The 144,179-nt window shown below is 41.7% G+C and overlaps 4 protein-coding genes across 7 annotated transcripts; 2 read left to right on the top strand and 2 right to left on the bottom strand.

The window, feature by feature from the left end:
• Positions 1–12,158: 12,158 nt before the first annotated feature.
• Positions 12,159–54,457, bottom strand: LIPI (lipase I). Of its 2 annotated transcripts, XM_054973654.1 has the most exons (10): positions 54,318–54,457; positions 52,704–53,080; positions 41,163–41,271; positions 40,093–40,194; positions 38,912–39,001; positions 37,599–37,766; positions 31,379–31,474; positions 27,883–27,994; positions 21,925–22,098; positions 12,159–17,581 (listed from the first exon to the last, which is right to left on the bottom strand). In XM_054973654.1, exons 1-10 carry the CDS (start codon positions 54,397–54,399, stop codon positions 17,494–17,496), a joined length of 1,398 nt encoding a protein of 465 aa, XP_054829629.1. In that variant the 5' UTR covers positions 54,400–54,457; the 3' UTR covers positions 12,159–17,493. The 2 variants fall into 2 exon arrangements, with proteins under 2 accessions (XP_054829629.1, XP_054829630.1); XM_054973655.1 differs by lacking the exons at positions 21,925–22,098; positions 27,883–27,994.
• A 6,013-nt stretch (positions 54,458–60,470) lies between these two features.
• On the top strand, positions 60,471–76,887 carry RBM11 (RNA binding motif protein 11). Of its 2 annotated transcripts, XM_054974146.1 has the most exons (5): positions 60,471–62,086; positions 64,287–64,449; positions 65,257–65,335; positions 66,999–67,092; positions 76,428–76,887. In XM_054974146.1, the coding sequence occupies exons 2-5, from the start codon at positions 64,311–64,313 to the stop codon at positions 76,719–76,721; spliced, it is 606 nt and encodes a 201-aa protein (XP_054830121.1). In that variant the 5' UTR covers positions 60,471–62,086; positions 64,287–64,310; the 3' UTR covers positions 76,722–76,887. The 2 variants fall into 2 exon arrangements, with proteins under 2 accessions (XP_054830121.1, XP_054830122.1); XM_054974147.1 differs by lacking the exon at positions 60,471–62,086 and having other exon boundaries at positions 64,022–64,449.
• A 4,998-nt stretch (positions 76,888–81,885) lies between these two features.
• LOC129325962 (ATP-binding cassette sub-family C member 2-like) lies at positions 81,886–132,214 on the top strand. Its single transcript, XM_054973981.1, has 28 exons — positions 81,886–82,001; positions 85,178–85,239; positions 87,344–87,485; positions 89,170–89,324; positions 93,508–93,685; positions 95,132–95,386; positions 95,777–95,842; positions 98,208–98,345; positions 104,928–105,074; positions 105,835–105,919; positions 106,022–106,088; positions 106,589–106,715; positions 107,431–107,607; positions 108,862–109,029; positions 109,126–109,312; positions 110,215–110,293; positions 112,171–112,213; positions 112,488–112,707; positions 113,995–114,149; positions 114,702–114,857; positions 119,572–119,771; positions 120,828–120,954; positions 121,350–121,451; positions 122,355–122,498; positions 125,999–126,157; positions 127,296–127,462; positions 128,094–128,288; positions 130,209–132,214. Exons 1-28 carry the CDS (start codon positions 81,936–81,938, stop codon positions 130,336–130,338), a joined length of 3,897 nt encoding a protein of 1,298 aa, XP_054829956.1. The 5' UTR covers positions 81,886–81,935; the 3' UTR covers positions 130,339–132,214.
• A 233-nt stretch (positions 132,215–132,447) lies between these two features.
• Positions 132,448–143,139, bottom strand: HSPA13 (heat shock protein family A (Hsp70) member 13). Of its 2 annotated transcripts, none has more exons than XM_054975008.1 (5): positions 143,035–143,139; positions 140,139–140,479; positions 139,264–139,477; positions 137,384–137,551; positions 132,448–136,164 (listed from the first exon to the last, which is right to left on the bottom strand). In XM_054975008.1, the coding sequence occupies exons 1-5, from the start codon at positions 143,057–143,059 to the stop codon at positions 135,485–135,487; spliced, it is 1,428 nt and encodes a 475-aa protein (XP_054830983.1). In that variant the 5' UTR covers positions 143,060–143,139; the 3' UTR covers positions 132,448–135,484. The 2 variants fall into 2 exon arrangements, with proteins under 2 accessions (XP_054830983.1, XP_054830984.1); XM_054975009.1 differs by lacking the exon at positions 143,035–143,139 and adding an exon at positions 142,788–143,024.
• Between the last annotated feature and the right edge of the window lie 1,040 nt (positions 143,140–144,179).

Here is a 144,179-nt window from a genome sequence, read left to right as displayed (position 1 = left end):
TTTATCCCCGCAGTCATTTCATTGTGACATCACATTTCAACTGACTACAAGGAGGACATTGGTTCTTGTGTGACCTTTAAGAAGATACGTCACTGGGACACTGGTTAATTTACTTTGTAGGTTTATTCTGGATACTTTGAATGTTGTTCTGAATATTGTGATAGTGGAACTGTGTAAATATACATTGTATGCATTAGTGGCAAGAAAGATCAGTTTTAAATTTATGGTATAATAGTACAATTGTGTTGTGAATATGTTTTAATCTGGTTCTGACCTTGTCCGGCTGTGTTTTGTATTATGGTGTATTAAACTGTTATGACCTATGGTCGATACAATAAACTACAACTACTTCTACTGTGGAGGGCTTTCACTCGCAGTCTGGTGCCTTTGCAGAGTTTGGGTGAGTTGAGGTTCCGGAGCAGCATCACTGGAGCCCCCACTTTGAGGAGAAGCTTGTGGGCTGGGAAGCCAGGAATGTTGAGCGTGTTGAGGAACTCCATGGGGTAGCAGACCACATCATCCATTTGTACCATTGAGTCCACAGATCTGTACTCCATTTCTGCCTGTTCAGGGAGTTAAGTTGTGTTTCATTAATGATGGCAGCCTTGTCATTCCTGGGGGTCAGAATGGTATGCTTGCACAGCCAGTCTATGGACTTCTGTGTGATAGTGGCAATATCAGGGTATATCATGGCTGTTAGGTCTGCTAGGGTTATTACTACTGTGCCCAGGCCTGCAGGGATGGTCACCTTTCCCTTGGACTCGAGACTTGCTGGTACTTGGCCACTGCTGCTCAGTGCACCACAGGAGTATGATGTGCATATTTCTTTGCCGCATCTCTAAGTTGCTTCCTCCTTTTAGCATCAGTATATCTTGCACAATGTCTACCAGGAGGCTTCTTGGGGGCGGTAAGAGATAATGGCTGTGAGAGGTGTGAGGTGGAGTTGGACTGAGGGAAGGGTGGTGTGGTGGTAGGGTTGCCAGGTCCAAGTTGGGAAATTCCTGAAGATTTGGGGGGTGGAGCCTGGAGAGGGTGTGGTTTGAGGAAGGGGAGGGGCCTCAATGGGGTATGATGCCATAGAGTTCACACTTCAGAGCAGCCATTTTTTCCAGGGGAACTGGCCTTGGTTGCCTGGAGATCAGTTGTAATTCTGGGAAATCTCAAGCTACCACCTGGAGGCTGGCAACCCTATATGGTGGCCACTTTGGCAGGTGAGGTGGAGTTAGACTGAGGGGTGGCGTGGTGGGCACTTCGGCAGGTTCACATGAGAGGTTCACATTGAAATGGCCCCTAGAAAGGTCATGCACCATCTCCCCATGAACAATTAAAAACTCAGTTGCCATACTGACTTTTATATAAAATCCCTTTTCAGGAGTCTTGTACGGTCTTTCTTCAACTGTCTACAGTTTCCTTGACCTGAGTTTTACCTCAGAACACAGAGTTCCACAGCTGACCCATCAGCCTGCCAGCCACACAGGAAAGCCAGACTCCACCGGGAGATTGGCAACCTAAAGGGGAAGACTGGGAGGTGTATTTTTACCTCAGGTACTGCATGTGTTCTGCATACTGTTTAGAATGTTGGGATGGTGACCAATCAGGCCACATATGCAAATGACCTCAGGGAACAGTGGCTGAGTTGGCAGTTGGTAGTGGGGAGGAGCACCCTGCCAGCCGCACAGGGAAGCTGTATCCCTATGGGAAAACACATTTTACCCCCTTTTACCCCCTTAGGGGGTGAGTTTCTTAAAGTTCCTTCTTAGTGAGCCTCTGCATCACAAAAGGAACATTCTCCCCACATTTCACGTTTCTAGGTCCAGGGGTTTGGGCTGGGCATTGATGAGTCACTCAGGACGCTTGTCTTTATATATATATATATATATATATATATATATATATATATATATATATATATATATATAGTGGCAAATATAAGTGGTTTCCTGATACTCTGCTTCCAAATAGTATACATGGAAAAATCAGAAAAATGTAGGTTTGATTGTTTTGCATGTCTAAACAGGAGAACAATATCAGCAAAGGATAAATACCTGCTAATCACTAAAGGTATGACCAACATTCCTGGCAGTGCTGCTACTTCTGTGGTTTCTACTTTATTGTGATAGGCAGATGAGATGGAACATGGAAATAAGCCCAAGACACACTTGATTGGTGTCAAACTATTAGTATTTTGCCACTGATAAAAGACCTGTGAACCATATATCATGAAAAGTTGTGGAGACCTGATGAGTTGTGGTGGTTGTGCTTTGTCATAGTACAATGTATCTGAGCCACTCATTGCTTATCACTGTCATACAATATTTAATGCAGCTGTTTAAAGACTGTGATTTTTTTAAAGGTCTTTCCATTTCAGTGCACAGTTCATGATCAAATCCTTCAGACAATATCCATCAGTATACATTACACACAGTTCTTTCAAATATCTTCATAACCTATTGTTATATTCCTATGGGAAATCTGCATATTATAAAAATTATGAGCCATCCTAGAAAGGTTAAAATTGGACATGCAGGCCTGAACAATGTAGGTTAATGAAACATCTAAGGAAAAAAAGTCATATTAATTAGTGGATTCACAGGATTCTTCATAGCTATAGTTAAGAGCTGCCCAAGTGCACTGCATTAATGCTGTAGGCAAAAATCTGTGCGTTTGCCTAGAGAGTCACTTCAAGCATATTGGTTTTAATCTTATGTTATTTTTTTTAAAAAAAGTCAATTTGTATGCTGCAAAGCATTGCCTCTTTCTGCAAATCTTTCATGAAAATAAAATTGCGTATAATGTTTATGGCCTTGAAGATAATGAAAGAGGCTACTGATGGAACTTTATTTATATAAAAGAGATGGATTGAGTTTTCAAAGTTTCATTATCATTGTAGTCTAGGTTTGTAAGTGATTATGGATTTTTTCCCATCATTGGTTTCAGATTCGTATTTGATGTCAACATAATCGCACTGTGAATCGCCAGTAGCCAGGGTTGTTGAATTCCATACTGCACTTTGAATACCAGCATGGATAAGTCTCTCGTGTTCTTGCTCATGTGTCTCTTTCCTTATCACAACAGCTGCTGACACTAAGCTATTACAAGACTTCTTGTAGGTGATGGGTTAATTATCTGAAAATCACAGTCTCACTGTCCCTGGGTTGTACAGTACTAGCATCAGATCTGAATTCATCAGCTTATACATAGCATTTGTCATTGCTTACATAAAACATGCCTATTCTCCTGATCGTTATAGTTGAATAATGATGTAAAGTAAGCATGATGTAGTATTTAGAGTGTTGAACTAGTATCTGGAAAACTCAGGTTTGCACTGCCACCTTTCCAAAGAAGTTCGCTGGCTGACCCCAAGGCCAAAGTGGGCCAATCACACAATGTCAGCCTAACCTACTTACAGAGTTGTTGTGAGGAGAAAAGGATAATGTCGAGGCCCTTCTGGACCCCATTGGGGAGAAGTGTAAATAAATAAACACAAACACACATGTGTCTGTATAACATGAAACGTGCCTCTGTGTGTGTGTGTGTATAACTCAAAAGTATGGAATTTCTCTTTACTGGGACTAACTGAGCAATCCTATCTCCAATATGTCTGCAGGACAGGACAGGAAAGATCCTTATTGTCAACTATTAGTCCATCCATCCCAATATCATCAACTTAAAGGTCCTAGCTAGCCCCCCCACCCACCCACAGTGCTCTTATATGAGACCTTTATTTAAACTGGAACTGAAGGATGGTAGGTGAAAGCACACGTGCGTGTGCGCACGCACATGCACAGAATCTGGGAAATCCAGATCTAGGTTTCAGGGATCCCCAAAAACCCCGGTGAATTCTGAAATCTGGGAAAGACACATCAGAGAATCCCAGATTTATCTGGCCATTATTCCCTATGGGGAAAACTATATTGGGGGCAGACAGTGGCATTTTTCAATCAAATTCCACCCAATTTTGAGGTAACATAGCCATGACTGTCATTTAAAGATCAATCAAGTTTCAGGAATATCAGACACTGGGGTCTATTTCTATGGGCCCCTGAAGAAGGTGCCCCCAGCCATTCTCCATTGTTTCCTATAGGGGAAACATTTCCAAGGAGGTTGTCAGGCAGAATCACAGAGGTGCAAGACTGCTAGTGGCCAAAGGCACACTCTCAAATGCAAGCAGAAGCCCTACAGAACCAAACTGAAGCAAGGGAATGGATGGAATTCTGCCAGAACCAATTGAATCACAGGGACCAACATCAAGCCAGAAAATTGTGTCAAAACAGAGAATTCCACCCAAACCAAACTGAAGCAAGGGGCACTGTTGCAACTTAGCACAACTGTATCAGTGTCACTCACAGAAGCCAGGCAGACAAGGAGAGCTCCTGCATGGATTGGCCACTCAATTCCCCCTCCCTGCTTCACTCCCTCTCCCTCCTGCTTCTGCTTCACTCCCCCTTCCCCTCTTGGAAAAAAAGTGGGGAAAGCCCAGGAAGGAGCCATCCAGAAGTTGAAGCCACATTTTCTGGATTTATCCGGATTTTCCTGACTATATCTGGAAGTCTGGATGCAGGTTTCTGGATTGGATGCAGGATTCTCTGATTTGATTAGAGAAACCCAGATTTAGCTAGATCTGCAATGCTGTGCCTGATAAATAGGTGATGTACATTTAACCACTCCAGCTGAAGCCAGTGGAGAGCCTCAAAAGACACTCCCTCTATTTCCTAGGCTTGTCAAGCAAGAGAGGCAAGGGAGCTGTCCAGCAGAGAAAGATAGCATTGAGCTGGGCTTGATTCTACAATTCAGTCACTGAATAGCAGTGGAACTGTCCATTGCTGATGAGAAGTTGTATTAATGGCTTCCCAGAGCACCTGAGGGACTTTAAAGTGGACCTAGCAGCTCCGGTCCTCCTGGTGCATGAGTAGAAGCCTCGAACCTGGAGGCACTTATGTTAGCATTTTATCTTCCATAGCTAAGCTGAGGAAGAGAGGCATCACGCTGCCAAATCCTCTATCTAAGGATATCTTTCATCTGGGTTAGCTGCTATAATTGTTCCTGGGTTTTGACCATTGTGGAAGAACTGAAGCATGGGTCTAGGGGGAGATTTCAGGATTTCTGAATTCAGCAGGGTCTGAGGGAAGGCTCTCTGTTCTTGAACTAGGATCATGAAATTGTAGGCAGTCAGCCCGGCCTTTGCCAGTTGTACAGCAGTTTTCATATAGCTGCGGGTGATATTAAAAGTGTACAAGCCTCTGGAGTTTAAAATGGCTACCGTATAGCCACCAGAGAGCCTCTGCCATTGCTACATCCCGCCCGTGAGAGCCAGGCATGCAAGGAATGCTGCCCTAGAATGTGGAGTGATTGCGGCTTGATTGGATTTACTATCTCTCCGGCCCCACCGGTGCCCAGAGCAACAAAGGACTCGGAGAGTCACCCCCACGTAGCACACTCCTTTACTTCCTTCCGTGATAAGATCTCCTGTCCATGATCAAAGAGCTAATCAAATGACATTCATAAGTATAGACAGTTGTTCCTGGAACAATGCGTTCCCTCCCTAAAAACACTTAACCTAGCTCCGGTGTACTTCATCAGAAAACTGTCCTTTTTGTGCAGTGCTAGAACTAGTTTTCCATCTGCCTTCACACACCCCGGCAGCTATCAAGTCAACGTACTCAAGCCTTTTGTCTAACCCAGGAATTGACCATCGGAGTCTTTGTCCTAACTGCTAGGGTGGCTCTTCCACCTCAGGGCACATTTTACCTATAAAAGTAAGCCCTGGCCCCATTCAAATCATGCAGGCTCCAAGATGCTGCTCCCTTAGGGTCTCTTCCCTAAGCCTCTCTTCCTTCGAACACATTTCCGGATCCACAAGCGCTGTTCCCTTGAAGTTTGCTCTAAGCTTCTTGCCTTGCCAAGGATACTGGATGTTTGAAGCTTCTCTCTCTCTCTCCTCACCATGGACTGAACTCCCTTCTCCAGGATAGGTAGATATATTTACTCCCTCTTGCAATCCCCAATTTCTGGCTACATTTCCTAGGATTCTGTGTGTGTGTGTGTAATTATTTCCCCCAGTAATTGGTATGTATGTGCATGAAGTTCTTCTGTGCAATAAAAAGTTATTGTTTGATATTAAGCACCAGACTCACTTGTTCTATTGTTGGAAGGGACCTGGTATACAAAGGTGACAGATCCCAGTTACCACCTCTCGTATAGCCAGCTTTCTTGCTAGCTAATTCCCCCATAAATCATATTTTGCAAGGAGACCACTTCCGGTAACAAACTAGGCCAGCGTCACCAACCTTTTTGAGCATGTGTGCACTTTTGGAATTCTGACACACTGTGGTGGGTGCTGCCATAAAATGGCTACTGCAGGAAGCAGAGCCAGACACAAAATGGCTGCCACAGCTTCTCTTCAGTCACACAATCTAAATTCTTGTGCTGTAGTAGCAGCTGCTTCCAAAGCAACACTTTCAGAAATATGTACAGCTAAAACCCCAATGGCCAATCAGAAGAATTGCTAGGCAAAAGCCCCACCTAGCCCTGACTGTTACCCAAACCACTATACATGTGGAGGCCCTGTAACAAGCAAAGACGTCCCCTTGCTGGTCTGGAACAAACACATGTTGAGTGGAGTATTTAAATCAATATTTTGGGATCTTTAAACTGTGTATACCAAGATCTAGATATAGACCAGAACTCAGAAAAACTAGGGGGGATAAGAACTCTTAAAATGCAAAGGGGTTTTATTGAGATAGCATAAGCTGAATTAAACAACAGTTACAAGAAATGAGAGAGAGAGAGAGAGAGAGAGAGAGAGAGAGAGAGAGAGAGAGAGAGAGATTGCAAAGCAGCAAACCAAAAACCTTTCCCTAACAACTACTTGTCTATAAGGGAAAACAAAAGTTTGGGGGAAGCATATGACTTGTCCTGTAGAGTGTGGAAATCCTGTAGAGTCCTGATGTGAAGAGCAGAAGAGTGGCTGTAGAGACAGAGACCAGCTTCTGTCTCCAAGGCACCTGTGCACAGGGGCAGTAGGTGGAGAAACTGCTGCAAAGCATTGGGAATTTGTGGGCTCTACTAATAGTACAGATGTTCATGATTTGGAATGTGCTTACCATAAGATGAGGCAATAAGTGAACAAAAGACCAGGAAGTGACAGATGGCCATCTCTGGGAGGGTGATGGGTCTATGATAAAGCTGATCAACTGCAGGATCCTGCCCTTCATAAAGGCTATCAAAAAACCTAATTCTGGAGAATCACTCAAGTTTAAAGTGGGGAGGAGACTGATATTGACGGGGAGTTTTCCTAGTTTTCATAAAAGTTAAAAATGCTTCCTAGAGGAAGTCTGGAGAACACAGCCCTAAGGAGGGCGAATAACAAGATTAAGGAGAATGACAATTAAGAAGGCAATAAAGGAGAAGGTATCTCATTTAAGCTAACTAGGAGGCTCCAATTAGTGCAAAACGCTGCAGCTCAACTGTTATCAGGAGCGAGCAGGAGCAGGAGCATCACTCCCATCCTACAGTCACTCTATTGGCTACCTATCAGTTACCATGCTCAGGTCAAGGTATTGGTTATTACATACAAAGCTCTTCATGGCCTCGGTCCAGCATACCTGTGGGACCACCTCCCTCCCTATGTTCCTCCACGGCAGCTTCGCTCATCTGAACAGGGTCTCCTGCAGGTGCCAGGCTGCACATGGGCGAAATCAACAGCAGCCCGTACACATTCTCTGTGGTGGCCCCTATCCTGTGGAAAGACTTGCCTGAGGCGGTCAGGAGAGCCCCCGCTCTCCTGGCTTTCCGCAAACGATGCAAAACTGAAGTATTCAAAAAGACTTTTTACTCAGATGGGAGGGCTGTATTGTAGGGATGGGGTCTCAGATGCTTCACTAATGAATTAGGGACCATTATCTGTTGCTTTAAATATGCACTCCTATGTACTACCTGTGCTTTATGTTGTCTAATGTCAATCCTAGAAGTTATGATGTTGTTTCATTATTTTCTTCTACTCTATGGCATTGTTTATGGATATGTCCTTGATACTGTATGGAAATGCTCTTGATATGGATTGCACTAATATCATATTGTGTAATCCGCCTAGAGTATCAGTGAGAAAGGCGGACAATAAATAAATAAATAAATAAATAAATAAATAAATAAATAAATAAATAAATAAATAAATAAATAAGGAAGGAATCTTCCTATAAAGTCACTAAGATTAGGGGAGGAACTAGATGGAGCTGTCCTCTGCTCACTGTCTTGGAGACTGGATCATTCATTAGGGCCAGATTATTCAGGAAGGAGGCTCCAACGTCCTTGGGGAGAATGGTCCTTCAAATTAATCAGCCTGAGGTGGGCCCTAGGGAGGAGCAGATCCGTATTCCATTGCTGCTTATGGACTCACCACCTTCTTCTTGGCATACTCACTATTTAATGAACCGCTTCTTTTAGCTTAAATTTAGCAGGATGCAGACTCCATTTTCTAGCCTTAAGCCCATGTTAGAACTGAAGCGGAGACCCAAAAATGGCCCCCTCCTTAAGGAAGGGTTTGGGAGCTACATGATTATTTTCTAAAAATACTTGGAAGACACCAGGAAAGATGTCAGTGGGTGCCATAGCACCCACAGGCACCAAGTTAGGGACCCCTGAACTAGGCCACAGAAACAGGAATAAAACAACCAGAAGAACCCAACTAGTTCTAAGAGACCCAAATAAATATACTTTTTTATTTTTAACAAAGTGCAAGTGCTGTAAGTGCAAAAACTTATAACATTATATTACTACCGTTTCAAACATTGCAGATTCTCCTGTATGTACCAATGCTATAAATACAGTGATGGAAAATCACAATCCATCTATACATTCAAGAAGTCTATTTGAATCCTAACACAAGGTAAGTATCCACGTCCAAAATTCAGAATGATAGCAGCTTGCTTTTTCTTCTCCTTTACAGGCAGAACATTCCAGGAGGAAAGCAGAGGAGGCAAAATCTCCTGGGCAGTTGGCAACGGGTGCGCCAGCCTTGGTTATATCCTGTTTCGCCTATACACAGAAACAGGAATGCCTTTTCTCTGAAGACACTCATCTACCACCGAGCCAATATCATAATCTATTTCTGTAACATCCTTTGCGTATGCGTGTGGCTGTCTACTTATTTATGATGTCATGCACATTATAAGAATCTTTTTACAATAAGGGCATGCAAAAGACAACAGTTTTCACAAGAGCCATGCTGCTTAGTAGTTGAGTTTTTTTTTTAATGATGCTGGTTTAAATGTTTCTGGTTATTAATGACATTGAGGAGGAGGAAGAGAAACTAAAGCCCATCTTGCCACTGATAGCTTTATTATATTATACCTATCCGGGTCTTTTGTGGTACCCTGCCCCTGAGTGACAATTACTTGGATGCAACAGCATGATATAAACCTTTAAAAAATTAAAACATTTCTCAAACTGTTCCATCATATAAGTATATAAATATATATATATATTCTTCTAATTTTGATTTGCTCTTGCTATTCCCCTGTGAAATCGCATTAGTTTCTATAGAAACCACTATGATGTGAGGGGTAAATTTCCTGAAAAGGGTTTAAGTATGTCACTTTATATTAGCTATAGTACAAAATTATATAGTTTCCTGAGGATGACTCTCATATGTAATATAGCTATATGTACAATTCAGGATTAATAGGAGCCCATTGTGATGTTTCTTTTGTGGCCTATGCTAATCTATGAATGGATACCCACCTGTTCTACAATATTGATCTTTTATTTGTAAGATCATTCCTGAAGGAAAAGGTCACTCTTTACTCAGATCCACAGCACTTGATTATAAGGTCATACCTCGTACAAACATGCCTTTGTCTGAAGTTTGGCTTAAAGCAAAGGAAATCTGTTATCAAGCGAACTAAGAAAAAGGATGCTCTCTCTCACCTTGCAGAATAGTTTTAATCACTCACTACAAACAACAGAGAGAATTACCAAGAATGCAATCTGTTAACAATCAGGTAGATTGAGTTTAATGTTTGTAATCATCTCCTTTCCACAATTGTTTGTGGCATATTGATTCCAAATGAATGGAATAATTTAAGGAGATGTTTTCGAAGTTGCTTTGTCTACAATTTATGTGAAAAGGCTGCCCTCTGCTGGCAGCATAGATTTAATTCCTTAAATCATCCATACTCAAACACATGGTGGCATATATGTTTCTCTCTCTACTCATTTTACCTTCTCAAGGTCTCTGAGAGGTTATGCTGAGAGAGAATAACTGTCTCACAGTCACGCACTTTCTCCACTCCTGCTCAGACACTCTAACCATTGTTTGGGATTTAGATGGAACAACACACTTAAAAATCAAAACTATATTTGGGGAAAGACATTTTTATAAGCATTGACTGATATCTTCTTATTGTTCTGTGAGGATTCCGGTACAGATATGCAGAGCAACTCTCATACATGCATAAGAACAAGTCTTGCTGGATTAGATCAATGTCTATCTTGATCACCATTCTAGTTCCAAAAGTGGCCACCCAAAAGTTTAAGTAAAATATAAAGTTGAACATAGGAACATAACAGGTGCACCACTGGAACAGAACACTGGTCTATCTTGTCCAGCATCCTGGTTCATTCAATGGCCAAGCAGTTGCTCTGGAAGTCAACAAATAGGACACAGGGGCCAAGACTTCCCCATATGTTATCTCCTAGTACTGGTATTTAGTGGTTTACTGCCCCTGATGGGCAAGATTCCTTTAGATACAATGACTAGTAGCTGTTGATGGAGCTATCATTCATGAGATTCAAGTACAGTAGCATCTTAAAGACCAACAAAATTTTCATCAGACCAACACAGCTACCCTCATGAAATGTTTATCCATAAATTTGTCTAATTCCCTTTTAAAGCCATCTTTGCTAGTGGCTGTCATTATATCTACCAGCAATGAATGCTGGAATGAATTCACTAAGTGAGCAATATAATTCCTTTTGTCCATGCTGTATCCATTGCTCATCACCGAGTTCCAGTATTATAAGAGAAAAAGATCCATCCACTCACTTTCTACACCACATGCATACTTTTATAAATCTCTATCATGCTCACAGTGTCATCTTTTTTTCTAACTTATGCTCCAACCCCTTAATCATCTTGTTTTTCCGCTTGTGTACATTTTCCAGTATCTTTCTTTGATGTACAGGTACCAGAACTGTATATGGTATTCTAAATGAGGTTACACCATAGTTCTAACAAAGGAATATTGGTCACTGATTTCAATTAAGCATACTTACAAGTATGACAGAATACAGGGCCAGATCGAGGGGGGCAGGGGGGGTAGTCTGCCCCCGGCGCCACCAGGGAGGGGGCGCTGGGAGCAGCTGCCAGCTGCCAGAGGGCACAGGCAGCAGCGTGGGCAGCCTCGCAGCCCCCCGCACTGCCTTTTGCCTGCCCCGCAGGACAGGGGGTGATTGGCTTGCCGCGTACCCCGTCCTGCAGGGCAGGCAAAAGGCAGCGTGGGGGGCTGCAGGGCCGCCCACGCCATTCGCCTGTCCTGCGGGGCAGGTGAATGGCACGGGTGGCCGCGCTGCCTTTTGCCTGCCCTGCAGGGCAGGGGGTGCGTGGCAAGCAGGCCACCCCGTCCTGTGGGGCAGGCGAAAGCAGCGCGGGGGGCTGCAAGGCCCCCTGCGCCATTCGCCTGTGAGGAGGCGAATGGCGCGGGCAGCTTCCCAGCCCCACACACTGCCCCCACCATTCCGCCCTGTGTGATGACATCACCAAAATGATGTCACAATGCAGCGCAGGGAGCGCGCATGAGAGGTGATCAGCTTAGGGTTGCCCCGGGCACGGGCAACCCTAGATTCGGCACTGACAGAATATATACTGTTTGTAGTCCTTTGCATCAATGGATTTGTGCTCCTGCAATTGCATATGTTCAAGTAACACCCAAAGTAGAAAAGGTGTCATGAGAAAACCCCATACTGACTTTACTCATGTGGTTCTGCAGAACGCGCCTACCAGACTAATCCCACAGTTGTCCCCTTACTGCAAAGTTCATACACAAAGGAGGATCAGCACAGAATGAATATGGACAGAGTATGACTTGTAGGAATTATATGTATATGAGATATATCTGAGAAAGGTGGGATATTTGGACATACAGGTAGGAATATTCAATTAATATCTGAAAATGTAAATGCTTTATTGGAATACAGTCATGGACACAGTCTTCAAGTGTTTGTTCATGGGGTTGCTAAGCAGCCAGAATGGCCACAAGGCTGCCATTGGCAGGGCTTCTCAGATGTCACAATTCAAAGCTGAGTGGATGCATGCCCATAATTTAAATTATAAAGCCATATTAACACGGGCTACTGAGTGATACCTTGTAAGTGAAAATAGGGAAAGCAGTACTTGCTTCAGGTTTCAGGGTCCCATGTAGAAGACATCCATAGAAGACCCTCTTAAAATACAAGGCATAGCCCTTTTCAGAGCGTCCTCCTTATCCATTGTCAGTATATGTTTGGTGAGAGTGAGTACATAAGAGATGGCTTATACTTTTTATTCTTGGTATTACCCCAAGGGAGAGGGTGGGTGAGTTTGTGGGCAGTATCAGCTAAGGAGAAGGCATATACAAATCATCTTGGTCTTGCCTACTCTCTTTGGCAATTTTTCCATTTCTATTTTAATGGATTTTTATGTAATATGCCATTTTACATCATTTAGAAGTTATACATAATTTTTCTGTCATTTTTATACTATTGACAGAGAGTAATTTAATGACAATATTTCTATTGAATGTCATTAATATGATCAAGACATAAAGATCATCTGAGTTTCATCCGAGAATGGAAAAAGCGGAAACTTGAACTTTTAATGCAAACCAGAACTGTTATGAAATTGGATGTTAATATCCCTATTTCTCACTGACCCGCCACTCCCCGCCCATAGCAATGAGAACTGAGTCAAAGATTTTAAAAGCAGATTAAGAAGGGAATGAGGAGCTGGAGAAGCAAGCCGCAGGTTCTCTGACTGGCTGTAGGTCCCCTTCCTGAGCAAAGGACCTGGCATTATCGGACTATATACTTTCACACCAGGCATGGGGCTGTTCCAGAGCCTGCTATTGTACACATACAGACAAGAGTTTCATTTTATGGGTGTGATGGTCCTACCTTCATCTGCAGTTGCAGGCTCCCTTTTGTCAGTGCCTGACTTGGCTCCTTGAAAAGAAGTGTGTGGTGTAATTATCCAAATATGCTCTATATCATACTTACAATTCCTTTGAAAGCCAGGTAATGTGCAGAAAGAGCTTCTTCTGTGTTTTTAAAGATACTCTGTAACCAACAGTTATCACAAAATAGGAATTTGCCTAGGGCCGTATTTGATTCATTTGTGAATAAAAAATTACTGTTATAAATTTAGTAGCAATAATATTGTTAACTGTATTCATTTGTACTTCCACTGATATAATAAGTAATACATATAATCCGCTTTAGTCTTCCTAGCATATGGATGCAGAACAGTTTTAAGTACTTGACTACAATTAAGTGCTAATTAAGCCCCTGTCATTACTTCAATAAACTACTTAGAATTTTTACTGCTTTACTCTTGGGATATATTTTATTCAGATGAGTAGCCACCTACCATTACTGTTAAAGTGGAACTCAACTTATAAAAATGTAATTAAGTAGAACTACCCATTCCAGTTTGGCTCTGGGTGACGTTTGCTCCTGTAGGAATTTGTCAGATGTAAGACAATTTCCAGAAGCCTCAACACTTCCAGGGTTTTTTGGTAAACCCTCTCTCCTGCATCTAATTATCTCTTCAGTCATGCTTTGTATATACATCCATTACCTTTACCTTGAAACAGACCATAAAAGCCAGGTCCTCACTAATTAAAAATGCACGCCACAACCATAACTACTTTTTTTAAAACCCTACAGCATTGCAAATATAAAGATTGTAGGAAGCCTGCCACCACAGCAACACTCAATATAGAAACATACCACCCACATTTTCCTTGCTAGTACAAGATGACACAAGAAGAAAATGAACATATGCACATCTTATTAAGAAGTCAGCATAAGACACTCAGCCAGGATTAAGGGTACCTAAGCAACAGAGCATTACTGACACCCACTGCTAATTCCAAAGGCTACTAGGCTGCCTCATTCAATGCTTTACCTACACTAAAATGTTACTTCATCTTTAGATATTTGTGCACTTATGTCCACTGGACCTTTGGTTCCTGAGTTGTGGTGTTTGTGTAGGCCTTGCCTTGCCTATTTTTGTGAAAGAACCTTTATGTTGCTAGATGCAGTTGTCTTAAGAATTTGTAGGTTATAAGTAGGCTGACTAAAGACTGAAAAACTACAATGTTTTGTACAGCTGCCCTTAGAATCAAACCAATTAAAGAGATGTTTGGTAGCAACTAGCCAGAAGAAAAAAAATACATACGGAGCTCAGTTCCAGACTGCAAGTATGTCAATTGAAAGTGAAATGGAACTGTAGTTCTTCTACTTATTCAAAGGTTAATATTGTCATTAAGTTTGAGGATCTACGATTGACTCTGAAATGAAGATGCCTGCTATTAAATACTGCTATTAAATAGAAATCCTTCTGAAGGTAATTGTTTAGTGACCATGACAGTGACTGTGATCTTAGTCAGTGTCATATTGTGTCTGCTGGATAAGTCCATGAGCTCAACTCAGCAATGAATTCATCAGATCTTAAACAGAATACTTATCTTTCAGCAACTAATTACACGTTACGTTTTCCTTGTGTCTGCTCTGGGTCCTGGCAATCAGATGTACACTGAAGTTCGGTGCTCAGAGCTCAATAACGAGGAGTGCAGGGACCAGTTTGGACTGGGAACAGGGGAAGAAAGGGTTTAAGCCTTCCCCCATGCTGTTTTCCTGACGTGAAGCTGCCCAGAGGTGTGCTAATTGCCCCACCTCGTGTGCAGATGGGCTGCATCTAAGTTTCCCCCTGCAGCATTTCTGATCTGTATGGGGGGGGGGGGCTTAAGCCCCTTCTTTGCGCACATTGCAGTCCTGATCTGAATTGGCCCTTGTGTGCATGGAAATTTAAGCACAGAATTTAACAGCACATCTGATTACCAGGACCCAAAGAAGATATGAGAAAATATAGAGTAGCTAGGCTTTCAGCCTCAGCCCTGCTTCCAAAATATGGGAACTATATTACTCCCCCTGGAGCTTTTAAACCTAGGTAGGCAGGTAAGTACATAGGTAGACACAAAGTTTTAACTATCTAGAAAATACAGTTATAGATAGATGCTAATGATTTAGTATTTATAAAGTAGCACAATGTAATTTATAATTACTATATATTATAACTTAATAGTTGGCTCAAAATTAATTCTTTTTTCTCCTTCTGTGTGAAAAAGCATGTGTAATGCTAGTTATTTCTCTAATGTTTAGTGTTTCTAGTATTCAGTTATAATAGCTATATGGCCCATGAAAGTTACCATATAAAAATATATGTCGTGTGGGTCTTATTTTTACACCCCAGCAAAAAACCAATAGAGCAACAGTATAATGGGGGAAAATATTTTATCCAGTTATACTGCCCCTATGTGTTTCATGTACGCTTCTTCAGATAAATCTATAATAAAAACAGGGAAAAAATAAATTACCATTAAAAAGCAGAATTAAGAAATTCAGTAAAAATACAGGAAACATTGAGCGTATGAATAATGCATAAATGAATCACAAATCCATGAGCATGTTTCAAAAATTATACAGGTGCAATAAAGGAGCATTATACCAATTATATATGGATGGAAACAGATCTTAAAATAAAATTTATACAGATCACAGAAACTTTCAAAGGTTAAAAAATATGTATATACAACTAACGAGTAAAATTGTGTAGCCAAAGCAGTTTCCACAGCAAGAGTGATTCTTAAAAGCTGGCTATATGACAAATTATTCTTCAAGTTAAGTGGTGGTGACTATCATACCTAAAAAATGAATTTTTATCACGGAGAGGGTATATAAACCTGTCTAAATGTTTCTGTCCTTCTGGATAACAATAACATCCAAGAAATTAATCTACAATTTATATGCAATTTAAACCTGATACTCTCATCCTGTATATCAAGCCAGTACTGGAATGTCAATAACTGGGCTGGCCTGCCTTTTCATATCAAGAAAATATTTTCAACCAAGGGCCACCATGCAATACTACATTCCAAAAAAAGATTATCAATAAAATATACAAAATGTTCTTCAAAATGACCTATATACACCTCTTGTGCCATGAAAGAACCCATAGCTATACCTTTAACTTGCCAATAAAATGTTGCAAGAGAGTTCTTTGTCAAAGTTATCCCTGATAATGCCATTAGGAAAGATGGAGAGGGGGCATTATCAATTGTGTCTTGTTTAAAGTACTTTTTATAATACATAATGCCTCCTTCTAAAGAATGAAAGCTTCAAATTGTTATTTTTATATGGGATAAAAACTGAGTCAGACCATCAAACTTCTCTGTCTGAAGCTTTGTTGTTGTGGGAACTGCTTTGGCCATACAACTTTACAGGTTAGTTGTGTATTTATCTGATTTGTGAAAGTTTCAGAGTGATCTATATAAAATTTGTTTTAATATTATTTGTTTTTTAAATGACTGTTTTTTCTTCCCACTACACCATTGCTCTTTTGTTTTTTTGCTCCATCTTTGGTGTAGCTCTATTCCTCTTTACCATTATGAAACACTTCCATATTATGTCATAATCAGTGTCTTTTCCATAATTTAAAAAAAACAAATATCTATTTTAAAAAATTAACATTCCCAGATGACTTTGGTAATCAGATAATTAAGCATTAATATTAAACTCATTAGTCAGGGAATAAATACCACTTAACTCAGTAGAAATACTCAATAAATAGGTCACACATCTTATACTTAGGCTCATGGAACAAGATGAACAGAACTTCTGTTCATATGAAATATTGCTTCTTTGTCCAGTTTGTAGCACTGATATCACAAAAACAGCTAATTTATTCAATTCTGCTTCAGTTTAGCAGTTTCTGTGGATCTTTGGCCTCTAATGTGCACAAGTAGCCCCCTCAACTCTCCAGCTCTACACACGCACAAAGGGATGGCATGAAAAAACTTGGTTCTTTGATTTAAGACATCCCCTTGAAAGAACTCCATGTATAGAATATGAAAGTTGTGTGTGTGTGTGTGTGTGTGTGTGCGCGCGCACTTATGCACAAAGCAATGACATTTTCTGTCAGATACCAAATTAATAGTCCTTTGTAGAAGTGTCCAGCCAAAGTCTACAGAAAGATTATTTGATTTTAAGCATGCTAATAAAAATGCATCTTTCACACATCACAAATATCTGAATTTCTTGTAAGACTTCAATCTGTGATCTTCAGAGGTAGCCACAGTTATTGGAATTCAGCCACTGTGAAGACAGCTTGTTGATCTTTACATCATTTCTCATTTTTTTTAACTTCATGTATAAGAGAAGGAACATTGACAAGAGACAGTTTCACACATCAATCTCATGGCATGGAATAGGCCTGAAGCTTGTTTCAACATTTTCCAGTAGTATAAAATCATATCTACAGAGATGAAACCTAGAGAGAGAGAGAGAGCGCGTGCATGAAAAAGGAAGTGATACACGGTCAAAATAAATGTAACATTTAATTTTTAATATGTATATTGTAAAATAGAAAAGAGTACTTCTACTTTTTCAAATCTAGCCCATGGAAAAAACAGGAAGGAGAGGGATCAGGATAGACATGGGCACAAACAGAAAAAAACCGAACATGGTGTTCGTTGTTCGTTGCCATCCACGGACAACGAACAATGAACATTGATGAACATGATCCTGTTCACGAACATATTCATTGTTTGTGGGGGCCAGCAGGCTCTCCTCCAGCCATCAAGATCCCTACCACACCACTCCCAGAAACCCTACCTGAGTAGGCAGCAGGAAATGTACCAATAATAAATAATAGCTTGGCCCCAGAGCCTGGCAGCAGCCCTGGAACTTGAAGGGGTAGATCCGTACGGCACCTCTCCCAGAAACCCTACCTGAGCAGGCAGCAGGAAAGGTACCAATAATAAATAATAGCTTGGCCCAGAGCCTGGCAGCAGCCCTGGAACCTGAAGGGGTAGATCCTTATCCCACCACACACAAAGAAAATTCAAGCTCCAATGCACTCACCCTGTCTCTCTAACAGCAGCTGTCTCTCCCTGAAAGCCAGAGCTGGGAGCCCCTCTCCCTCCTGGTCTTTTCCTCTTGTAACAAATTTGGAGCTCCAGTTCACACTTGGAAGGAAGACCTGCCTATCAAGCTAAATTGGGCTTAGATTGGGGTTTCCAGGGCAGCAGCTGGAGTTCAGACAGAGTTCAGACAATCCCTGCCTAAGTTGCCAAGGGAATTGATTGCAGGTGCCAGGGTGTCTGACTTGATGAACAGCAACGAACAGCAATGAATGAGGCTTGCCACGACCACCTGTTCATTTAGAATGGGGCCTCACGAACAGCTTGTTTGAGAACAGCAGATTGGGCTGTTTGTGGTTTTTTTTTAGTTCGTATTGCTGTTCGTGCCCATCTCTAATCAGGACAATTAAAACACCATCTGCTCCCCATCTCCTTGAGACATTTGTATCTTTGAGATACAAGACATTTGTATCTTTGTATCTATGTTGCTTTAGCCTTTTGGTACCATCATAAAACTGACTTGGTGGCCTACCTTACATACATGATCAGGGTCTAATATACCCACGGAGGAGGAGAGTATAAAGAGGCTCAGCAGTACTTTGTATGGTGCCTCAGTGGCTCAAAAGGAATGGAAAATGGAGGGTCCGAAAGGATAGGCTTGCCTTCTCCTTCACCTAGCATGGAATGCCCATGCCAGCAGGTACTATTTGGTAATGCTCAGCATGGTAGTTAGTAACAACCGTCTTTTACTTAGCTGCAGGCCTAGTACAAGGCAACTTCCTATATACTGTGTGCTCTCTGTATTTAATATTCTCTGTAGTTCAAAAAAAACCCTTTCTTTGGTTAAGCTAAGCTGAGCCAATGTGTCTTCACTTATGGGCCTTCTGCTGAGGCCACTGCCAGCACTTTGCACACACTCAGAGGCTCATCAGCTCCGTCCCAAACAGCTGGTGAAAGGACAAGCCTGTTTAGTTTGGGGTGGTGGCACACTACTGTAAGGAATCAGTGATCAAGAGGGAGGAGGGAAGACACCTCTGCTGATCATGAAATGGCTGTTGAACAATAGCAAGCAGCTGGGCTTGGGCAAGTCATGCAAGTTCTGTAGAATAAGATGGTTGCTACTGGCCCTGGCCCTGATGAGTTCTCCCTCAAAGGTCAAAACAGCCCAGGAAAGCACCCTGACTTCTCCCTCTGCCTTTTACTCATAGAAACCAAGGCTGGAAGACTGATGCTTTTCTTAAAGCTATGGGCAATTTTTAAAAAACATTTTGGGGATTTTTTTTACACAAACATACACCATTTTAAAAAAAAGATTTCAGATTCTTCTGCAAACCTGGGGCTTTTCTCCGAAATATTTTTTTTTAAAAAATCTCAATCTGAAATTGAAGGGAGGATGCATTTTGTGAACATTTTCCTCCAGATTTTGATGACTGACCAAGAGTATTGCTTCCTTCAGAAAAACTCAAACTGAAACCTCTAAATATAGAATCCTTTGACAGCTGTGAATTTCCTTTCACCCTCCCCAGCAACAAGCAACCAGTCAGATGCTTGTTCAGTTTTCTTTTACATCAAAGGGGTTTTTTTCTCTAGAAAGAGTGAGGTTTTCACAGTCTATTAATTTGATTAGAGGATGGTTACTAAGGGCAAATACCCATAAGTACTAAGGTGCTTATAAGCTTTGTTTGCTTTATTTGTAAGATTATATGATTGATTATGTGAGGACATTATTGTTTCTAAGATTTTTAAAAAGGTAGTCAAACAACAGCTGAATAGCCATAGTTAATGTGAGGAAATCACATCTGAAATTCAGCACATTACTAAAACTTGCATGATTCACAGTCAATTCTAAGCAAAGTTACACCCTCCTAACTCTTCTGTCCTCCCAATACAACAACAACAAATAATAGCAAACATACAATATGAGTAAGCTTTCTCAAAATTTTGTTCATGCTCTTGGTGTGTCACAAAAGAATATGTACTTTGAAACATTATTCACTGATGCTTGTGCAATTTATAATAATTTTCTTGTTGAATGTAATTAACATTTAGCTGTTTTGAGATTATCAATGAGTATTTATGTTATTATAGTAATTATGCATAACGACAGAAATTATATATGTTCATATCAACTCCACATATTTTACCAAACTACATGATGCAATTATATACTATAATCATGTTGTAATAGACTACATAGGATTTGAAGATGAACTACTAATTCAGTTGTCATTTCCAGGGCTGGATGACGTAGGGGGGCAGGGGGGATAGTCTGCCCCGGCGTTGCCAAAGAGGGAGCGCCGGGCGCAGTTGCCAGCCCCAGGAGCGCGCTGCCAGCCCCAGGAGCGCGCCTGGGGAAAGGCGAATGGCGCGGGCGGCCTCCCAGCCACCCGCGCTGCCTTTTGCCTTTCCCCAGGACAAGGGGTGGCCGGCTTGCTGCGCGCCCCTTGTCCTGGGGAAAGGCAAAAGGCAGCGCGGGTGGCTGGGAAGCCGCCCACACCGTTCACCTTTTCCCCAGGACAAGGCAAAAGGCAGTGCAAGTGGCTCAGAGGCCGCCCGCGCCGTTCGCCTTTCCCCAGGACAAGGGGTGCGTGGCAAGCTGGCCGCCCCTTGTCCTGCTGGGCAGGTGAATGGCGCAGGAAGCCTCCAAGCCACTCGCGCTGCCGCCAGCTCCGCGGTGTGCCGGGACAGCCGGCTTGCTGCGGGGGCGGGGGGGGCGCCCCAGCGTGATGACATCACGGGAGTGACATCATCACGCAGCGCCAGGAGCGCGCGCGTGTAGAGCCTGACTACGGTTGCCCTGGGCGCTGGCAACCGTAGATCTGGCCCTGGTCATTTCAATCAAACGTTCATAATTGCAGAGAAGCCAAAAATAACCAGTAATAATAGTAAAGTAAACAATAGCAAGCACATGAGATATATATGAGATGAGCAGTGCTGCCCAAAGGAAATATAGAATAACTATATATAAATTCTGGCTCCTCCATGTGGATTAAAAAATCCCATTAAGAGAGTAAGGAGATTCATATATCTGTTTAAACCAGGATTTCATGTAGTATTTAATTATACTGTGTCAATTGGATCCAGCCTAGATGAACTGCCGAAGCTATATACAAAAATATTGCAGCACTTGTGCAAGAAAACCATCTTGCTGCTGCTACACTCAGTGGAAATGCACCAAATGTAGATGTCCTTGGCCACTTGAACACTTCAGCTTCATCACAAATACTGGTAGTTCTCCCTTTTTTGTATCCCTCACTAATCTTTGTCTACTGATTGCTTGCAGAGCCTGCCTGTATGATACTTTTGTACTTTAACTGTCCATATTGTTGCATGTCATCCCCAAAGACATACCACAGAGGTTGAGCTTAGCAAGTAACCTTCATCACCCATCTTGACTGGTACTGTGGCCTCCTGAGCTTCCTTCAACTGTGGCCTCCTGAGCTTCCTCCCATGCCACCCTCATCTACTTTGTCCTCTCTTTCATGAGGTCACTTAGCAAAGTGACTTGATGGGCAGCTTAATGATCATGAAATACATCTCTATAAAACCGTATTTGAAGGAAGAGTTCCCTCCTTTTGTAGCTTCACAGAAAATTATTCCTCCATGCAAGTGCTGCAGTAGATCTCATGCTGCTTTTAGGATTTGCCTTATGGCTTTGTTCAGTTCTAGGCAATATAAAGATTTCCACCAAGACTGCCCTCCCCCAGCAAGAAAAGCAATTAAGCTTTGTTCAAAAGAATAATCTTCTTACCTTTCAGAATTTGACAAAGATCTTAATCTCATTTGGAGGACCCTAAGCTTGTACTTTGGGCCAACTACATTCTTTGTAGAAAATGTCAAGGTAATTTTTGATACATTGTCAAAATCCATATAAAATCCAGCAAAGATCTTGGCTTGTCTATACTGGTGAAATACTGCTGCATCACTAAGGATAAATCAAGGTAATTGTTAAGTTGATACTGAACAGCCTGATTCCCTAAAGCATATTCAATATTAGCAATGAGAGTTCTATGAGAGCTCATCCTATTCCAAACTGGCAAAATTTGTGCTACATCAATCCAAATGCAGTTATCAGTTACTTATTTTAGCCTGCCACTACTTATTTATTTAAACATTTTATGCCACCTTCAACCCTTTCTGTTCAGGGACCCCAAGGTGGTTGACTGCATTTGGTTTGGTGAGCCACAAATTATTCAGGCCTGCTCTATTTAAAGCTCCCTTCTCCGACAGAGGATCATGCTGAGACATCCTCCTCTCCCTGCCCCCATGATACCACAAATATGAAGCAGAAGAAAGAGCCAAAGAAAAACACACATGGTCAAGATTCCACATCATTCTAATCTCTGTCTGACTTTTCAAACCTATCAAGGATTCTGCAGCTATTGTAAAATTTAAAGTATATATTACTTCAGAAAATGAGCATTCCTAATTTTCCCCCCAAAAATAAAATAAATGCTGGGAGGAGGGGAGTGAAAGATGATATGACAACTATTCTCACATCTGATTCTCCTCTACAAATTCTCCTTGAGATACTTTTTCTTGCCATCCAGGCATACTTCAGCTTTAGAGTCCAGCTGGAAAAAATAAATAGTTTAGAATGACTTAGGGGAGAAATGGTGGGTGGGAGAAGGGTTAAGTGCCCTTACATAGATTCTTCCATTAAATGACACCCCCATTCTACGCGCACACATCCTTGTAGTATCACCAAATATGGGATATATTCTTACAGTAAGTCCTTTGACTTCAATGGATTTAGAAAGATGTACCTCTGCTTAGGACAGCACTGTTATAGTGCAACTGTAAGAATACTTTCCTAAGAATAACCCTGATTGAACAGATGTGGGTAGGATCATGAATAGACCCGATTAGGATTGCTCTCTTACAACGCAATCCTAATCAGGTCTACTCTGAATCCTACTCAAGTCTATTCAATAGGGCTTACTCCCAGCAAAGTGTTAATATGACAGTTGTTTTTCTATAGTTGTTTTAATGATCTGTCGTTGTTACGTTTCTGTGGGGAGGGGTTTCATGGAGTTTTTGGGGTAGTCCTGTTGATTTTGAAGGAAATTTCTGGTTAGGCTTTAATAACAATTAACTGTAGATGAGAGCTTAGATATTTTATAAAACACAACATAAATTTCAGCTTAGGGTTCAGTGTTCTCAAAAAGAGAAGACTTTGGTTAGGCTTCCCCCAAAACAGCCAGGGTTTTTCTTTAATGGAACCTAGAGTTTACTATTTTAAAAAAATATTAGGCTGTTCTGGGCTTCAAAACAATTGAAGCCAAGTGTTGTTGTTTTTTAATTAGAGTTTAGGCTGATCTTTTAGTCTTCCAAAAATTGAAATCAGATTTTGTAGGCTTGGAAAAAATAAAAGTTGTAACTACCAAAAATTAATCAACTTTTAAGCTAGAAAGTCAGAAGCAGGTTTTTAAAAGTAATTAAACAGAAGAATGTGGTGGCAACATCTCTGCCAGCATTGAAAACAGTTAGTGGCACAGATTGCATGTCACCATGGGATACTTGGTGACTTATGGCAATGCAAATTTTAAGGCAGCAGCAGAGGTTGTGGCTCTGAAGTGTATTTAATACATGGCCCACTTCTTTCACCTGGTGGTGAGAAATGTCCTGGGTCTGGATTCTGCACAGAATCCCAGTTTGAACACTGCAACATCAGATTTCCAACATCTGCTCCAGAATTGCCAAAATATCGTGGGCTACTTTGTGCACATTTTGAAGGCTACCCACCTGGACCCACATGGTAAGGGATGGCCTGCTTAAAACATGGTTTCAATGCAGAAATAGAATGAGCCCATCAATTTCCCCATTGATGTTGCCAATTAATGCTTACTTTGATGCAGCAGCTAGAAATACAATGGATCAACCTAGCTATGAATCAATGATAGACAAAGAAGGAAACATAAAAACTTGGCAAGAAATCCAGGCACAAGGCAAAAACATTCCTTGGCTGAGTTATCACCAAATAGTATCAAGATTGAAAGATCAAACTCTCAAAGAAGGCGCAAGTTGAGAGCAAAAACACAATACGAACTATTAATATCTGGAGACTTGTTGCATCTCTTGGGGAAGATTTACAAAATATTACTGCAACACCACACAGAGACAGAACAAGTCAAATGATAAAATGGAGGCAAAATTTTGGGGAAACTATTCCGATGGACTTATGGGAAAATTTATGGACTAAGGATATAAAATTTACAAGCTGCCAGTTATTGAGAGAAAATTGGTATAAAATGTTCTTTAGGTGGTACATTATTCCCAAAGATATTGCAAGGATTAGTAAGGGTTACAGTGGACATTGTTGGAAATGTCAGCATATGGATGCAACATTTTACCATATGTGGTGGACGTGTAAGGAATCACGAAAATACTGGATAAGAATACATGAAAAGATGCAAAAGATCTTCAAACTCAGATTTGAATTAAACCCGAAAAGTATGCTCTTAAATATTTTACCAACTAATGTGAGAAAAGAACAGGGAGACCTCTTCCATTATATGGCGACGGCAGCAAGAGTAGTATTTGCAGGGAAACAGAAAACCAATGCTTGTCCTGGTCTCCCAGATTGGAGAGATAAGATTCATGAATATGCTTCAATGGCCAAATTGACTACGTACTTACAAAATAGACCGATAACCAAGTTCTGGAAAAAATGGAAGGATTTCTTCGATTACTTAGGCTAAACTAATTGACATAGAGCTTAGAGGGAGGGAGAGAAGGAGCGAGAAGGAGAAATGTTATGTATTTAGGCTTAGGGAAAACAAATATGTAATGTTTTGTTTATCAGTTCAAAGAAATTTAAATCTATTGCTTGTTTTACTCTCAAAACTATTATAACTGTACTGTTTATATACTTATCGGTTGTATAAGATTGTATAATTTTAAATTTAATGTCCAATTTTGAAGGCTATCCATCTGCTTCACCAAAAGGCATGTAAAAGCACTCCTGGAACTCCACCTGCACCATGCTTGAGTGCATAGAAGAGCACCCTGGACAAAGTGGCTTTGGAGGTCAACACTGTGCTGGGGGAGAGACTGTTCAGCAACAAGAAGTGGCTGACTCTGCAGGTGGAGGTCCTTTAAGCCCTTGAAGATGTTTACCAAGGTGCTCTTGTAGGACACAGCAAGCCTGAGTCTCACCACTCCCTTAACCTGAATGCTTCAGAGAAAGATGGCCTCTCTGGACCCAGGCAAAGGATGTGCAGACACTGTTCCAGCAGTGTATGTGCTAGTGAAGAGGCTGCAAGAGGGCATTGGGTCTTTCCTGGAACTTCTCACTAACAGAGGATCTACATGTGGGACCTGTGCATCAAGGGCAGCCTTGCTAAGTGTGCCAGTCAGCTCATTCACCAGAGAGACAAACACTTTTGCAGGCCAAGAGGGGTATGCTCCCTCCAGCAGGGGAAGAGGAGGAGGAGGAAGAAAGCAGCTCTGCTGCTCCCCTAACTACTCTCTGTTTGGGGGCAGGGTCCCCACCACCATTCCTGAAATGGCCATGGAGACGGAGGCCATTGGGAAGGCACCTGCAAGAACATAAGGTGCATAAGCGAAGCTTCAGCAAATATAATGATGAGGGACTACCTATCTGAGCTCTATGAGTTGTGTGCCACCAATCCACTGAGCTACTAGGTCAGGAAAGAGATGGTCTGGCCTCTCTGTTGTGCCTCAGAGTCCCATGACCTCTGACAAGCATGAAAAGTGTGTGTGTCTTTTCTCAATCAGCCAACATTGTCAGCTTGTGCTGTTCACATGGGCTCCCCTAGAAGTTTGAGCAACTGATCTTTCTGAAGGTCAGTTAACTGCTCTTCAATTACCAAGCCTTTTGACAGCAGGAAGTGAGTATGTGCTTGTGCCTGCATCTGTTTGGAGAGTCAGGGAAAAACAATCTTTTCAAAACTTAAACTTAAAACTCAGAACCAGAAAGAAACAATTTGAATGGCAGTATATAAAAATCCACATTACTAATTGAGTTCTAAAAGAAATTCTTTTTAAAAAAATCTCAGCTGATTCCTAATTACATGGGAAAGATGTTGGTGGGGTTCAGCAACTTGTGGCACAATTCTGTTAAGAAAATAAATAAGTACAATGCCAGAATGTTGTTCCTGCCACTCTCAAAATGGAAAAAAACGCAAATATCACTGGAACAAGACGTGTTCCACAAATAGACATGATTATGTCAACTAAAACAAGCAGAAACCATCATAGCACGTAAAATGAAGCTCATGAGTGCTGTATTGGTGTTGTGTTTATCTTAAAAAGAGGGGGAGGGAACTGGAACATCAGTGAAGAAGGGCAGCTCCTGAGGCTTCTCCTGTGAGCCACTGATGGTATAGGCTACAAACTGCACACAGAGGAGAACCTGGGTGTCCCACATCCCCTTCCTCTCACTTTCTGAAGCCTTCCTTGGGGAAGTAATGTTCCCCAAAGAGTATCGGATCAGGTTCAAGGTCTTGGTATTGACCTATAAGGCCCTGTGCGGACTGGGGCCAACGTACCTGAGGGACTGTCTCTCCCCGTATATTCCCCAGAGGACCCTCCAATCAGGAGGAAAGCAATTGTTATCAGTCCCTGGCTCCAGGGAGGCCCGCCTGGCCTCGACTACAGCCAGAGCTTTCTCAGTCATGGCTCCCACCTGGTGGAACGCTCTGTCTACCGAGACCAGGGCCCAGCAGGATTTGCTATCTTTCCGCCGGGCCTGTAAGACAGAGTTGTTCCACCAGGCTTATGGCTAAGGCTGGGCCTCCACTGGCTGGAGGATACAACATCTACCCCCCTCCCTGTGAAAGCTGCCCAATACTGTTCTTAAGCTGCTGCTATATTCAGTTGTATTATTGTATTATTTGTTATTAATTGTATTGCCACCATCAGGAAAAAGAGTGCTGCTATTTTTGTTTGATATTTTTGTATGATGTTTTAAATGTTTTAATATGGAATGTTTTAAATGTTCTTAATGTTGTTATCCGCCCTGAGCCTGCTCGTGGGGAGGGCGGAATACAAATATGATACAAATAAATAAATAAAATAGTGTTTGTGTGTGTGTGTGTCAGTGTCTTGCCCGGTCTAGTTGTCTACCTTGCCATGTTGGTTTGGCTTGTGTTCTCTGATTTGACAAGTAGTCAAATAACTAGTCCGTGGTTCTGCTGAAATCCTCTGGTTTGACACTGGGTGTCTGTTCTGTTTGCTTTTGGGCAGTGGGTGTTCATTTGTCCTGGTTTATTTCGCCTGGAAAAAGCATGGAATTTTTTCCCACAGGAAACAATGGAGAAAATTAGGGTGGAATGGTGCATTATGTTCAGGGGTCTGTAGAACTGGATCCCTTGATCCAATTCATGAAACTTGGTTGGTATTTAGTGGACAGGCAGGACTAAATTCCCTGCAATTCTGGTGTCATTTGCTTGAAAAAGTCAACACACATACACACACACACAGCGGGGGGGGAGTACTTGCATAGGGAATAACATCTGAAAATGTTCATAATTCTGAAATGGTGTGGGAGCACCCCAATATTACAGAATACCAATATAGAACCCATTCCCGAAATCTGAAAAAATGCCATTTTTTTCAGGTGCATATCCCTACTTCAATCCCATCTCTCACTCATTTCAATAGCCCTTACTTCCAAGTTAACATAATTGTAGCCAAAATCTGATTTGCCCAAAGAGGAAAAAATCAAGTGATGTAATAAACTTGCCTATTTATTTTAGATTCTGTTACATTTCCTGTGTTATCTGCTATCTGGATTCTTATAAAACCTCTCCTACTGCTTTTGTTCCAGGTAATGATATCCACAAAGTAATGATACACTGGAAAACATAAAATGCAAAATGTAACACACAAAGCAAAATTAACTTACAGATTTCACTGCCACCGAGTGCAATTATGGCTTTACATAGGGACTAGACACATTCAAAAAGGATACGTTTAACAAAAGCTATTAGCCATAATGGCTAAATGAAGCGTCCATGCTGAAAGGCAATGTACCTCTGAGCACAAGTTGGTCAGGGCAGCAAAGAAGGCTGCCTAAAGCTGTTTTCTTTGTGCTTGTGGGCTTGCTAAAGGCATCTGGTTGGCCAGTGTGGAAAATTAGAGACCTAACTAGGGATACTTCCATATGGTTTATTTGCCCCAGTTGGATGCTGTTGGAAAATCCCTTTTTCCCTGCTTTTTCATGGCATTGTGGTTCATTGTAGTTTCTCCTGGCTTTTCTCTTATCTTTCCCAACTTACTTAGCTGCAAAGTTTTGGGAATGATTGCAGCAAAGTGTGGATGTCTGTTGACATGGGTAGGAAACTTTTGGTTTTTTCCCAATCCTGACCACATGGGCAGACATTTTCCTTGTGATAACTCCCCAATGTGGAGATATGCTTTTACATTTATATGTCTGCAATGCAAGGGTGAGAACTGATAGAAAATGATAAACAGATTGTTAATGCATCATATTAATAAAACAGAATTTGTTTGTTGATTTAAAAAAAACTGCAAAAGCCTTGGTGATATGTGGGCAAGACACTGGGACAGGGAAACCAGACATGTGGAAGCCCTACTGCTGCTGCACTGTATTAGTTGCTGCAGCAGTAATGGGAAAACTACACAGTCTGCCCCTACACATGGAAAACACATAGAAGACCTTTATTTTGATCCAGCAAGGCTCTTCTTATGCCCGTGATAATTAAAACTCATACCACTATGTTGTGTAATGGGATGTTTACCTTCTATAATACCATGACTCAACTCTGATTCCCATGATAATGCAACAATAGCCCAATTTTCCTTCCAAGTCACTGTAGGAGGGAACTTCAGTGAATTACAATGGGGAAGTAAGAAAGATAGAAAAAGGATCAGCAGCAACTTCCAGAATGTCACCATGGCACCCTTTAACTGCCCAATGCTTGTGCAACGTCACTAATATTATAATTTCAGTATAAATAATTGCAGCCCTGAAAATGGTAGAGAAATTCTAATCAATGGATAATAATCAGTCCTTCTCCATACTTTTTAAAAAACAAACCTTGTTGCCAGTTCACAATACTGCAGTAACAATAGGAGCCACAAATGACCAACTGGGTGTAGATTGTAGACCTCGCAAGCCAATATACTATTGGCTCCCTGACCCACAGACTCCAGCCCTCCAAGCTGTCATGACCTGTCGATAGTGCACAGCCCCTCCCATCCTCTTTGACTGGATTTCAGCTCTTGTATGTCCACAGACATTATTTTCATCACCTTCCTCTTTCCCAAGCAATAGCCTGGAGTTCCCTAAAAAGTCATGCTGAAGGTCAGGGGAGGGGCTTTACAGAACTATGTGTCTTCCAGCATGTGAGATTACAGCAAGAAAGAGCAATAATGAGAAACTAATCCCATCTCTTCTATATCAGAGGAACAAGACTCAAATAAACAAAACTAAGGTTCTCACAAAAGTGAGGGGACTGATTTTAAAACATTCCTCTTGCAGTTCCTATGTTGTGAGGCATATTTTGTTCTGGAATGCCAGCTTTGTCTCCCTTGGCATGGTTGGGCCCTCAGACCAGGGGTCCTAGATCACTTGGGTGGATCTTCAGCTTTTCCCTTGGCTTTTTTCCTTGAGTTTTGCACAAGTTGCTACTGTTTCTTTTTCAAGTCCCTTACGCTCTCCCAAACCTCCACCAGACTTCCTCCTTCACCCCACTGTGCCTTCCTCCAACACAATGCCTTGTCATCAAGGAAGTGCTGTAGGGCTGCTAAGGTAATCCCTGCCCTGGCTACCAGCCTCTCTTCCCCTTGTCTGGACATGGCCAAGACTTCCCTCTCTCCCTGAGACACAGAGCATTCTCTACTCAGGCAGCCGTCTCCTCCACTCACTGGTTCATCTCCCTCATTTGAGCCAGTGAGCTGTAGGGCTGAGCCCCGCCTCTCCATTGCCAGCTCTGCACCACTTCTGGCCCAGTTGCATTTGCATCCAGCTGGCCTAGCTGGAGTGCACAGCATCCATGCAAGATCTGTTGTGCAGCCCCACACCTCACAAATTTCTTATTTTCCCTGTGTCCCATGAACCCTTCCCAGTCTTCAGCCTGTTCTCGTCTGACATTTTAATCCCAACCAAACAATTTTCTCTTCTCGCAGCAGTATAATACAAAAAGATAGTTGTAATACAACAGTAAATGAATTTTCTATCAGAAAGATAGTCTGTATAAAATGCTGATCTATGGATAACTGGCTAGTCTAATTTTCTTTAGTTTAGGATCTCATGATACTTGATGGTATTAAGTGATAGAATCATAGAATCACAGAGTTGATCTTTCCAACTCTAGTCCAACCCCCTGCCCAGTGCAGGATCAGCCTAAAGCATCTCTGACAAATATTACACATAGTATTATGTGTAAGTTGTGAAGTTTTATGTTTACTATGGAAGATACTCAGGATATCTTTAAAGAGAAAACTTAGTATATAAATCTTAAAATAAGTCATAAAATGCACTGTTTGGTCATATGGACAACAAAGCTAGTACTGGTCTTGCTGCCATCACACCACCTGCCATTCTTCAGACCACATGTAGCTTGTAAGAACTGAACACGCTGAATGGGTTTATTCACCAATGTGGTTTAGTGGTTAGCATCTCAGATTAAGATCTCTCAGAACCTGGCTCAAATCCACACTTGGCTATGGACGTTCACTGGGTGCCCTTGGGCCAGTCATGCACACTCAGCCCAATGCACTTCAGGGCTGTTGTGAGGCAAAATGGAGGAGAGGAGTACAATGTAAGCAGCTTTGGGTCTCCAGTGGAGAGAAAAATGGGGTATAAATGAAGGAAAGAAATAATTGTGAAATCAAAGTTCCACACAGGTGTTATTTATCTATTTGAAAATGACAGTGACATAAATGTCATGTGTCTTAGATGAATGGGTGTACAGCTTTAGCTGGCTTGCTGTCTTTCACTGTACTTCATGAAATTCATCTTTTACTACCCAATGCAAATCCAGTTCTTTCTTTCATATCCAGCTCATTTGTCAACTCCTACCAGGTTGCCCAAATAATTTCCTGTGTTTAGCATTTTCCCCTAACACATGGATCTTTGGAGCACAATAGATTTCAAAATGATACAGCAACAAAGAAGCAAGTCTAATTATCTGGACAGTAAGAAGTATTTCATTCATAACGCTATTATACAATGAAAAACGGAAAAGGTGCAAAAAGAATGGTTAATCACTTACTACAGAAAGGCTTTTTGTCTGAAGTGTCAAAGTAAGCTTTTGTCATAGGGGGTGTTTTTTCAATTAAATGGTTCTTCCATTTATCAGCATAATAACCTGAAATTCAAATTGGAATATGTTCAACAAAAAATTAACACACAGAGAAAAGATAAAATCCTAAAGATGGGTTTTTGTTGTATACTGTTTGGGGAAATCAAACTGGAATCAAATCACAAAAACCTGGACAAGTTATGCATGCTAAATTCCAGTACATGGTGTTTATGAGAGCATGCAGTCTCCCACCACTCTAGCAAAAAGATACATTTTTCTTTCTTTTTCTAGTCATTTCATTTTACTTGATTTATTAGACTCATAAAAAAATTCTTACAAGCTAGGCAAAAACCTGTCCAAAAGATGGGTTGGAGGGGAAACAATAAGAAAGTTGCAGCAATTGCATTCAGTTCCCTTAGAGAACTGGCTAGTTGTTGTTCTTCGGTTTATTTTCCTACTTGAGCATGTACACTAGAACTTGCCATATAATTCTCTACAAAGTACAATAGCAGCTTACACAGCTTGATTAAACAAGATGAAATAGAATTCAAGAATGTAAATTTTAGGATGTGTTCTGACTGTGCTATGCCTCACTCTGCAGCTTCTAACATAAGCAGAGAACTGCAGAGGAGGAGAACAACCACCATTCAGAAATGATGGAAGGATTCTTTTCTAGTGTCATGATACTGGCCTGCCGTTCTGGTGTAGACTGAAAGCAGCCTCTCTCTGCAAAGCACAGCAGGTAGCCAGTGATCAAGATGATCTGACACTTTCATCTTAAGGCCACATGGGATACCCAGCAGAAAAGAGCAAGCGTCCAGTAGCACCCTGGACTCTTGCTCTTTTCTACTGCTACAGACAAACTAACACGGCTACCTATCTTGATCTATCTCTATGCAATACCCAGCGCATGCATCACCAAAGGATGCCCAATCCATTACGACAAAGGGAAAGAAATTCTAATTCACATTTTTATATACTGCAGGTTGTCTATGTATTGCAACATATTCTACAAATAACAAATCAATCACTTTTCCTACAAGGAATTGAGACCAGCATTTTACTGGTCTGCTCAGAAACTTACTCAGGCCTATTCCAAAGAAAGCATTCTTAGGATTGTCAACCTGTCAATAACTCCAACAACCTCATCAATTGGAGAAACAGTGAATTTCACAAGGCTATACTATAAAGATGTATATCCTAGGAAGGTATAAATTCGATTTCAGATAGTTATGGAAGAGACTGTCCACTGGCAACACTTTGCCCATTTCAGCAGGGTCTTCCGCAAGTGCCAGCCTGCAAATAGAAAAGATCAACAGCTGCCTGTACAACAGCATTCTCTATTGTGGCCCTCACCTTGTAGAATGGCCTACCTGAGGAAGTCAGGAAGTTTGCCAAGCTTGTTATTACACAAACTATGGGAAACAGAACTGTTCAGGAGGGCATTTTTATAACAGGGTTCTGTGATAGTGGAATGGTTTAGAATTGAACTTTTAATAAACTTTTTATTATGATTCTTATACTGCTTCTCTTCAATTAAGAGCTCAAAGTGGTTCACAACAGTTAAAACCAATACTAACCATAATATATTCAATAAAATCATATTTAAAAAACAGTATAAATACTTAAAACTTTTCTATTCCCAACTGCAGACTATAAAACCCTGCAGATAACATAACATTGTGGGTAGATGTAAAATACAACAATCAGCTCTGTCTCACAGTCAGAATATTAAATGTCAAAATGTCAAAAACATGCCAGAATAATTCTGTCTTGAAGAGTTTCCAAAACATCAACACGTCCCATGGGGCACAAGTGCCTTCTGACAGTGCGTTCCAAACAGAGGGCGCCACAACTATAAAGGCCCTGAAGGAAAGAAGTAATGCCACCCCGGGATCAGGAACCACCAGCAAGCCCTGCAAAGATGAACGAAGTGAATGTGTGTGTGAAGGGGGGCATAGTGGGAGAGGCATGTCCAAAGGTATAAGGGACTATAAAGGGCTTTTAACAGAACAGGACTATGAACTACACCATTGTGTTCAATAAGTATTGTTGTTGGATGTCTTATCCTGCTTATTTTCTACTAATGTAACATCATTTTCAGCACTGTTTAATGTATCATGTCTAATAGTTCATGCATAGTTTGTTTCAGATCTCTGTAATCCTACTACTATAACATTGTTTATTAGATATCCTACTGAGTGCATCAACATACATTGTGTTATCTATAGGGATGGGCACAAACCGAAACACGAACCCGTTTGTCACAAATTGGGGATGGGCTTCCCCTTTGTTCCTTTCTGCCTCCTCTTCCAGCAGAGAGACTCTGTCATCCAGAGCTGGGCTCCGACCCCACCCCAGTCTCTGTGCCACTGTCAGCCTGAGGGGCCAAGCCTAGTGGGTTCCTGTAAGGACTCACAGAATACTTTAATATATGATATTGTCAGTATCATTATTATTTAGAGCACCTGTCCTGGATGGGGTCAGGGCTCTGGACCACCCCCTGTCCTTTCCAGGCACGAATGCACCCTCCCCCCCAAAACAGAAATTCTAACCTCCTTCCCCATGGGTCCTCCTGTCCCCTAGTCCACCAGTGCCTGCTGCCCCCTGGCTGCATCCCAGCAGAAATACCCGGTTGTCCATAGCTGGGTTCATTCCAGGAGGATCTGAACCTCTCCCTTTGGGGATTCCTTGCCAATAGACCATCTTGGGCCTCGACATTCCAACCACTTGCTGATGCAGCTGCCCATATTACCCCCCCCCACACACCCCATTCCCTATTTAACCCCCTCCTCATGCATCCCCTCAAGAATCGCCCACCCTGTTGTAGAGATGGATTCCACTGGTGGAAGGCTTCTCTCTCAGTCACCCTGGTGGTAACTCCCACCCAGGGTCTGTTTCCACATTAAAAGGCTTTTCTTTTCTGACTTCCATGCTCCTTGTCCCTCGCCCACCCCACTGGGAAGATTTCTGTTCCCCCAAGGTCTCCTTCCCCCCAGGATTAACCTTCCCTCATTGATCACCTCTGTCCTTTCCTGTACAAGAATATTCCTGTCTCCCCAAGAACATCTCCTTGACTGTCCCCTCAAAGAGTACTTCTGTTCCCATTCCATGCCCAGAGCAGTTTTTCTGCTCCCAGGAACCGTCGTTCCACTCTGAGGACCTACATTCCAGCCCCAGAGCAGTTTATCTGTTCTCAGAGATCATCATTCCTCTCTGGTGGCCATCATTCCAGACCCAGAGCAGTTTAGCTGGTCCCAGGAATCGTCAATCCACTCTGGGGGCCCTCATTCCATTCTCAGAGGAAGATTCTCTAACTCCATCCAACATTTTCATTGCAACTTTTTGGTGCTGCAGTGTATTTCAATGGAACCAATGCAAGTCAATTGGCATTCGTGGCTCCCATTATATCTAATAGACCTTTCCCTGGGGGAACCTGCTTTGGAGGTCTATAACTTAGACATCTGAAATTCAATCTTCGCCAAACTTGGAAGGTGGCTGGAGGAGAGCCTGCCGAAGACTTCCTGTGAGTCTGGCATCTCTGTCAAGGAGGCTGTTTTACAGCCTCCAGAATTGACAAACTGCACAAATCAAATGAACCAGTTCATAAATCGGGCAAGTTTGTGAAAGTTCATGGTTTGTGAAATGCAACAAACCACGAACCACCATTTCCCCATTTTGTGCCCATCCCCAGTTATCTACCTTGAGTCTCAGTGAGAAAGGTGTACTATAAAGTAAATAAATACTGTAAGATAGGACATTAATATCCTCATCAAAATGTTTTGCTATTCTAAGATTTCTTTTTTCTTTACTAATATATAACTTACCTGCAATTTCTCTTGCTAATTTGCAGAATTCAGTATTAAAGCATTTGATGTGTTTGACCTATGTTCAATGAGCTGTTTTTGATGATAAACAAAATTGTTTAAAGAAGTATACCTTTCTGTTATGGCCATTTTCAGAATTCTAATTCTTTTAGCCATCCTATTTATTGGTTTTAATTCCAAAGGGAACAAACATCTTCACATTTTCTGAGTTTTTGTTGGTTGTACTTGTCAATCACAGGCAACAATACAGAGAGACCTCTATTACTACCTATAATCGACATGATAAATATCAGATTGCCATGCAACTATAAAAGGCAAATTGTGCACATACACAAACACCATGGGATTAGGGACATGGAGGAAGAGGAGGAAGGAATTTAATCAATCCCTACTTGATTTTGCTAATGGAAATTGAGTGATAGCTTTTTTTTTTTTAAAGGAAAAAGACTTTTTTAAAACATGCACGTTCCCCTTTAAAATGCTACTAACAGTGCAGGGAATCTGGTTTTGATTAGCAAAACCAAGTGAGAGCTGACGGAACAAATGCCTTATTCTGTTTCCTGCATGGCCACAATCCTAATCATCCATGTTGCTACACTATTTTAATTCTGTCCTGCAAAATTAAGTATAAAGAACAGCTCTATAAAAATACAGATGCCCCTCCCCCAAAGAAAAAGAAAAGATGAAACATTTCACCTATTTGTGCAAGTTAATATCAGTTTTGATCAATGCTGCATTTCACAGGGCAGGATGAAGACACTGTGGAATGCTGAAATTCCTGGTTCTCTGGCATTTACTTTTAATTAAAAAAAAATCCCAGTCAAGCTACATAATCAGAAAGACCAAAAATTAATAATTCATTCTCTGTATATCAAGGACTGGGGTCTTCAATATGAACTCAGTTTATATTAATTTTAATAAATTAAATCAGGTTTTATTAATTAGTTGAAAGGCTATCTTGTTTGGAGTTTCAACACGTGTGGACAATGCTTTTCACCATGGTTTGATTAGATTTATTGGTATACTAGGACTGTAAGGAAATAATTTTTACAAATCTAAAGGTTAGAGGAAGAAGTGTAGTTGTGTTTACTTCAATCTTGCAAGAGATCTAGTTGTTGCATTACTTGCTTGATACTTCTCAATTCAAAGCTTGTAACACAGTTAGCTACCTACTTGCTTCACATTTTGCAAAGTGGCACGTTCTCACTCGCAGTCACTGATTGCACAACACTAGAACCTGGAGGATAATTTGAGTGCATTTATTGTTGATTTAATGCAAGGGTGTGGATGCAGTTACACGTATGGAGAATCACCCTTGGGGCTTGAACTAATTTTGCAATTTTCCTAGCATTGTTGTTTTGTGATCTTATAAACATCTTACTTATCTAAAACAGCCAAATTCCATTAAAATCAAATGTGATTTGACCTAGTCTACCTATCCTTTGACCTCAAAATAAATACAGGTGGGATTAGAACTAAAATATTGGATCCTAAGAACCATGGTGGAAGTTGTGCTCATGGACAAAAGTCTTTCTATCTAACCCTTCTCATTGCAGCCCATTCTGCCCCCCTGAAAAGCAGTTCCTGCTGACTGGGAGTGTGTGGAGGGTGGTGATGGTTTCCTCTGGAACAGCATCCAGTATGGAAGCTACAATTGCTGTAGAAGAGTTTGGCACAGGGCACTAATCCTGCATTCTATTTGCCTTAGGGCACAACTGGATCCAAGTCAATGTTGTTAGAAGTAATAATCATGTAGGGACCTGCTTCCTGAAAGTATTATTTTGCTTTCTACATGAAAGAGGCATGAGTGGTTTGGATCCTATGAGCTTTTCTGATGGAGAAAGGAGGAGGAAGGGTCCTTTTCAATCACTGAAAAAATCTATGTTAAGAAATGTGGGACTCACAAAGACAAAAACCAAGCAGTATGGGGACTGCAGTGAAGAGGGGTGTCAGGTGAGACTGAGTTGAAAAACCAGTAGAAACCCGCCCAATGTGTTTTATAATAAAGAATCTACAAGACCAGCAGGGCCAATCTTAGTTAAACCTTTTTAAGCCCATTGACTACAATGAACAACAACACCTGAAATGTATTTGAGTTATACAATGACCCGTATTGAAACCATCCATACTATGTTCTTTCCAGAGTGTTGGACTAGGACCTGGAAGGCCCAGGTTCAAATTCCCACTTGCCATGAAACTCACCGGGTAATCTTCGGCCAGTAACTATTTCAATCTAATCAATCTCAGAGAACTGTTGTTAGGTTAATGGATGGGGGAGAAAACCATGTAGGTTGCTCCAGGTTCCTTGGAGGAAGAGCTTGGTAAAACTTATGAAAAGTAAAAAGATACTACATCATTCTTACCCAATGCTGGACATGGAAGGGTTTTTAAAGCTTCACAGCTTGCACATTTTCCATTCCTGTAATCCATGTATGAGTCACAAGGAAATGCAGTTATCTTACACTTCTGTTCCAAAGATGACAGGAACAAAAAAACAGACCTCTGATGGTCACATTTGAAATACTGAGATCCTTAGAGTACAAAAAAGAAAAGCAATAAGCATGTATTAATGTATTAGTATTTGTATGAACAGAACACAGTCACATTTCAAAGTAAACATATGTTTTCATGTTTTGAAACGTAACACAATTTATGACCAAGAATCTATCCCAGCAAATTCAGTGGAACAGGTAAGTAGCATTGCAATTGCACGTTTAAAAATGCCAGGTCAACCTTCTACTGGAGACAATGGCAGAAGATACTGATAGCAGTTAGATAGATGTTAGCAAGATACTGATAAATGCTGATAGCAGAAAGCAACTATACTATGAAGACTGTTCAAGTCCTGTGAGTGTGGCCTTGTTACAGCCCTAAACATGTCAATGGTGGAAATTTTTTATTTCAAAAGTAACTTCAGCGTGGAAGTTCCTCCAATTAGAACTGCTAACCAGAATTTCCTGCAATTTTGCCTGCTTCAGGTAAGCCTTTATATTATTTTAGCCCTGCAAAAGATCTTTTTTCAGTCTGGATCCTTTCCAGACTGGTTTCAGGCCTGGCAATGGGACTGAAACAACCTTGGCCACTCTGGTGGGTGACCTGTGATGGGAGATGGCAGATGGAGGTGATCGGTTGGATTCTCCTGAACCTCTCAGTAACTGATGATACCATTGATCATGGTATCCTTCTAGACCACCTTTCTGGGCTGGGACTGAAATATTTTAAGTAAACTATCCAGAAATGAAAACTTTTATTCATTCTGCATACTGCAGTTTTCATTGTTCAGTTACAAACAGGCACTAAGGTAAAGTCCACAGTGCAATAAAGTCTTCCTGTAAACTCTTCTTGTTGGCTGTATAATCCCATTATAAAACAAAGCAAGATTGTAACTGTAGATACAGTGCAATCCTAACAGAGTTATGTTCTTCTAAATCCATTGAAGTCAATGAGCTTAGAAGGGTGTAATTCTGCTTAGGATTGCACTGTTTGAAGTAGAAGCGCCACCTCAAAATGAGCAGAGGCAAAGCCACTTCCTCCAGCACTGGCATTTCTATCCACTTTTTAACTGAAAATAGAAGAGCAATGCTTTCACCAGTACTATTCATTCAACAGCAAAGCAAGTTAGGGTCAGGGCCTTTCTGATATTTTGTTTAACTGTAATTAATTTCTTTTTATTTACCTCCAAGTATTGTCCGTGGACATCCTGGTTGATCTGTTCCTCCATTTGGGTAGAAGTCAATGTTTCCCAAAGGTTTCCTGTAACCCAAAGCTAACAAAAACTCAACACATAATGGAGAAGAACATTCAAGGGCTTTCAGAATAAACAGAAAACACTAAGAACATTAAATGACAGAAGGTATAAGCACTTGTTTTCCCATTCCTTGTCTCCTTATTTAACAATGTAAAAAACAGAATGACCAATAATTCATATTCACTAAATAGCTGACAACAAGCAATGGACTTGTATCACAAAAATATCTTAATGGATAAACTGGGATAAACTGAAAAAGGAAAATTTTCAGACTGATACAAAAAGCCCCCCATTCCGAGTCATATTGGGGCTAAAATGCAAAATGTGTGGGCAAACTGAAAATAATTTCATGCTAATAATTTTAAGCTGTTAATGCCAACACTCTTGCTGTGAAAATGCCAGCAGGGGCTGCCATAAGTCAGATATTTTTATTTATTTATGTCATTTATAGTCCGCCTTTCTCACTGAGACTCCAGGCGGATTACACAGTACAAGCTCAGTATAATCAACATTATACAGTATGACTTGAGGGTACCTTCTACCACCACCAATGCCAACTAATAGGCTGTGCAGACAGTGGTGGTGCCAGAATCTATTAGGGAATGGCCAAGACATCATTTTTTCCAGGAATGGTCTTTGTCTCGGGTGAGCACAGTTTACCCAAATTTCAGCAGATGTCCAAGCTAGGGAAATTCCAACAGTTTTCTGTGAAATCAAACATTATAAAATTTATTTTTAAAAGCACAACAATCACTTTATTTGGAAAGGATTGTTTTTCCCTTCCTCAGAAGACCACTGAGCTGACACAGGACTCCAGTCAATTTCACTGGCCATGAACCAAGGAACAGTGATTCCTGTATACTTTGGAAGTGTGTTTCTTAAACAGCAGCCACCTCCTGCACGTCATGGTATGAGAATCTGTTTGGAATGCCTCTTGTTTAAAGACAAAAGTCAACCCCCTACTAGATGCACACAAGCTCTTGGGCACACCTTAAGTAGTTCCCCTCCAGACACACACTTAACTTTACATATCAATAAATAGGACAAAGACATTCAGCACACCTTTTACTCTGTAAAATAATTCTGATAATGCAAAACTTCGTAGTTACCATCGATATCTGTATGAATGACATCAACAAACTGAGCATCAGTATGATCCAATCTCTCAGATGGCTCTTTTCCACTAAACGATGGCCCTGCTGGGTCAAGACCTGATATGAAAAGTAAACATATCTAGCTTTATTATAATAGGTATTTTATTTATATAATGTATTGAATGGGAAGCAGACTATCCTATAACAAAATACAGGTGTAAATATAAGAGTTTATTTTCTACAGTTTACAAGAAAAAGCATACAAGAAAAACAAAGCATACAAGAAAACATACAAGCATACATGGGGACATGAAATACCCTTTGTCCAGCAGTGCCCAAACCAACAGAATCTTCAAGAGGTATGGAACCAGACCATACCTCTTTCTAAGGATGGCAAAGATCTCATGGCTTACATAATGGCACTAACTAGAAGGTAAGAGTAATAAGACTTGTTTTCATTGAAGATACACAATATATTAATTTCAATGGAACTAAAAGGACTTAAACATTGGTGCCAGAATCTAGTGAAAGTGAAGTCCTTTTAATTCCTTTGAAAACAATATATTGTGCATCTTCAATGAAAGCAAATCTTGTTTCACTTATCTTCCACTTAGTGGTATTAAATGAAAGTCCAGTATTAAACACTGGTGTCAAAATCTAGTGAAGGTTAATATTGGGCTCTCATTCCATACCATCAGCCATATCACAGTAGGAGTATATCTCTTTTCCTTTCATTAAACACTAACTTTTGCAGAATAGGCATGTATAAGTTGTTCAGGGCTTGTCTACATTATATGCTCACTGCAGATCAGCAGCTGACCTACATAGGTTCTATGATGAAACCTATGCTAAGGATGGGTGTCACCAGAAGCTGTGCATTCATATTTTAAGTTACAGCTGTTTGATGGAGGCCAAATAGTCTAGCTAAGAGTATAATGATGTACATCTAACTTAGGTCCAAATTCAGCCATATAGCTTCAGTGGGTTGATGAATCCACATTACCTGTGTAGAACTGAATGATTTAGTATCCAGACAGAACTATACTACTAAATACTAACAGAACAGTAGAAGAAGGATGTCTTACCTGTTATTCTGCCAATTTTACCACTGTATGCCTTTCCAACAAATCCAGCTATATGAGCCCCAAGGCTTACTCCAATCATGTAAACAGAATCAAGAGAGGCTCCATTTTCCTGCCAGTAAATATGCCAGGATAGAAAGTTAAAGAAATGCGAACCTCGAGCTCTTTAGTGTAGTTAGTTAAGTCCTGTGTAAAATCAGTATGTATTTTTGGTCACATATCTAGTTTTGTCTGCCGGTGCTGGAAGTCTAAATTTTTTTCAAAATGAGGTGTGAATTTTATTTAAATTGAAAGTTCTTTACAACAGAGACAGATCTAGCATTATTTATGATTGTATAATGACTATATAAAATTGTCATATATTTAATGACAAAACAATATACATCAAATTGGACTATATTATCCAAGTTTATTCGAAAATAGCTTAAATAACAAATACTTCGGAGCACTTGAGCAATTGCTGCAATGGTTTGTAGTGATGGGAGAAATTTCCTCTTCCAATTTCTTATTCTGTTGTAAATTTGATCACATTTTACCAAGTATTTTAAATTGGATTGCAAATATGGGCATTTTTTTTTTTTTACATAGCTACATCATGTATGAATGAACCATGTGAATCATGCATTATGAGGGAGGGGTTGGATCAGTAAAGTTATGTGGATCAGTGAGGCCCAGCCTCAGATTGAGAGAGGAAGGTGTTGACAAAATGACAGGACACACTGGATCCTTCTCTCTCTGATCTACTTTTTGTAAGCTTAGGAATGAAAAGCCGAAGATTTTTTATAGGCCAGTTCCTTGCTCCTTATGAAATCTGCTCTGTAAGCTACAGATGGCTCAGTTTGCACTTCTGCCTCCCAGAAGAAAGCCCCTTTCTCCTGTGGTCCTGGAGTGGGACAGTTGACACTAAGGTAGCTCCTCCTCCATTTCTTGCGCAGGGTCGGACAAACTTGCAATCCTGGGGGAGGGGCTACCAGGCTCTCAGTTTTTTCCGGCCCTGCTCAGCAGGGGGTGCATAGTTTCTAGCTCTGCAGAGCAGCAATCCTTTGAAGGCACCAGGAGGTGCAGGAAGGTGCGCACTCGCTGGGGAAAAGGAAGGACGTGTTCCTCCCCCGCTCCCCACTGAACTAGTCGGTGGCGTCAGGAGCCGCGGGGAAAAGAGGCAAGCTGAAGAGCCAATGATCCTAGATTGCTAGGACCCGGCTTCTGCAAAGGCCAGCCAGGATTGGGTAGGGATGCCGCGGCAGCCACAAATGGAAGGATGGACCTGCGGGGCTCCAAAAGTGGTGGATGCCTTACAGAGTGCGCCAAAAGTGAGTCAACTCAAGGCACTCCCGTGGAGAGGCCTTTTTTTACTCCCGAAAAAGGTGGGGGTAACCTCGGAGAGCCACCCAGAGAAAGAATAACTTTTAAAGTGACTTCTGGGTTAGGCAGACTCCCGCAGGGCTTGGCGCTTGGCAGCAGACCCTGAAGCAGACTAGCTTCTCCATACTGGGCCCCTACGGTCTGGCCTTTGGGGTTTTTTTCTCCTTGCAGCATTTACGCCTAGCCTTTAGTAATACCCGCCCCCATTTACTTTGCCTTTAGGCGGGAAGATTTGGCAGGAATGCTCAGAGGCAAAAGCAACTGAGCCAACACTTAGTGGAATGGAAACCCCAAGCCCACCACAGCCCACAGGATCTACCCAGGGGGAACAGCAAGGGAATTTTGACCCTGATCTGTCGAGACCAGAGGCAAAGACTAATATCCTGGCATGGCTACAGACAGAAATCAAAAAAGGCCTAGACAATGCTGTAAAAAATCTTAGAGGGGAATTGGCCACCCCACAGAAAGACAAACAGCAGCCAGGTGCCTCTAAGGGGAAAAGGCATGCGAAAGCCATTACCCAGGGCAACCCCAAAAAGAGATGGGTAGACAAGTGGGCAGAGGGGGACTCCACTGACTCAGAGGGGTCGCAGTGGGGTTCAGAGACATCCCATAAAACCTCAGAAAGTGAGGAATGGGAACTGTCAGAAGAAGAAGCGGAAGAAGATGCGGGTCAAATGCAAACCAGGCTTTTTCCACCAGAGGTGTATTCTAAGCTGCTTGCTAAGGTACTAAGAACTCTGGAGATCTCACATACTGAAACAGATAAAGACGCTGCACAGCAATCTTACCCCCAAGGTTTGGAGAGGGCACTTCCAAAGATGAGCACTAGACAATCAGGAGTGCCTCTTCCAGCTATCTTCCACGACATCCTTAAACTGGAATGGGATAACCCAGCGAAACCAAAAGTGTACCAATTGGTGTTTAACAAGTTCTATTCTCTCATGTCTGATGCTGCCAAAAAGATAAGACTCCCGATAGTGGACGACCCGGTTACTAGTCTAACAATGACCTCGGTTCTGCTCATGGATGCGGAAGGTATGCCAAAGGATCCATCTGACAAGAAGATAGAACAAGCACTGCGTAGGAATTTCGATGTGTCAGCAGCGTCCTTGAGGTCATCAGCAACTGGGTCACTGTTCGCTAGAGCAGCTTATACCTGGGCCTCAGACCTAGCAACTGCAGGTAGAGAGGTCCCAAAAGAAGTCAAGAATGAGGTCAAGAAAATAGCCCTTGCAGCAGCTTTCGCAGCAGATGCTACCTTAGACTCTTTCCAAATGTCTTCTAGGGCTATAGGGTTTAATGTGGCAGCACAATGGAACACGTGGCTGAGAAATTGGGACACAGATCCACAAGCTCACAGCAAGGTGGCTGCAATACCATTTGCAGGAACCAAATTGTTTGGAGATGCACTAGATAGGTATCTAGTGGAGAATACAGAGAAAAAGAAGATACTACCATCAAAGAAGAAGGACCTAAAATACAAGGGAAGACATTCCTTTCGAGACTTCAAGAGACCCTCATGGCAGAACATGGACAGACCCTTTAGAAGCAGATGGCAAAACAAACCAAGATTCAACAATAGATCTTTCATCTTCAGAAAATCAGCCCTCCAGACTAAAGGCCAAAAGAAAAATGCTCAAGCATGACTACACCGAGCATCAGACAACAAAGCAGATAGGGGGACGTCTTCAGGAATTTTCTTACCAATGGAATCACACAATATCAGACAAATGGGTACTGGAGACAGTATCCAAGGGCTATTCCTTGGAATTCGAGAAGGTACCAAGAAGGCGCTTCTTACAGGTGTCTCGGAATCCTTCACAACAGAAACACTGGGAAATTCTAAAAGCCATTCAACACCTGTTGTAGATACAGGTGATAGAGCCAGTACCAGCACAACACAGGAAACAGGGAGTGTACTCAATTTTCTTTATAGTTCCGAAAAGAAACGGGGATATCAGGGCCATTCTAGACCTAAAATGGTTAAATCTCCACATATGATCCAGGAGGTTCAAAATGGAGACGATGAAGTCCACCACGGGGGCCATACAGAAAGGGGACTATCTAGCATCCATAGATCTGTCAGAGGCCTATCTGCACATCCCTATAAGAGTCACTCACAGAAGGTACCTGCATTTTGCTTACGACAAAAAACATTACCAGTACAGAGCACTCCCGTTTGGCTTGAAATCTTCACCAAGAGTTTTCACCAAAGTACTGGTGACTCTGGTAGCTTTCTCAGAGTTCAAGGAATATCCCTGTTGCCTTACTTGGATGATACCCTGATAAAAGCTCCATCCCTAGTCTCAGCCCAGGAGGCCATTGCAACGACGATGAGCTGCCTGGAGGGACGTGGGTTTGTCATCAACCGTCAGAAGAGTGTCCTTACACCAAGGCAGCGGATAACACACCTAGGAGTAATCGTAGACACAATTACGGACAAAACTTTCGTATCCCCAGAAAGACAACAGAAGATCACGTCCCTGATAGTATCAGTCCAGAACGAGAAGAAGGCGGATGTGATGCAACTGGCCAAGCTTCAAGGGATGATGGTATCCTGCCAGGATACACTTCAGTGGTCCAGATTCCACACGAGACCATTACAAAGGTTCCTGCGTCCCTACCAACGGATTATAACTCACAGGTGGAACAAGCTCGTGGAGATCCCACAGATGCTGTCCAAAGAACTGAGTTGGTGGACGGAAGCAGGCAGGTTCGAGGAGGGTTCACCAATAAGGGAACCAAACAGGGTAACGATGATGACAGACACGAGTCTGACTGGCTGGCGAGCACACATGGAAGACAGGATGACCCAGGGAGAGTAGCACCCCGAAGAGAAGGGGTGCAGTATAAATCTTCTGGAATTAAGGGTGATAAAGAATGGCTTATGGAAGTTCCAGGACTGTCTGAAAGGGAAGCACATAATGGTGTACACAGACAACATGATGGCAAAAGCCTATATAAACAAACAGGGAGGCAGCAGGTCCAGAGCCCTAAGCAAGGAGGCAGAGGAAATATTCCTCTGGGCAGAGGTGAACATAAAATCAATAAGGGCAAGCCATGTTGCGGGGCAGCAGAACGTTCTGGCGGACTGGCTGAGCCAGAACAGAGTGGACCAGTCAGAGTGGATGCTGAACAAACAGGTCTTCTCACAGATATGTCTGAGATTTGGCAATCCAGAAGTGGACTGTTTGCTTCGGCAAAAAACTCTCAAGTTCCAAAGTTCTTTTCAAGACGAAGGGAACGGGAGGCAATGGGAACAGATGCCCTGTCCAAAAATTGGCCCCGAACACTCTTCTACGCCTTCCCTCCTCTGAAAATAATACACAGGATGATACAGAAAGTAGTAGAGCAAAAGGCAGAAGTCATAATGATCACACCATTCTGACCATGGAGGCCATGGTTCCAAGACCTCAGAAGGTTGTCAAGAGAGGAACCGTGGAGGCTCCCATACAGGAACGACTTACTGACCCAAGGGGAGATTCAGCACCAAAACTCCAGGTCTCTAAAGTTGACAGCCTGGAGGTTGAGCACAACCAACTCAAGGACTTGGGTTACTCTGAAAGAGTGATCTCCACAACACTGGCATCAAGGAAAGGCTCAAAAAACAAAAGCTACAATAAGACATGGCAGGTGTTTCATGAGTGGTGTGAACAAAAAAGGAAGAATCCACTCACAGCCTCTGTTAAACAGATCCTACTGTTCTTACAAGATGGCCTCAACAAAGGACTTACTACCAGCACACTGAAAAGACAGGTCGCAGCGATCTCAGTCATCAGAGGGTCGAAGAGAGGAGCGTCTCTCACCATACATCCCCATATCAAAAGGTTCCTGAGAGGGACCACATTACTGAATCCTCCACAAGTGCATAGATTTCCTACTTGGAACCTGAACTTAGCGCTTAAGGCACTTAAAACGGAGCCATTTGAACCAATGGCAACCTGTCCCCTTAAAGAACTGACCCTTAAGACAGCCTTTCTGGTAGGGTTGACTTCAGCGTGAAGGGTGTCAGAGATAGGTGCACTGTCTGTTAATAGGGATCTGTGTATTTTCCACTACGATAAGGTGGTTTTAAGGACAGACCCTACCTTTATCCCAAAAGTCAATTCGACCTTTTATGAGGCGAAGATATTATCCTGCCTTCCTTCTGTGACAATCCAAAACATGAGGAGAGGGAATGGCATAGGTTGGATATGAAGCGGGCACTGAGCTATTACATAGAGAGGACCAAACATATACACAAAGTAGAGAGTATGTTTATCTCATTTAGGCAAAGCTCATTGGGCGAGAAAGTGACACCCTCAACAATAAGCAGATGGATTAGGGAGTGCATAGAGCTGGCGTACAAATCTAGGAAGTTGTCACCCCCTAAGGGAATCACCGCCCACTCCCTGAGAGGGACAGCCGCCTCGGCAGCACACAGATCTTTCCATCATTAGAAAAAATTTGTAGGGCTGCACACATTTACTTGGAATCATTACAGGCTGCAACTTGGAAGTCAGTACATACCTTCACAAAGCACTATAGATCAATTGGCTTCAGCGGAAGCAGCCTTCGGCAGGAGGGTGCTACAGCACGTCCTAGAGACATAGGGTCTGAAATACCCGCCTGAAGGTACACTGCTAGACATATATCCCGAGTGTCGACTGTCCCACTCCAGGACCACAGGAGAATGGAAGATTTATTCACTTACCGTGAAGCTTCCTTTCTCGGGGGTCCTGGAGTGGGACAGTCCGAAACCCACCTGATCTCCAAAAGTTAAAAAAGAGAGAGAGAGAGGGCGGGGGGAGGAAAGAAGGGACAATGAGGACATGTTCTAGGTATATGTTAATATAAATGTTGTGGCAGTATTGCAGTTGAACAGTTTAATCTGTTGGAGTTCTAGTTATAATGAATAGGGTTTGAGATACCAGAAAAGGAATCAAGGAGGATTATTTTTTTTTAATTTATTTATTTTTTTAATATCTAAAACAGAAAACTACAAAGAACTACGAAAGTACAAGGGAAGGAAAAAAGGGAGAGAAAAAGAAAAGGGGAAGGGGGGGGTGGAAAAAGGGGGAGGGCAACATACAAACAATAAACACTACACTTCAATGCTTTCCCTTCATACTGCCATAATTAAAGATTAAACCTTAATAAAGTAATGATGGAGTGGTTGACCTTACAAAATACAAATTACTGTTCAAATTAAGTCTTCTTCCCCCCCCTAGGCCTCGGACGCAATTCTCTCTGAGCAGCTACAGCCACAGCGCTCGTTGCCTCCCCCCTCCCTTCGGGCTTCGGATCTTCTTCTTTTTGCTTGGTGTCTTGCCCAAATTCTTGATTTTTGTCCACAAAATCCCTTAGTTGATCTTCCGAATTTATCTTGTAAGCTTGATCTTTATAACTGAACCAAATTCCTTCCGGAAATAGCCATTTATACTTTATCCCACGTTCCCTCAGGAGAGCTGCCAGCCTTTTATACTTAAATCTTCTTTTCTGAACTAGAAATGGAACATCCTTCAGTATCTTGACTTTATTTCCCAGAAAGTCCAAGTCCGCATTATATGAGTTGTATAGGATAGTGTCCCGGACCCTCCTAGATGAAAACTCAATAAAGATCTCGCGAGGCAGCTGCCGCTTCATTGCATATTTTGAAGAAGCCCGACGGACTTCCAAAATGGCGCTTTTTGCTTCTTCTTTAGTTGCCCTCGCGGGTGTCGCCAATAATTCTGAGGCAAGATCCCTTAAATCCTCGTTTTCCTCCTCTTTAACATTCTGGAGGCGCAAAATAGTCTGTGTTCGTTCCACTTGCAGCCCGATCAGCTGGTTTTCCACCAACTTTAGCTCCTTGTTCGTTGCTCTCATGAGTGACGCATTTTCCCGAGCAGACTTCTCTGCCCCCCCCGCTACTTCCTTGATGGCTTTCACATCGCTCTCAATTAAGCCCACCCTTTGATCTGTTTCATTCAGCTTGTCAACAAAGGGTTTTATGGCTTCGATAACCGACCTTTTCACCAAATCCTCGAGCGACTCCCCTCTTCCCTGCAGGGCAGCCGAAATTGACTTGCCCAAAGCAGGACTCTGTTTTTTCGCTGCCATTTTAGGGGGGGGGGACCGCCAACCTTCCAAAACTCAGCGAGGGGGAAGAAATCCGAGTCTTCTTAACTTCAGATCCCACCACTCCTTCACATGCGCTTGTAATAACAGAAGGGATTCGCTTACTTACAGGCTTCCGCCTAGTCCTGTTCTTTGCCGTTTTCCGTGGCCCGGCAGCACGCAAGGTGCCGCGCACGTCTGCCGGCCTCCATGGGGACAAACGGGCAATTTACCCCCTGCGTCAATTTCCAGGGGGCTCTTCCCGCCGTGTCCCGGACCCTGACTCCCTCCCTGGGAGTCCTGGGGGCTAATCTTTGCAGATCAGCCACCCGGTCAGGCTGCTCTGGCGCTTCCTCTCGGACCTGCGGAGAGGAGCGTCCGACATGGCCACGAAAACGAAAACGAATCGGAATCAACGAGGACTATTGAGGGCTTGGAAAGGAACTGAGAGCCTGGTAGCCCCTCCCCCAGGATCGCAAGTTCATCTGACCCTGCACAAGATATGGAGGAGGAGCTACTCAAGTTTCGACTGTCCCACTGCAGGACCCCTGAGAAAGGAAGCTTCACGGTAAGTGAATAAATCTTCTATTCCCCAAGGAGTAGATTTAGTTCCACTGACACCTGTAGCTTCTTCCCAGCCATTCAGATTCTCTGCTAACCCTTGTTGCCACCTTTCAGCTGTGCCAACCTTAAAGCATCAGGCTGTTGTTGCCACTTCCTCAGAAGGCAACCTTTGCTTTTCCCACTGAGACACTAGGGTAGCCACCCCCAGACCTGATAATACTTTGCACCAAACTGGGTAAGAATTATCAGGCAGATGCTGCTGAATTCGCATATAGCTGAGCAGGCAAAAATTTATATTCTGAACCAGATAATTGCAAACTTTGTAGTCACTAAAGTTACTGAAGGACTCAGAGCCAGCCACAAGACACAGGCCCCTATGCTATGCCATGGAATTCTACCTCTTCTAAAAAATACAAAACTATTTAATAAATACATGTTATTTCTAGATAATTGATGAATAAACAGTAGGCAAAGATTCACTTAAGAAATATGAAGCCCTAAACTGATTAGCCATCATAAACAATACTCAAGGTAGGGGTGTAAAATAAGCCTCCACATGAGTGAGAACTAGTGATTTAGATATTTAGGGTGAATAAATATTAAGACTGGATAAATATGAGACTGGACTATGTGGTTAACTAGGATGTTGCTGCACTATCCTAAGCAGACTCTGTTTACTATACGACTTCTAGTTAAGTAATTCTGGGAGGCTCACTTTGTATGGGGGAGTCAGAGGGAAGGATAGACTAAAATGGGTATAAATATTTAGGAAACTGTCAATTCTCAAGATCTCATCAGCCACTATTATAGAATTCAACAAGCGTCTATTCATCATTGGACCATTACATACAATACTTTAGTAACATAACAAAGAGTAGAATAGAATTTCTCTTTTTCTACTTGGGTTTGTGAGGGAAGCTTTTCTTTAATACAACGTGATTAAATTTTGGCATGGCGTATCCTATAGAATTGCTAATGAAGCATTTTTCCAAGAGAGATATATGACACTTCCTGAATTTCATGGCTGTACTCTATGCCCCTGAGAACTTGTTCAAGGATGATGGAGTGGCAGCCTGGGAAGAATGCAGTACAGGAAACTATAGCCAGAAGGGAGGATTGGCAAAAATTCCTCTACCCATTTGTACAAACCACAGGAGAGCTTCAGCAAGAGGTAGAAAGTGAATTTTGCTGATTTGTCTCTTCTAGCAGCATTCCTTTGAGACAGTCTAATAACCCCACTTGGGAGGGGGGTTACCTTAAAACAGACATATTGTAACTGAATGTCTCTTTAGCTGACACATTATGTGGCCTTCCAGTCAAGGGCCAAATCGACATCGGGAATTCCACAAATGGAGCTCTCGGCAATTTTTTCTTCAAATATCAGGCTCCCTGGGGGTCTAACTACATGATACTTTTGAAAATGTAACCCTGACTCACTCTCCCCCAGCCCACAGCAACTGCAGGGAATGCCTCTTTTAAAATGAAGGTGCGTCTGATTCAGCTCAGAACTGTGGTGTTGGGGGAGGACAGCTTTCTGCCTTTCCTCTTCACCACTTTCCGACGCTAAAAGAGCACCAGAGACACACCTTTCTCCCTTTCCCCCGACATTGTTTTGTATTGCAAAAACAACTTGGGGGATGGGATACGAGTGCCACCTCCTCTACCCCGCAGTTCGAAGCTGAATTGGGATCTTTCTTATTTTTAAAAAAGACATTTCGGTTAGCTGTTTTGTCGCTGTGGGGAGAGAGTTGGATCTGAGTAACAGCTAGTTTGGCCCTGGAATGCAATTTAACTGGGAATGCAGCATGATGGTGTAAGTCTTCCTCCTATCCTGTTTCCCTATCCCGAAATGCCCCTCTGGAGCTATTACTTTATTTCTTGAAGCAACCATACATGTATTGATTGATCCAAGCACTTTTGCATTTGTCTCTGTGGGCAAATAGTGACTCCATGTTGCCATTTTGGATATGAAAAAAAATGATTTAAAAGCCTTTTAGAAAGCTTTAAAAAGCCTCCTTTGTGTTAAAATATAGTGCTACTTGGGGACACACACTTGATATTTGATGGGTAAAAATTTTGGGAGCTCTGTTCATGGGACTCTCCAAGTTTTGTCTGGTTTGACCCATGGGAGCAACTTTGCAGTGAACAAACGAAACCACAGTGGAAGTGAAAGATAACAAAAAGCCCTTCTGCAAAGTCAAGCTGTTCACAGTTCTATACAATTCATCCCAGAGGTTTTATAGTTTCTCCATCTAGTCTGTAAGTTTTCAGTTGGGCTTTCCCATTTATTCTTACATACCTCAAAACATTAATCCAGGACATGCAGTGACAACGTTAAATTGTATGACATGATAATTCCAATTTTGTGGCAGGCTATTCCTATGACTTACTACATTTCTACATCACTTTTAAAATGCTGCAGTTTTTTGAGGGGAAGCATGAAATGTTAGCAATTGTCCTACAGTTTATTAAAATACTGGACAATATTTACAGTGCAATCCTAAGCAGAGTTAAAGTCTTCTAAGTCTAATGACTTCAATGGATTTAGAAAGATAGAACTCTGCTTAGATGGCACTCTCAACTTAAATGTGTAGACCAGCCTCTATTGTTATATTTTAATGTCTGTTTTGTAGATTTGTTTTAATTTTTAATATATTTTTTAAAAAACTTGGTACACAGAATGGGACTTACAGATGGGATATGAAATAATAGGAATATGCAGGGGGCATAAAAATTCTCTGATGGGAGGGACCCTGTACCAGGAATAGAAGCAGCTTTGCATGCTGAAGTTCCCACATTCAATCCCTGGCATCTCCACCTGGTCAGCAGATGGTTGTACTGTACTTGTTAATTTTCCATTGATTTTATTCTACCTTTCGTTCTGTAGACAATTAAGTATATGGAACCAAAATAAAAAAGTGTATGAAAAGTGATCTGATCAGCTCAATATGCTTAGAATAAGCAGTTCTTCATCCACTCTAAGTCCATTCAAATGTGGATATACCAAGGAATAAGACAGTCTAGTAATGCCCATGACAAGCTCTTCAGGGAAATACCTGACCAGAAGCTGAGTCAAAGAATGATGCAAGATCCTACCTTGAGTCACTCACAACATTCAATTTCTCAAAGATACGTCTGTCCTGGCTACTGGCTACTGGCTACTGGCTACTGTTTTCCAGTGCCTCAAGTGGAGGTCTTTCACATCACCTACTACCTGATCATTTTAACTGGAAGTGAGGAGACTGAACTCTGGATCTTCTGCATACAGATTCTCCACCATTGAGCCACATTCATTAAGGATACTATCACAGGTTTGTTTCTGTATAAGGATCGTGCACATTTGATTGTGGGTGTGTTGCCTACAGCTTTCCAGCTACATGCATATAGAGACATGCACTTATTACACCTTTCTTATTTTTTTGCAGGTATTGCATTTTTCTACACTAACATTTCTAACATTTCTACACTAACATTTCTTTTGACACCATAAGATTGCTTTATATTCTCTAATATCAATAACACACATGGGTTCCTTACCAACATTTCATCAATAAGGTTCTTCAATATTTCTGCCACTTTCCAGGTATTGGAAACAGCATTTGGATAAATCAAAGTTGTGGCACCTCGATTCCAATCCACTATTATAATATTAATGTCCTCTTTTGCAAGCAGACTATTTTTAATTTCATTAATCCATACTGGTGGTGAGCCTGTAGGTCTGTAGCCATGAATAACAAAAACAATTTTCTTGGTCACATTTAGATACACAGAAGTTGTTAAGTTTTGTCCACTGAGATTCTCAGAACAGTTTTGGTTTTTCCTTGTGTACAAAAGAAGTTGCACTTTTAGATCTGTGCCTATCAGAGCATTGGGTAAGCTAAGATCTGTAAATTCAGGGCATTTTTTTCCTGTGTCTGAAAAACAAAGGAAGAAAAAAATGAATCAGCTAATTTTTTAAAAAATGACCCTTATCCCATCTTTCCTCCCAGGTGCACACAGTGATGGGTATGGCAATCATCCCATTGTATTCTTACATCTACCATGTGAGAGTTAGTGAGTTGCTCAAGGTCAACCAACAAATCCATGGCTGTTGCTTGAATCCAGAACTCACCAGTCCAATCCACTTTCACTATTACAGAAGTGGTTCTGATGGAACTGGACAGATTCTATACATATTTTTAAGGATTTCACCATTACAAAATGCTTAGTCTTTATATAAAAACAAACCAATGTTTACAAGCAAACTCTATTGTAGCACCATTACAAAGAAGTAGAATTCTTACTTTGCAGCTTGAGAAAAGTAAGAATTCTACTCCTTTGTAATCACATGCACTTTAATTTCCGAGTAAAACGACTGAATTCAGTGATGTTTACTGCAGAGTAAACACACATAAGACTGGATTACACGCCGTGTTAGCTCTCTGAATAATTTGGTGGCATATATATTTCATTTTAAATATTTGTTTTCACTAGACTGTTTGGTTTCCAGCTCTTCCCCCTCCCTTGCCCTGATAAAACTGTTCCTGTTGCGTCAGATAGTGCCCCAAGGCTGAAAAAGCTTATACTGTGACCAGCAGTTACAGGCAACAAAAATGCATTTGAATTCATAGAATTTTCACAGGTTAATGTGACACGGCTAACTTAAATGAATAAACTATGTAAATAACAGTTCAAAAATCTCACATTCTTTCAGTTACTTTTGTATGTCTAAGACAAGATCTTTTTACAAATATAATCTTTGGTCTGGTTGAACAGCTCATGCGAAAAGTAAATTATTAAGGTATTTATAAAACATCTGAACTTAATATACACACTTTCTTGAGATTAACAGTGCAGTTTACACCCTTCTATGTCCACTGAAGTCAACGGACTTAGGATCAGGGTACTTGACTTTAAAGTATTCTATAGCTACACACTTGTATCTCAATGAGTTAAATCATTTTATTTCCTATTATACAAAACCGATAGAGTGGCATACATTTGTACAGACTTCAAAAGATACTATTTGTATTTATGCTATGTAGAGTTTGTACTATTTTTGGAAGCATTACATTAAACTAACTAGTATATAGAATAGCTACTCACATGGTATAAACTAACTCATTTCCCTGTAATGAAAAAGCAGGAAGAACTTTTAAACGGCTACTTTACCTGCTTTTATACCGCATGCCAAGAAACAGGTGAAGAAACAGATTCCCAACATAGGGAATCTTTGAAAAGCAGAATGGAACATTCACATTCAAGAGAATGTCTCTATTTCCTCCTAACATGCTGGGGTTTTGCTTCAGTCAGTTAAGCGTCACTGATAAAATAGGCGTGGTAATTAGAAGGAAGTCGCTGAGCAGAGTGAAACTCAACCTTTATGCTTTTGTAACCTGTAACTCCTCCTTTCCCACTTAGTTAAACAGGTGAGGCACCTCTTTCAGGCTTGTCGTATCATAAAAGCTTCTTTCCTCTGACCTCAGAGACTATTAGTTTTTCAGGACCACAAGGTCTACCTTTGGCGGTGTGCGGTGAAGTTAATTGCCAGTGCCACTTTTAAGAAACAGAGAAAGGAGTATCATGTACTTTGGCCTTCTGTTCAGAGGGGGGAAAAACAGATTGACATTTGCTGAACACCTGAATGTTACAGAGTTCCAAATTAGAAGATTCTGCAATAGGGAAATAAATATTTTAGTGATGGTATAAATTATTTCTCTGAAATAACAAGAGGATAAAAATATCAGTCATTTGTATCCTGATGTATGTTCTCTAACAACATTATGGTTAATTAGTTCTAAAATAGGTTCTAAACAACCCGTTTCTTGCTCACTTATTGCCTTGTTGAAAAGCAAGACTGTTACTTAACCTTACAGCTTCGTTGTGTATTCTTCTTTGGATATATTTCATTTTAGCTTTTGCTAATGTCTCCTAAAGAAAGCATAATAATTAATATGTAAGATGTCTTAACGAAAAAGCTTGCCCAGTTTTCTAAGGAAAAGAGGGGCAGAAGACAGGAATTCTTCAGCAGCTACCCAGGTACCCATTAGCAGCATGGAGTCATAAATCCAATTCCCGCCATACAATGCTGATTGGCTTGCACTAGAGGAAAAACACTAGGGGATATCCCTGTTAACCAAGGTAGACTAAAGAACAGCAGGGATATGAAGTGCAGTCAAAAACTCTTTAATTAATATATTTAGAATGTGTTAAAGTGCAAAAGTGCAATACAATACATTCAATAAATACAATAAATATATCAATAAATATGTCAGTAAATATTGCTATGCAAAATCAATTCATGTTTGTCTGTCCAATGAATTTCAAAAGTTCTGAAATGTTTTTTAATCACAGAGAGCACCAGGAGGTAAGGGGGATGGAATTCTGACTCGCTGGTCTCCCCCAGGTGAATATAATGCCAAGAGGCAGAATTGTCGACGGGATGGTGCAGGCACGATTCTCCAGTTCCCGTTTTGTACCACGTCTTCTTCTTGGGCAATATCTCTAGTGGTTCAGACCTTCCCCACGTTCCTGTGTGAAGTGCTCCAAGAGGCAATCATGTTGTGACAGACAGTGTCTGTCTGGGGAAGGTCTGAACCACTAGAGATATTGCCCAAGAAGAAAACGTGGTACGAAACGGGAATTGGAGAATCGTGCCTGCACCATCCCGTCGACAATTCTGCCTCTTGGCATTATATTCACCTGGGGGAGACCAGCGAGTCAGAATTCCATCCCCCTTACCTCCTGGTGCTCTCTGTGATTAAAAAACATTTCAGAACTTTTGAAATTCATTGGACAGACAAACATGAATTGATTTTGCATAGCAATATTTACTGACATATTTATTGATATATTTATTGTATTTATTGAATGTATTGTATTGCACTTTTGCACTTTAACACATTCTAAATATATTAATTGAAGAGTTTTTGACTGCACTTCATATCCCTGCTGTTCTTTAGTCTGGCTTGCACTAGGCCAAATATCGGTTCCTCAGCAGTTCACTGAAACCACCTGGCTGGATTTTCAAAGATGTGGTCTTTGTCTATTAGCCTGTTATAACTGTATAACCCATCTTGTATTATGTAACATAGAGACGGTGTTTGCCTTGGACATGAATCTTAATTATATTCCCATATTAATGCTACTTTTTCATAAATATATTAATTGTCATACAGCTTACACTAAAATGAAAAAAGGAAAGTGCTTTTTCCTTAAAAATAACTTTGTACAATATAGGGCAATAAGGTGATCAAAGTAAATTCTCTACTTTGTTAAGAAGCTTTAAATCCCCCCAATATTTAAAATAGTACATTTCTACTCAAATAATTCTGTAATGCAGTTAAGTTGCTTTCTTTTGAACTAAACTGAATGTACATTTTGGCCTGAATGGTTGTTCTGGTCTAAGTGCTCCTAGAATTCTATAATCAAAGTTAACACATTATCTTACATATAATGCAGTATTGGGACACACCACACGATGGCAGCCAAAGGTTAGGAATCTTTCAGATATAACACTACAAATGATACATAGGTATATTTTTACATGTAAGGGAAGTCCAAGTCTTTTTAGGCCGTATCCCTAATTTCAAATCATAAATTAGGCTGAAACAAATAGCAAATTCAATATTTGTTTATTTGTAAAAACAAAATCTTCATAGTCACATCATGGTACACTTATTTACTCCATTCATACCCCACCTCTCTCTCCAATAAGGACCCAAAACAGCTTACATTGTTCCTCTCCTATTTTATCCTCATAACAGCCCTCTGCAGTAGATTAGGCTGAGAGTGCATGCTTGTCCCAATTACCTAGCAAATTTCCATGGCAAAGTTAAGAATCAGACTTGGGTCTCCTGGATCACAAGCCAACCCTCTAACCACTACACTACACCAAAAACCTAAAGTGAAGTTTACTGCGGATAGTTCAGCTGCAGTTGTGAACAAGTTTCAAATGGAATTATGTTAAAGGGGAGGGGGGACTCCTGAAACCTGCTCCCTGGCTCTTCCCTTACAGTGTTTCTTCTCTCCTTCCCTTGCTACACATTCCCAACTAAAGAACTAATAAGTAATAACGTATTGTAATGGCTATTGGGGTTTTCAGCATCCAAATAATTTCTTCTAACAGCAAATTATTTGATAAGATTACTTGAAAGGACTTCAATGCATATGTCCTCTTTGATCTCTTTTAATTGTATCTTCACCTCCACTCTCCCAGCAAGGTTTTTGCTTTGATAGCTTTCCCTGGAGTCAAAGGCTGTAATCCTAAAAACACTTTCTTAGGAGTAAAATCTCTTTAATAAAATGGGGCTTTACTTCTGAATGGACCTTATTAGGAATGCTCCCATAAACATCTTTAGTGCGGTTACCTCTTGAGAAGCTGCATAAAGGCTGATTGAATGGAAGAAAGCCTAAGAGATAGGAAGATAAGAAAGGAACTCTGAGCAAGCACATGAGCATTTCCTTTTCTTTTATACTCTTTCTGAGAATGACAGAGCAGTATGTTACTCTGGGCAAGTCTGGGCTGGCTGGAGATGAACAGCTGCAGCTATTTTCTCTCTAAGCAAGCAGTAAAAGTGGCTCTCAGAGTGACTGGAACGGTTCATCTAGGGTTCTCAGGTGCTCACCAGTGGCGGGCAAACTCCCGGGGATTTGCTCCCTCATCCACCAATCACTGGATTTCACTGTGACCGTCTCTCTACAGGAGACATTTTACACAAGAATGCTCAAGTGTAGGAAGACGCAAAGTTAGCCGAGAAGCACAATTTCACCTCTCACACAGAGCCAGCTGAGATCGCTCCTCAGCAGGTTTATTCATTTTATCTTTGCCTCCAAGGCTCTGTCAATTTCACCTCCCCTTAAGGGAGGCGACAATGAAACTAACAAACCCTCTGAGAAGCAATCTCTATGAGCTCTCTGTAGAGAGGTGAAATTGACAGAGACTTTGGCTCTGTCTTTTTAGACTACACTTCCCAGCTAACATTGCATCTCCCTATGCTTGAGCGTTCTCATGTAAGATGTCTTGTGTAGAGAGACAGTGAAAGGGTTGGGAGATACTTGTCAGAGAGGAAGCGGAAAGTGGCTGTTAATCTGTTCTTTTACTTAGAAACATTACTAACCTCGATGTTTGGTAGTTTAAAATCCGTTCACTCCTATGTTCCTTATTGTAAATATAGATTATTTTTGTTTGGTTTAACCCAGGGGGGAGGCAAATACAGGAACTGGCTGCCTGTCTGGTAGAGCCTCTGGAAGAGAAAGGGAACCTTGTGAGGATTTGGGTCAGGGCTCTCTGTCTGCAACAGTGGAGACTAGACAAGTAGTATGTGGAACTGGACTCCGGACTTTTACCTGCCTGGGAAGCCCCAAACCTGTAAAGAGGGAGGTTTGGAGTGGGTGGCAAAGGTGTGTGAAAGGCTGTGTGTGACTGTGAGGTGGGGATCATTTACCCACCCACATATACCTGCCATACTAATCAATACTAAAAAAGCAGGAAGAAGCCAGAAAACACATTTGGAGGCGCCATGCCACTCACAATGGGGCCAGGGATAAAAGAAAGCTGGTAGACACAGATACTAGTCCTGTTCATAAGGTACACTGAACACATGCACCACCCATATATCTGTTGGTAAGAAAGAGCCAACGTGCATTCACTTTAGCAATGAAAAGGCTTGCCAGCCTCCAAGCGGTGGCTGGAGATCTCCAGGAATTACAACTGATCTCCAGGCAACAGAGATCAGTTCCCTTGGAGAAAATGGCTGCTTTGGAGAGAGGACTGTGGAATCATACCCTGCTGAGGTCCTTTCCCTCCTCAAACCCTGCCTTCTCCAGACTTCACTCTCCAAATCACCAGGAATTTCCCAACTTGGAGCTGGCAACCCTAGCAATGAAACATGTGACTAGCAGGATAAATGTGGGGTTTGCATCACATTTTTAGCTGTCTATGCCATATCACATGAGAATTACTCAGCACAGTATTTTTTTAAAAATCCAGTGTTCATTAGCACACATTGGACAGGCATTCACTGTAACTTAGGGACAGGGCCTGTCGTTCTGGTAAGAAAGTGAATGACGTGGAACCTCCCACTCTTCCATCGCCCCCCTCCCCCAGCCCCGGCAGAAAGCAATAGCAGCAGTAAGAAATTTCAATTACTTTCACCCTTCATAATGGGGGGAAAGCCTAACGGGCACAGATGCCTACCCTAGGGGAGACTCCCTCTGCACATCTGCAGCAGCGGGCTCTCGTCCACAGACGCTTGTGCTTTAATAAAACCTTCCTAGCCTTTTACATGTCACAACGCTCCCCTTTTGCTTTTCCTGAAACAAACTCAAGCAGCTACGCTACGATGGTACTGGGCGAGGGGAGGGATGACACAGCAGCCCCACTTTCCCCAGCGCGCATTCGCACTGAAGAAGCGACTCTCCACACCGGACCTCGACAGAAGGACTCCGGCGTCTCCGAAGGCCACGCCCCTTTGAAGGGACAAACGCTGGTTTCCAGGACACCCAAACCAAGCCCGTCGTAAAAAAGGGGTCTGTCGTAAAACGCGCTCGCCATTCTCTACTGACATCTCCGCCAACCGATAAGGAGCACTTTGTGCTGCTGCTTTACGGCCGCCCCTCCGTCTGCCGGTGGACACGCCCCTCCATGTTCTAGCACTGGCGGTGCTGCCCAGCTGATAAACTGCGTCCCCGGCCGGGCTACCTGCTTTTCGTCATGTCCTTCCCGGCGAAGGCAGACGAAGCAGACCGGACGCTTTTCGTGGGGAATTTGGAAGGTCGCGTGCGAGAGGAGATCCTTTACGAGCTTTTCTTGCAGGTGCCGGGAAGGACGGGGGTGGGGCCAGGATGGGGTGGGCGTGGCTGCCGGACGGAGCGCGGCGGGGAGGAGACGCTGCGCCTTTTTCAGTGGGGGGAGAGGGCTCCTTGAATGGCCTTGGATGCAGGTAGTAGGGCAAGCAGTTCTTCAGTTAAAATTCCCTCTCCCCATCTGGAATGACTCCTCTTCTGGGATGACAGTAAAAAGCAATGAGGCTGAAAAAAGAGCTGATAAAAATGGAATGGTATAGAATTCCCTGTTCAGATAGCTGGTCTGAATGTGAGATAGCAGTGCAATAGAAATGGAGTGGTTTTTCCCATAGCCCACTTGCACGTAGTACAGCAACAACGCGGGCTTTCTAGTTGGTTCAGCCCTCTGGAGTGGCCTGCTGGAGTGGGTGTGGAGGGCAGCTTCTGTGGTTACATTAGGAAAGTGTGTGGGATAGTTCTATTTCAAAGGGCTTTTGGAGGAGGAGGAACTGTCTTTTCAGGTTCGTATGTGTGTTTTTAAGTCTGAATTGTTTTTCTCTATTAATAGGCATATCTTTTATGTTGTAACTTTTAGTTGCGTTGTTGGCCATTTTAAGTCAAAAGAAATAAGGTGGCATATAAGTATTTTAAATAGTCATTTACTGCTATTGCTTTTAAATGGTAGCTTTCCCCACCTGTGCTGCCTGACTCTAAACACTGCCCTAAGGAATGTTTCTTGCAGTGTGCTAATAAGGATGTGGCTGTACAGGGATATTCATCAAACTCTTAAATAAGCTTTATCCTAACAATAACAATAGAAGACCATAGCTGACAGCTTCCTCACTCTGCTCTTTTGGCCAACTATTAACTTGTTTGGGTTTCTTGAATTAAATCTCCTCCCCATTCTCTTCAAAGTTGATGTTGCTTTGCATATCCTGTAATTTTCTTCCTTCATTATGCACTTTATATTTTTCTCATTCCAGTCTTTTTGTCCTACATATATCTACTTGTTTTTTACTTTGGAAGCTGCGTGATGATATTAAAGAAGAAATATCCAGATCTTCTATTGTAACAACACAATCAATCAACAATCAGAAAGTCTTTCTACTTTCTGTACCAATACAACATTCCTCTGGTATTGAGTTGAATGGTGCATGCCAATCCAATTTTATTGTCAGTCTTGCACATTTAAATTTTCACTCTTGCTTGATTTGAATGTGATTAAAAGCTTGCCAACTGGATGTATTCTATCAGTATGTTTTTTCCTTCTTTCATTATATTGACATTTACTTGTCAGAAGTCCATTATCCTAACTTTATTCTAAGTGTAATCCTATGCGGCGTTACGCCTGCCAAACCCCAGTGAAATCACTCAAACCCCAGTGGAGAAACTCTTCTTAGGATTGCACTGTAAATGTATTTTTATTACCCATCAGAAACTTCTTCCATATGTCTTATATCTTACAGCTGGTAAGGAAGAAGCAATTATATGTTTGAATTTCTCAGTTTTATAAGTTAGCTGTTTGTATCAGTAGAGCATTTTTATTTATGAACAGGGAGAGCTACAGATTTAAAGTACTTGGTTTACTACTACCTGTCCTGGAAGATCTTCACATCTTCAGAAGGCAAGCTCCAAGCAGCAGAATGGAAATCTATTTCACTTTTGTGAAATATATCTACTCAAGAAGCAAATGAAGCAAGTTGTTCAGTTTGTGACTCCTGGGGGATGAGTTATCATTTAGAGACATTTTTGTTAAAGAAAAAAGGAACCTTTAGAAAGTCAAAGCACAAAACCAAATATAATGCAATCCTTTTTGTGAAAGGGTTCTGTCTTGTAATAACCCCCCTCCTTTCCTATCTTGCTACAAAAAACTGCTTGCAGTTGTAATAAGATGAAAGTCCAAATCATTTAATTTCTGCTGGCTTGTAATGTAGACTAGACCTTTGGATCCCCCCTCCTCCATCATTTTCTATTAGGAAAGAGAATCCTGCTGTGGAAGGAAGGAATGATCATCCATTTGTGCTCTGACATCCCAGTCCAAGAGCTTCTTTGCTGCATTTCTGCCCACTCGTCATTGGCTGCTCTTACTGCTGATTTTCAGTTTAGCTGATGTGAACTACTGTTGTAACCACAAACCCATAGGATCCTCTTAACAGGTAATTGATTGAGCCATGCATCATAGTCCTGGGCTCCATGGATTTTATGGATCTCCATGAAGGATAACTGATCACAGTCCTTACTGTCTAGTTATTCTTTTTGTTGACATATTACTAAATTACATTATGATCTAAATAAAAGATGTAAATACAGTAACAAATCACTCACAGTTCTTACAGAGGCACCAAGTTAGTGGTGACCTTTTTTGAAAAGTCTCTTGCCATTCCGTCTTATTCTAATACCAGAGGACCAAATAAAGCCTAGAATAACATAGTAATTCATTATTGTGCTTCTTATGTTGTAGACTCACAGCTTGGCTGATTGTTGGAAAATTAAATCATTTTTTTTAGGGATAGAATTTTCCTACACAGATTAACCTAGCACAGAAAAATATAAGTAGCAGAAGAAGACATGCATAATCTGTTACACACAACTGGTACAGTCTGTTCTGCTTATCAGTTTTAAACTTTGAAATTCCTGCTAGAACGTGTTCTGTCTCTTTGCTGTTTGTATGAGTTCATTTATGGAGAACAATTGAATTATTTTCCTCACCATTTTGTTTTGTTTCTTTTAAAAGGTTCTGAAATGTTCTTTGCTAACATGGGAAATTAAGTAGAGGAGACATTGGCAATTTGTTAATGTTCCTCCTCTCCTCTGGGTTTTAATGATAAGTAGGAACTGGGGGGTGGGCAGGGGAAGGATAATTTGGATCAAGGGCTCATCAGGAAGCTCTTTTCCCCTAAATCATTTATGAACCTCTGCACATCTCCTCAGACTTGGTGCTTGCTCCATGGAAGAAGCATAGTGGTGCTATATTATTATATCTAATTCTGATCTGGGACTTGAAGTGTAAATCAAAAAGTCCACACAATGGAGCGAGGGCAGATGGAGGATTTTTCTTCAAACCTGAGGGAAAGCTCCAGACTTAAAGAAAGATATGAAATCTTTTTTTAAAATGGTGTTAAGAACCATCCACATAGTAGAATAATTAGCTGTTTCTTTAAGAAATGAATACCCATGGGTATTTTGCAAGACTACATTCTGAGATCTTTGGGGCTTTCTGTACAATGACAACAGAATTGCAGAACCTTCTATGCCTTGGTTTCTGTCCATCAAATTTTGGGAACAGTGGTGGATTGGAAGTCTAAAACACTTGCCATGTGACTTGCACAGCTGGGCTCAACAGTGGTCACTTGTCAGTGGCCAGGAAGACAGAAAAGCCAATGACTGGGGTGGGGGCAGATAAAAGTAGGCTGGTTTGTGGGTGGCAGGGAGAAAAGGAAGCAAGGGAAGGGGCAATGCTGTGGGGACTGCCAGGGGAAGCAGAAGAAAATAGTGTTGAGAAAGGGATGGGGGAAAATGAGATTTCCTCCCCCAAAGTTTTTGGCTTATTCAAATTGTACAGGAAGGAGAAGTTACATCGGTTTGTTTTTTAAAGCTTCTAGTGAGAAGTCTTTTGAAACTTTTTCAAAAATTCAGACATGCGTAACCTCTCCTTCCAGAACAACAGAGGTGCTGTATTAGTTGCAAATTATGTTGCATAGTTATATTGCCAAGTTAATGCAAGGAGAGACAACTTCACTGAAGAAGAAAGAAAAGTGTTTAGTTTTTAAAAATTCCTTGAAGCAAGATTTTTTTAAATGAAGTTTGAGGTTCTTGAAACATACTTCTGACTGAAAAAAGAAATGTCTGTATTACATTTAAATTGCATTGTTTTGGGCACTATCTTTTGTCATTTCTGGTGTTTGTTGTGCCCTTCTTTTAGCTTTTATTGCCATATATTAAAATTGAACTCATAAGTGAAAATAGGAGTTGAGAGAGGTGAATTTGCCCCCTTGTTTCCTCATAACAGTCCTGTGCAGCAGGTTAGGGTAAGAGATGGTGGCTCGCCAAAAGTCACCCAGCAGTCTTTGTAGCCAAATAGAAAACTGATGCAGGATTTCCCGAGTCTAAATTGAAGAACCAATGCACTACGCAACACTACACAAATCATGCACCCTCTCTCCTCACCCCCTTTTTGACCCTGGCATTTATGTAGCTTAATAGCTAAAGATTGTCACCATTCCTCTGTAATTTGAGATGTTGTATGCAACATTGTATACATTTATGTGTTTTGTCCAGCAAAGTTTAGATACCTGCAACTGAAAAGCTGTTTCTTACACGGGATTTATAAGAAAATAATGATTAAGTTTCTTGCAGGCTGGTCCAATAACGAAAGTGACCATGTGCAAGGACAAAGATGGAAACCCCAAGACTTTTGGATTTGTGTGCTTTAAACATACTGAATCAGTGCCTTATGCCATAGCTTTGCTGAATGGGATTCGTTTATATGGAAGACCAATTAAAGTGAAATATCGTTTTGGTAGGTTTAGCTACCAAACCTGCTTTATTTGCCTTCCCCTCGCCAATAAAAGCACATTAATCTTTTAAAGAAAATATACATATATGCTGCAACCTACATTCCCCCTCACCTGATTGTATATTTCTAGGGTTTGTACATAATTGTTAAGATCCAAATATCTATGTATCTAACAAGATTGTATATATGATTTCTCTGAATGAAATTAGTCCAAAAATTTACTGGGTCTTTCTTACACTGACCCAGTAGTAGTTTTGAATGTTGTTTTTTGAACAGCTGACCACCATGCCATATCACCGACTGTCTTTGAAACTTCCCTCCATTTTAAGAACAATTTGTCATATTGTATGGGGTGTCTTTCTTATTATAACAAAACAAGTCTAAAGTCGTCCCCCACCCCCGGCATCCTGACCTTTAGTTTGGCTTTTCAGTTTTTTGAACCAATAGACAACTATTTGTATCAATATCAGTAAGTATTTACATGAAATGATTAGGGTTTTCTATTATAGATATATCTATAAATATTATAGATATTTACCAAGATATTACTTGGTAAATTTTGAAGAATATGAAATTACTCCACATCTTTTTATGGAGAACATGTTTGGAGACTTTTTTGGTATTTTATTTAATGTAGTTAATACTATCTATAGTACTGTTAAATGCTATATGAATGTTTAAGTTCAGTTGCTGTTATAACCGATCCTGAGCCTTCAGACAAACCCTAAAGTATTATTATGTATTATATATGGAAAAGTGTAAAATAACCAATGTTAATAATGTAAACTTGTTTTATTATTGCATTCACAGGGAGTTCCCACTGTCCAGAGGTAAACAGTCATTGCCAGAATGCGGAAAGCAATGTTGATACACAGTTACCAACATACAGGTATTAGATGTTTATTTATGTAATATTTACAGGCAATATAGATAATTTCAGTCTTAAAAGCATCGGTGTACAGCTTTTACAGATTTCTTTTAACAGTCTTTCTCCAATATAATGCCATATAACAAGAGGCTTTTAAGATTCCTGAGCTTAGAAAGCCTTCTGCGATGCAGTTTTTGGGGTGAATCCAGGAGTGGTGTCATTCTGGGCATTTCATGAGTGGAGCTCCCTGTGTATTTCTCCCCACCTCCTTAAATAGCAGTTGTGCCTGAGGATAGTTTGGATCAGGTACGGTGATGCAATCCTATGCAGGGTTGCATCCTTATGATCCCGTTGTAAGCCCACCACCACCAACACATGCAATTTTTGTGACTTGAGCCCATGGAGCTGCTGTTTGTCCTGTTGAGGCAAGTACCCTGAGGTACCTGTATGTTTTATCAGTGAGGCAAATAACAGTCCCATGGGGGCTAGTTCAGGTCAGAAAAATAGTATGGGAAGGTATGGCTTAAATTGCCCTTTTTACATTGTACCAAAATATTTATCTAAATCAGGCCTGCATAGGGCTTTGGTTTAAAAAAAAAAACTGCAGGGAGCTCTATTCATATCATACCTAGCATCTGGTCTGGTTTGGCACCAAGTTCCTTGAGAACATCCAACGAAAGGTTTCATAGGATCCACTAGTGAAGCTGACTCAAGGTTTTATTTCAGATTAAAATTTGCTCCTCTCCTTCATTTAATTTTTTTTCTTAAATGGCCTGTTGCTAGGCTTAGCTGATATACTGGATAAATGTTTTTTTCTTATATTAAATTAACGATACTTAAAATAGTGACATCATTGTGATTTTACAAATTATTTTTAAAAGATACATAGTTAATCAATTGAATGCATGAAGCTGCCTTATACTGAGTCAGATCATTGGTCTTTCAAGGTCACTATTGTCTCACCTGACTGCAGCAGCTTTCCTGGGTCTCCGTAAAGGTCTTTCACATCACCTACTTACTACCTGTTCCTTTTTTTATAAAAAAAAAATACTAGAGATGCTAGGAATTTAACTTGGGATTTTCTGAATGCAAAGCAGACACATTGCTGTTTAGCTTTGGGCGTTCCCCAACAATTAAAATTAATTAGAATTCTTAATTGGTTTGCAACCCTTACTGATAGATGCCTTCCTATAAAGTTTATTAGCTTCTGAATTCTTGATTCTGGTTATGACAGGTATATATAATTATCTGTTCATAAACTTGGTGATTGGCATCAGCCACAAATACATACAATCTTAGCTCTCAAAAGGATTCATGCAAACAGTTCTTTTGTCATCCACAATTATTTCCTTAATCATATGTGAAGGGAATTGTGTACTTTTACTTGGAAGAAGACCTACTATAATCAAAAGAGACTTACTACCTGGAAAGTGTGCCTGGGAGTGCAACCTTAATGTGTGTTTCTTTTTTGAATGGGTAAGATATTCAGATGGACAAGCGAAGAACACACATCTCATCTGTCTGTGTCTGTTGACTGATGACTAATAGTGAAATCCTAAGCAGAGTTACTCCAGTCTAAGCCCATTGCAATCAATGGACTTAGTCTGGAGTAACTCTGTTTAGGATTTCACTGTAAATCTCTTGGAGACATCCTCTGATATGTTCATATGTTTGCTTTTTATAGGAATGTAGAGCTTTATGGTACCCCTTCATTACCTGTTAGTCCTTTACAGTTTAACGGTAGTCCACCTCAGGGATATTCTGCTTTTCAAAACATGGTAAGTTCAGAATAATGCTTGCAAATCCATCACAATAATAGATTGGAAGATTGTTGTTTGCATAATTCACATGACATAATGCACACGACAACTGTGGATCTTGTGGAAGAGCATTGTACTTTCTCTTACTACTGGAGACTGGCTTTTATTCTTTGCCTCTACCCATGCCTGAATCAGCTTCCCTACCAACCTAGAATTCAAGCTATGATTGCTTTTGGAAGTTTTCCTCTCCTGACTGAATGTTCTTTCACAAACACACAGTTATATCTCTCTAAGACAACATACATAAGCTCAGGCTGCACACAGCTTGCCTCTCTTGCCCTGACTCAGTATTTCTCTCAGAGCTGCACACAGCTTGCCTCTCTTGCCCTGACTCAGTATTTCTCTCAGAGCTGCACACAGCTTGCCTCTCTTGCCCTGACTCAATATTTCTCTAAGAGCTGCTTAAAAATACTCAGGCTGCACACAGCTTGCCTCTCTTGCCCTGACTGAATCTTTTTCTCTCCACTCTCAGTCTAAAACTGCATTCACTCCGCCCACACTCTGTCATCAACCAATCATATCACTTACTCACCCCTCTCTTTCACCTCCACTCTTCATCTATACCACACCAAGCATTTAAAGACACATACATGCATTTACTTAAAATCATTACAATAGCATTTTAGTAATGTGTTTTTAATGTGAGCTGATTCAGCTCAGAATGGTGACAGCTGTTATTCAGGATGAGCACAGTATTCTGGATGACTCTGATCAGGCCTGATTCAGATATAGGCGTGCACTTAAGCCCGAAGTGTCTACTTAGCTTGCTTATGTCAAATCATTTAACTCCTGGCAACAAGTACATCACAAATAACATTTTAGGTTTGTCACTGGGTATAGTACACAAGTAATACAATTATAGAATCTCTGCTTTCATTCTAAGCCTTTATTATTACAACATAATTATTCAGCGTTCTTAATAATGGCTCAATCAAAAGAAAATCATACCATCCATTATAACAACTACATAGATCATTAAAGGAGAGTAATTCAATGAGTCCCAAAAAGTATCTTACTCAAAGTTCTGAAGGTCATAGACAAGGAGCCCCTTATTGACTTCTGGTTTGGGATCCATGAAGGTCTAACGCAGCTCTAAGAGCTGAGCTGTCCGGGCTGCTGTTTTGGAGGCTAGAGGGGCGAGGAATTGCCCGTAGCCAACTGTTCTCAGGCGGAGAACAGGCGTAGAACGCTCAAGAACCTGAGGGCGCGTTGATCTCGGGCGAGGGGGGGGTCCTGCGCAACGGACTCTCTCCCGTCCCTTGAGGTCCCACCCGAAGAAAGGTTTTGCCAAGATCTCTACAGCAGTTTTGGAGCCAATTTGGTTGGCATAAGACCTGCGTGCCCAAGCTTCATACAGGGACAAGGGGACTTGAAGTGAATTGAATACAGAAACAGTGATTACAACCCGAGAAAACGACTAAGAAAGTAAAGATTACTATCTCTTGAAACGGGACAGATTATTTTAAGAAACAAAGTACTAAAGCGAATTTAAAAACTGTCGCAGATTGATTACAAGGAGGGGAAATTCCGGCAAGAAATTTTTTTTTAAAAGGACTATGTATAACGGAGTTAGTAGAGAAAGTTGGTTATTGTTTACATACCTGCGGAGAGAAAGAGATAGTGGACTGTGGGAAAGTCTCAACATCGCGAGAATTGCTGTGTGTGGCAGAGGAACAGGAAGTACGTCAGAACGATAGAGAAGCTGGAGAGAAGCGGCCTTTTCTATGTGACAGGAAGTAGAAGAACGCCATTTTGAAGAAGGGAAAGGTCGTGGCTTCAGCAGAAGAGGAAGCAGGCCATCTTGGATTAGAAGTATAGTTGAAATAACCATAGAGAAAAGACGCCCGACATTTTGGACTGTGTAAATGTGTTTTTTTTAAGAAATAAATTAAATTTGGGACTTTCAAAAGTAAAAGTATATAAAGTCAAATGCCACGGAGTTAAGAAAAAGAGCAGACTCGTGGGAGCGAGGTAAAGCTAGCCCCACGATGTTGAAAAAGGAGTGGCAAGCAGCAATTGAAAGTTTGGATAAAAAAGTTTCAGAAGGAAACAAAGAAGTTAAAGATACGATACAAGAGATGGCGAAAGAGTTTAAAGAGACACTTAAGAAGGAACTGGCGGAACTGACAAAAGGTATGGAAAAAATACAAGACGACTTGCAAGCCACACAGCAAAGGGTTAATGTAGTAGAAAATGCAATGGATACCTTAGCAGACACGCAACGAACTGAGATGAGGGCGATGAGAGGCAGAATGGCTGTCGCAGAAAGTAAACATATGGAGAAACAACTGAGATTTCGTGGTTTGCCGGAAATTGAGGGAAAATCTGCCCAAGAACAGATTATAGAAGTTTTGGCTGGATACCTGGGGAAAGAGGAAGACGAAATTGCGGCTATCCTAGACGTGGTATACAGAATAAATTCAAGATTTGCGACTCAGAGGAAATTACCAAGAGATATGATTGTGCAATTCACGACTAGAAACACAAGAGAAATGATTGTGAGTAAACAATTTCAGGATCCATTAGAGGTCGACGGCAAGGCAGTGATTATTATGAAGGAATTGCCCAGATCGGTGCTGTTGGATCGGAAAAAATATAAAGATTTAGTCCAGATTTTGAAGGACATGAAGATAAGATACAGATGGGAAATACCAGAAGGACTGTCCTTTGAATTCGGAGGAGCTAAAAAGCGCATCAGATCTGAATTGGAGGTGGAAAAGTTCATTAGGGACAATGAAAAGGACTTACCAACAACAAGATTATGATTATGGAGTGCAAAATAATATCTTGGAATGTAAATGGACTTAACTCGCCTAACAAGAGAAAAAATATCTTCCACTGGCTATTAAAACAAAAATGTGATATCGTATGTTTGCAAGAAACTCATATTAAAAAGCAAGATATAAAATATTTAAAGTTTGCAAAATTGGGAAGTGACTTTGTGGCTGCTTCAAAAAAAAAGAAAAAAGGTGTGGTGTTGTATATAAAAGAAGAATTACAGCCAAAATTAGTGGTGAGTGATGTGGAAGCTAGATACTTAGCAGTGGAAATTATGTGAAATTTAAAGAAGCTGTTGGTGATTGGAATATATGCACCTAATGGAGCAAAAGAAAAATTTTTGAGGACTTGGGAAAACAATTGGATGAACTATCTTACGATCAGATAATTTTAGCTGGAGACTTCAATGGAGTTACTAACTTGGATGAAGATAAGAAATCTGGAACTGCACAAAAGAAAAGAGGATTACTACCAAAGTCTTTTTTTGCAATAAAGGAACAAGAGACTCTAGAAGAGTCTAGAGGAGACAGAACCCCAAAATTAGACAATATACATTTTATTCTGCAAGACATTTCACTTTATCACGAATTGACATGATCTGGGCCTCCAAAGACTTAGCGTTATGGACTGAAGATGTGGAAATAATGCCTACGGTAGGCTCAGATCACAATCCAATCATGTGGAGATTTGGGAAAAGAAATAAAAGGATGGAGAATAAATGAAGATCTATTGCAAGAAGAAGAAAACATTGAACTGTTGCGAGGAGAGACCAGATTCTTTATACAACATAATATGAATAAGGAAGTTTCGACTAATAAGGTATGGGACACTTATAAAGCAGTGACTAGAGGCATACTAATGGATTTAAATGCAAGAGCTAGAAAGAAAAAAGAGGAGAAGGGGTTAGAGATTATGGAGAAAATAAAAGCCAAAGAGACACAACTTAAGAAGAGACCAGGAAAAAAGAAGATATATCAGGACATTAAAATCCTACAAGAACAATTGACGGCAATGAATAACAAAGAATTGGAATGGAATCTTAAGAGAATGAACCAGAAGTCGTTTGAGGGTGCAAACAAACCTGGGAAATATTTGGCGTGGCAACTGAAGAAAAGAAAAGAGAAGAGAATCATAAATAAAATTTGTGAGGAGAATAAGACATATTTGGAGCAGGTAGCCATTAGTAGAGCCTTTTTTAAATTTTACGCAAAGCTGTACCAAAAAAAGGAAGTGAATAAAGACTCTATAATGAGGTATTTGGAAAAGATGAAGCTCCCTGCAATTTCTGAAGGTTGGAGAGAAAAACTGAATAGGGAAGTGACGGAAGAGGAAATAAAAGAGGCAATTCAGTCAACAAAATTAGGAAAGGCACCAGGTCCGGATGGACTAACAGCTAAATTTTACAAAGTAATGGCTAATGAACTGGCGCCTTTCCTGAAAGAAGTGATTAATGGAGTTATGTGAGATCAGAGGACCCCTGATACTTGGAGAGAAGCTAATATATCATTGATTCCTAAAGAGGGACAGGATTTGACCAATGTTAAAAATTATAGACCAATTTCGTTGCTGAACAATGATTACAAAATCTTTGCGAAGATTTTGGCTGAGAGAATAAAAAGATGGATGTCTGAATTTATTGCGGAGGAGCAAGCTGGATTTTTGCCAAATAGACAAATTAAAGATAACTTAAGGACAGTTATAAACGTTATTGAATACTATGACAAGTGTTGTGATAGAGAAGCTGGTTTCTTCTTCATTGACGCTGAAAAAGCATTTGATAACTTGAACTGGGACTTCATGTTTGCCACTATGGAAAAGCTGCAAATGGGAGAAAAGTTCATACGAGCAGTGAAAGAAATTTATAGGGACCAGAGTGCAGCAATTGTGGTGAATGACAATGTGACTAAAAAATTAACAATAGGTAGAGGTACAAGACAGGGTTGCCCTTTGTCACCATTATTGTTCATTTTGGTTTTGGAAATACTGATGATTCAAATACGGGAAGACGATGCAATCCGAGGAATAAAAATAAAAGAATTTTCCTACAAGGTCAGAGCGTTTGCGGATGATATAATGTTAATTGTGGATGATCCAATTGAGAATATGCCGAAGGTGATGGAGAAAATAAAGGAATTTGGAGACTTGGCTGGATTTTTTGTAAATAAGAGGAAGTCAAAGATACTATGTAAGAATATGTCCAAACAGAAACAACAAGAACTAATGGAAATAACGGACCGCGAAGTAACAAATAAGGTAAAATATTTGGGTATTGAACTGACTGTGAAAAATATAGATCTATTTAAGAATAATTATGAGAAATTGTGGATACAAATAGAGCGAGACTTGATAAAATGGAATAGGTTAAATTTGTCGTGGTTGGGAAGAATTGCAGCAGTAAAGATGAATGTATTGCCAAGAGTGATGTTCTTGTTACAAACAATTCCAATTATCCGAGACTCCAAACAATTTGAAAAATGGCAAAGGAAAATACTGGATTTTGTGTGGGCAGGCAAGAAACCCCGTGTGAAAATGAAAGTATTACAGGACGCCAAAGAGAGAGGTGGAATGCAGCTGCCCAATTTAAGACTATATCATGAAGCAATATGTTTGGCATGGATAAAAGAATGGATGACGCTGAAGAATCACAAATTACTGGCTTTGGAGGAATATAAAAAAATATTTGGATGGCATGCATATCTGTGGTATGATAAAGTAAAAGCAGACTCTATGTTTTTACACCACTATATTCGGAGAAGCCTCTTCACAATTTGGAAGAAGTATAAAAATTACCTACAAGACGGAATTCCTTCCTGGGTGGTTCCGTATGAAGTAATAGATCCGAGAACTGTCGATAATGAGCAGCAGTGTTTAACTTACAAGGAGATAACACGAGTAGAATTTTCAAAATTGAGAATAAAAACAGAGGAGGAGTTGTCTCCATGTTATGGATGGTTTCAATATAGACAGATCAGAGATCTTTACAATTCGGATTGTTTGAAAGGAGGAATAAGAATGGAGAACTCAGAATTAGATGTAATTTTTCAAGAAGGTAAAAAGGAAATTTCAAGGATTTATAAAGTACTTTTAAAATGGTTTACAGAGGACGAGACAGTAAAAGTCCAGATGGTGAAGTGGGCTATAAATTTTCACAAAGAAATAACAATGGAGGCGTGGGAATACCTGTGGAAAACGACTTTGAAGATTACGACATGTACAAGCATTAAAGAGAATGTCTACAAAATGATTTATCGTTGGTATCTGACACCAAAGAAAATTGCGCTAGGAAATATTAATATGTCGAATAAATGCTGGAAATGTAAAAAACATGAAGGATCGTTATACCACATGTGGTGGACTTGTGAGGTAGCGAAGCAATACTGGGGAGATATAATTGAAGTAATTAATGAGGTTTTGCAAACCCAAATAAATAAGAACCCAGAATTGCTGCTACTGAACTTGGGAATGGAAGATGTTCCAATGCAGTATAGAACATTGTTATTTTACATGATTACAGCAGCAAGACTTTTATATGCGCAGAAATGGAAAGTACAAGAAATACCAACTACAGAAGATTGGATTTACAAATTGTTGTACATGGCTGAGATGGACAAAATGACAAGAAAACTTAAAGATCTTGATCCAGGACAATTTAATGCAGATTGGGAGAAATTGAAACAATATCTAGAAAAAAAATGGGACGTGAAAGGGGAACTGTGGCAGTTCGAGAATTACTGAAATGCAATAGAAGAAGAGAGAAGTGACTTTACCAGGAAAGGGGGAATTTAATTATTAAAATCTAAGCTACCATTAGGGTTATGATAAAATTAAAAATTATAGAGTATTAAATAATAGATGTTTTACTATGGATATATAAGATTAAGCTAGTTAGATATTATTTACAATATATAGCTTAAGTAAAGAGTATATAATGGATATTTGAGTATAACAGTTACCATAGATTTAAAATAAGCTTAGAATAAGAAATATTAAAAGATGGGTGTGTAATAGAATATTAGAGTCTAAGCTAATATCAGAATCAGGATGATTGTGGAAAGTAAAGAGTGTAATTAAATGGAAAGTAAAATGGATATGATGTTATATTTTTAATATCTTGATTGCTAATATATATTATGCTAGCATTATCTTATGTAGAATATATGGTTTAACTGAGGTATTTAAAGGGAAACTTGTATTACAAAGATATTTTTAGTAGAGATTTAACAAGTTTAGAGAAAAGAGTATTGTGTGTGTTTAATAGAATATATGAGATACTAAGTAGTTAAGTAATAAGATAGACTAAGGGTTGGAAAACTGTTGGAAGTCAACTAAAAAGGGGGGGGAGGAAAGGGAGGGGGTTAGAAATAGACTTACAAGGGGATAATGTATGTGTTGAATGATATTATAATCTAATCCAATAAAAAAATTTTTTAAAAAAAAGACAAGGAGCCCCTTATTGGGATCAATCCAACTTCTCATTTTTATAGGCTTTCAGAGTCATCTCCTTACAATAACTCACTGTCCCATTTCAAGAGGCGCACATTCTTGGCTAACTTATTATCTTATAACTTCAGACACCAGACAAGGTTATCCATATTTAAAACATCTTCTCAAAATATATAAAATTGCTAGTTCACTGTTGCTACCTCTTATCTTAAATTTTATGTAAAATTAATGATTACAAGTTTCTCATACATATGAATAGTATTTGGCATTGTACCAATACAGCCATCCTTGAGTAACATTTCTAGCTTCTGTGAAGTTAGATATTCCTGCCATTCTCACACGCTCTCTGCACCTTAATACATTGTATATATTGATATGAGTTAGATGGCTCTTCTGATCTACACAAGGTTATGCAACTGTTACTCTTCTGTTTTGTGCCTGTCATCAAAGTTGTTCTATTATAGGCCTCTAGACTCCCTTTGTGGCATGTCTAGTTATGGGGCCGGGCTACCCCTGTAGGGGGTAAGTCTGCTATGACTTTCTTGGTCAAATCCAGAAACTGTTCTATAGTTCTAGCTATATCCATGACAGGAGAATGAAACTGCCTGTGTTAGTTCCAGATGGGTAGCTATGTTAATCTGTAAGTCAGAACTGAACTAGATGAGACGAATTACATGAGGCTATGCAAGTGTCTTGAATCATGTCTGTTCCTACCTGTCCGTGTCCATTTTACCCTGGGTGAACATGTGTCCTAGAGCCTTCGTCTGTGCATGTATTGGGTAACTGGTGTAGTCACCATTCCAAGTGTCCATGGTTATAATCAGTGAGTTGCTATTGCAAAGCGTTGATTCTGGGCAGCTTCCGCTTCCCTCTCCCCTCTTTTTGCCCTTAGATCTGGCTTACACCCAAACTGTTTTGCTTTTAAACTGGGGAAGCCATGTTCGATCTGTTTCTGCAGTTGCTGTCAGGTTTTCCCCACAATAGGAACAAATGGGGTGGAGGGGCAGCTTCGGGGGGGGCATAAAATGGCTCTCCAAGATCCAATCTCCCTGAATCTTGGGGGATCTTTAGAGAACAATTAGCAGTAGGTCACCTGAAAACTTTGTAGATGTATTTTGCAAAATGCCACCACCATCCACCTGGATAGCCCCCATAGATTTCCCCATAAGGAATAATTGGAGATCAGAAGTGGCTGGGGACGAACAGGCAGGAAAGAGTTGATTCTTGCTGACAGCAAGAAATGCTGCTGTGGCTTCCGAAGTGCGGATTCCCCACCCCCTTTGCATAGATGCCCCTCCTTCCTGGCTGGCTGAGCTGCAAGATCTCAGCAGAGCTGTGGAGCCCCTGTTTTTTAGCCCCCCTCCCCACCGGAAACCTAGCAGGCTTTTCCCCCCTGATATGACCAATGGAGTAAACAATTCTCCCTCTTAAAAATACTACCAAGGGAGGTTTGAGCATGCACAAAGAGAAGTTGCATCATGGGATACCATCTCTCGTCTGAGAGGAATGGGGAAGAAACGTGCCAGTCTGGAGTGCAGATCGAGTGCAGCATGACTGCGGTGTGCGAGTGAACAGGAAAGCAACAGGGAAACACGTGTAAGTGCTTTCACGTGCCATATGCATGTAATTCGTCTTATGTAGTTTGGCTCAGAGAAATAAAGTAGAAGTCCAGTGGTACCTTAAAAACTTTTCCCACTATTGTATTCTGGTCAAAATACGTGTTGGTCAATGATGTAAAACTCAGACAAGGTTTGTATAGGTGCCCATTTGACTTCTCAACAGGCCCAGAAAGCTGAGTGGGCCAAGATGGACACATGTGGTGCCTTATACAGACCACTGGTCTATCAAGGTCAGTATTGTCTACTCTGACCTGCAGCATTTCTTAAGGATCGCAGATTGAAGTCCTTCACATCACCCACTATCTGTTCTGTTTAACTGGACATGCTAGAGATTGAACCTGGGACCTTCTGCATGCAAAACACATGCTCTACTGCTGAAGCCCCGAATCTAAGTTTTAACTTCTTCTTTTCACTCTTTGAAATATGACATTAATGTTTCTTCTTTTTTTCTAGATGACTTATTTCTTAGCACATCAATATATACCATATCATCCAATGGAACAACAGTTTCCTTACTATCAGATGACACTACCTCCACCACAGTTTCCAAGTTTTCCTTTATCACCCTACCCAAATCCTGGACAAACCTCTTTTGAACACGTGTTCCCAGAACCAAAGAACCACACGCTGCATCTGATGAATGAAGATGTGCCTAAAAGGAAAAGACAGCATGAAACAAGTGATAGTGACAGTAGTGTGGAAAGTGACAGAAAAAAACAAAGAAAAAATGAACATATGAATGTATAAAGACATGAGCATTATACAGTGGGATTGACTTCATAGTCTTGTGCTGTGTAGGAGACCCTCTTTGTAGTTTAAAAAATGGTATTGTGAAGAATATAATGTAATGATTACAGTAACTGCAGTCAAGGAAATTTACAATGAGTCTGAAATAAAGTATTATGAAAGTAGACTTTTTCTGATTAAAAATAAATATTTGGAGTTTTATTTACTGTAGCAGTATGCTTCACGAAGTACAGGTAATGCACATATGTGCAATCCTGCAGATGTACTGTATACATGCAGCACTGTTGATAACTTTAGCCTGGCTTGCAGCTCAGTACTGTTTAATGAACATTTTCCTACTTCTGTGTTCTGAGAGCTATTTAAATACATAGTTTGCTGTTCCATTTCAGATTATAGATAGGACATTGCATAAAAAACCTTCCTACATGCGGAATGTTAGCATGGCAAAAAGAAATGTTAGCCCAATCTTAACAATGACGTGCTGGTTTCTAAATAAAGGAAGCTTTTCTGTGTGTGTGTGTGAGAGAGAGAGAGAGAGAGAAAGGGGAGTGGCATTAAACACACAATCCTGCTGCATTCAATGTTATAGTCCCCACCAGATTACCATTGCTGTGTTTCAAGGGGCTATAAGGTTGTAGTTTGATCCTATACACCTTCGTTTGAAAGTATAGCTGAATTTGAAGGGGTGAACTCTCAAGTAATTTGCATAAGATTTCAGTCTGCTTTGGTAATACATAAACTTGTAATCAGCAGAACTTCATTCTAAATAAATATATTTAGGAATAGGATACCAGGATTATAATTTATTCACATCTACTAAAGGGATTTAAAATGTATGCTGCAAGCTTATCATGTCTCTGGAAACAGGCAATGAAGAGTTTAAAAATATATGCTCATATGGTTGTTGGGGGTTTTCCGGGCTGTATTGCCGTGGTCTTGGCATTGTAGTTCCTGACGTTTCGCCAGCAGCTGTGGCTGGCATCTTCAGAGGTGTAGCACCAAAAGACAGAGATCTCTCAGTGTCACAGTGTGGAAAAGATGTAGGTCATTTGTATCTACTCAGGAGGGGTGGGGTTGAGCTGAGTCATTCTGTAAGAGTTTCCCAGGGTGTGGAATGCTAATGGCGGGAGGCTTCACTGTAACCTGAGGAGGTTCTTTTGCATATGGATTGGTGCTTGATGTGCTAATCTTCTCTGCAGGGCTATTGTCGGGTGTGGAGTGTTTTGTTGGCCTGGTGTTTTTCAGAACTGGAGCCCATGCTCTGTTCATTCTTAAGGTTTCTTCTTTCCTGTTGAAGTTTTGCTTATGCTTGTGAATTTCAATGGCTTCCCTGTGCAGTCTGACAAAGTAGTTGGAAGTGTTGTCCAGTATTTTGGTGTCCTGGAATAAGATACTGTGCCCTGTTTGAGTTAGGCTATGTTCAGCCACTGCTGATTTTTCAGGCTGTCCAAGTCTGCAGTGTCTTTCATGTTCTTTTATTCTTGTCTGGATGCTACGCTTTGTGGTCCCGATGTAAACTTGTCCACAGCTGCAGGGTATACGGTATACTCCTGCAGAGGTGAGGGGGTCTCTGCTGTCTTTTGCTGATCGTAGCATCTGTTGTATTTTTCGGGTGGGTCTGAATACTGCTTGAAGGTTATGCTTTTCCATAAGCTTTCCCATCTGATCAGTAATTCCTTTGATATATGGCAAAAACACTTTTCCTGTAGGTGACTGTTTTTCCTTGGTTGTTTGATTCATCCTGGGTTTGATTGCTCTTCGGATTTCATTTCTGGAGTAGCCATTTGCCTGAAGTGCGTGGTTTAGATGATTAATTTCCTCATTGAGAAAGTGCGGCTCACATATCCGTCTTGCACGATCCACTAATGTTTTCATTATGCCTCTTTTCTGTCGGGGGTGGTGATTGGAGTTTTTGTGTAAGTACCGATCAGTGTGAGTTGGTTTCCTGTAGACCTTGTGACCTTCTCAATGAGGAAATTAATCATCTAAACCACGCACTTCAGGCAAATGGCTACTCCAGAAATGAAATCCGAAGAGCAATCAAACCCAGGATGAATCAAACAACCAAGGAAAAACAGTCACCTACAGGAAAAGTGTTTTTGCCATATATCAAAGGAATTACTGATCAGATGGGAAAGCTTATGGAAAAGCATAACCTTCAAGCAGTATTCAGACCCACCCGAAAAATACAACAGATGCTACGATCAGCAAAAGACAGCAGAGACCCCCTCACCTCTGCAGGAGTATACCGTATACCCTGCAGCTGTGGACAAGTTTACATCGGGACCACAAAGCGTAGCATCCAGACAAGAATAAAAGAACATGAAAGACACTGCAGACTTGGACAGCCTGAAAAATCAGCAGTGGCTGAACATAGCCTAACTCAAACAGGGCACAGTATCTTATTCCAGGACACCAAAATACTGGACAACACTTCCAACTACTTTGTCAGACTGCACAGGGAAGCCATTGAAATTCACAAGCATAAGCAAAACTTCAACAGGAAAGAAGAAACCTTAAGAATGAACAGAGCATGGGCTCCAGTTCTGAAAAACACCAGGCCAACAAAACACTCCACACCCGACAATAGCCCTGCAGAGAAGATTAGCACATCAAGCACCAATCCATATGCAAAAGAACCTCCTCAGGTTACAGTGAAGCCTCCCGCCATTAGCATTCCACACCCTGGGAAACTCTTACAGAATGACTCAGCTCAACCCCACCCCTCCTGAGTAGATACAAATGACCTACATCTTTTCCACACTGTGACACTGAGAGATCTCTGTCTTTTGGTGCTACACCTCTGAAGATGCCAGCCACAGCTGCTGGCGAAACGTCAGGAACTACAATGCCAAGACCACGGCAATACAGCCCGGAAAACCCCCAACAACCATCGTTCTCCGGCCGTGAAAGCCTTCGACAATATATGCTCATATTTTGAAAATATAAATGCTTTATGAAACTGATCTGAAATCAAGGGCTAGTAGATGCTGGTATCTCCAGGAGATTCTTATTTGCAAGGTCTATATAGCCATCCTATTATGTATGTTTGTTTCCCAAAGGGAAATTTTAATACAGAAAACATGAGTTTTCATACAATGTCACCATGTGATGCAGAAATAATAATAAAGCTTGTCTGTGGTAAAAATCTACGTTCTGATTCTTTAAAGAGTTGTGTATCATGCCCTGTATAGATCTGATGTTACTTTACTATTGAAAATATAGGAATCATAGAAAGAGTAATATATATAAAAAACTGGCAGTTATATTAAGATAGCTTGTCTATGTTTGATTCATATGGAGAAAAGTGTTTACTGGGTTATCCTAATCTCCAAATTCATAGGATACTCCAGGTCTAACCAGAACAGCTATATCATGGCTCATCTGCTAGCAGCAGTACTGCAGCAATTCCCTTTTCTATCTTGCTACAAAAGACCACCCTGTCATGTGATTAGATTCTTTGTAATCAGCCATCTGCATTTTGCTAGATGTCAGTGGCCTGGTGTTCAACAATGATTGGTATAAATTAATCACATGTGGGTCCTGACCTGGATTGGGATAGCCCAGGCTATGCCAATCTCATCAGATCTCAGAAGCTAAGCAGGGTTATTCCTTCTTAGTACTTGGATGGGAGACTGCTGGGGGGTTGCTGCACAGGGGCAGGCAATGGCAAACCCTCTCTGTTCATCCCTTGCCTTGAAAAACCCCACGAAGAAGTAGCCATAAGTTGGTTGCAAAGTGACAACATTTAATACACACTATTGCACGAGGATCTGAATAATAATGCATCCCAAAAGAAATACTGATGCAGTTTGATTGTTAGCAGCATGTAATTAGAACGGGTTATTCCTTTTTTCTTTTACTCCTGTGAGCTTAATTGGAGAGGAGCTTGTTCTTACAGCACTTGCTGAGCATAATGGAACAGTAATTTCAAAATATTGACCTTTCACACCTGTCCTTTCACTTGCTAATGGCAATATCAAAGGATGTCTTGCATGTACTAATATAGACCATTCGCCATGGCTTGTAGTAACATTTTGTCTAGGTTTTTAGGCAAGCTAGCTCAGAGCCAAGCTACAAGTGACACCTGACACAGGTTGGACACTTGTCAGCTTCCCTCAAGTTTTGATGGGAAATGTAGGCATCCTGGTCTTGCAGCTGTAATGGAGAGCCAAGCTGTAAAACCAGGACGCCTACATTTCCCATCAAAACTTGTGGGAAGCTGACAAGTGTCCAACCTGTGTAAGGCGTCACTTGTAGCTTGGCTCTTACACATTGATATGTGATGTCTATGTGCGTTAACCAGTTTGCATATGATGTTTGTTTGGACACAGAGAATGTTCTCTCTTTTGGGACTAACATTCATTGTGATTTGAATGGTCAAGTGCACACGGAGACTTCATTGTTTTTATTATAGGGCTGTTGGCAGCGTAGCAGTTGCTGCAAGAAAGATTTTGCCCTATCATATTTGAGATATCATTTTGGTACAAAGGTTCTTTAACTTTCTTGCCTTTTATGTCATTAGCAATCTATAATTGTCTGGTCTCTGTCAAATAGGCTGTGCAGGAGCTAGCGAAGGGCTTCTGATATTAACACCTCTGATCCAAGCCGGCTGCCTAATACTTATAAGCAGGCTGCGCTCCTATATTATTTTGCATGGAACTGCAGGAGAGAGCAAACTGTCACGCTGTCCTGGTGGAAGGATGTAGAAACCTACCCTGTAGCGTTTCCAACTACGGGTTCCAGCATGTGCTAAACTATTGGGAAACAATATTCCCGGGATAAGTATTCATTTTCCTTCATCACTTTTAAAATATAGGGAAATCTTCTCTCCCTGAAATAAGTGATTATAATTTTTGAGTGCAATCACAATTCAAGGGGCGATCCCTTTTAGCCTGACCTAGCTTCAGTTCAGCGCCAGCCCGCTCCCCTCAAATGCATGTAAAATTATAAGAAAGAGTATGGCCAAAATATACGTTTGGAGAGGGCGTGCATTGACTAGCTCGCGTTTCGGATATTACTCGCTCGATTTCTCTGCCGTCTGTCCGTGCTCAGCTGCGTTGTTGACTGAGCCCAGCGGGCCCGCCCTCATCCGCCGACGGCACTGGATTGGCTGGCTTCAACCTTCTCTCAGAGGCGCTCAGTCTGTTGAGGAACCAGTGCTCGTAGCTGCAGTCCTCGGCTGTATTCCGGTTTTCTCCAAGTGGAACAGATATGTTGGGTCCATTGCAGGGGAGCAAGGATGTGCTTTATCAGAGCCTCTGGCCCTTCAACCGAAAGGTAATTTTGCATGGCGATTAGCTCTGGGTTTGGATTTTCTGGTCGGGAATAATCAGACAGTCTGCTTTCTCCCAGTGGAAGTTGGGCAGAGGATCTGACATGCTTGGGATAAAAGAGGCAGCCTGTCTTTGTTTCATGTGCCACTTGTGAGACTGGGTGTATGTGCTGAAACTGTTTGCTGGTGCCCAGAGGAGGGAGATTCGACGAGGTGGCTGTGCTATTGATTCCGTCTGCAAGACTGGTTCCGTGCAAAGGTTGCGTGTTTCTTTTCTTTAGCAAGATGGAGCTGCTTCGGGAGATGGTGTCTCCCTCCCACAGGGGTACAAAGTTCAAGGGCATCTCAGGAAAATTAGCAAATCTTGGTTGGTTTGGACCTCTGGCCTGACAAGCGTGGACATGTCTGGGCAACGATGTCAAGTAGCTTCCTGGTTAGCTGGGGGGGGGGGGCTGCATGTATATTTTGTTTTTAAAAAAGAAGAGAAAGTATTAAAAAGGGTTCTGCTTTTCCACAGAAAACTCTTTACTATGAATGGAGATTTTTTGTTTTGGAAGTTAATTATTTAATGATGGCTGTGGTAATTGGTCGTATGGCTGAAAGCCCTGTCTCCAGATTGTCACCTCAGGGTATGACCTAACATGAGGGAAATGCACTCTACAGGGAGCAGGCAGTGTGTTGCCATTTGCACACATGGCACTGAAAGTGCCTTTGACTCCCTCCTCCGTGTATGGTTTAATATGCATTTATGAACGGTGTTAACAAAAGAAGGAAAATGAGAGCTGTTTTTTAAACTGAAAGTATATTCTGTCGCATTAATTCTTTAACTATATGTTGGAACAGTTGCTATTCAATCATGAATAGTGAAAAGTTCAGGTCATACCAGTGTATTTACCTACAGCAGAGAGTGCCTGCTTTGTCCCTGGATGATTCATTGGTCTGCCCTTTTGTTTTCATGGTCTGTTTTTATATGGTGAGGGTTTTTTTCATTGTAAACCACCTCTAGTAAGACTCTGAAGAGGCAACATAGAAATATCCTAAATACATACATTTGTAATAAACCTTCACAGAAGGTGTAATTCCACTTTGTATCATTCAAGTACTCTGATGCAGATACACAGTGGAGTTATGTTCTCTCGGTGAAGGCATTTCCAGAACATAACAGTAAGAAATAGGATGGGAGGTGTTGCTCTGAAGTTGAGAATGTATTTTACACATTTTAAAAATAAACTTTTAAAGAACAATTTTGTCTTTAATTGGAATTCATAAAAATATACTTCATCTATTAAAAAGAAAATCTGTTGTAGCTTTGGTAAATTACAGCCACAGACTGAGATCCAACTAAATGTGGAATGAATCTTTTTAGCTCCCTCTCCAAAAACTACTGTTCCAACTCGCCATGTCCTCCTCCAAGCTGCTTCTGAGGATTGGGGTGGGGGGGCCTTTCTAGTGTTGGATGTGATGGGATGGGTGGAAGTTGCAGCAGGAAGAGGCATAAATGGGGCACCTTTCCCCTTTTGTGAAGTGGAAGTGCTTTCTCTTCCTGCTGTGTTAGCATTATGTATGAAAATGCCCAGTAGGTTTTTAAAAACAGATTTCAGAACTGAACTCTGGATTCAGGGTATTCACATGAGGCACAAAATGTACTAGGGAAGAAATTATTTTATCTCCCTGGCAGTTTCACAGCTTTGGAACTTGCACAATGATGTGCATCTTCATGAAAGATTTTTGTGGGAACAAGAAAATTCCTGGTATGATATTGCCCTGCAGTGTTTTTTTTTAACATATATGTTTCAGGGAGTGAAAGGGAGGACACTCTACGGTTGGGAATAGCACCCCATTTTGCAGTCCTGCTAGAAAATGCTCTGCAGATAGGATTCTGCAAGTAGCAATGAGAGGAGAATGCTTCAGTTTTCACTGTATCCTGCTCCCTGTGAGAGGAGCGCTGTCTTTGATCCACGTACTTTGTATCATTTACACTGGACTTGTCCTGTAGTCAAGGTGTAAAAATCTGTGCTGTAGGGAGGTAAAAATTACAAAATGCCAAGGAACAAAAAGGGGTGCAGAGGTAAAATAGAGGTTTTCTGATTATTGCTGTGGCCCTTGGAGAGAGACGTAAGCAAGAGTACAGGAAGGCCTCAGTGCCCTGCAGGTTTCCAGAAACCACCAACTACTAGTTATGGGAAAGAATGGATTCAGCATTCACTTAGCGGATTGTCCCCAAAGGCTGGTGTGTTTTCACTTGCCTTTGGGGGCTAGTCATAAAGATGCCATTTTGATAAGCTAATAATTAAGCGCTAGTCATGTAAGGACTCTTTTGAGTTAATTGACTTCCTTTGGCTAAATATGTAGGAAGTGCATTCTGTTTTTCATTAAAAACTAGTTGATGCTTGCTTCAGTCATCCATTTGAGTCCTACCAGTGATTGAACTGTTGCGATGACTATTGTGCGCGTACAAACTTATGACAAAAGAATGAAAGTGATTTTCATTGGCAGAAAACCCCTTATACAGGAGCTGGAGAAGATTGTATTGCTTTGGAGGCAATGAGAACATAAAAATAGCTCCGTTGTATCAATCCATTATGGCATTCTGTTTTCAAAAATGACCTATCAGTTCTGAAAAGTCCGTAAGTAAGTAGGGCACAGTCATCTATCCCAGCAGTTGAGATGCAGAGGAAGACAACTTTCGAACATGAAGGTGTATTTAGTGACAATGACTATTGGCAGGTTTTGCCCTTGATTTTATCCAACTCTCTTTTTAAAACAATCTAAGGCAGTTCTATTTTCTATTTCTTTCCTAATAATTTATACCATAGAATTCATTGCTTGCTGCATGCTGATGTTTTTGATCTTTCTACTGTGATACTGAGATTCCTTGACTGGAATTGCTAGCTTGATTGCAATATGTAACAATATCTTTTTCGTTCTTTTATCTGCAAATATTTATGAATGCATTCATGTCTTTTTCTGAGAACAAAAGGGCATGTGGAAATTAGCACTCTAGAGGCATTCATATTGATGGTACTGTGTAAATAATATGCAAATGTATATACATTTTACTTTGCTTGAATCTGATAGCAAGATTGTGGACTTTGGTTTCTTTCATATTTCTTTTATTTCCTAAAGACTGGAGAAGTAGAGTAATCTTTCAATCTAGAATTTTGTTTTTCTTTTTCTACAGAAATGCAGCCCAGAAAGCAGTGCTTCCTTCTTCAGCAAGATAACATATTCCTGGTACAGCAGGTACAAAAGTTACATTGCTGTTTTTAAATCCATAGTAGACATCAACCTCCTTATGTTTAACCTGAATCTGAGAAGATAGAGGAGTGTTTAAGTTCTTGATTTATAATTTCCCCCCATAAATTCTGTCAAAAAATGCTTCCACCCATGCTTTAGGTCTGGAATTTGGGGTAAAGAACAAGCAAAGAATCAAGTTGCTGAATACTCATCGACATCACTTCTTTCCCTCATTATCTAAATGGTGGTTGATCAGCCTGTAGGATAAGAGAAAATACAGCAGTGCCTCTGAGAAACTTTAAATACAGGACCTTTTATATGAAATGAGCCTTAGGCAAGCAGATGTCTAACATCTGTGGACATCTAGTCCACAGACCAAAACAGCAAATTCTCCCTCTGTATTTAGTATTTCTGGACCAAACATAGAAAGGAAGAATAGTTGTAATAATCACGCCCTTAGTTTGATTAGTTTAATGGCACTTCCAGTTATATTGGTCAGATATTTTAGCTATGTTGAATCTCAGATTAGATTGTGGGTAGCTATTTGGTCTCAGTAACTGGTCAATATTTAAATAAATGAATCATGCATACCTACTTTCATTTGCTCTTGGACTCAGCAAAAGCATTTCTGAGATGAATCTTTTTAAAACTGTTCTCTCTGGAAAAAAATCCTCCCTTATGAATTGATAGTTTAATCTTATCTGATGAATTAGTCATCTAATTACATGTGTTTTTTAACATGACCATTACTCACTGTTGTATAGTAAAGTCACATGATTATTAGAAACTATAAAAAGGAGAGCTGCTTTGCTTATAAAATTTATTGTTAGTCTGAGGGCAAGATACATGTCTGGTCAGAGTTGCACAAGCACCCTGCCTTGCAAGATTTGAAATGTATAATGTTGGTCTTTTAATTGTCAACATATTAGTTTGAGATCACCTGTATAGCAAGAAGCACAGAGTCTGATCTGAGACTCTTCTTCAAGACTCAGTGCTCTCCAGTTGTCTGTTTTGCTTGCTTTTTCTTCCAGTTTCTGTGAGGCCTATGTTCTGCCTTTCCTTCTTCTGTGTTCTGGAAATTACCTCTGTCGTGGGACTGACACATATACCATGTTAACTGTTGTACTCCCTGACTGTGAATTGAATCCATGTTATAAATGGAACAAAATAAAGTTTGTTTATATAATGTTACCATCTTCTCTGGCAACTTGCTGTGAACTGCGCTCAAGAGACCTTCTGAAACAACACTGCATGGGTGGAGGTGGGTTTCAGCAAGAAGAAAATCTGAAAATCCCTCCCGTTCTTGTGCAAGCAGAGTAAGCTATGTTAATGGAGCAAATGTGTGCGTGTGGAGAGTGGATTTTTTGCTGTAACCCTCTCATACCACATGGTGTATTGTTCTTCAGGATCCCTCACCAGTGACATTTTGGGAAGTTTAACCCACTGCTGGACAAAAGGAAGTAAAATTGCCTTGTTCACAAAAGTTTTGGATCCAACTCTTGTTACTTTTAGTTTTCCCACCCAGGGATGCTCTCTCTCAGGCAGTTTCTTTCAATGGATGCTGGCTGAGATCCATTTCCGTACTACTTTCCTAATTGTCATCATTCTGCCTAGTGTTCTATCCCTCCTTCACTTTTGAACAGTCAAGGTTTGTTTCAAACTGGTATTCGTAGAAGGCTCACGTGGTCACTTTTGTAAGAAGACACCAAATATACAGCTGTTATAAAAATGGCAAGTGGACAAGACTTGCTTCAGGCCTTATTTTCATACACATTTATACATTTTTATTTATTTATGCCCTGGTCCCAGATTATTATACCCAGATAGTATTCTCCTGTTCCCTGAGGCCAAACTAGATACTACATTAACACATGATTGCTACAGGGACTGTCATATGGAGCTCAATTTTGAAGTGCTGCAGGGGCCTGATTCACATTGGGATCATGACATGGGGGGGGGGGAGGCTTCTTTTTTCTCCTCACATTCCATTTTCCTAGTCCAAAATAACGATAGGGGCATTATTTGTCCCATGGGAAATAGCGCATGCGAGTATTTAGCACAAAGTATTACTGGCTTAATATTATTTTGTAACTTATTTTTTCTTTAATAGAGTTATAACTTTAGGCTATAAGAAACCTTTGGAAAGAGATGACTTGTTTGAACTTAATGAAAATGATTCATCCTACGTTGTATGTCCAGATTTTGAAAAGCAGTGGAGAAGGCAAATTTTAAAGTCAACTAAAGACATAAAGGTGATTATGAGCCTTGGGGGAAAATGTGATCTCCCTCCCCGAATCTCTCAAAGAATGTGACCATGCATATCTAGTGCTGTGCTTCTGTTTTTCTCTCTCATTTCTTATGTCGCAATGTCTGTGTGATGCTTCATCAAGATTTTATTACCTAAAAAGCTTGTTTTCTTATTTGCAGCTGTTCTGCAAAGATCCATGGGAGCCAGTTACTTCATTTCTCTCCTCAGTTGGATAAGGGGTTGGACTGGTTTATAAGATAGCCTTCATAGCACATTTCCAACCTATTATATTCTTTATCCAGTCCTTCCTCATGCCTTCACTCAAAGCCCAATCATTTGATGCCTGTTATAAATCAGCTGAGCAGGTCACATGAAGTTTTAGTGGGTCATCAGTATGCAGCACTACTATCATAATTTGTATGAAATGAAACATGGACTTCCATTTAAATGTAGACAATCACACATGTGTATGTGAGAGGGTGGGGGTGCATGTAAATTACACATGTGTGGGTACAGCTCATCACATTGATTTGCCCTAGCCAATAGAAGGATGTTTGGAGTTTTATATCACATTGTGTTTTGGGAGAATGAAAAAGCATTTTATGAAATTTAGAAAGATTGTTTAAAAGAATATAATTTACAGTACAATCTTATCCAGAGTTAATCCAATGATTTCAAGGGGCTTAGGGTGGACTATCTCTGCTGTAATGCACCAAAAGGGTTGTTAGGTACATGTTTTCTACTATCAACAGTGGTAAATGGGAAGTACTCTGGTATATTTGGTTCTTTAAAAATATTCAGCACAAGATAATCCTACCTCTTAATGGTGATGCGGTTACAGCATCTTTTCACTGATTTCTTTGTAGAAGGAGATGAATAATTTTCCCCTTATTTGTGTAGTACCATTTCATACACTTGCTTTGGAACAAAACTTGAAAATATTAGTGTCCGGTTGCTATAATTCTTCCTGCAACAGGGGCATTTTTAACCTGTTTAAGTAGGTTTTTTTTAAAGTAAGATTTACACGCTACACCAATAGGTGGATATCAGGCTGCCCTGGAGGTGGAACAGGTAACTAGGGTAAATAACCCCCCACAGTCTCACTCCCTGATGGCATGTAGATTTTAAGCATCATAAAGATTTGTTCAAATAAATAAGTCTTGCTGTAGCAAAATAATAAACATAAATCAGATATTACAAATGGTGGATCATTATAGTTAAATCAGTCATCAAGACCATGTATTTCCTGCATCAGGACCATGTGTTTTATGTGTATATAGTATTAAGGCACTAAATAAATAAATGTTATGGTGTGCTTGGCACTACATGTGTACTTATGATTTTGTTGCATACTTGCAGTACAATCCTATACAGAATTATTCCATCCTAAGCCCATTGGCTTGTCCATTTAGTAAGCAAACTGGAGTAACTCTGCATACAATTATATTTAATTATTTTTCGGTTGTGTGTTAAGCTTATCGCTTTAGTACATTTATTTTTAGATATATGCTAGATATCAGTGGAACTGTGAATTTTGATTGGTGCCGTGCAAAGAAAAAAGCATGCAGTCATCGTAAGATGCCCCAGTATGTCTTACATTATTTGTCAGTGTTTTAAGGTGGGTTTTTGTTATCATGGATTCATTGAAAGCTTTCTGTATTTTAAAATTCTTTCTGTCTGATCTGCAGGTGCCTGTATATAAAGATCTAACAAGGAAAGCATCTTTCCAGAAAGTATGTCTATTGTCACCACTGTGGCAAACATTTAAAGTTGGATTGATCAAGGTTACTATTCTGAAAGTTACGGCGGATTTTTTCTCGTTTTTGAGCCCACAGATTATGAAGTAAGTTTATAAGGATGCTTTATTCAGCCCGATAATAGTCTTAAAGATCGATATTACATACTGTTGACTTTTAATGTAGGTTTTCTGCTGCATGACTGTAATTGTGCTAAATTTCACAGATGTATTAGGGTCTCAGTTCATAGAAGTTGTATGCAATATTAGCCCTTTTATAACCAGCTAGTGGATGGATTGACTATATTTTTCATGAACCGAAAATTGTTGTAAACTGCTGTCAAAGATCAATTATTCTAAAGGGTCCTTGGTTGTGTACATTTAAGGTGACAGAGTCACAGTGTCTCAAGATACTGGGGATTGTTTTGAGATTTTGACCCCTGTTTACTCTTCGATTACATTACTCTTGCAATAATGCATTACTGACTTTAAGTAGCCAACTATTTAGTTGTCACATTCTATTTGACCTAAAGGAAGTAATCTTCTAATTGGGTTTGCTGCAATTAATATGTTGTGAACTTTCATCAAGTGCAGGTAGAATTTTGGACAGTTCTGTCATCAGAGTAGGTAGCTAACCCAGTGTGTTTCAGATTGAGTTAACCTGGAGTCCTCATTTTCACACTGCTGGCATTATGTGTGCAGCTTAATAAGATGGGACTGTTTCAAGGACAGTAGAATTGCATGCGAGTAGTCACTATAACTGCTTGGGCAGCCCATGCCTAAGGGCTGGCCCAGTGCCTGTGCATCAGCGTAAAATTGGTGCCACTCTGCCATTCTTCATGGACTTTTGTGGGAGAGCCACACTGGCACCTGAGCTTGGCAAAGCGAGGTGCAGCCACTGCCAAGAGCATCCACCCTCTGTTCCCCAGACAATCCAGCCATCACCAGTTAATGGCCACACCGCTCCCCTGACAAGCATGCGAGGGACAAGTAGTGGCACAACTAATGGGTAGGCCACGATCTCCACTGCCCAGCGACAAACCCCCCTCCCCAGTCAGGGAACATGCATTCCTACTGGGGCGGGGGGCACAGATAACAATGAAAGTACAGACAGAGCACCCACCCTCTCACCCATCCAACCCCTATTTCTGATGAGGGCCAGGCTGGTGACAGCAGCTCCACTCGCTTGCAACTCACCTCCGCCCCCCCTGCCGCCGCCACAAGAAACAGGTTTCCCCCTTCCTGAAAAGTGGCACCAGAAAGGATACGAAGAGGGAAGAGGGACCCAGGAACCAGGATCAGCCCCCCAAGGTCAAGGAGAGGCAGCTATGTAGAGGCGAGCGGGGGGGAGGGGTGCCGCAGCAACTGACAGTGCTGCCCGTTGGAGACTGTTGAGGAGACTGGAAGGACCATTGTGTGCATCTCCATTACATGCTCCAGTCCCGGGATGATGCCCCCCAGAATGGAATGATGGCCTGTGAGACCAGAGAACATGCTCCAGGGGCCGCCATCCCACTCCCCAGCACAAGATTCCCAGAGTCCATCCCTGGCTTTGCAAAGAGCAAGTGGGAGAGGTGCATGGCCTCGGAGGGGAAGAGCCCCCGAGATTCCCAGGATGTTCTTCCATTCCTCTCCCCCAGCAACAACCTTGCTCCCTGCATGCAGAGGTCTTATAGAATCGTAGAGTTGGAAGGGGCCATACAGACCATCTAGTCCAACCCCCTGCCCAGTGCAGGATCAGCCTAAAGCATCTCTGACAAATATTCATCCAGCCTCTTCTTGAAAACTGCGTGAGGGGGAGCTCACCACCTCCCTAGTCAGCTGATTCTACTGAACTACTCTGACCGTCTTCTCCCTGGCTTATTAGATATCAGGAGAGCTGTTGGAGAACGAGAGTCCTCTATGGCACCACCACCACCCCCGCCAGACACACAGAGGCTACACTCCCAAGTCCCACGCTGCTGCACACTGTGAACCTAAGGGGGGGAATGGGGAGGGAAGCTGGCCAGGGCCTCCAAGGTGCAACTGGACACCTGCTCTTTTGGCCTGCAGAGCCATGCAAAAGTACAAAGCCACCTAGAGCCACCCCACTTGTCCCAGCCCAGAGTGAGAGACCATTTGCTTCCAAGTGTGGAATGGCAGCTCTTTGGGGAAGTGGAAGGGGCCTATTGACATCCAAAGGCAATCAAACAGACTGGAGGAGGATTGGTGTTCAAAACAAATTTTATTGAACTGAGAAAAAGGATGTCTGGACACACATCTTCCAAATGTCAACTGGCCAGGACAGGAGCAAAGCCAACCTGCGCAACTGTCAAAACTGTGGAATCCATTTCTCGTGCTGCCCTCACAGGAGTGAGGTTGAGATGTGGGCTGCCTGGAGAACCACTCCCTGGGCTGGACTTGAATGGTAGTTGAGGAGGATAATGGGAGGCTGAAACAGCCATGCCCCTTGGCTTCCCTGAGGGGCCATGACCTGCCTGAAGGGGAAACAGACACATGCGTGGCACGGGACCCAGCCCTGTGCAAGCCCTAGCCCAGTCTGCCACATTCTGGGAGGGTGTCCATGAGTGAGATTGGTGGCGGCAGCTCCATTGTTACAGGTGCAGTCCACAGGCAGATGATGCATGCCACTCCGGCAAGAGATTACTTCTCATCTTCATCAGGATGGTATGATCCTGTGAGGGAGACAGTCAAGGTACTGTACCCCCACCACCATTAGGGAGTCACGAAAATCAAGTCACCCCAACCTTCCGTACACTTTCTTCTCTGCTGGGAGTGTGCCTGGCTGAGAGGGTCTGAACAGAGCCCCCAAATGGGAAGCTGAAGCTCCCCCACCAAATGGCTGTGTTGAGGCGGTTCCCTGGGCAATTGCCTTCGTGTCCAGCAGGGGCTGCTGCTGCCCCCCACCAGTGAGTCTCACCTGCAGAAGCTGGTGTTCGGGAGGGTGCAGGGGAGGAGAGGGAGGCAGCTGATGCAAATGAGCAAGCTTGGGTGCCACCGCCCCATCTGCTTCTTACCTGTCAGTGCTCCTTGCCTCCATCATGAGCCGGGACTCAGGTGTTAGATAACTTGCAAGGAAACCTGGGTGGTAGTTGTTACTTAGACATTCTGGACTTAGCTCTTCTTCCACTGAGTGAGTACAAAGTACTCCCTGATTCCTCAAAGTTCCCCAAGTCACTTGTGCCCCGCCACCGTGAGAACCCTCTCCCACCTCATGCTCTAAGTCTCCACAGCTTTAAGTCCCCGCGGTAGGAGGTTGCTGGGTAGAGCTTCTGGCTACCTCCCTACTTACCTGGGTTCATGGGCACCCCACCTGGAAGTTATATAGAGTGCCTGGTGAACTGATTGGGTGTGCGGAGAGGGGCTCGGCCGCTACGAGGGTGCCTGTGGATTGGTCCCTGCGGTAGTCACCATCCTATGCTCCACCAGGCCGCATGGCTGGGGCTGAGCACAGGGGAGGGGGAATGGAATTTCCCATTCAGTGGATGCCTGTGGGTTATGCCACCTTCTTTCACAACATAACTTTCCGCCACTACAGGGGGCATGCCTGGGCCTGGAGCAGCTTTGGGAACCAACTAACTCATGGCCCTCCTCCCGGCCCACCCCTCCGGTGCTGGTTGAGAAACTTGCACTGTATTTATGCCTCCGTCTGACCATTGGCGGTGGCCTGCAGCAGTGGTGCGCGTTGCCCAGCTGCTGGCGGTGGGGAGGTTACGCCCACATAAGCCTGAGTTATGCCAGCATAACCCTTAGTCTGCTCCCTGAGCTCTTTCCATCCCCTCACTCAGGATTGCAATGTGAAAGTCGCTTGCTTCTCTGCAAAATTTAGTTTGTGTAGCATGAATGGAATTGCCACTATTAAATATAGGTACGGGGCTGTCCCTTTCAGCAGCCTATAGAGGGTAGGGTATGGAGAGTGCGCAAATCCGCCAGATGCTACGTATTCTGTGGCATTTTCATCAAGCCAGCATCTCAGGTTCTGGTAGCGTGTGATGCAACAGGTCAGGGCCTGAACAAGTCTATTCTGCATGGGGTAAAGGATGGAAGCCATGTTTTTCATTATAAACTGACTTTAATTTTCAGGCAACAGTACATTGAAACAAGAATAACATTTGATTTAATGCAAACAGGAAATCTTTACTTGACTTATTATCCTTAGCTTATGCTCCCTTGATGTAAGCAGCATGAAGGTAAGAGGGTCTCTTGTTTGCAGATGGTTTGCATAAAGGTTGACCATTGATTCAGCAAATTTTAATATAGGCTTTTTTCTTTTATTTTTTTTAATTTGCAGAGAAATGATTGATCTCTGCGAGCATCATTCTGGCTCATACTGGAATGGTTATGGGTTTGCAGTTGCTCTTCTTCTTGTGGTTGTTCTGCAAACGCTTGTCCATCAGGCTTACCAACGTCTTAACATGCTGACTGCAGTAAAAATTAAGACGGCAATGGTTGGCCTCCTATATAAAAAGGTAATCTCTTCTCACTGTTCATGCTGTATATTTTTTTAACAATAAAAAACAGATGTTTTGATCAATTGTGTTTGTGTTTAAGCCAAATTGCCATAAAGTGTAATCTTTAACCAGACATGAGATCCTTCACAGTTGGTGGTTCAAACATTCAAGTTCTGTTTTTTGATGGTATGGATACATCTCTATGCCTCTACTGATCCTAATTAAGGGTTGGATCCCGACTAAATTGGCTATTTCCACTGATTTCCCCTTTGTGTGGCAAATCCCTATCCCCTGAGAACAGCATTTTTATAGAGATCACTGGGCTACAGTAGGAATAGGAGGTTGGAATGCTCAATTCTGCCATTTAAAAATTTAGTCTGGATCTCTCCCATAGACTGATTTAAAGCACCACTTACTTGTAGGTTCCATTGAAATTGGTAGAACTAATCTACAAGTAAATTCAGTAAAATTCATAAATTACACAAATCTTAATTCAGGCAAATTTTATCTATAGTTCAGTTACAGAATTTGAGCTAAACTAAGTTTTGTATTGTACAACCAAAGGTCTTCACAATATAACATGCTGATTACAGATTAACTCTAAGAGAGGAGAAAAATGGAAACAATGCAACTTAATTCAGGGATAAAATGCAGATGCTTATATTAAACACAAAGCAACTGTCCTTACAGGTTTACTCACAGGCCTGGAAAAAATGCTCTGTCCCTTTAATAGAGGTTTAAAGTGTAGTAATGGACATTTGAAGGTTTTCATGTCGTGTAGGTAAATGACAACACCCCATTAAGCTTTTAACAAAAGAACAGGCATTTTTTTCTCCTGGCTGGTTTGCAACCGTACGTCTTTTACCATATGTTTGATAGGACATTCTCAACTTTTTGGTTGGGGTCATACTAGATTAGAAGGTGGGTCCTTTTAAAGGTTGGGTTTTCCCATGAAATACAAAATTTAAACATGTTTTTTGAGATTGTTTCAATGCTAAGTAGAAAGATAAAACCTGATTTCTTTATTATGGACAACATAATTTAATTTAACCCCTCCCCTACAAGAAAACAATTTTTCTCTTCATTTAATGGTGAATGAAGTTCCATGCCTATAAAGAACATCTGGGTTGGATTACCTGCTGTAGCATTTTTTCTAAATTTCCTATTAATCATTCTCAACAATTTGAATTAAGTCCAGCAGTACCATAAAGACCAACACAATTTATTTCACCATAAGCTTTTCTGGGTGAGACCGCACATCCTCAGATAGAATCTGACTCATGAAGATTTATGCATGAATGTTAGTCTTTAAGGTGCCACTGAACTTGTGTCTTATTTTTCTGCAAGAGACTAACATGGCTATCCCTCTGGAATAACTCCTGTGGTTACATGTCATAACAACAAGGCTGTTGTAGAATATGCTTCAAAACTGTTCACCTTACCTATTCTGTTCTTTGGGTGCAGGCCTTGCATTTGTCTAGTTCTTCACGACAAAAATATACTACGGGTGAAATAGTTAACTTGATGTCAACAGATGTCCAGCAACTCATGGAGCTGACCATCAATCTCAACCTGTTATGGTCAGCACCTTTTCAGATACTGCTGGCCATCATCTTCCTTTGGCAAGAACTGGGCCCTGCTGTGCTAGCAGGTGTTGGAGTGCTGCTTTTGGTTGTACCTATAAATGTTTATGTAGCTGCCAAAGTGAAGCAACTCAAGGTAAGGAATTTCAGTAACAAGTTGCTGCATTACAGAAAGGAATTCATTTTAATTAAGAGTTAATTGCTAAACTCTGTCTCCATTTATAATGGCTGTAGAGGTATTTTTTTAATCTGTAGTCATGTAAATGGTGTACTCCAATTATCCTTCATAAAGTATTAGCTCCAAAGAACTGAGGAAAACTCCACTTGTTTCTACACAATGTTTGCCACTTCCTGGTACTTGCTGTAGCCCCCCACCCCCCTGCTGGTGCCCACAGGAATGGTGGATGGGGGTTTCTTGCAAATGCCATGGGTAGGGGGATCTATCTCTTTAGTACTTACACACTTATATTTATGATTTGTGGAATATTTTGGTTCTCTTATTTAAAAAATGCCACTTTTTTAACAGAAAAGTCAATCGAAGAACACTGATCAGCGAGTTAAACTTTTAAACGAAATCTTGCATGGCATAAAGGTAAGATGAATAGCTCATGAATGTCTACGGTTGTTTAAGTTAATGTTTAGGAACAAAAGATGCATTATTCAAAAATTAAATTACTGGATATTTTTTGTCTAAGGACCAGATCTGAGTTTATACTGTTACGTCGCTTGACTTCCATTGAAGGCTTCTACAGCCTTCACGTTTCTCATATTGAGACTAAACTCTGTTCGTGTCATTGCTCTTTTCTTGTTTCTAAAAAGAGTGTCATGGTTTGGATCCAGCCAATCTTTTCACTTGATCTCACCCAGTTTTCCTCCTTTTTATAGTCCTCATCCCATATGGTTTTTATACATGTAGATCTCATGACCACTAGCATAGCCTTTTTTTACTGCTCAAAGAGATCCCATTTTCCCTTTTCACCTGCAGAAAAGCTGGTTGGATCCAACTCAGTATTTTTACATTAAATATTTTCACTTTTTTAATGTGGTGTTTACATCTTGTTTTAATATGCTGGTAAATATAGTAACAAGTTTCCAACATCAGTTATAGAAAAATAAAAATGATAATGGATCAGAGTAGCTATTTTGGTACTACTTGCATATAACCAGAAAAGCAGTAAGCAAGAATGAACGCATGACGCTGTCTTATGCCAAATCAGATTATTGGTGCATGAGGGTCATTATTCGATGTATTGTCGAAGGCTTTCACGGCTGGAGAACGATGGTTGTTGTGGGTTTTCCGGGCTGTATTGCCGTGGCAATACAGCCCGGAAATACAGCCCGTGCCACGGCAATACAGCCCGGAAAACCCACAACAACCAGCGTCATTATTATCTCTTCTGGCTAGTGGTGGCTCTCCAGGGTCTCAGGCAGAGGTCTTTCAAGTCCCCTATGAACTGATCCTTGTATCAGAGATTGAACCTGGAACCTCTGCATGCAAAGTGTATTGTCTACCACTGAGCCACGGCCCTTCCACAAACTTGGGAAGCTCAATACATTTCAATACAGTGATTGTTGCAGCGGGGGGGGGGGGGAGGGCATTGGGGTGGAGATTTTTAAAAACAGAATCTCTTATGTTGAGATCTGAACTTTTTCCTTTCTGTGTAGTCTCTCAGACTTTTCCTAGAAGAATCTAGGATGGACAACTGGAAACAAGTTCAGATGCCCATAGAGTGTTGGTTCAGATGTAAATGAACCCTATCGTGGCAGGCTTCTCTTTCCATTTTTGTGCCCTGATTCAGTGAGTAGTTCCTACTTTAGTGTGAACTGTAGTATGTTCTTATATCCAAACAGAAGTCATACTTTTCTGTAGAAAAGAGCAAGAGCCCAGTAGCATCTATAAGACTAACAAAATTTGTGGTAGGGTATGAGCTTTCATGAGTCACAGCTCACTTTTTCAGATTGAGCTGTGACTCAGGAAAGCTCATACCCTACCACAAGTTTTGTTGGTCTTATAGGTGCTACTGGTTTCTTGCCCCTTTTTTACTGCTACAGACAGACTGAAATGGCTACCTGTGTTCATAATTCCCTGGTTTGGATGCAAGAGCAACTACAGTTTGCGCAGAAGTGAAAGTAACTAATCATATCTGAGTATGCGTGGGGAGGGAAAGCACAAGTGTTGTTCACACTGTGCCAGAGGATGGTTTGACATTACATCTGAGCCAAGCCAATGATATAAGCATAATACTGTTTAATATATATTCACAGAAGGCCAGGTACTCCCATATAGTTAGAGAATTTGGCTGTGATTCAGTGATGCCCAGGATCAAAAGAAACCACACAACCAGTTCTGTGCTCCCAAGGGCTTATGTTTGTTAAGCAGCATTTCCCCCTATGCCACATGAAATGGCTTTTGAAACGAAGCAGTTTTTTAAAAGTTGTTTGTTGCATGCTATGAGAGTTTGCTGGTTTTGTTCTGTGTGTTTTTTTTTAAAATACAAAACTCATTAATTACAGCCAAGCTCTTGGGGAACCTTAAAGAGCTCTTTGTGTCCTACCCAGGCTATGTATTCTGTTCCCTTGAGCCGCCAGTGAGCGTGAAAATTCATGTACTTCTGTGGCCACTCAGATTGTAGTAATTTTTGCACTGGCGAGCTGCAAATGTGAGTTTTGTGATATTTTGTGATTCGATAGGGGTGGAGGGTTGCTGGACCATCTTACATGAGGCCATAAGGTAAATTGTCTAGCCATGATGGATTATAGGATGACCTCACAGAATGAGAGAAGGTGGTTCTTTTGGTACTTCATGAAGAGCTACTACACATTCCCCACATGCATGAGTTAGGATGTGTTTATGTGAAGAAATAGTATTGCAGCCCCAAAATTCAGACTCTTAAAACTAGCACTTTGACATTTTCCACAAAGTTTGCATTTTACTGTCTTGCTAACCCCTTTTTCAGATTCTCAAGCTGTATGCATGGGAACCTTCATATCAGAAAAAAATCTTGAACATTCGGGAAGGTGAAATAGCTGTTTTGAGATCATCTGGATACCTGACAACATTTTCCATGCTGACACTGACTTGTATTCCATTCCTGGTGCGTATGTGAATGAAGTAATAGAGAGAACCCAGTTTAAACAGGATAACTTTGCCAATAGTGAGGACTTGACTTGGCTTTAGTTTCTAACCTAACCATATGCTAGATTGTAAACTAAATTTGTAAAATTAACGTAGATATTTATTTATTTATGTTATTTATAGTATGCCTTTTTCACTGAGGCACAAGGTGGGTTAGACAGTGTAAGTCAATACAATCAACAGGATGGACTGTCCAATAAACCTTGCAATAGGATTTGGATTGCAGAAATCTGGAACAGATCAGAAGCAAAGCTTAAGCATTGACATGACATGTTAAATGATGCAGAAATTCCATAGCAGGATCATAGTTACAGCAACATACTATGCACTATTATAGTCCACAGCTCATATCCCTTTACCAAAGCATTATTTCATTACAGTACAATCCTGCTAATTGAGTAAAAAAGCCCTCCTGAATCATTCAGTTTTAATAGTTTGTCAAAAGCTGGGAGAGTGGGAGCCTTCGTGATCTCATTAGGCAGGCTATTTCATTAGATGGGGACCACAACAGAGAATGCACATGTATGGGCAGTTGTTGATTTTGCCCATTTGCAGGATGACACCTGCAGAAGATCCTGCAAAGTTGTCATGGTGAATCATAAGGGGAAAGGCAGTCCTGCAGATATGATGGACCAAGGCCATGAAGGACTTTGTGTGTTATAGCCAATATTTTGAATTGGGACTGGTAACTGATGGGCTGCTGATGGAGTGACTGTGTAATGGTAGTAATATGCATGCTCTGTCTAGCTCCTCATGTGCAGCATTCTGCACCAAATGAAGTCTCTGAGTTGACTTTTGAGGGGAGGCCTATGTAGACTGTATTACGGTAATCTAGTCATGATGTTACCATGGGCATGGATCCAGGTGATGAGACTGACCATGTCAAGGTAGGGGGCCGTCTTCCAGGCTAGACTGAATTGGAAAAAAACATTTTTTTGCAGCTGCATTAACTTGCTTCTCTGTTAGTAATGTTGGATCCAGTATAGCCCTTAGGCTTTTAACTGAGTCACAAAAAATCATCTAAATTCCATCAGAATTGAGGAGCACAATTTCCTTTCCAACCAACATTTCTCTTTCCAGAACTTAATTTCAATTTGTTTTCTCTTTGCTGTTTAACCAGTGCATTCAGGTATCAGTTCAAAACCTCTACCACATCACCAGGAAATTTGGATAAGGAGATACAGAGCTGGTTATCATTAGCATATTGATGACAGCCAACTCCAAAACTACAAATTATTTGTCCTAAGAGTGTTACATAGAGTTTGAAAAGCATGGGGGATGGGATGGCATCCTGTGGAACCCCCAGAATAGGTTCCACACTGAAGATAATTGGTCTTTTAACAGCAACCCTTTGAGGAATAATTTGAACCAGTCCAATACATAGTAGGAGTAACAAAGGGGCATGGCCTTTGTCTACATACAGATAGAGCTCACCAACTAAAGCCGCCAGTCTGGAGTAGTGGTTAGACTAGAATTTGGGAGACCCAGGTTTGAATTCCTACTCTGCCATGAAGCTCACTGAGTGACCTTGGCCCTGTCAGCCTACCTCATAAGGTTGTTGTAAGGATAAAGTGGAAGAGAGGAGAATGATGTGAGCCATTGTGAGAAAAGGCAGGGTATAAATAAATTTAAAAATAAAGCTAAGAGGGCCATCTCCATCCCATAGCCCCCTGAAGCCAGACCGAAAATGGTCCACAGCTGAGTACTTACCCAAGAAGATCGGGAGTTGATCTTCTATCGCTCTCTCATCACTTTACCTAGAAAGGGCTGATTAGAGACTAGGTGATAATCAGCCATGTCATTTTTCTGTACTGTTCCCAACACTGACATGAACTCTGAGACCAGAGCATGCAGTAAACCAAGATGCCAACTCTGTCCCCATATTTACTCTGACAACATGATCACTGGACCTAACAACACCTAGTTATACTATCTCAGGATCATTCACTTGTTCATTTTCCAATGTTATATATGCTATCAAGTGTTGGCAATGCCCTTCCACTCTTTACATCAGACAGACAGGTCAGCCTCTTATTCAATTTATATACCGCCCATCCCCAGGGGCTCTGGGCGGTGAACAGTTAAAATCGATAAAACAAGAACTAAAATCAATATACAAATAATAAAACAAATTAACAAAGTGCAGTGGTGGGGAGAACCCTCCCCCACCCCAAAGGTGGGAGGCCAACATGGCACCGCCCCCTTCAATCACCGAACGCCTGGCGGAACAGCTCTGTCTTACAGGCCCGGCAGAACGATAGTATGTCCCGCTGGGCCCGGGTTTCCATTGACAGAGCGTTCCACCAGGCTGGGGCCAGGACTGAAAAGGCCCTGGCCCTGGTTGAAGCGAGGCGGGCTTCCTTAGGGCCGGGGACCACAAGTAAATATTTATTCGCTGATCGAAGCGATCTCCAGGGAACGTACAGGGAGAGGCGGTCCCGAAGATATGCGGGTCCCAACCCGCTCAGGGCTTTAAAGGTAAGAACCAACACTTTGAACCTGATTCGGAATTCAACCGGAAGCCAGTGCAGCTGGCGCAGGACAGGTGTGATGTGTGACTGGTAAGGTATACCAGTCAGGACCCGTGCCGCCGCATTCTGGACCAGTTGTAGTTTCCGGATCAGGCCCAGGGGTAGCTCAGCGTAGAGTGAGTTACAGTAATCTAGCCTGGAGGTGACCGTTGCATGGATCACTGTAGCCAGGTCCTGGGGCGTCAGGTAGGGGGCAAGTTGCCTGATCTGACGAAGATGGAAAAATGCACACTTGGCAACTGCCGTGACCTGGGCCTCCATCGATAAGGAGGCATCCAGGAGCACACCCAGACTCCTTACCACTGGCAAAGTTGCCAGTGGTGTCCCATCCAGGGCAGGGAGCTGGATCCCAACATCTGGAAGCCCCCGTCCCAGCTGCAGGACCTCCGTCTTCACTGGGTTCAGTTTCAGCCTGCTCTGTTTCAACTATGCTGTCACAGCCTCCAAAGCTCTGGCTAGATTGTCTGGGGCCGTGTCTGGCCGGCCGTCCATCAACAGAAAAAGTTGGGTGTCATCCGCGTATTGATGACAACCCAGCCCAAACCTCCGCACCAATTGGGTGAGGGGCCGCATATAGATGTTAAATAACATCGGGGAGAGTATCGCCCCTTGGGGAACCCCGCACACCAAAGGGTGACGGAGCGATAGATCTCCCCGAGCGCCACCCTCTGTCCCCGACCCTGGAGAAAGGAGACCAGCCACTGTAAGGCTGTCCCCCTAATCCCCACGTCGGCAAGGTGGCTGGCCAACAAATCATAGTCAACCGTGTCAAACGCTGCTGTGAGATCAAGTAGCACAAGCAGCGCTGACCCGCCTCAATCCAGATGCCTGCGAAGGTCGTCTGTGAGGGCAACCAAGGCTGTCTCCGTCCCATGGCCAGGACGGAAGCCAGACTGGAATGGGTCCAGGACTAGAGCATCATTCAGGAATTCCTGCAGTTGTACCGCCACCGCCTGCTCAATCACCTTGTCCAGGAACAGGAGGTTCGACACTGGGCGGTAACTGGACGGGTTGGTGGGGTCCAAAGATGTTTTTTTCAGGAGGGGCCGCACTACCGCCTCCTTTAACACTCCTGGAAAAACCCCAGAGCTCAGGGAGATGTTAACAATGGCCTCCAAATGGTCCCGTAGCCCCTCCGAGCTGGCCTTCACCAGCCAGGATGGGCAGGGGTCCAGAGGACAGGTGGTTGGCCTCATCCCCTGCAGGATCCTGTCAACATCGTCCTGAGAGAGCAGCCTGAAATGGTCTAATATGGACCCAGAAGACGTCCAAGGGGTCTCCAGTTCCCTTACTGTATCAACAGTGGGTGGCAGGCCATGGCGAAGGGACAAGATTTTACCCGCAAAATAGCTCGCAAAAGCCTCGCAGCCAATAGTTGAATTAAGAATTTGGTGGTCTCCCTGAGAGAGGGAGACCAAGGACCGAACTGTTCGAAATAATTGAGCCGGGCGTGAGCTAGCGGACGCAAAGCAGCAAAGCAGCAAAGAAATCCCTCTTTGCTGCTTTCACTGCCACCTCATAGGCTTTCATAAACGTCCTGTAAGATGTTCTTGCCTCTTCTTCGCGCCCCCGCCTCCACACTCGCTCTAGTCTCAGAGACCGCTTCATCTGGCGAAGCTCCTCGGTAAACCAAGGAGCTACCCGTTTGCGGGCTCGGAGAGGACGGCAGGGGGCAATAGCGTCGATGGCTTCGGAAAGACGGCCATGCCAATCATCCACCAGCTCATCTAACGTACTGCCAGGGGGCATCGGATCCCGCAGAGCCGCCTGGAAACCAATTGGATCCATAAGCCTCCGCGGGCGAGCGTAAATCCACTCACCGCCCACCCGGGAAAGGAGCGGCATGCTCAGACGAGCCTTCAGAACAAAGTGATCTGACCATGGCACTGCATCATAGGCATCCAGGACCACCATCATCCCTGCCCCCAAAATCAAATCCAGTGTGTGACCTGCTTGATGCGTGGGAGCCGAAACAAACTGGGAGAGTCCTAGGGCCGCCATGGAGGACACCAGGTCAATGGCCTGCCATGGAGGCATCGTCGTCAGCATGGACGTTGAAATCCCCGAGAACCAAAAGTTTCGGGAATTCCAAGGCCCAGCTGGCCACCGCCTCAAAGAGACCAGACAAGGAAGATGCAGGTGCAGTAGGCGGTCGGTACACCACGCATATTGCCAACCTCTCCTCGGCGTCCAATGCTAGGCCCACACAATCAATGCCAGTAATTTTGGGGGTGGGGAGTGGTCTGAAGGAGAAAGACTCCCGAATGAGCAAAGCCACGCCTCCCCCCCGACCACTTGTCCAGGACTGGTTGAGGACCGTATAACCTGGGGGGGGCTAGTTCTTTCAAAGCGACCGTCTCGCCCTCCCTCACCCATGTCTCGGTCACGCAAGCCAGGTCCACATTCAATGCTGCAAGATAATCTTGCAGCGTTTTGGTCTTATTATTTATGGACCTGGCATTGCACAGCGCCAGTGTCGGAGAGTGGTTTACTATCCTAGCCCCACAACAGGCATATCTTGGGATGGGACGCAGATTGGAAGGGCACCGAGCCCTACCATGTCTCAGTGCCCTTCCCTTCCATAATCTGCTCCCACCACCATACCTCCCGCGTCCCCGGATCACTGGGATCCCCGACCCCAAGCCGGCCTCCTCACCAATGATCATAGTGCTAACCCACCACCCTCACAAAATCAACAGCCCACCAACTATCACAGACTAAGCTATCAAACATACACAAAACCCCAATACCCTACCAAATTAACAACATAGACTACAATAACTAACACACATAGTATAAAAACAATAAACAGTAACAAGGCGAGCAGTCCCCTAGCAGCAGTCTTATAGGCTGGAGCAACAAGGGGCGGGGCCGGGCAGATGGAAAGCCCAGCCCTTGATGGAAGCAACTCCCTTGGCAGCAGCGGCAGCAGCAGTGCAGGCTACAACAACCTTTGTAGGCTGGAGCAACAAGGGGCGGGGCCGGGCAGATGGAAAGCCCAGCCCTTGATGGAAGCAGCTCCCTTGGCAGCAGCAGCAGCTGCCAAGAAATCATAACACTGAAAAACCAATGGGAGAACATTTTAATCTTCCAGGATATTCCATTGCTGATCTAAAAGTGGCTGTCCTTAAAAAGAGAAACTTCAAGGGGAGATTACAGTGGGAGATTGCCGAAATGGAGTTCATTCACAAACTCAGAACAAAGGGAAGGGGCTGAATAGAGATTTGGGGTTCTGATTTCACTGCACATGCTAATTTCTGCTCTAATCAAACTGCATTGTACCTTTTTCATCCTGATGCCCTCCCTTGTAACACCCCACTCACCTTTTGGTTGGGATATAAAAGCTCAGGGATCTCCATTTCTATTCATGTCTGAAGATTCTCAAAAGCTTACGTCTTGAAAATCTTGTTGGTCTCTAAGCTGCCACTGGATTCAAATCCTGCTGTTCTACTACAGACCAACATTATACCCACCTAAAAAGATCGCTAGTTTACTTCATTTAATAGCAGCTCAAAAGAGGGTGCAGCCTGTGTCCCTCAATACATACACACACAACTGCCGCTGCTCCCCACCAGATCACTCAGGAGTTCTAGTATATAATTCTCTTTCCACATTTTCCCACAGGCAACTTTAAACACAGCACAACAAGCTGCACATGCCCAGTGCAGCCTCTTGTTTCTCTTGAAAATCCAAGAAGCCCCATTGGGCATAAGCTACTTGCATGGGAATGCGGGAAAGAGCATTAGATAATCCAGTGCGGCAGAGAGGGCAAGGTGGAAACTGCTCCCCACCTCTCATAAAGAATTTGCTGCCCAGTACCACTGCCTCACTTAAATGCAGAGCCAGCCATGAACTTACTTGACCATAAAAACATATGTGAACTGATACGTTGTTTCAATCTAAGTAATGTTGTCTGTAAGGGGTATACATAAGCAAATTTCAGGTAACTACTGCTGAAAATCTATGAGATGGGGGAGAACCAAACCCATGTTTGTTTCTTTTTTCTCTAGGTCTCTCTAGCTACATTTGGAGTCTATTTTCTGTTGGATGAAAAAAATGTTTTAACTGCAGCCAAAGTGTTTACCTCTATTTCATTGTTTAATATTTTACGACTTCCTCTGTTTGATTTTCCTACGGTGATTTCTGCCATAGCTCAGGTAACTATATAGGCAGACTAAGGAAAGAAAATGTTTAGCCATCTTGAATATTGTGCAAGTTTTCATCTTTTAGCTGGCTTTTAAAAATAATAGGTAAAATTAGTTATTTGCATCTGAGGATAATTTGCTTTGAGGAAAAAATGGAGGAGAACTGTGTTGTGAGCTGTTTTGGATCCTAATTGTGGAGAATAACAGAGTATAAATATTTCAAAATTAAAAAGGGGGGGTTCTAAAATGATTGGATGTGTACATTCTTTTACTGTTTCAAAATAATTTCTGTATAGCATTTACATTTTAAAATGCAGTAAAAGCTGTGTTGTCTGGCACTCATAAGGAATAGGGTTGCTGGTTAATCAAATTTGTTTTTATTAAAAGGTAACAAAAGCATTTCCTGTGCATTAGTGATTGTTTGTATAAGCTTTGTAGCTAATTTTGAAATGACTAAACTAAAAGTCACAAAGACAGACCTCTTTCCTTAAAAATAGTTCTCCTATCAAATATAAAGCAGGAAGTGGAGATGGAAGTAAAGATCTTATATTTAAGGTAAAACAAGCAAGTTAATGGGGGAGCTAGAGTCTTTAATTTGTGAACATATAGTTGATAGTCACCTGTTTCAGCCTCAGGCTCTTCACTATAATACAGATATAATGCATTTTGCTTTGAGGGGTTGGAGTGAGTAAGTATGTACAGGCAATAGAGAGGACCGCTCTTCAATAATTCTAAAAATACAAATAGGATTCATATGTATCCATTTTTACAGGCCAAGGTTTCTGTGGGTCGTTTAGAGAATTTTCTGTCTTCGGAAGACCTTGATCCCCAAAACATCAGCACAGACTATAGAGGAGGTAAGCATACAAAATAGTTTTTAGTTTTATGAATAACTATTGGGAACTGGGCTGCAGAGGCTGCTTTTGCTAACTTCCATTGTTTTGTTTCTGGACTTGAAGATCATGCAGTTAGATTTGTTAATGCCTCTTTCCACTGGAAGAAGATTGGAAACCCAACCTTACATAAGTAAGAAACAAACTATATTTACAATATAATGTGAGATACCATTTTGGAACACTTAAGCAATATCTTGAGTGCTCAGAGGAAAGGCCAGAGTTCATGCATTTGATGATTCCTGGGTGAAAAGAGAAGGAGCTTTGTAAAGGGCAAATAAAGGATAAGAATGAAGTAAATCTGAACAAGTTTAAGGAAGAACATATGAATCACAGTGTGTGTAACTGAGGAAAAGATGAAACTGGGTGTTAGCCATGACACAGGCCCTGGGAGGAGATGAAGGCAGCAATAACCCTTAAAATGATTGTTAGAGGGAGTAGGAGCACTTTATGTGAATTTCCACGTGCATAATCTGGCTATCAAAAGGAAAGGAATCAAAATGTGCCATAAAGAAGGATATTGTAGCTGAGTAAGAAGTATTGTTATTCAGAACAGCAACTGAACAGTTCTGTTTGAAATGTGATTTCTAGGTGGAGAATGAATTTGATACTTGTTTTCTTAACAATTTCTAGACTGAGCGTAGAGATTCCAGAAGGCTCACTAGTTGCTGTTGTGGGTCAGGTTGGAGCTGGAAAGTCATCTTTCCTTTCTGCTGTTCTTGGAGAAATGGAGAAAATTGAAGGAACAGCTCAGAGAAAAGTAAAGTACATTTCTTTGACTTCAAATGAGTCTCTTATTTGAAAAAGTGTAGTGAATTTCAGCATTTCTGTCTGCTTACTGGTGTCTTTAAAAGCCTCTGAATTTTTAAATTGCATGCTTCAGCCATTCAGTTCTTTCTTTCTGTGGACTAGGAAATATTTGTGTTTAATTTGGGGGGGGCATGAATATGATGGGCCTGATTCAGTCCTACTGTGGGCTCAGCATCTGTGAATGGATTCCCCCCCCCCCCCCAGCTACACACACCATGGAGGCAACACACCAAACCGGTATGTGTTTCTCTCCCACATGCCTCTGCTCAGTCAAGGAAAGTGTGTATGCCTCATATTTATTGATTTAATCCATTTTTTATCCTGCTTCCCTCTTCAATAGGGGCCCAAAGCAGCTTACAAAAGATATACTTTTAAACAAATTTAAATTCAACACAGTATAAAAAAGCAAGCAAAAGACAAAAAAAGATTAAAACAAATAAACAGATAAACAGATTCACCCTCCTACTGAAGAGCTGCTGGCCTTCTCTGTAGGAGCCTGGTATTGTGCCCATGCAAGAAGGGAAGAAACAGTTATGCCACATGGGGATCCCTCTACCGATGGGTGCTGCATCTGTAGCAAGGGCTGCATCTGAGCCTTCAGTGTTACTGCAAGGTGTTTTGTACCAGTCGGCTTTGTACACCCCACTCTGTTTCATGTCATTCAGGGTTCAGTGGCTTATGTGTCTCAGCAAGCCTGGATACAGAATTCCACTTTACAAGAAAATGTCCTCTTTGGCTCAGAACTGAACAAACTCTATTACAAAAGGGTTTTGGAGGCCTGTGCTTTGTTGCCAGATTTGGAGCAGTTACCAATGGGGGATCAAACAGAAATTGGAGAAAGGGTGAGTAAAAAATCTTGCATATGTTTTGTGTATATTCACCAATACTGTGATTCTAAGCAAAGCATTTATTGCATTTTTTAAAAGTATATCATAATTTCAAGGTGGTGTCCAATCAAATTGAAGCTTTATTCAAATAAAGCCGAGCTGCAGTCAGTTAAAGCCTGAGGTGTCAGCTTTGTCTGGGTAGGGTTGCACTTCTTCTAAAGGAGCAATCTCTCAGATTGGCAGATAGAAGCCCAGATCTCCTTTGTGTTAAGCACTGTTTATCGATTAAGTTGTGGCCTTTCCTTGTGAGGCAGGATTTGCCCATAGTTGTTCATGCTGAGATCATATCCAGGTTAGATTAGTGCAACATGCTCTAAACAGGGCTTCCTCTGAAGATGCTTGAGAAACTTCTCATGGTACAAAATTCAGTACTAAATACTGGCAGATACATTCCTTATTAAAGCAACTGTACTGACTGCCTATTAATTTCCAGGCTAATTTCAGTGTACTTGGTTAATCCCTTTAAACAATTTGGGAACAGAATTTAAAAGGTGTCTGCTCCCATGTGTACATGCTTCGTGACTGAGATCATCTTCAGAAGCTCTGCTGCATCTCTCCCCTCTGTCTCTGAGGTGAAGATAAGCTATGACAAGAAGCAGGGCCCTCTTGGTTTCCTTTCACTTTTTTACTTGAGGTATCTATCAGACTATTTGTGTCTAAGTTTTACATGACCAGCCTAACATTTTTCTGCGTTTTTGCTGAATGCTGAACATTGCATTTTTATGTATTTTTAATACTGTCTGAACTGCTCTTATAATTCTGTTGTCTTAATAGCTGCTTTTTAATATAGCTAAGTTTTGCTCTCTGCCCTCCTCGCTTTGGCTGGTTTTAACTGTCTACTCTCTCGCTCTCTTTGTTCATGATAATTTTAACATACTGTGCTTTTGTTACTGCATTATACACTATATCTCTATTAGTTTATTACATTAAGTATATTTTTGAAGGAGGCAGAAACTGGCAGTAGTTAAGTTTGAGAGGAGTGGCTATGGCTCAGCAGTACAGAACATGTTTTGCTTATAGAACAACCTAATTTAAAACCTTGGCATCTCCCATCAATGGTTCTCTGTACTCTTGGGAAAGATCTTTGTATGCTTAATACCCTGCAGAGCTGCAGCCAACCAGAGTAGTAATTACTGAGGTGTATGGACCAATGGTTTGACAGTATAAGCCAAATAAAACTTGATTTTTAATAGTGGCTTTCTTTTTTAGGGTGTGAATATAAGTGGTGGCCAGAAGCAGAGAGTGAGCCTAGCTAGAGCTGTGTACAGTAATGCGGATCTGTATTTATTAGATGACCCCTTATCTGCTGTAGATGTGCATGTTGGAACACATCTTTTTGAGAAAGTGATTGGGTCCTCAGGGTTATTAAAAAACAAGGTAGGCAAAGGCTAATTTTTATGGTTTCTGACATTAGTATTCTTCACAAGGTGCTGCTTTTCTGAGTTGTAACATTCTCTCTCCCCCTCCTTCCAGACACGTATTTTAGTGACCCACAACTTGACACTTCTATCTCAGACAGATATTGTAATAGTGATGGAAGATGGTAAAATTACTGAAATGGGAAGTTACAAAGAACTGTTGTCCAAAAGAACAAACTTTGCTGAGCTTGTTCTGACATTTGGTGGAGGAAAGGAAAATAAAGAAATTCTCTCAAGATCAAGTGAGCAAATACTCATTTTAATTTATTTATTTATTAATTACATTTTTAACCCGCCCTCCCCTCAAGCAGGCTCAGGGCGAGGTACAACATTGATTAAAATACAACATAAAAACAATAATCACAGCATAAAACCAGCAATCAATAAAACCGTTCCAAGATGGGGCAGTCCTGCACTCCTGCCCATCAGCATACAAAAAGGGGAGGTAGTAGCAGACAGATAGAATACTGTACCCCTTTTCGGGGCAGTCAGCAATGGACTCTCCATAACCCCTCATAGAGGGAGACCGGTGGAAGGCTCAGCAATGATGGACTAAAATTAGCCTCCACCATATGCCTGGCAGAACATCTCTGTCATGATTCTGTTTTCCTCAGACTGTGACCTGTTGCCTAGATAGCATGTGGTAGTCAGCAGGGGTGCTAGGGCCTTATTATACCACCTTATCATACCAACAAGCATTAGACAGAGCATGGGTCCATCTAGCCTAATACTGTCTACTCTGATTGGCAAGATATCTCCAAGGTCTCCAGAATGGGAAAAAAGCCTTTCCCAGCCCTGTTTCCTGAAGTCTTCCTCTAGCATAGCTTTCCCCAGTATAATACACATGGGCACCATGGAGCCCAGCAATGTGTTTCATGGTACCCACTTGCTTCTTCCCTAAAACTTACAAAGAGCAAGATCCTGGTTTTCCTTCTCCTCCTTGGTTCAGAAGTGCTTCAGAAGAAAGAACCTAGGAAGATCAGCTGGGTGTATCCACTTGGAAATAATTTGCGGGGGGTGGGGGAAACAGTTATATTAATCACAGATAATGAACAAATAGAGGAAACTTGACATCTCAGCAGTTTGAATAGATTCATTTTGAACTCTTTTTAAAAACGAACATTCATTTTTAATGCTTTTGCAGAATCTTATCCGAAAGACAATATTAAAATAAGAGATCAAGTTGTACCAAAGAAAAGGCAGTATTTGGAGCATAAAAATGTGTGAGTAATGAAATCAAAAACACCTTAAGAACCAGATTGAGTACATAAAAAGGGAGGCAGATAACTTGTGCTTCTGGTAGAACATCCAAAGGAAAAATAGCCAGTTTCTCCAGCAGTGACATCAGTAAATCCCCATTGGAGCCTTGCAGATCCACTGGCATCTTAAAACTGAGGCTCTGCACAAATAACACCCAGACTCTTCCCAACCTGAATCAGTTTGAATGTGGTTGGTAGGAAATTGGATATGATTGTACTCCAACATAAAATGCAGATGAGGAAGGCAACTTTGTCAGCTCTTCCTAATTCCAAAGTAGTCAGGTTTCCTTTTTTCTCTCTCCTCCCTCTCTCATCTTAGAATAATTTCATAAGCTGTATTATACCAATGGTCTGCTTCACATAAGGCAGCTTTGTGTGTTCAAGCTGCTCCTGAGAGTCCAGAAATCCTTAAGACTAGTGGCTGCATGTTTTGCTGCATTTCTTCAGATTGGGGGGGCGGGGGCTGCAATGTCCACTGACTTCCCTTTCTTATTTTTGCAACCCATGAAGACAATGGGTTTAGATGGGTCATTTCGTAGAAAAAGAGCTGCAGGAACTCATTAGCATAACTGATTCGCATATGCCATACCCCTTGACCAGGCAGAAATGGCTGGGATTCAGCTGCTGCCAGAGGAGGGACTGTTCCCCCACCTGGTAGTGGCCCGATCAGGGGGGGATTTGGCCACAATCCAGGCCAAAAGGGGCTCAAAATGGCCATTTTGGGCACATTTTGGCCTGGATCACACCCAAAATGGCCCAGATTGGGTCAGTGTTGGGCAGGTGAGGGGTTCCCCACCAGGCGCCAACCCAATCCTGGTGATTTTGGCCCTGATCCTGGCTGAAACGGGCCTAAAATAGCCGTTTGGGGCTATTTTCCCCGCCCAGCACCGACCTATTTTCCCCGCCCAGCACCAACCTGATCCCGGCCATTCTGCCCCAGATCCTAGTGGAAAAAGGGGCCAAAGAGGCCAAAAATGGCCATTTTGGGCCTGGATCAGGGCTGAAATGGCTGGAACTGGGTTGGTGCCTGGTGGGAGAGGCCATTTGGGGCCCGTTTGGGCCCAGATCAGGGCCTAAACAGCTGGGACTGGGTCAGTGCCGGGCGGGGGTTCCCCGCCTGGCACCAACCCAATCCGAATGGTTTTGGCCCCGATCCAGGTCGAAATGGGCCCAAAATGGCTGAAAATGGCCATTTTTGGCCCATTTCGGCCCAGATCAGGACCTAAATGGTACTGACCCATTCCGGACAGTTTCGTCCCTGATCAGGCCTAAATGGCACTGACCCGATCTGGACAGTTTCGGCCCTGATCCAGGCCGAAACAGGCCCCAAATGACTGAAAATGGCCATTTTGGGCCCGGATCAGGGCCTAAATGTCCGGGACTACGTTGGTGCTGGGCAGGAGAGGCTTCCTCCGCCTGGCTCCAACCCAGTCCAGATGGTTTTGGCCCCAATCCAGGCCAAAACAGGCCAAAAAAGGCTGAAAATGGCCATTTTGGGCCTGTTTTGGCCCAGATCAGGGCCTAAACTGTCGGGATTAGGTTGGTGCCGGGCAGGGGAGCGTTCCCCTACCTGGTACCGACTCGATCCAGGCCATTTCGGCCCCGATCCGGGCCATTTCGGCCTTGAGGCCGTAATAGCCCCAAATTTTTCAAAGTCAGGTGGGAGGGGCCACCTGACTGTTGGAGGAAACTACCAGAACGGTTTTCCGGTGCGTTCCCCCTCCAAATGAGCCCTGCGTTTAGAAGGATGTAACTGTTTAGGATTGCACTATAATTCCGTGTTTATTTTATTTGCTCATTGTAAAATAAATAATCTTTTGCATTTCTTCTTTTGATCCAAGGAGCACATTCTCAATGAAGAAGGAAAAAGTTGCTACTGGTACTGTAAGTGTTTTTAAAATACTGTTTCCCCAAAATTCTATGGGGCTGTCAAGATAAGCTGTATAAAATATATGAAGATTTGTTTTTAAAAATCGTTGTCCAGCCATTTAGATAAAAGAGGAATTGTGTTTTTGAGGGTCATCAGTTTCATTCCAATGTGCTGTACCAAGTGTTTTCATGCCATGGAAAAGAAGTGTGAATGCCTTGTTTTATTTCATTTAGAAATACACTCCTGTATGTATTTTAATAACACTCCATGTGCATTTCTTATATTCAGATAAAAATGTCAATTATTTTGAAATACCTACAAGCCTTTGGCTGGTCTTGGATGTGGCTAACCATAGCTGCTTACTTGGGTCAAAATGTTATAGCCATAGGACAAAATCTGTGGCTCAGCACATGGACAGCAGAAACTAAACAACTTAAACACTTCACAGAATGGAAGCAGTTAAGAAACTACAAATTTGGCATCTATGGGCTCTTGGGATTCATACAGGGTAAGTCTAATTTAATGGGACACCTGACTTTTTTTCCCCTGCAGTTTGAAGGCATGAGCTACTTTAATATTTCTTAATCTAAAAAAACTCAGATGTTTTGTACCAAACAGTCCATATTGGTTACTCTTGAAATGGCAAAAAATATATTGCATTAATGCTAGAATTTATCAGGCTGAAGAGTAGCTACCTGATTGCTTTACAGGCTGGACATATTTCTGGACTTCTGTTGTATCGGACACATGGCAAATGGGGTATCTTTTTATTGGCTGGAGTACAAATTGTGATTTCATGTGATACCACTTAACTCACAGTAGGAAGTTGTGTGGTGGCATGCAAAATTCATGGCTTGAGTTGATGGCAATAAGAGTTCAGTTAGCAAAATGACCACTACCACCCCTCCCCCATGTGGCAGGCACTGTAGCTTTTGTGTACAGTGTGCACGGCAACTGCTTGGAGCCAGGGCTGTTTGGAGAGCCCACTAAACCCCACATGAAACTGCCCCGGCCTTTAGCACAGCATCTCTGTTGTGCTTTCAGAACTGGCAGTCAGAGCAGGCCTTTGGAAGCAGCACTCCATTAACCTACCTTACCTACTATTCAAATGTGTTAAGGAAACTTCTTAATGTGGAAGTGAATGAATAGTATCTTTTAGCTGTGTATCATGGCAAGGGTGTGTGGCCAGAAGAGTCCCACTGCAAATGTCATACATAGAGCTCTGTAAAAAAACTACAGCTGCTTTGCCACTATAACTGCTTACAGTTTTTGTTAATAACAGTACTTTACCACAGAAGATAAAGTTACTTACATATATACATATCATGGCTTGTTAATAAAAATACAGAATTGATGGGGAGGTGAGAGCCAGTTTGGTGTAATGGTTAAGAGCGTTTGATTCCCCGCTCCTCCACTTGAAACCAATTGGGTGACCGTGGGTCAGTCACAGCTTCTAGCTCTCTCAGCCCCACCCACCTCACAGGGTGTTTTGTTGTAGGGATAATACTGGCATACTTTGTAGACCGCTCTGAGTGGGTGTTAAGTCATCCTAAAGGGTAGTATATACATTGAATGTTGTTGTTGTTGTTACAAGTTAGAAAGAAATCTCATGACCTCACCTGTCAAAATCCCCAAGGCTTTTATGAGCGTTCAGGGCCTTAAACAGTCTGACTTCTCCTCTCCCCCACCCCCATTTCCTTTTACTGATACTCAGCTGTTCACAACTTTCTGTCTCTTCTGGGGATTTTCAGTCCTCCTTGAACCAGTGGTGTTCTCTCTTCTTTCCCCACACCAGGTCTTTTAGTTTGCTTTGGTGCATATGTGATTACTAGAGGATCTCTGTGTGCCTCTCGGGCACTACATCACCAGATGCTAGATAATGTACTGCACCTTCCGCTTCAGTATTTTGAAACGAATCCTGTAGGCCAGATCATCAACAGGTTCACAAAGGTAAAGTACAAATATACTAACGCCCAATACAACTGTAATGGTGGAGAAAGAGACGGTGCAGGTTCTCATTTTGTTGGCTCATGGCAGAGTGATTCACCCTTCACTGAGAATTCTGTTCTAAAGGAAGACAAGTTACTGCAAGTACAAGCACTAGTCCATTTTCTTCTTACTTCAGGGAAAGATTCCCCCCATCTTTCAGTCTTTTCTATAGTAGAAATGCAATTTCAGATGCCAGATCTCACTTAGTGAAAGAGACTTCCAAAAAGGCTTAAATTCTTCTTTCTGCATTGGGGGCGATGGTCATACAACTCTTTCTATGTCCAGCTCATAGAATACTCATGAGCTGCTTCAGAAAGTTTTATCATTTTATTGCCACACTTTGGAGGAGGAAGGAGAGACAAAGGATTGTGTATATATACGTTCTAAATCTGTAGGTGAAGTGACCAAAGCTTATTCCACACCATGTTCCCATGTGTAGAACACCCTCTTATAAAAGGCTTTATATTGTATCTATGCCAGATATCAAACCCTATGTTCTGTTCATCATTTTAGGACATATTTATTGTTGATATACGTTTCCATTATTATCTACGAACCTGGCTGAATTGTACTCTGGATGTGGTTGGAACAATCCTTGTAATTGTTTACGCATCACCCCTTTTCATGCTGGTGGTTGTTCCGCTTGGATACCTATATTTCACTATCCAAGTAAGTCTACTGAAGTTCAGCAAGAAATAAATGAGTTCCTCTTGGGCAGTTGTTAATATGTTGAAATTTGGTATGTTTGACCAGCTTTCTCGATGTAGACAAACATGCTGTTGAAGTAATTTAGCTGACTGAACATGAGCACAGATTATAATTTGGCACACAACTGTAAAACTTATTTCATTATTTTAGTTAAACATTCATGATTAGGCGTGTGCAGTGCCAGGGTGATTCGATTTCCCCGAATTGGGAAAAATTCAGAATAAAGTGAATAATTCAGAATTTCAGAATAAAGCTTCGGAATTCCTGATTTGGAACGATTTGGGTATGCTTTGTAAAGATTCGGCCATTATTTTCAATGGAGAACATGCTCCTGGCTTTCCGGGACCTGGGGGGGCATTTTCTTTACAAATCATACCAAATTTGGTGGGGACCTTCTCCCAACTCTTCTCTAACGACCCCCAGGTTTCAGAACGATTGGACTTCAGGGAGCCATGTTGTGGCCCCCCAAAGAAGGTACCCCATCCTCCTCCACTCTCCATTATTCCCTATGGGGAAAAACAAGGGGGCTTTCTAGGTGGCTTGGGGTGGCATTTTGCAAGCAAAATGCACCCAGTTTTCAGGGGACCTGCTCCTACCTCTCCTCCCACCCTCCCCCAAGCTTCAGGGAGATTGGACTTTGGAGGGCCACTTTTGCTGTGCGGGACTCCCACACAACAGAAACACATGGATCGTGGCTGCCAATGGACGCAGCCACAGTCTGGATACTACACAACCCAAGCAGCCCCTCAGAACCACATTCCCCCCCCCCAAAAAAACTATCCACCCTTGCAGTAACTGGCCAGCCACTCTCCATTGGTTCCTGTTGTAGGAAAATACAGACTCCCACAGCAGGAACACATGGAATGTGGCATCCATGGCAACAGGCATAATACCCTTTCAATCTCCCCCACAACAGACCCAAAGACACGCACCCCCAAGTTCCCCTCCCCACCCGGAGCAGGCTGGCCAGCCCCTCTCCATTGTTCTCTATGATGAGAACTTTTAAACTGCCATTCCCAGGGCAATTATGCACAGGCCATGGGTGCCACAGCGGAGGGCACACTCCTGAGTGCAAGCTCATTCCTGGGAAAGCACACCTGAGCCGCAGACATGCACCCCCAAATCCCCCCCACCCCCAAGCAGGCTGGCCAGCCACACTCCATTGTTCTCAATGAGGACAAACCTTCATAACAGACACACACACACACACACACACACACACACACTGAGTTAAGTTCAAAAAAGGCAAATGATACTAGTATCACATCACAACAGTCTCCTAGATAGTACCACAGCCACCCTCTCACCGGAGAATCACAGACACACACACTGAATTACTTGCCAAAACATTTTATTCCTTGGATTTAAGTTACACAGCATGAACACATCCATTCCACCCAAACCAAACTGAACTGGGGGACACTCCTGCAACTTAGTCCAGCAGAACTATTGTCATTTCCTGCAGCCGGGCTCTCAGTTCAGCCAGTGGTGAAACACTACAGAACAGAACAGTACCTGGCCACAAGCACAACACAATGGCATTCGCGGAGCACAGTTTTGGAGGATTCACCCCCACCCCTGCCAACTTCAGGTTGAACTGGAAACTGCTTGTGAGGCAGTGTTGGGATGTGGCCGTCATCATCAGCTGGTGCCAACCCACACCATTCCTACTAACCCCACTCCTCCCACCCCTTCAATATGAACATTTTAACTTTAACAGCAACAGCATTTAATAACATTCTCCTCAGCAGCATAGCTTAGTTTGGCTGCTTCTCTGAGTTTCCTGTTGTGTTTGTGTGAGTCCCTAACCTAACCTGTCTCTAACCTGTCTCTCCCTCCAGTGGCAATCAACATTTCCGAAGCCTGTTTTCTCATTTATCAGAATAAATGTGTGCCCACAGATGCTGGGACAGTTTTGGTTTGCTTTTTTCCCCCCCTGTTGGAGGGGGGGAGGCCAAATTCCAGGATGCATTCCCTTTGCCACTGTGTGCCACCCGCTTCCTGCTGGATTTCTACTTCTAAATTTACTTTAGGGAAGAGCGCGATTCCCCAGGTACTAGACTCGCAGAAGATGCAGGCCACAAGGAGGGCTCACTTCATTCACTCTGCAAGTCCACTCCTGAGAAATTGAAGAGCCGAGAGTTGACCTTCAGGAAGACCAACTGCTCGACTCTCTATGGGAGGTGAAAGCAATGTGGGCTGACAACATTGCCCGCATAAGAAAAGACATGCTTACTCTCTACACTTGTTGGAGGGCATGAGAGGAGCCTCTGCGCTTCGAGGGAGAGATCCAGCAAGACCTCCTCCTTCTTGGCCCAGTAACAAAGCGGATCGGTGGACAGCAACTTGCAGGGCTACGCAAGGTAGTCCCTGACCACTGCCTCCGCCGAATCCTCTCTCACATGACTCACGATCCCAGAGGGTCTGAGGGGCCGATGGAGCGTCTCCCATCTCCATGGACATCCTGGCGGTTGCTGCAGGGGGAGCCTGCTTAGAAGGGGTGTGAGAGGGACGCTAAGCCCCTCACCCATCCCCTCTGATGACAAGCATCCCCTCTTGGCCTGCCAACACCTCACCCGCGCACAGAGGGCATCTCTGGCTTGGGTGAGGTTCCCATCCCACTTGGCTAAAGTGCCCTTAATGCGCGGGTTGCACATGGTCGCCAACATGTACAACTCCCTCTCTGTGAGAGGCTTTAGCTTGGCAGCTATGTCCTGCTGCAGCCTTCTCACAAACATGGGCACCACTGGAACAATGTCTGCACGTGGTGCACCTGGGTCCACAAAGGAGGCCACATTAAAGTCTGGAGCATGTGCACCAGCGTAATGGCCAGACTAAGGGTCGCCGTGTGAGACGAGACCACCATAATGAAGTCCTTGAAGGGCTTCAGAACCTCCACTGTCTGGGAGATGGTGAGCCAATCCTCCTGGCTGAACTCACCTTCCTGCCTCCAAGTGTCGCTCTCTGAACAGCAGGAAAAAAAAGTTAAATCCCTCAAAGTGAACTTTTAAACAACAGGAACAGTCCCCCCCCCCACCACCAGCATGAAAAAAGTCAAACCCTAAACAGTGAACTTTTAAACAACACACACAACTCAAAACAGGAACAGTCCCCCCCCACCACCACCAACAGCTGGAAAAAGTTAACCCCCCCCCCCCAAATGTAAAACTGCAAATAAAGAACAGCCTCTCCCCCAAACAAATGCTCCAGCCAGAAGCCACTTACACCAAAAAAGTCCCTCCCCCCACACGCACAGGCAAGAGCCCCCCCCCCCAAATTAAAGATGATTTTAAATTAAGGTTTTTTTTAAAAAAAAACCCTCTCCTTCCCCCCCCCCCCCAAGATAAGCAAACACCTTTTTCCCCTCTAGAAAACACAGGGAATCACTGACTCTCTCACCAGTCGTGAAGTATAGCAGTGAGGCAGGCAGGCAGGGAATCCTCCAGGTGAAGTGAAGTCCTCCTCAGTCCAGTCCTCCAAGTCCAACAGGCCAGCCAACAATGGAGACAGTCTACCCAGCACTGGCAGTCTCAGTGTCTCTGTGTAGGCCAAGGAAAATTGTGGGCTGGCCAAAAGGCAAGCCTCCAGTTTAAATCCCTTGTTGCATCTCCTTCCAGAGAATTCATTGGCTGGAAGGAGGATGCAGCAGTGGGATTGGACACTCCTAATTCCTCCCTCCCTTCCCTGATCCCCATCCCTCCTCCCCCTTGTACTCACTCTCCCCTCCTCACCCCTCCCAGCCTGTAAATTAGGCGGGAATCTCTGCAATGCAAGCGCTTTGCTTGCTGCTTGCATTGCATTGCATTGCAAACAGCCAGCAAAGTTCTGAAGCAAATTCAAGCTTCCCACCTTTTTTTACAAGATGGGAGGAGGAAGGAGGAGGTGGTAGTTAGTCACTCCTTCTCCCCCTCCCCTCTCCTAAGAAAGAGCAGGAAGCTTGATTTTGATTGAGAACTTTGCCGGCTGTTTGTAAATACAAACAGCAAGCAAAGGTCTGCTGCTGGCTGCCCTGAAGCTTTCGAAAGCGGCCTGAGTCACTTCGGAAAGCACTGCTTCCGTATTTCCGAATTGGGGCCAGATTTGGAAATACTGAATCTTTCTGTATCGGGCCCGATTCGGGTTAAAAACCCAAATCGGATATCCGAAGCGCACACCCCTATTCATGATGTTTGCCATCTGCTGTTCAAGGATTTTTGTTTAGTCTCGTTGGAACATCATCTAGTCCAAGGCAAACATTCTTTCGTCCACTCTACGTTGTATTCTAATATGTGGTACGGCTAATCACTTACACACACACGTGTCAATTGGCATTTTGTTATCTATAAGAAAATGATTGCTTAACCTATGTAAAATGCGTACTATATATTCCAGTAGGGGAGGAGGCTGTGTCTTAGTGGTAGAGCAAATACTTGGCATATAGAAGGTCCCAGATTCAACCCCATTATCTCAAGTTAAAAGGATCAGATATTGACAAAGTGAAAGACCTTTGCTTGAGATCCTGAAGAACTGCTGCTGCTGCTCTTAAGTTGAAAATATTGACCTTGATGGACTAATAGTCTGATTCCATATAAGGCAGCAATATATGTAGCCTCTCTGTAAAAGCTCTTTGTGGCTTTAGTTTTTCAAGATTTGTAAGCTAATGTTTCTTGTTCTTTCCTTTGTATGGTTTTATTAGCGATACTATATAGCTAGCTCCCGACAGATTCGAAGATTGGCTGGTGCTTCTCACACACCTGTAATTTCACACTTCACTGAAACACTTCTGGGTGTTTCTACAGTTAGAGCCTTTGGACATCAGGAAAGATTTATAAATCAAAACAAAGATGTGATCAATGAGAATCTGGTTTGCTTCTACAACAATGTAATCTCAAACAGGTATGGTTCTAACAAAAAGCTTTTAAAAAGTGGGCGTCATAACCTACTTTACATCCTGTACTGTGTTTATTAAAAATTAGTTTGAAAAATATGCTGGATTATTTAATTTACTAATTTCTAGGAAAGTATGACAATATATATTTTAATAGTTGGTTTTTTGGTAATTTTGTCAAGAAATGTGTCTGTGGTATATTCTCTACCATTGTTCAATTTCTAGAAAAAGAGATAATGGGTTTAAATAAGTCTGGAAGAAAAATCTCTGTCTGGAAACCCCAGTCCCATGTCCTTGTGCGCACGTGTGTGTGTGTGTGTGTGTAGAGAGACTTAGTTTTGCAGAGGCTAACAAAATCACCTGCAGTAGGGCATTTAAACTGATTTTTACTATGTCAGAAACATGAGGATGTTGAGTATCTGTTGCCTCCTTAAATACTTTAGAAACTAAGAATATGATCTAGCTCAGTGGTTGCCAACCTTTTCTTTAATAAGAGCTACTTCTGGGTAATGAAAGATATCCCATGGTCCCGTCTGTTACAATTATTGTTCTGTGCTAGAAACAGAACATGGACTACAAAGATCACCAGAAATGAAGCTATCATGTGTTACTTGATAAAAACTGAGAAACTGACACAGGTTGCTGAAGAGCTACCTATCGGACCTAGCAAAATTTAAACACATTTTTGTCCCATTTATTTCTAAGGAACGGCTTAACTCCCTCTTGTGGTGAAATCAGTGAGAAATCCTTTGTTTTCGTTGTGTCCCAGGCAGGCAACTTAGAATTTTGTAACTTATTAAAAAGCAAGTCAGCTATTTATCAGAATGCAGGAATCCAAGCAACCATTAAAAGTATGAATTGCTAAGAACTCAAAACCAAAATGCATAGGAAATATTATTTAATTTATAACAAATATATTTTCGATGTATTGTACAGCCCGGAAAACCCACAACAACCAAATATATTTTCCATGGAAATGTTATTTAACTATGACTAATTGATTATTTGAAATACATGTATTAAATTTATAACACATACATTTGAATTATATGTATTTACAACAGATGGCTGGCTGTCCGACTTGAATTTCTGGGCAACTTGATGGTTTTCTTTGCTGCGTTGTTTGCAGTCTTTGCTGACGGCAAAGTGGATTCTGCCACAGTGGGACTGTCAATATCTTATGCACTCAATGTAAGTAATTTTGTTGTGTAGCATATATAAACAGGATTACATACTGTAAATCTTATGCCATTCAGCGTCTCCAGATGAAGCTTTATATATTACTTAAAAGTTTTTCTTTTCATGAACCTCTGTCATGCAGCTATTAAGGGCACAAAAGTCTTTTCAGAAAATTAGTTGTAATCCCTATTTTACATCTATATTAAGAATGAAACCAAGTTATGCAGTTAAAAGAAGTCTCAAAGCACTTTCTGCATTCAGTGTATTAAGAACTAAAATCAGTTCGAGATACTGCTTGTAGCTAAGGCCTTTTTAGCAAATCCAAACATCCTGTTTCTTTATAGAGTGACTTTATGAAAGACAATCCCTGTCAACATGTTGTATAAACAAGTATACATTTATTTCAGATAACACAAAGTTTGAATTTTTGGGTCCGCAAAGCATGTGAAATTGAAACCAATGGGATTTCCATTGAAAGGGTTTGTGAATATGCAAATATAGACAAAGAGGTAAGCTTTTCTGAAGAACAAATACTGTGTGAGCTGTTTTTAGAATGGTTACTGTGACTGGCTTTTTCTTTACAAAAAAGGTTGAGGATAGGGTAAATATACTCTTATAAGCACATGGGCTGAGTCTTTTCTTGGTCACAGCTCTTGTGTGACCTTTTTAGCAATAAAAACATGGTGTTAATATAAAAGTCATGAGCCGGGCTGATTTGAGGCATCTTCTCTGAGGCATCTTCTTTCAGGCATCTTCTTCCTCACACTATAGTCTTGAAATACTGCTGCTCAGGGATGGAGGAACCATCTGAAACAGCATGAGGGTGAAGAGGATGATTTGCTGTAAGGGGCAACTGGTAAAAATCAGCCACACTCACTCACTCACCCCCCCCCCCGGCAGAAAATAAACTTGGGATTCAAACCACTGTTGTTATCTTGATTGTAGCTAACATTAATTCAAACTGTTGCACTTTCATGGCTCCTTTATACAATGCCTAATATCCCAGATGTTACTTTCAAATTTTTTTCTAATTCTCCTACCATGATATTCCTGTACTCTCAATATATCACTAAGCAAGGGTACTTCTCTGTAATATGTATAGCTGTTGTGCTGAAACTGTTTAGCCTGTGCAATTAGTAACTTACAATAACTACTCTTAGTATTTTTATGTAGTGCTTTTCATAGTACTCAAAAGTACTGAATAAGAAAACTGGTAATTATACTAATTACTATTGTCACATATATGCAATGGAGAAGTTAATTTCTTTATGGTAATAATCTAACTACCTAGTCTGATGTTTAAATTGCAGTCAGTCTCTGCTGGTTATATTAAATGTGAATATTCACATACTTCCTAGAATTTTAAAATTCTGCATTTATCACAGATGTACACTTTCATTTATTCATTTCAGGCACCCTGGATACTATCCAGCCGCCTTCCAACAGGTTGGCCTAATGAAGGTGTAATACAGTTTGTCAATTACCAAGTTCGGTACAGGCCAGATCTAGGTTTAGCTCTGCAGGGAATAACTTTCCAAACTGGAAGAGAAGAAAAGGTAAAATGCATGAAATTTTCTGTATTATCCAATTGCCTTTTAAACTTTTAAAAAAATTATTTATGTAACTTTTTTGTTTTTCAAACTCCACAAATTAACAAACAACAGAACAAACAAAAATAAAAATTATAGACTCTTTACATTACACAGAGATTAAACTTGTCATGGAAGAAGTAGTATATTACACAACCTGAAGGTTAACATTGTCTTCACTATACATACTATAATTTATCAAGTTAAGCCAACAAAACTGTAAACAAAAGGGTCACAGATGTGTTATTTTTTTGTGCTGCTTGTATAATTTAAAAAAGGTAACCATTGCTCAAAGAATGTCAACTAGTGGATCCAATGCAATATTTCCACTTAAGCAAGAGCTTTTGTGCAAGCGGAACTTAAAGAAAAAGACTGCAGTTGCTGTCAGGGCTTGCAGCGGCCGCCGCTGGGCAGGGCGCTGGGCAATCTGCTCCTGACGTCAAAGGGGGGCCAGGGATTCTGCAGGACCCTGCTCGGTGGAAGGAGGGGCGGTATACATCACCCAGACTCCCTCTCAATCCACTCACTGGCCCGCTCAACCTGTGCCACTCACCCTCTTTGGTCTCTACCATCTCCTCCTCCTTCATCCCCTCTCCTCCTTGCCTCCGCTCCCGCTCCATCACTCCTACTCAAACCCACCACCTCAGAGCTCTTCCTAGCCACCCTTTATAGGGTTTTCTTTCTCCGCCCTGCCCTCCTCCCAGGCTTGTTCTCTCTCCTGACTTGGCCCAGCTGTGCCTCCCCTCAGGTGTTTCCCTCCCATCACTAATCCTTTCTAGGCTTCCTTGCCTCTCTGGCAGGGTGGGGTTAAATGTGAACCATCCCCAGCTGAGGTTTCCTTGGCCTTGCTCACGAGGAGCTGCCCCAGTAGGCTTCTGAGCTGCTGAGCTCTCCTGCCCTTGCTCTCGAGGAGCTGCCCCAGTCGGCTTCTGCTCTGCTGAGCTTCCCTGGCTTTGCTCGCGAGGAATTGCCCTGGCCAGCTTCTGGGCTGCCTGCCCATTGATGCTGGGCGGGGCTACCCATCTCCTTCCCCAGAATGCCTGTGGCAGCTCCACCTGGAGGGGCTTGGCTCCTAGCATCTCCTGAGCCAGGTTACTGTCCTCTAGCCGGGGCGTGACTCTGGGCTGTAGTGGCTGCTTCTCCCCCTTGGCCGGTAAGGACTCTGTTTGGGCTGCTACTGGGTCTCTATTCCCCCTGCCTTGGCCCTTTCCCTCTGGTCTGCTTAGCCCCCTCTCCTCCCCCTGGAGGGTGGGACTAGCTGGTCTCTCCCTGCTCCCTCCAGCCCTCTGAGGCTTTGGCCTTTCGCCCCTTCCCCCTGGAGTAGGCAGGTTCTGGACCTGGTGGCTGGTTGGGGTGGCAGGGCTGCTACCTCCCAGTTGCCTCCCACTGTTCTCTCCTGGCAAGTCTGGGGGCTGGGACTCAGAACCCTGGACAGTTGCCACTTATACAAAGGCAAAATTATTGAATCCCCACTTGTATTTCCCTTGCACATAGTCCTTTGCAATCAATTTCTGGGCACTGTAATATATAGGGAGCAAAGCAATAGGTGTTGTGCAAAGATCTTGTGCAAGCAGAATTGGGCTATGTCTGTTTTGGTTTCTGCTTACACATCTGTGGTTGCAAGCCATTAGCTGTTTAGAGAGACATTTTCAGAGTATGTTGAGCAACCTATGGATACTGTCTCTAAAATATTTAGTGACTCTGAATAGCCATAGGTCATTCCACAGCCTCAGATATGAACATAAAGTTTCCCTACCCTTAAAGGTTGCCCCATGGACTTTAGAACTGTCCAACTTAAGCAAACACGGAAGCTTGCATGCCTAACAGGAGCTATACACACATCGTAATGTATGTGGGGGTTTGGTATGGCAAAAATGCATGCCTCCACTGGGTTCGTAGCTGGTTTATCACAATATGCAATGGAGAAGTTAATTTAGGTATACTAAGGTATGTTTCATTGCATATTCTGATTATTTAAATTGCAATTCTGTCCGCTGGTTCAATCAAAGAGGTCATATTTATTGGTTGAAAACCTGGTTAGTTACTGCAGGAAGAAAAATTTAATATAGTTTATTAGATTTCTTGCCCACTCTCAACAGTACACAATACAAGATGGAATACATAATTCCATTTTTCATAATTCCAATACAAAAGTGAAAACCACAATCTACGACACAGTATGTGATGGTTCACCATAATACATCTCAGACATCAGTATAATGGAGGTAGGGCAGGCAGGTCTCCAGAATGTAAAACAAGTGGATCAAAGACCGCAGCAAAGAGGCCGACTGGGTAGTTCGCCCACGCCTAAACCACTACCGTAGGCCTGGCAGAACATCTCCATCTTACAGGCTCGGCAGAACTGTAACAAATCCTGCAGGGCCCTAGTCTTGACGGAGAGAGAGTTCCATCAGGCTGGAGCCAGGGTCGAAAAGGCCCTGGCTCTGGTCAAGACTAGGTGGCAGAGCCGGGGCGGCGGGGGGGTAGTCTGCCCCCGGCAGCGCCAAAGAGGGGGCGCCGGGTGCAGCTGCCAACCGCCGGGAGCGCGCGGGCGGCTGAGCGGAGGGCTGGGAGGCCGCCTGCGCCATTCGCCTGCCCTGCTGATGGCGCCCGTGAAGCAAGCCAGCCGCCCCGTCAGTGGGGCAGGCGAATGGTGCGGGCAGCCTCCCAGCCCTCCGCTCAGCCACCCGCTGCTGCCAGCTCCACAGCGCACCATGCGCTGGGGCGGCCTGCTTGCCACTGGGGCAGCCTGCCTCCGGCCCCTGTGTGATGATGTCATGGAAGTGATATCATCACACAGCTCCAGGAGCGCGTGCGCACTGCGCGTACGAGCAGGGGGGGAGCCCAGGCTTGGGTTGCCCTGAGCGCCGCTAGCCCTAGATCCAGCCCTGCTAGGTGAACATCCTTGCGACCAGGGATCACCAGCAGATGCTTGTCAGCAGAACCAAGTGCCCTCTCAGGAACATATGGCAAGAGGCAGTCCCACAGGTTTGTTGGTCTCAATCCACAATTTTTATTAGAGTCAGTGAGGCATTTTTATGTACATAAGGATGAAGTGTTTGTGAGCATATTCCTGTTGAAACACAGTTTCCAAATATTGGATCCAAACACTTCACCATCAGTTCTACTTGTACAAGGAGAAAGAGAAGTAATTTTTCCTGATTTCCCAGCTGCTGACCATATCGGGCTGTAGTATGAAGAGGTGAGAAAGGTCAGTTCCATGAGATGATTAGGATAAATCATGCTCAGCATTTCCATGTATAGGTTGCATTTGCTACTGTTGGTCACTTGCTGTTTCCTGTGCTAGCAGACATCTTAAGCATTTAGTTTTAAATGTCTTATCTGCTTATTTGCAGTCTATCTAACTTGCTTTGCATGTTGTCCATCATTTGGTAAGATTGTGTTGAAATTTTGGAATATGCTTCCATGAAAGAGAATGCACATTTTAAGCAGAGGTTTTGTTACAGATTGGAATCATTGGAAGAACAGGTGCTGGCAAATCAACTCTCACAAATTGCTTATTTAGAATAATAGAAAGAGCTGGAGGCAAAATAATCATAGATGGAATTGACATATCAACTGTTGGCTTACATGATTTACGTGGCAATCTAAATATTATTCCACAGGTTAGTATCTTTTATGTATATTGACTTAATTGCAGAAGACAGGCCCTGGCAAATTTAGTTCTAGTTCCTAAGATTTGAAGAATTATTTCCTACACTGAAAAATTGTTTGTGGTGAATGCTTTGGCAGCGGTTTGGATAGATTCTAAATTGGTCAAGAAATTAGACTTCCCAGTCAATGTAAAGTACAATCCAGTCAAAGATAAACACATTACGTCCCATTGAGTCCAATGAAAGATATTTACGTTTATGCTACTGTGCCTACAGGCACCAGATGGAACTAAATGTGCCTAAACTTCACCTTGGTCAAGCCCATCATGCTAGCCAGTCCATATGGCATCCTAATCTTTGTCTCTGTGATCACTGAAGATCTGTTCTGTCCTTTCTCAGGTTCTCTTTTCTAGTCCACACTTTTTTGTAAAAAAAGCCCCAGACACATTAAAAGCTGGAAAAAAAAATTATTGAAAGAGTGCAGGTATGCTCCATTTGCTTGGCTTTGCAGCCGCAGGGTATACATTCTTTGATTTTTACAGCAGATTTGCAGCTTATTTGCATTCTTCTAAAGCTCTTGACTAGGATAAAGAAATTTAAAATTCCTTTTAAGGTTAAGCAAGTGAGGTCCACAAGGAATCGAGAGTCGGTAATAGCTGGGAAATCCCACCCCATCTCCAAAGTATACCCCTCTAGTATCCAGTTAATTCTCAAGGGCTAGTCCTCATTAGGCTCGTTGCTATTTTTTATTTAGGTTAATTTACAAAGTCATAATTTTCTTCGTAACCAAGGAGTACATAGAGACCTCTCTGCACTGAGACCTTTACCATTAATCATCAGTTACCAGTTTACTGCTAGTTATAGTGCCAGATTAGGGGAATATGAAGAATTGCAAGTGTCAACTATGTAGAAATTCTCTCTCTCCCTTCAAAATTTCTCTTTCCAGGGCTCTATAAACTCTAAGTGTTTCTGTAGGCTTGATTTCCCCCTGCCCTTAAGCTGGCTGCTACATGTTCTTAATATTGTGTCCCTTCTGGACCAATCCCAGTCCTCATCGAGTCGTTATTTCTGCACAACACATAACTCAAACCCTAACATTTTAAAAACATGTTTTGCCATGTGGAGATAGTATCTAATTATTATTCTGTAGGACCCAGTCTTATTCTCAGGGACACTCCAATCAAACTTGGATCCTCTTGGAAAATATTCTGATCTTGAATTGTGGAATGTACTGGAATTGTGTGACCTGAAGAATTTTGTGCAGTTGCTTCCAAACAAACTTCAACATGAAATTTCAGAGGGTGGCGAAAATCTGAGGTATGATATAGGGATTGACCTCCACATGCTCATTGCTTGTTCAATTCTAACTTACATGCTGGTACAGGAAGACTTCATTGTACCATGCACAGAGGCAGGATCTATGGTTATGGTGCTCCAGGACATCTAGTCTTGTGCTTCCTGGTCTGTTTAGGTGTTCAGGTTGTTTACAGTCTGACCATGCTTATATTGCCCTTCCTATATTTAGGAATGTTACGTATGTGTAGCTGAAAGATAAGGATCTAAGTGCATAGGAGTACACTCTGGAACGATGTTCGTAGGGCCTCATTTTGAAATCTCTCCTAGTCAGGTTACCAGCTCGAGATGGTGGGGACTTAAACAGGATTCTGCTGCATATGCTGTTCTATTGAGTTATTGCCTCTATCATGCAGAATTCTAACATTGGCAGACGTGATTAGTGGGTTGTGAGATATGAGGACTCATTGAGCTCATCAGCAGATACTCTTGAGTAGGACTAGAAAGCACCCACAAGCCAAGCTGCTGAAGACTCATTGACTCATTCTTTCTGTTGCACGCATACCTCTTCCTAACGGAGCCAGCAATACCTGTAGTTTCATTGAGGACTAAGTGTTCATAAAACTGCTGCTAAAATTATACTTTGTTTTAACAGTGTGGGGCAGAGACAGCTTGTCTGCCTTGCTCGTGCTTTGTTACGGAAGACAAAAGTTTTGATCTTGGATGAAGCCACAGCCTCTGTTGATATGGAAACAGATAACCTTGTGCAAGCTACAATCCAGAAAGAATTCTGCAACTGCACAGTACTAACCATTGCTCACAGGCTGCATTCCATCATGGACTCTGACAGGTAAATTGTTACAAGTGACTATTAAAAATTAAGAAAAAGTTCTTTCTGCATGTTACAAGATGAAAATACTCTTTTTTCTTTCTTTCCATGTTGGGGACTGGAGCCAAGCTGAAGCATTTTTCTGCCTTCTCTTCACATCACTGTGTGCTCCCGCCTCCCCAAGCAGCTACTGCTGAAGGTTGGAGGGGGACTTAAAAACAAGGTGGAAGCAGAGTTGTAGCACCTCTCCACTTTTTACACAAGAGCTTCCTCCATAACCTAAACGTAATAGTTGGGAGGTTGGTGCTTTTAGCCAATCCTGTGTTTTTTTGTGACAGCCCATTCTGTCACCTGGAACTATTCTGGAGAGGTCCCTCAGCAGTAGCTTTTTGAAGGGCACAGGAGAAGAGTAAAAAATTGCCTTCATATAAATTATTTGTGAAGGCTTCTATCTAGAGGTGTGCACCTTGGGTTTCTGATTCGGGAAAAATGCCCAAATTGGACCCGATCTGTAAAGATTCGGGTTTTCTGAATTGGGGTCAGCATGCTTTCGAGAACATCCAAATCAAAACTTCCTGAAGCAATTTGGATCGCATTGGGATGCTTTGGGGCCCTTTAGACATCAGTTGGCCCGTGAGCCAGCTGAAGTTTAAAGGGCCTTCTGCACCTGCTGGAGAGGGGGAGAGTTTAAAGGGTAAAACACTCCCCCCGCCGTTTGCAAATGGCGCAGGGAGCGTTTTACCCTTTAAATGCTCCCCCTTCCCTCCAGCCAGCAGCGAATGAGGCGGAGGAGGCTGCGGGCCCTGCAGACAGCGGCACAGTGGCAGAGGAGACGGAGAAGGCCCTTCCTGCCCTTGTTCAGAGAGAACTGCGTCCGAGGCCCAAGGGGGGGGGGGAGGAAGACTTAATCTGAATTGTAATTTGTATTTTGCAAGGTCAACCATCCTAACAGTATTTTACAAAGTTTTAATTTTAAATAATGGCAGTATGAAGGGAAAGCATTATTTGTAGATGTAGTGTTTGTGTTGTTGTTTTTTTCCTCTCCTTCCCTTTGCCCCCCTTCCTTCCTTTTGTATTGTTAGTTATTGTTAGTAATTAAAATAAAAAAATTATAAAAAAGAGAGAGAGAAGGCCCTTCCTGCCCCTCAAATGGTTGCCGCCGCGGCGAATGAGGCAGAGAAGCCCTTCCTGCCCCTCAAATGGCCGCCGTGGTGGCCATTTAAGGGGCAGGAAGGGCCAGAGAAGGCGGTTCCAGCCTTCCCCGCCATTCAGCTGGCCACTGCAGGCCCCGCAGGTGGTGTGGCAGCAGAGGAACCGGCTCCCTGCCATCCCAGTCTTGTGAGGGCTGCCGCCACCGTAGACGCACCCTCCCACCCCCCAGCTGATCAGCCTCCCTTCTCCCTGCCGGCCAGGTAAGTGGGGGGGGGGGTTGCCCCCTTCCCTTCAGTATGCTCTGAATCTTTACGGAGCATACCGAAGCGAGCTAAATACCAGCTTCATGAAACAGCTTGCCGCTTCGTGGTTGTGGTAACTCCGGATTTTTTCCCACTTCAGGTAAACCCAAAGCGGGAAACGCGAATCTTTTGGGGGTGCACACCCCTACTTGTATCCAGTGCCAGTTTAATAACTACCTAGTTTCTTGTAGCTTTTTGTAATAGTGATTTAGTTAAAGTTGTCAGTGCTTGATGCTCAAGTTTGAGGAGGGAGGAGCATTTCTTCTGTTTGGAACTTAGAATGTCAAAATGTGTTGCAGGAAATACAAACCGAATGCTTTGTTAAAAGGTCAAGAGTATTTTTATAAACTGTTTAATAAAGTCTTAATTTTCTAAATATATGAACTAACATTTTTGAAGGCAACGATATCATCCTCTCAATGCATTCTCCATTTAGCTAAAAATAACACCTTGCCTGCCACATCAGTCTCTTTGTATTATGTTGCAGAGTGCTAGTTCTTGATTCTGGAAGAATTGCTGAATTTGATACACCACAGAATTTGTTGCAACAGAGAGGCATATTTTATGAAATGGCATCACAAGCTGGAATACATCAGGAAGAAGTTAGCCTACAATGAACACTGTGCATATTTCTTTTTGTTCTTGAATTATGTGAATAGTACTAAAGAAAGAAGAGTGTCATTTGTATAACATGATGTTAAAGAAATCTATTAAGTAGGCTGCCCATTTTATAAATGCTTTTAGTTTTACATGAATTTTATGGATTTTTATGGAATTTTCCAATTTGACCCCAGGATATTCATACTACACCTTCATATGGAAGATCTTTTGATATTTAAGTGAAAGTAATTTGATACTTTGATCTGTGCCTTTAGTTATAGGGCCACATATGGTGGGACTCTGCCATGTTTCAGTAAAGCCTGTTTCCTCTTCCTCAGCATTCAGTTTCACTAGGCCATTGCACTAATCAGAAAGTCTGTAGATACTTCCCTCTGCAAGTTTTTCTTCTCTTCAATGTGATTTATTTGAGTAACATACAAATTCAGTAGCAAAATACCCCACTCCATTTTATTTAAATCAAATATGCATGATTTTGAGATGTCCAAAACTCTTGGTTGGGCTTGATAAAAGACGTTGATCTGTCAAGCACAGGGCCCTTCAGCTTGTAGTCAAGTCTTTGGGAACTATAAGCTACCTAGCAGAATTTTCCACTGTACCCTGACTCATTTATCCTTCTCATTGTCCTCTTTATACCTTCCCTCTTGCCTTTTTTGTACTGTACATATAGCCTAAGGAAATTCTGGGCAATTCAAAGTTTCTGATAATTTGGTTGACCCTACTAAAAAGAATGAAAACTTTTTTTAAAAAAAGTTTGAACTTGGAGTTTATCAAGAAATTTTAAAAAGCATACTCTTCAGTGAAAATCATTTTGAAGGAATGGTTTGATTTTTGTACAATTACTAATTCCGGTAGAAATATACACACTGCACATTTCAGTGTTTTCCCCCCTATTTTTCTGCAACTATATTTGGAACCCACGTAACTAACATCTTGTATGAAACGGTACTCTACAAACTAGCAACTTGGTCTTTATCATGTTTGAAGTATATTGTACCATCTTTTCCTGCTAAGAACAGTATATTCTTTGTGTGCAAGGCATGTTCACTGGTAGGATGTGCTGATGGAACAATTCACCCTAAGCTCCCTTCCACCCTTTTCAGTTTACCAAGCAGGTAAACTCCCAAATGCCCAGCTGGAGAGAGCATCTCATGACAAAGACAATGCAACCTTGTAAGAGGACAGAATGCCTTTAGGAGAAGAGGTATTACCTTTAAGAAAAGTCCCTGAATAGAAAAACTCTAGCCCATCAGGGACCGGGCTAGGGACATGACCCAAACATGCTGGTTTTTGATGTACATAAAATTACCTTTTAAAAAAAATAAGAAACAAGCATCCTTTCATAATATTTCATGAAAAATGAAATGATTAAAGTCTTTGATTTTCTCTCCACTAAGCATACTTATTAATAAACTTTCTGTAAAAGACATCTAGTGGATATTATGCATACACTGCCTGGTTAATTAAGAGGTTTTAACACCAAATACATTAAAATGAAACCTAACTTTTCCACAAGAGGCAGGCCTCAACTATATTGCTGAAAATTAAAAACAAAACTCTGCCCCCTCAAAAATGCATTTAATGATGTTCCTGATTCCAAGGTACCTCTTGCCAGCACATTTATCACTCAAGTCATAAATTGTAATTTGCTTTTCAACTGTGTGTTAGAAATGCCTTTTGCAAACTGGTTTATGCTTCCCATTCCAAAAGCAAAATGATTCACTTCAAATTTGCCTTTACAAAGAATGCACTAAGCAAGCTTTTTCAGATATGGCATATTTGGGGACTGATGTCACAATGATCTTTGGAACTATGAAATATTTATACTATTTAATTTTTGTAACTCTATTATAAATTATTTGAATAAAATGAGTTTGTGAATATTTTGTAACCAGCTTGAATCTGTTTTTCTGGTCTTGCTCGGATAATGTATACAGAGGTCAAAATTTGTTTTCCTGTCCTTGTAAGAACAAGGCAGATGCAAGCATCTCTGGCAAATGAACCACTTTCACATTTAAAAATAATTTTATATTTACAAGATATTAAATAGTTCAGAAGCCACAGGATATGTATTATGCCACCCTTTCAAACATTTCACACACTTCTTACAGTAACATTAACAAATTAAAAAATGCAGGATCAGAGTTCCCCCTTATTTTCTTGTCCTCATATACACCTAAGGGAACTACATCTCGAAATAAACAAGACATAGTACACAAAGTAATTTATTTTTATAATACAAAAAAAGTGTTTTGTAGCTGTAGTCTCCAGAAGAGTACCAATTTTGTTACCCATCCTTCATTTATAAACCATACTCCCAAACTGCAGAAAGGTGCTTTTGTTACTCAAGAAATGGAGTTAAGGCACACAAATAAGTAGAAGTCTTTATTTTATAGAAACCCTTGTAGGTAACTTGAATGTACAAGTGTTCAGGGGCCTGTTTTCAAAAGCTAATGGTTTCAGTACAGTACCATTTGACTATAATTCCTTCTTTTAAAAATAGGTTCCTGTGATGGTTTGTCACAGCAACTTCACAGTAATGCCCAAAATATTTACTACTCTGAAAAACAGTAAGTTTTCACATGAATCTTATACCCTTGAAACTGATCCAACCCATTCCTACAAGTTCTTGTGCCAGCACAACAGCTCATAGGTTTAGGATTCTGCCTGCCAGAAAACTAGTAAACGGCACCTGACTGTGAGAGTCAAGACCACCAAAGCTGCTCTGCTTGTTTGTGCTACAGCAAGTGAAGACTTTTAGCATTAAGCTGCACGCAAATTCCTTGCTGGTATTCTGAAAACTCTAGAAACCTATATTCTTAAATACAAATTTGAGATACCAAATTGTATTCTAATTTTATGAAGCTGAATTTTTTTCAGTTAAAATTCTTCCATTACGCTTAATTCATTTAGATTTGGTCCTGCTTATATTTTAACTGTTTGCCATACAAATTATCACTGGACAAAGGATTCTAATGTACAGTTTAATAAAAATGGGTCGATAACCATCATTTTTAACAGTTGATTTGGGGGGTGGGGGGTTGCCAAGTTTAGCAACATTACATGGAAGCTCTGCTCCCAGTTTTAGGAGAGATGGTCTCAGGTTGGCAAGATAAAGGAGATGCATAAGAAAAAACTGATTTTATTTTAATCTGTCCACTAACATGATAATGGCATTTAATCTGAAATATATTTTTTTAAAAAATGGTTGCATGGCTACTTTCTTTGATGCCTACAAACAATTTGATCCTTGGCCTGATGTATTCTTGTATACTATTGTTTAAAAATTTTGGATTCCTTTAAAACTAAGGTCTTTACTAATTTTTATTTCTACAATGAGATACAAAAAGGTCAAGATTTAAAGATATGCTTTCCCTCACTTAAGGGGTATTTTGTTATAAAAGCAATTTGTTTTCTTGTATAGGGAGCTGCTATTTGAAGATGCTATAAAAACAGTTGACCTCCCCTCCTGCCGCCTTCAGTTTACATAACTAATTTCACAGTTCTTTCAATCATAGCCAAGAATCTTATGCTCCTGCTAATACCAATATCATATATAGTTCCTATAGGAGATCCACATCTACAGGGCAGTTCACACAAATTCTGCTCTGTACAGTCTCTTACACATCATTACAAATATTTTCTGGGTCTTCATGCCACCTATCAGAAAAGAGCACATCTGCCAAACACCTCTAGAAAAATCTTCACCAGGGCACCTGAGTTTAACCAAGTATTTGGGACCATCTCTTATAATAATTTTTGCTCTACACACAAGCAGTTGCAGCAATCTTTGACCACAATTCAAGCAGACGCATACAATGTATAAACTACGCAATCAGAAAGTGGTGCTTGTGACTACTTTATCCTGGCACATTGTGGGAAATCACTGATGGTTGTATCTCAGATTGCTTTAGTTTTCATAATATTTTGTCCCATTAAATCAGTATCTAGAAACACTCAATGTTGACTGCATTCACAGCATAACACTGTGTGAGCTTTGTCATGTTAGGAGTTGGGATCAATCCCTAAGTCTTTCATTGGAAACTTAAAAGTAAATCTAAACTCAGCAGTAAACAGTGAAATATTTACTTCAAAATTCTAAAACAGCAGCTTGAAAATACCAGAATTACTATTACCAGGAATTTCTGTAGTAGCTTTGGAGGCTTTTTTTCAATACTTTCTACAACAGTCTAGGGTGAACTTGCTGATTCAAGGACTTTTATAGAATGCTTAAGTAAGCCTCTTTGCACAGCAACTTTTCAGGAAAAAAAAGCACATAATGAAATAATTTCAATAGCATTATCCCATCAAAACTGAAAGCCAACAACTCAGGCAAGCTTATATAATATTGTTGCACAATCTCTGTCTGCAGTTTCCAACTTATCATCAGAATATGTACAGCTGGTGGCAACATGTACAAATGTCTCTAACAAGGGAGTGCTTCAAGTGTCCAATAGTGATACCTCTCTGGAGCACCTGCTGTTAAACATATTAACTGGGAAGCATTGATATTGTTCCACACCACAAAGATTTATTTCGGTGGTTTCTGCAAATCAGTTCTTAGCAAAGTGCTTCTCTCCACAGCATATTCAAGCATGAACACAATCTTGAGAAAAGTGCTTTTAAATGCTGTATAAGTTGAACTTTAGTTGCGCTATCTGCATTAATACTGCTACACACCAGGCCAGGTCACAGCCAATACCAGCTCCTGGGAAACACCAGGATTCATTGTCAATACTATTTCAGTCATTACTCCAGAACAACGTCATTCCGTTTTCAAGTAATGAAGTCTTGAGGTCCTGTTGATTATGAAAATTGGGGGGGGGGGGTCTTCAGAAACTTATGCTCTTTTCCAGCTCAAGTAAAAGCTGAAAATATTCTAATCAATTTCAAGTGTCCAATCCCTTAGAAGAGAGAAAAAGTAATCAGTTGGATCCCATGGATTTGCTACATGACTAGCAGTGCTTTTCTTCAGCTTAGAAGAAACTCTTACAGTGGAAATACGCTCTCTGCATTGAAGGAATGGACTACTCTCAGTGGGGCAGATCTGCAGAACACAACCCAATGTATACTGAACAGTACAGAAACATGCAAATGGAATTAAGTTATAGAACTAAAAATAATAGAACGTAAGAACACTGACAATCAGTTGAAATTTCTCTTTCGTAAATGCCTGTTTGGAATTTCAACAGCACTAACTTGCAGAGGCCAGGATCCCCCAACAATTCCTGCCTGGATAGCCACCCCTATTACCACTGCTAGGTCTGGGTCAACAGAGGTGTTCGGTTCCTTCCCAAAGAACTGTGTAATAACTTTTCGTATCTTTGGAATACGAGTAGAACCTCCAACTAATACAATCTCATCTACTTCTGACTTGTCTAGATGTCCTTCTTTCAACACCTGCTCAATAGGCACAAGGATTTTCTCAAAAAGGTCTTCATTTAACATCTCAAAAAGTTTCCGGGAAATTTGTGTTTCAAAGATAATTTTTTTTGAAGTGCTGCTCTGTGTTTCTCTGTCCCTCATATTATCTTTCATTGAATGGCTATCTTTAGTGAAATCTTCATATTCATCTTGTTTACTATGCGCTCGGTTCTCTTCCTGCAAATGTTCATGTTGGTTTTTCTTCTCTGGCATGGTAAGAGGTATCCTGATTGTAGAAATATTGTGAATTGTCAAGTTCAGTTTGACAGCTTCTACAGCTTGTCTAAGTCTATGTATTTCTTCCTTTTTGGTGGGCAAAGAGTCATACATCCGATGGATTTCATTATACAAGTAAAGCAGTAGCCGCTGGTTGAAGTCCTGTCCTCCAAGCATGTTGTTACCTAAAATGCAAAGCTCACACACATTAGACAACTCACAGCATTAAGATGACAGCAGTGGAGAGCAAAGACAAAACTTATGGGCAAGTTTCCACAAAATGCACTTTCTTTCTTTAATACTTGGATACACCTATGGTATTTCCAACACCAATATGAACAAAGTACACTAATTGTGTATTATGCTTATCATAAGATTAAAAAATACACAGGCTGGGGATGGGGAATAGAAACTTGGGGGAGCTGTTAAATACAGCTTTTGCCTGCCTGAAATTTGAGAAATTATTATTAGAGTTATGCATAACCTCACATTTCCACATTCTGTGGCTGGCTCCAGCCCATGTCAGAATTCCAAAGATGCCTGCAGAATCAAAAAGGTTGGAGACCCCTAGTGTAGATGGATGTCATATATATATATATATAGATAGATAGATAGATAGATAGATAGATAGATAGATAGATAGATAGATAGATAGATAGATAGATAGATAGATAGATAGATATATTCATTGTTTAAAGGTTGCTCTTTGTCTACACTTAATATACTATGATTTATATAACCACAGACGATTGTTGTTCAGTATTATAAAGTTTAACTCAATGTACAAATATGATAGCATTATTGTGACAGTATAGAATGGCTTCTGCCAAATAATGTTTTCTTTTTATTACAAAATCTGCTTCCTATCTTATTTTTTTCCTGTCTTTTCAGTGGCAAAAATTAAAGATCCATTGTGCTATGGTAACATAGGGTGTCATAGTTTGCAACTCTTTTTCAAGTATTCGGTATACTTGCAATTTTTTAATAAAAAAGAACTTATTTATATATTTAAATTCCATACATACACCAAACAGTACAATTGTATATGCTAATCACATCCATTTAATTATAAAGCTAAAAGATGTTAATGGAGCCTGTATTATGAGCCATCACTAATTCATCAAATAATCGCTCAGTTTAAAATGTCCCCAATAATGTCCAAAGAAAAAATCACTTTCGCTCTGCCTACCAACACCTAGCTCTTTGTGTGCTGTATGTCATGAGCACTTGAAGATCAAACAGTCTTGTCTTAGCTTTTATGAATGTTGACCAACTTACTGAAAAAGAAATTGTACTAGCATAATACACTTGTAAACACTATTAAAAAGGCAAAATCCAATATGTAACTGAAAATATTAACATTTCATAAACTATCACATTATTTTTTTAAAAGCTTTTTTATACCTGCCATGGCTCGTGTCAGAAACATCCCTCCTTGCTTGTTCAACAGAGAAACATCCAATGTTCCTCCACCCAAATCCACTACTAGAACATTAGATACATCAGCCTTGTGGAGACCATACGCCATAGCTGCAGCTGTAGGCTCATTAATTACTCGCAGGATTTCCAGTCCTTTAAATAAAAATCAATTTTTCAGTAATCCCATTCTTGTTTCTTGATGATCTATCCAGCATATTCAGCAGAAGTTACATAGAACAACTCAGTAATGATTCTTCTGTATCAAACAAGACAACTGTAGGAATTTCATCTGTATTTTTACAGCTATTTCCTCCTGAGGCAAGAAACACTATTTAATTTACAAAGAGACTACATTTGAATAAGCACTTTTCCTATGATCTTCCACCAGTTTTATTTAAATGTGTCTTTTGTCTTCATTTGCATGCATTCATCAATAATACTTCATCTCAATCAGGAGTTTCTTTTTGTTCTAATGTTATTGGGTTGGATCCACCGCAGCATTTCTGCCAGTGCAAGGACTCCCCCAAAGGATTCTGACTCCCACATTCACCTGAAATGCCTCCCCAAATTTGCTCCTAGGGCCCTCTCCTTGCACCCATGGAAGTGCTGCCCTGGATCCAACCCATTGTGTCCACCCTATGAGTCATAAGACCTGCCCACAAGTTCCAGTGAATGCATGTACAATCCATGTATGGTGTCCACTTTTTCTTTACGCATGTGTTAATTCTCAGGTTATAGTCAACAAATGTACAGCTGAATGTATAATTTCAATCCCACATTTATCTAGGTACTAGGCCCAGTTTCATTTGTAAAGTGAACATACATTGGTTCTTTCTTACAAACAGACATACACATATATTTGTGGGGTCTACATGCATTCACTGTAACATATGAACATCCATATGTTGTTGGATCTGACTGTAGAACTAACCTAATTGCAGCCATCTTTCACTTTTTTAAAAGTTAATTTCTAAGGCTCCTCTGTATTAAGATAGCTGGTTGGCTGGAGGCACATGGAAAATTGTATCACGGAGGTAAGCCAAATGGCCTGGGAGAAAGTCATGCTCCAGACAGTTAGCATACTCAGGTTTCAACAAACCCTGGGAGAGTCCTGGAGAGGGTTAGTGAGGCTAAGGGAAGAAAAGAAGAGTTTAGGTTTTTTATCTCCCATAAACAATAGAGCTAAGTTGCATTTTGGTCAGTAACCTGGAAATTAAGATGGAATGGGGAAATCTAGTCCTTTATGTGACCCAGAAAAGATAGAAATTTTGGAAGGTATAACAGCTCACAGCTAGCGGGGGGGGGGGCTGCTATTGACCCAGCATGAATTTCTCCTTGATTTCCTAGTCATCTTGGTTGAGATTTCTATGCATTTTTCCGTATACATGAAAGGAACTCTGAAGTACAGTATCAGAGAAGCAGATGAGCTTGCATTCGCACCCCGGACAGAGTGAGACAGTACTTTTGAGTGGCCTACCTCCATGTGAATTGCATTCCAAACCTGCAGTAGATTTTTCCCTTCAAACTCAGCAAGAGTGAGAAAAATTGGGCTCCCTGCATATCTCCCAGGACAGAAAAGATCTTACTGTTGGTTTGCCCAATCGTTCTCTGTTCAGCTTAGCATGTATTCACAAAATTGGGATAACCTTCCTAGCCACATCTCAAAGGGTCCTTTTTGTATACACTGCCTTTCAACAACTACAATTTAAAAGACCTAATCAACCTTGCAGGTTTGGTGATTGGCATAAGACAAGGGTCAGTTATAGTAGAAATCGCCCCCTAAAATCTCATTTATGATACTATACTCTCTGGTACTATGAAAATGAATTCATTCAAGCAACAGAATCAAGAAATATGTGAATCACCTGCAAGGCTAGCTGCCTTTATTGTATAGTTTCGTTGTCTTTCGTCAAATTCTGCTGGTACTGAAATTACTGCCTTGGAAACTGGCATGCCAAGATAGTCCTCTGACATCCTCTTCAATTTAAGAAGCAGCTGAGAACCAATATATTCTGGTGTTATATTATACGTCTCATTTGTTGCAATGGAAAATTCTGCAGTTCCTTTATTATTAAGAATCTGGTGGAGGAAAGAATAGCAAAACCTTAATGTGTGAAGCACACCGTTACTTTCAGTTCAAATACTTGATGTGTATAAGCCACATGATCATACCAGGATTTATCATGAAAGATTTCTCTTCAATTAAGAATCATTTACCTGACCTGGTTGTTCGTTAATTACAGTCACACAGAGACAGTGGAGTATGGTGATTACAGTGTCAGATTAGGATCTGGGAGAGACAGTTCCACTCTGCCATGAAAGCTTACTGGGTGACCTTGCGCCAGTCACACAATCTCAGCCTAACCTATTCATACACTTGTGGGGATCAACTGGAGAAGTACAGTGTGCTGTAAGCTACTGTACTATGTAAAGTGGAGTATGTTGTATACTACTATAGGGAGACAAAAGGGACATAAATGAGATTATGATGATGGATTAGCATGAAGTGCAACAAATTTCAGCGGTAGGATACTGCAGTGGAAATCAAATAATATCACCAACACAAATATATTTCAAACAAACTCTGCAATGAAAATACTACTTGCAGTAATTCCTCAAATACTTATATTTCTATAGCAAGTCAATGATCTATTGTCTTCTAATCTGGGAAGTGAGAGAAACTATAGTCATCAAATATACTCTTAAGGTAACTAGCTGGTAACCAAAGCTTTCAGCTTACCTTAAACGGATATCTTCTGCTTTCCCATCTCAATTCTTCTGGAGTGAATATCTTCCCTATAAATCTTTTGGCGTCATACACAGTGTTCTGGGGATTCGAATCGGCCAGCTCTAGTCCATCATATCCTACATACACATCTTTCTCTGTGAATGACACTATGCTTGGGATACTGTTATGCCCATTTTCATCAGGAATTACTTTCACCTGTCCTGTGCCAGGAAGAAACACACCAACAGAACAGTACGTGGTGCCAAGATCAACTCCGATTACTTTTGGCGTGGGCATAGGCAAATACTGTTGGGCTAGGTACCCAGCTAACAAAAGTGTCAAAATAGCAGAACCTACAACAAGGAAAAAATGAAGTCAAGAAACCATCCATGTGAAGGTCAATGTTATCAAGAACAAAACCTTTCAGTCGTGATAGCCTCACTTCTTTGAACAAGCAAAAACTTCATCTCGAAATCTAGCACAAAAACCAAGATGCCTACCGTGAAATTTTAAAATAAAACAGCTATACAGACAATAGTGTTGAAAAATTATTAGATATTTTTTAATTTTTATCCAATTTCTAATTAAACTTAGAAAAATGGTTATTAAATCCTGAAAAAGAGGAAAGAAGTTTAACAGAAATTCTTCTCAAAAAAGGCCAGTAATAAAAATGAGTGGGACTGTTACTCAGAGTTAGTAAACAATACAAATGAACTCCCACATATTCATTCAGATTACTGTATAACTTAGTCACTACAGAGTGGATAACAGCTGTAAATAAGACAACTCTAAGAATACAACCCTTTGTAAATTTACTCCAGTAAGCTTATGGAAATCAATGAATTTAGACTGAGAAAACAGCATAGGATTGCATAGTTTATCTGTTCTCCTTTTCTAGTACTCTCCTTTCGTAAGGCAACCATTTAGTTGATATGCACTCCAATGATGCCAAACATACACATGTATCAATTTAGGTCACTCAAATGTATGAAAATTGTGATAATTTTAAGAACACACTTCTTTTTAGAGTAGTCATCTGTAGCAAACAAGAACGGATTCTTGATGTACTTTTTAAAAAATTTCAGGAGGGGTTTACATGGTGGGCATTAAGAATTTGAGTTCTCCCCTTGCTGTCTGTAGTTCCTCTTCCTCATTGACTGAAGTGTACACCCCATTTGACCAATTCATTTTGCTGTTGGATGTATGCCTGATCTAGGCATGCCACACAATGAGGTGGCACTGCACTGAAGGGATAATGGACTATACTGCTTCAAACTGCAGGATAGGAAGTAAATTTTTCAAAATTTCTCTAGTAATTCCCTGTGTGAGGAAGTATGCAGTCAGTGGTGGTGCAAAGGGAAGGCTGTCCAACAATCTATGGCCAACAAGCATATGAGCGAAAGTGTTGTACATTCACCTCTTCAGAGATGAGGCTACCAGAAAACATACCAAGTTCACCCTTCACATCTTCAGAGACCTCAGAATAGGAATTGAGTCTTTATCCTAATCCATCTCAGGATTCTCCCTTCACTCTCCTGCCCTTTCTCTGAGCTAGCTCCATGGAGAGGAGACAAGCACTCACCATGTCCTCCTTTTCTGTGGGTTGGAGGAGCTTGAATACTTCTTCATAGTCCCTAAAAAACCCTTCCCCTTTCTCTAGTTCATGGAGAACAAGCAAATCCCAGGTGTTGCTTGTCTTCCATGCCTGGCACAGTCTGAGCCCCCACGTGGCCAACTTTGCTGCAGCCTCTTCCCTGATCTGACTCCATCAGGCTGTCCTTGGGCTTAAGAGCCATGGCTCTTAAGGGATTTGCTTGTCTTCCATGCCTGGCACAGTCTGAGCCCCCACGTGGCCAACTTTGCTGCAGCCTCTTCCCTGATCTGACTCCATCAGGCTGTCCTTGGGCTTAAGAGCCATGGCTTTGGTTTCTGTCCTGCCAGGGCCTGAAGCCACAATGTTGCTGACTTGCCACCTGCTTTGGCTGCCCTGAGGAAGCCTGGCCCTGCAGCCACACTGGTTACTAGCCTTGCTTATGGAGCCATAAGTAAGCTCCATGCCCCTTCTTATCCCTGCTGAAGGACTGCAGTCTCTACCTCCTTCCCCACCTTTGTGGTAGTTGCAGGATGGTGCCTGAGCCCCCATCTGCCTCTAGACATCCTGTAAGTGAAAAGCTAGCAGTATACAAAATCTTTACCACTGAGGTACTAGCTTTAATTTGCAGGCATTTTTTGTTACAGGGGAGCACTGAACATGTAATTTACACACACATCCCATCTGAAGTGGAATTTATCACTACAGAGTTCTATTTTTTCATTCTGCTGCATATGTAGACAAGGCCTGACCTAGGGAAATTTAGTAGACAATCTAGTAAAATGGTTGTGTGGGTTTTTAAATGTTGTGAAGTTGTCTACAAGGCTGTTTTAAGGGAGGCCATGCTAGCAGAAAGCACAAAGGTGAACTTTCTTATTCTGTTTTTTTTCACTACAACTACCCTATGAAGTAAAGTATGCTAACCCAAGGTCACCCAGTGAACTTCATGACTAAAAGAGGGTTTGACCCAAGTGTCCTTTATTTTGTTCTACTGCACTGGCTTCCTTCCTGTAGTTCTGGTTATCACTGGCAAGTCTGGAAGGCAAGTTGTCCGACCACACGCAACCAACCTCTAGCGTGCCTAGATCGCTTGCGTTAGAAACTGGGAAACACTCTGCAGATGTCCGCATGGATCGTCTTTATCTCTGGCTCACGAGCCGCGATGCCAGGTCCCGAGTTTCGCACATGGAGACGCTGCGTTGCCCCGTTTGTCTCCCCGAAGAAAAAGGCGAGAACGAAGAACTTTTAACGAAGCTCGGGACAAAGGCTGGACTAGTACATACAGATCAATACGGCAGAAAGCGCCACTCGACTCACCCAGCACCGTCATTTCCCCGGCCATCTTCGCAGGACTCGCCCAGGACCTCTACCACGAAGTAGACGATGCTGCTACTTGTGGCACTAACCGGCTTCCTGATTCATTACCGGATTGATGACTGTACCTTCGTTTCGCGTGGGCATTCCGTACGGCGTGTAGCATATTGGGAAATGTAGTGTCGCCTGCGAAAGTCCCAATGCACAGAGCAGACAAGAAACTACATTACCCATCAGGTAATGAGACTGGCTGAAGGACGTACTTCCGTTTTTCCCAAGACACGGACATCCAATCTTTAAGATGGAGCTGATGGGAAGTTTCCTGAGGACGTCATATGGAGGGGAAGGGAGTGCTATAACGTTCTTTCTGCGCTTCTCGTTTCGGGAGTTGTAGTTCGAACACTTCGGTTCGACTTAGACTGAACCAGATCGCCGGTCTATCAAGGTTAACGTTGTCTGGTCAAACTGGCAGCAGCTCTTTAGGGCCTGGAGTCTAGGTCCTCCGAATGTTCAGTCTCAACCAATTTATGACAACCTCATAGGGTTTTCAAGGCTAGGGATGAACAGAGAGTTTACCATTGTTTCCTCTACATAGCGACTCTGGTCTTCCTTCTGTCCAAGTACTAACCAAGGCTGACGCTGCTTAGCTCGTGAGATTTGATGAGATCAAGCTAGCTTGGCCCTCTCAGCAAACCTTTCCTTGCTTTCTGTAAAAAAGATTGTAGTGGATTCATGTATTTAATCATATTGGGTTCACTTTTTGTTGTTTAAAGGGGAAAGTTGTCTTAGGAATAAAACGTGTAACTTCAGCACACCGTATAGATCTTCAGCTTTAAAAGTTTTGAATTTTATTATTTTTTTGAAAAATTATGCATTTACATTAATATATATTTGTCAGACCTTTAATTCACTCCCTTGCAAGGAGATTAAGAAAGCTAGTATCAAATAACTTACTTAGGTTTGCGCCTGTTGACCCTTACTCAGACATAAGTTACACTTTGTTCAGTGAGGTTTGTTCCCCTCTAAACAAGAAGTGTGCCTCAGCCAAGTGTAAATTAGCCTATTTAACAGCTATTATCTCTCTTCCACAGAACACACATGTTCCTTAACACAAATTAACAGTGTTTTTTGCAAAACTTGTTCTCCTA

Source organism: Eublepharis macularius, chromosome 3 (assembly GCF_028583425.1).
Source record: "Eublepharis macularius isolate TG4126 chromosome 3, MPM_Emac_v1.0, whole genome shotgun sequence".
In the NCBI taxonomy this organism is placed as follows: domain Eukaryota; kingdom Metazoa; phylum Chordata; class Lepidosauria; order Squamata; family Eublepharidae; genus Eublepharis; species Eublepharis macularius.
Note: the sequence above shows the minus strand (reverse complement) of the source record. Positions and strands in the feature narration are given on the sequence as shown.

What these genes read in the sequence shown, in the direction of transcription:
- LIPI (XM_054973654.1), bottom strand. Translation starts at nt 54,399, where the DNA reads ATGTTCCATTCTGCTTTTCAAAGATTCCCTATGTTGGGAATCTGTTTC. An exon ending in ACCTTATTGATGAAATGTTG is followed by an intron (nt 41,272 to 52,703) that starts GTAAGGAACCCA and finishes ATTTACTGGCAG; the next exon opens with GAAAATGGAGCCTCTCTTGA. An exon ending in TAAAATTGGCAGAATAACAG is followed by an intron (nt 40,195 to 41,162) that starts GTAAGACATCCT and finishes TTTTCATATCAG; the next exon opens with GTCTTGACCCAGCAGGGCCA.
- RBM11 (XM_054974146.1), top strand. Translation starts at nt 64,311, where the DNA reads ATGTGCAAGGACAAAGATGGAAACCCCAAGACTTTTGGATTTGTGTGC. An exon ending in TAAAGTGAAATATCGTTTTG is followed by an intron (nt 64,450 to 65,256) that starts GTAGGTTTAGCT and finishes TTGCATTCACAG; the next exon opens with GGAGTTCCCACTGTCCAGAG. An exon ending in ATTCTGCTTTTCAAAACATG is followed by an intron (nt 67,093 to 76,427) that starts GTAAGTTCAGAA and finishes CTTTTTTTCTAG; the next exon opens with ATGACTTATTTCTTAGCACA.
- LOC129325962 (XM_054973981.1), top strand. Translation starts at nt 81,936, where the DNA reads ATGTTGGGTCCATTGCAGGGGAGCAAGGATGTGCTTTATCAGAGCCTC. An exon ending in GCTCTTGGGATTCATACAGG is followed by an intron (nt 112,708 to 113,994) that starts GTAAGTCTAATT and finishes TCCCCACACCAG; the next exon opens with GTCTTTTAGTTTGCTTTGGT. An exon ending in AACAATGTAATCTCAAACAG is followed by an intron (nt 119,772 to 120,827) that starts GTATGGTTCTAA and finishes TATTTACAACAG; the next exon opens with ATGGCTGGCTGTCCGACTTG.
- HSPA13 (XM_054975008.1), bottom strand. Translation starts at nt 143,059, where the DNA reads ATGGCCGGGGAAATGACGGTGCTGG. An exon ending in CGGGGAAATGACGGTGCTGG is followed by an intron (nt 140,480 to 143,034) that starts GTGAGTCGAGTG and finishes TCCTTGTTGTAG; the next exon opens with GTTCTGCTATTTTGACACTT. An exon ending in TCTGACACGAGCCATGGCAG is followed by an intron (nt 136,165 to 137,383) that starts GTATAAAAAAGC and finishes TTTGCATTTTAG; the next exon opens with GTAACAACATGCTTGGAGGA.